We start from the raw sequence: 127398 nt of genomic DNA, 5'->3' as shown, positions 1-127398 counted from the left end.
TGTTCTCTCGTGTCTCTTGCACCATCTTACTGCCAATAGTTTGGCTACCCAGCACAGGGCAAGGCTTCCCCGCATGCCGGGTTCCTCCCAGCGATATGATTGCAAAATCTTGCAAGCGCAACTCTTTTATGCAAGCATTGCACTATATAGCAAAGTGCTTGCATGTTGAGTAGTCCCCTGGCTGCGCACCCAAGTTGCAAAACCACCCGCTTGCAACCCTTAGACTGCATCTGCATTTTTCTTAATGCACATATGCGCTACCAGGTGCGCTCTTACCCAGATTAACAAAAATTGTCTAATATCAATTTTTTTTAATCTACGCTTCATGCTGAATTAGGCCCATTGGGGTCAATTCAGCACGTTATGCAAGAGAAAGATGACTCTCTTTGTGGGGGCACTGCTTAGTTAAAAAAAAATATTTAATTTTTTATTTATATTTAGATTATTTGTATTATTGATAGACTATACTCCTATGCACTATGTACCATAGCACTCTCCAATTTGAATCTAGACCTCTTGACCTGTCGACACAAAGTCATGTTGACCGTTTCACCTGTACATTCTAAATGTCGGTATTTTGACCTTGTCTGGATTTTAAACGTTGGGATTTTGTCCTTGTCCGGATTTTAAATGTCGGAATTTTGTTCTTGTCGGGATTTTGTCCTTGTCGGTATTATGACCCATTCGGGATTTTGACCGTCGGGATTTCATACCGAATCCGTCACCAGTACGTAATATGCCATATAGTAGTGCTCGGATGGTATTTGGATCCTGGTTAGAAGACACACACTGCATCCTGTTGGTCAGGATCCCCACATATTTTAGGTACGTATGTTAACCCTACCCTAATAACCCTCCCTACGAGAACTGTCCCCCCCTGAAGCCTAGTCTTATTTCTCCCCCCCCCCCCCCCCCCCCCCCCCCAAGATTAACTCAATAGTCCTAGATGTTGGATTAGTGGAGAGAGATGAACTGTTGTGACCAAAGGTTTCCGAAGATACCCGGAATAAAGACTTCAAAATGTCCTTCATAACAGGCTACAGCGCACAATATAAAATCATTGAGCATTCTTTCAAAAAAAATTGGGACATTTTAAAACACGACCCCATCTTGGGCGATCATCTACCTCCCCGTCCAAATTTCATCTACAGAAGGGCACCTAGTATCAAAAATAAGGTGGTTAGTAGTTCTCTCCCTATGGTGAAACGCCCAGGTAGAATACTCACCAAGGGATTCCATAGGTGTGGAATGTGCAAAGCATGCAGAGAGGTTGGAAGTAATGGAACCAGTAAAATTTCTGATATAACCATTAATGGAGTCAAATGTACATTTAATGATTTTATTACCTGCAATACTAGGAACATAGTATATGGCATCGAATGTTCTTGTCACAAATTTTATATTGGGCGAACTTCACGCCCTTTTAACCCCTTCCCGACATTGCCTTTTATGGTAATTTTTTTTTTTTTTCCTCCTTGCGTTCAAATAAGCGTAACTTTTTTAATTTTCCAGCTATATAGACACATGAGGGCTTTTTTTTTGCGGGACAAGTTGTACTTTTTAATGGTACCATTTACTATACCGTATAATATTCTGGGGAATCAGGAAATAATTCAATGTGGGGTAAAAAGAAAAAAAAAACGCAATTCCACAATTTTGCGCTGGTTACGGTTTTTATGGAGTTCATAGTTAGTTTAAAATGATGGGTTATCTTTATTCTATGGGTCGTTACGATTCCGGTGATACCAAACTTATATAGTTTTCGTTACATTTTACCACTAAAAAAAAAATAGAAAATGTTACGGTTTTTCGAATTTGCGTCGCGTCGCCATGTTCTGCGGCTTATAACTTTTTTATTTTTCCACCTACGGACCTGGGTGAGGGCTCATTTTTTGCGGGCTGAAGTGTACTTTTTAATTAATACCATTATGGGATATGGGCGACTTTCTGATCTCTTTTAGCTATTTTTTTTTGGGTAGGCGATGCGACCAAAAAACGTAGTTTTGGCGTTGGGGATTATTTTCCGTTTACGCCTTTAACCGTGCGGGATAACTAATATTATATTTTAATAGATCGGACTTTTAGGAACGCGGCGATACCAAATATGTTTATTTTTTTTATTTTTTATTTATTTTTATTTGGGAAATGGGGAAAGGGGGGTGATTTGAACTTTTAATATTTTTTTATTTTTTTTTTATTTTTAAACTTTATTTTTTTTTTTTTTTTACTTTTACTACAAGGCCCCCTAGTGTACTTGACCACTAGGGGGCGCGATCGCCTGTACTAGGTTCAGCCATAGAGCTCTATGGCTGAACGTAGTGATTTTATGCACTTCCTATTACATCCTGCCTCAGGCAGGATATGATAGGTATGCAGACACGGCCAGCACAGGGGTCTACATTAGACCCCTGGCTACCATGGCAACCGATCGGCACCCTCCGATCTCGCTGCGGGGGGCCCCGATCGGCGCCGGAGGGGGGCGCCCCCCCTCCGATCAGCTATTTAAGCACTGCGGTCGCTTTGCCCGCGGTGCTTAAAGGGTTAAACGGCCACGATCGGCGAACTCGCCGCTCGTGGCCGTGAGAGCAGGGACCTGGCTGTAATATACAGCCATTACCTGCTCTCTTTCAAGCCAGCTCACTCCGTGAGCTGGCTTGATTCCCCCGCAACCGACATATGACGTAAATGTACGTCATATGTCGGGAAGGGGTTAAAGTCCGACTTGGTGAACATCTTAATAATATTAAGAAAGGGTTAGAATCCCATTCCCTTTCCCAACATTTTAAAATGGTGCATAAATCCTCCACATCTGGCATCTTGAGATTTTTTGGTATTAAAATTGCTCAGACTGGCCCTAGGAACAAAAATATAGGGACGTGTCTTGCCAGAGAGGAGATGAGACAAATATACAAATTTGATACCCTTAAACCGAAAGGTCTTAACGCTGACTTTGAAGTAAAATGGTTTTTATAAATGGTTATCCAGATGTTTTTACCTCCGTTTTTACATGTCTTATGCTCCCTCATATTTTTATATCTTTCTACATATTTTATGTACCTGTCTCTTATCAACATTTTTATCAATGTTTTTAGAGATTTTTATAGTGTATTTACCTTGCTCTAATATATGTCATTTTCACTATTATAGTGATATTTACAAGGATTAAACCACACTCCAAACAGAATCAAGTGGGGTAATTCACTCGACTTCCAGAAATAATAAAAGTATATACAAAACAAGAGCGCTTCGTCTGACCGGAAATAAAGGTCACCATGGAGATGAATACAAACTCCCTGTAGAAACAAGAATCAAGTCTCTACAGCAGGAAGTGTGGCATGATGCGGCCGATTCCGGAAGTGGGGCAGGTCCGCGTTACGCCGCAACCGGAAGTTGACATCCGATTCCGGAAGTGGGGCACATCCATATACTCACGAGACCGCGAACGGAAGTCGACGGCCGATACCGGAAGTCTATGCCGGGATTACGGGCAGCCTCCTGTGATTGGTCTGTCTTCAAGTAGTTTCCCCTATAAATAGGGTGGACCTGGATATGCAGCCATACTCCTTGAAAAAGGACACATTGGTGTCCGAAACGCGTTGGAGCGGCTGCACTTGTGGACTGGGAGATTTGGAGAAGGAGTTATCTCTTCTTGGACTGACGCAGTGATTACCCGGGTTTTGACATCTGTCACCGCATATGCCCATTAAAAGAATTTTTACCAGGTTCTCCATCATCTCTGGTAAACTTTACCCCTTCTCCTCTCGCCTGGATTTGTTTTTATCATTTGATCTGTATGATTTATGTACTTAAATAAATAAGTGGTATTGCGCAATATTCTTCTCCCTTTCTTCCTATGTGGGATATCCACCGTGGGATGGAATCGGTGAGGATCTGAAGTGTGATACATGGTCCCTGGGTACTTAACCTTTGAAAAATCCTAAATTTGGAGAAGAGGATCGCTACTATATCCTAAGGGAGGTGTGGTAGATACATCTGTGAGAGCGCTGGTAGTGAAGACCAATCCCCGTCTGTATCTGTATGATACTTACCTCCATTATTCTCCCCCCCCCCCCCCTCAAGTGCCCAATACCACCTTCTAGTGCCTTACCCAAACCCTCCCTTCTTAGTGTCTAACCCTCCCCCTTCCCCTGCTTACCCCTTTCTCTATGCTGCCTAACCCTTCGTATGGTGCTTTAACCTAACCTTTCCCCCTGCAGCTTCACCTTAACCTTCCCTGGTTAACTTACTTTCCTGAACATTAAGTGGTCAGGAAAAGGTTAAACAAATCATAATAATTAAATACACAAACATTATAGAACCAGTACTGCACTTTCTAAGCTCACAATCTCTCAATTCATGGTAAGGCTCCTGTCTCTTCCACCTGGCAGCTGCTCTCCATTGTGATGTTTGAGGGCTCAGATCCACACATACAGTAAATGTGGTAGAAGAAGCTGGTACACTACACATGTGCAGCAGCTCTGCCCTGTCCCTTAAACTGCATGATGTGGTGATAGCTCTATTGATCATATTATATACCAGTGCTATTGTTGTCATATGTTAAGGAACTTGCCAAGAGGAGGGGGGTTTCCAGGCAACCATAAATCCCCATGCGTTTGCTATATGAACAGTTGATTTGAATAATGGTGGTAAACTAGTTCCATTCACAATCTGCTATACACCTAAGTATACAGTACCCACTTAACAGTAATTGGAAATGTAGCATAAGCTTTATATACAGTCTACCAATAACTGTGTCTCATGCTCACAGACTTTCACACAGCCAAGTAGCTAAATAAAGAAGTTATTTGCATCGTAGACACAGTGAAACACCAGAGATGGTCAACACACAGGATCTTTGTGTGAGTCAGAGCTGCGGATGCACTTAAGGTCCATACACACTGGGCGATTATGCCCAACGTGTATGGACAGCGATGATCACTATCATTGCTGGTGGGAAAGCCACTCAGTGCATACACATACGCTACGTCATCAGCGGGGGAGGACGGCTTTGCATAGTGCAGCGCTATGCAAAGCTGTCCTCGAAGCCACTCATCTGCTGGTAATACCAGCAGATGAGCGGCTTTCCCGGCGATGATGCATGAGCGCGCAGCAGTGCTCACCGCTTATCACCGGGGCATACACACTGGGCAGCTTTGAGCTAAAAGCCACCCAAACCTGCTGTTTTGAGTGGCTCTCAGCTCAAAGTCACCCAGTGTGTATGGGCTTCCACACAGACTAAGATGTGCACAACTATACAAAATTGATCACTGCAGTCTAGTGAGTAGATTTGTTGTCACCATGTTTTTACATACCTCCCAACTGTCCCAGGTTTTTGGGACGGTCCCGCTCCTGCCCGCAGCTGGCAGTGTCCCACGGCGCGCGGGGGGGGGGGGGGCAGTTGGGTGTCCCTCTAGCCTGAAGGGAATATAAGCTGAAAACGGGGGCGCTGAGCGAGTGTCCCTCATGCGATTTATTGCATGTAAAAATGACACATCAAGTACCAGATCGCATGTGAGCCTCCCGAGGAGCTGCCGGGGGGCTCCTAAGGGCAAATTGGACCCTATCCTTAGGACAAATCAGACCAGTGCCTTTAGTTTGTGTCACATGAAATTTAACTACAGCTTCGCTCATCTCTACATTTTAGTTTATCTTCTAAATATTTTTGTTTAAAGTAGGGAGTGCCATCTAGTGGCTGTTACCATTACTAATATCACATAAAATCCAATAAATCCAGAAGGATCATTACAGAATTTTTTTGTGCTTTTATATCTTTTTTTGTTCTGAAGTTCCCAGGGAAATTATGATACACTGGGGGACCAAAACTCATATAGACATTACATTTTATATATACAGGTTGAGTCTCCCTTATCGGTGTATTCCAAAAACCGAAATTTTCCGAAAACTGTGGTTTCTCAGAATATTTTTTGGTCCCCCCGCCTCTTTTTTCATATTTACCTCCTCGTCCTCCAGTGTCCACGGTGGCCATCAGAATTCTCTTCAGCGGCATCCCCGTCCCAAGGATGCATTGAGCGGGCGCACCGATGACATCACCCACGCACTTGCGCATTGCACCCTTGGGACCAGAGATGCCGCTGAAGAGGATTCCAAATGCCGCCGTGGACGCCAGGGGACACTTTGGACATCAGGGGACCATTGGAGCACCACCAGGGGACCAGGTAAGTTTGACATTTACAAAAAAAAAACCCTTATCCAAAATGCTCGTGGTCCCGAGCATTTTGGATAAGTGATACTCACCCTGTGTATATAGACATATATAAAAGCCCAAAGGTAGTACTCGCAGTGGTGTAACTAAAGTTACGCAGACCCTGCGGTAGCTTGGAGGACCCAGCGCCGAGGGATCTGCGGGGAGCGATGAGAATAAAAAGCGGCACTGCTGCACAGACAGATGATGAGTCAGGCATGTGGAGAAAGCGCCCGCATCCCTCCTTGTGGCTGAAGAGGGAGGGAGTGGAGAACACAACATGAGAGCCAGGGGCAATTTGCCTTTAAAGTCACCTGGAAGTTTCCAGGGAGGCTGACAGAATGTGAGGCCAAAAGTTGTAAGGCCCGCCCACAGCTGTGCCGCGCGTCACTAACCAGATTTGAAATGACGGCAGCAATAAGCGGACCAGTGAAAGGGGCTCTAATCTGAGATGCTGTCTGGGTGCCCATGTCCCTGACTCCTGACTCTATGCTCCTTCAGACTCGACCAGTTGCACACCTCTCTGACCCTGACAACTGCCACACTGTGACCACACGAGGTATTTAACATACTCAGTGGCTAACCCATGTCCCTGCTCCACAGGCGGCCAGCCCATATCTCAGAAGGGATGGGGGAGGGGACCACAGCGGCATCAGGTCGCCAGATGAAGACAAGTCAAGATGATCAGCGTTAGCAATGTTTCCCGGACCCAGTGCCTCCCGTCAGCCCCGCTGACTGGTCCCGTACGGTTTTTCCAGGTCACTGATTTATTGATGGATATGTAATAAGGGAGATTTGGGTGTGCACTGATAGGGATGGGTGCAGTGATGAGGGGCTACAGTCCTGCAAAGGCATTGTTGAGAGGGGACATTGGCAGGCTATGGTTGGCTATATTGCACTGACACAGCAGTGGGGAGGGGGTGATTAAATAGTCGTCTGGCTGTTCCACAGAGGCATCCCTGTGACTGTGCAGGGGGGACATACAGTAGAAGGGAGGGTGCAGTCTAACTAACCCCCAATACCACAGTCAAACCATCACTTCCCCTGCCGCAGCCTAGCCGTCACCTCCCCTGCCGCAGCCTAGCCATCACCTCACCTGCCACAGCCTAGCCACCATCTTGCCTGGCCTCTAGTGAAAGAAGGACTTATCAATGTAGCTGCACTACAGACTGCCTGTGCGTTAACAGAGCATGTGCAGCACCAGCACTGCACACCCAGGGACTGCCTATATTATGCAGTGGCACACACTCAGCCAGTGTTTTAGGGTGGCATGAGGGTGACTGGTGAGGATGCGTGATGCTGCCCCTCCTCTCGTGCTGCACAGCTACTGGCTGCAGTTGCTGCTGGGACAGGTTTATTTACAGGCAGTGTGACATATAGTGTAAGGGGCATTACAATACGCAACGTATAGTGTAGGTGGCATTATGGTGTGTGGCGTAATGTGTGGAGCATTATGGGGATGGGCACCTGAAATTAATTTGGTTTGGGGAAGCAAAATTATGGTTACACCACTGAGTACTCGTACCACGTACTTCCTCTCTCATGGGCACAAAACCACATGGTGTGAATGTATAACTACCACTGGCAATACAGCAGCCCCTCCCCTCATCAGGTAACCAGGACCACACACTGCAGTGGGAATCCATGGACGCTGCAGCACGGCAGGACCTTTCCACACCGGTATTGGAGCCATGCTGGCCGCAAACTGAACTGACCGGCCAGCATGACTCCATACCGGTGGGAAAAGGTTCCAGCATGTCCTCCAGCTGTGGCTTTACACTGCTGGCTGTTGGAGCCTGGTGCTGGTTTCTTAAATATGAGGGCACCCTTGTAAGTTTTTTCCTCTATTACTAAAAAATCGCCAGTGATGTCTGGCTTGTTCTAAAAAATCTCACATATTATTTTCGGCTGAAAATCGCACATATGCCGTGTGATCTGGTGCAATTTTTTTATGTTACTAAAAAGATTGTGTAAAAGTGACCCTTGTAATAGAGCAATGTGATGTCGTACCTGGGTTCCTGGTACACATCACTAGCACAGACAGTGCACATCAAACATCAACTCCAATACGGATGGACACAGATTACATACACAAATGAGATACAGGCAATGCTTTTCAATTATTACTGTAAATCCTGGATAATAATGACATCCCACTTCAACAGACACAGAATAATGATTATATAGCAACAACAGACTGGCGTAATATATCAATTGTCCACAAGATGGTGTTTTACATCATGCAGGAAATAAAAGTCCTGTAGTCCCAAAATTCCTCCACCCCGTGATGTCAGTACCTCTCACAGGGCCTTATTTTGGTTCATTCTTTCTGACAAAATCCTTCTTAGATGGGCAAAACCATGTGCACTGCAGGTGGGGCAGATGTAACATGTGCAGAGAGAATTAGATTTGGGTGGGGTTTTACTTCAAAGTGAGATCTATATTGCAGTGTAAAAATAAAGCAGTCAGTATTTTTCCTGCACAGAAACAAAATTACTCACCCAAATCTAATTCTCTCTGCACATGTTACATCTGCCCCCCCCTGCAGTGCACATGGTTTTGTCCATCTAAGAAGGATTTTGTCAGAAAGAATGAACCAAAATAAGGCCCACAGTGTTTTTGCAGCAATCAGGGGGCTCCAATTAGGGGGTACGCACTCTGCACTAAGGGCAAGTCGTTCCATCCACTGGGGTCCCTCGTGATTGAGCAATGGCATGAACCAAGGTCAGTTATCTAGGCTCACTTTACCAGAGTGCTGGCAAATGCGAGAGTGCCTTGCTCCGTAATAGGGTTGTCCCTAATGCAAGGGGCAGGGTATTGCCGGAAAGAGTCACTGCTCACTCTGCGTAAGGAGGCCCTTGGCCCTTATAGTGTTCTCCGTTTACTTACCAGTGGGAATAATGGGGTTACCCTATGGGACCAGAGACCCCTCTGCTGTGTCTTTAGAATAAAGTTCCCTTCCTATGGAAACAATGGGAAGGTGATGTGTGGGGTGTCCCTGCTTGGAAATGTAAGGGTACAGGTGGCTGCTTTGGAGTCAACCTTTGTTGGGGCGGCAGGGATGTAGGCCAGCCAGAGGAAATATGAAGCATCCCTGTACCTGAGGGTGGGCTCCTGCCAGTCAGGGATCCAGTCACGCTGCTCTCCTATCCTTCTGTGGCACAACCGCTCACTCTGCCTCTCCAGAGGCTACCACACCTCCTTGCTCTTGTGTGACGACAGGTATGCAGATCTCCAGCCCCTCTGGCACACACCACTCTGTCCCTCCTCTGCAGCCTTGCTCCCAGCTGCTGCTTCTCTCCTGCCCCCAGCCACACGCTGCTCACTGGGCTAGTCCTCAACCACCTCTGTTTACCGCGCCTCTCACCTTCCCGTTTTGCGCCGTCCAATCCCTGTTAGGCTATGCTTCCCATGCTCCAAGGCGAGGTAAGGACACCAATTGGGTCCTAGCACCCCGCTGCTCTCATTAACCCTTGCAGCCGCAGGCAAGTGCAGGGTCTTTTTACTCAGCGTTGGCTGCAATTACAGGGTCAGGCCCAACACAAAGGGGTGCCACCAGAGTGGGGCACCACAAATCCCCCTGCTGCAATTATGCGTGTCCCAGCGCATACTAAAAGGACTCCAAGTCCTGAGCAAAAGTCTCTGGAATATCACATAAGTTTGACAGACTTCAAACACTTAACGGTAATAAAATGAAGCATGAACAAATATATGCATTTTTACATTTTACTGTTACCTAAGTAGCTAAAGTGTGCTCACTAGGGCATCCATCTCTCTGCCACAGGATTCCCATCCCTCTGCGGTACAGGTGCTTCAACGATGTACATGAATGGTACCCACTATCACGGATTGCAATTTGCACTACGCACGTGGTGCGCCTTTATTACGTCTGATTGTCAGGTCCCCCAGCCGCCGCCGGTTCTGCAGAGCATTGCGCCGCGTGCATTACTCACCTGCACGGGCGCTGTACTCCTGGCGGTGCTACACCCGTCACTCAGCGCTTCCCCGACTTGGTGTCACTGGCAGGGACGGGGGTATGTCCTCTGGGGGTCCGGCTGTTCCCGCGGTCAGCTCCTGGGACGGGCGCCGCCATCTTGCTTGTGGCATTAGGCAGAAGGGGGCAGGGTCTGATATAACCTCTGATTGGAGGTTGGGCCTGTGACATCACTGCCTTGAGAAATAAAAGGCTTGGCCGCCTATTCTCCAATGCTGCTGCTACTTCTGCTTTCTGCTCAGTGTCCTGCTGACAGCCAGTGAGAGTGTACACAGCTCCAGGTCTCTCTGAGTCCTGTTCGCAATCAGAAGCATCTCGTTATCCTTCAAGTGCCTCCTGAGTTCAGTTTACCTTCCAAGTGTCTCCTGAGTTCCGTTAACCCTTCAACTGCCTCCTGAGTTCTGTTTACCTTCCAAGTGTCTCCTGAGTTCCGTTAACCCTTCAAGTGCCTCCTGAGTTCTGTTAACCCTCCGAGTGCCTTCTGAGTTCAGTTCACGTTTCAAGTGTCTCCTAAGTTCTATTATTATTTCAAGCGTCTCCTGAGTACAGCTATATCCATCTGTTCCAGCAAGTGTCCCAAATCTCTTTGGAGGCTCCTGATTGGAGGGCCGCGACCTGCTGGGTAGACGCAGCTAAGTCCAAATCCCCTTGCGGGGGTCCCTGGTGAAAACCGCCACTCAGTTAGACTCCGCGCCTCTGATTAGGAGTATAGCCAAACTCCTTGGAGACTCCTATGAGACGCCAGTATATTCGACCAGCAGTTCTTTCTCCACCATTGGCATCCGTGTCAGAATCCACACCCCCAGTGGATCCACAACAATCCGTCGTGACACTGATGGATCTCTGTATAACCTGCTATAAAGGAAAATTCTTCTCCTGTTATGGTCGTGTACTCGCTGTACAGGCTTCACTTCAGTGGAAAGGGTCTCAGCATTCCTAGCTGCCTTTGTGCTTTCCCTAGTGGCCTTAGTTTCGGGTGATGTGGGCCACGACTTCAGGGCACATTTTCCAGTCGGTCGCATTGGCATCTGTTTGCCCGAGATTTTTTTTGCACAGTAATTCTCGTCCTGCATTCTGGCAATGCACTCCCGCTTTGGTTCAGGGGAAAGCTGAGGCCTAGTTACTTCTTGCAGGCTCTGGTGTACTGCCTCACTCTTCACAACTGTTTTCTCACTCTCTCCCAGCAGTTTGCGTTGCTTCTGGATGTCAGGTTCTGGTGGTCGGGGCATCTGGTCAGGTTGAGGAGGATCGGTGGTAGGCCTACCAATCTCCACGTTAATTTCTTTGGGCTCCTCTCTGCTTCTGCTATGCTGGTAATCTTGCTGGTTGTACGGTGGAGGCTCTCTATACCATAGTCAGTGCTCTGGGGCATGTCTGTTGCCTTGTTCCATTCGGACCAGTCACATTGACAACCTTGATGCCTTTCTTTCCGTTTGCAAGCTCAAACTCCACAACTTTTCAAACTCCGGAAACCGTTCTCAGGGTTGGTGTTCTGAATGGCGGTATAGTGTACATATACACTTCATCTGGTATCTGTGCTTTTGATTAAGCCATACCCACGTGGCACACTGAACCACACGACATGACCTAAGATCCTTCTTGGGCAGATTTGTGATTTATCCATGACATTTTGTACACCAGACACTCTCATTGTGCTCTGAAGTACTGCAGGTGGACCTGCATTTCTGGATCGTCCTTCCCAGGTTGGTTCTCATCTTACCGGCCTTCCTGCTTTGCACCATCCAATCCTTGTCAGGCTAGGCTTCCTGTGCTCCAAGGCAAGGTAAAGGCACCAACTGGGTCCTAGCAACCCACTGCTCTCATTAACCCCCGCAGTCCCGGGCAGGTGCAGGGTCTTTTAGACAACATTGGCTTCAATTACAGGGCCAGCCCCAACACAAAGGGGTGCCACCGGACTGGGGCACCACAATCGCACCCTATTACATTTCACCCATAGTCTTAGTAAGCCAGCGTTTTGTATGTCAAAATAAAAGGGACCTGAGTCTACTAAAGATGCATTGTCACTCTGGATTTGCCTCAAACTGCCTGGAATTCCCAGAAAGACAATATACGCCACACACACTAAATAATGTTACAAACGATATAGTTTAGTGGCAGTCATGCTGTTTTTGGTCAATATAAGGCATGTTTCAGACTTCATTGTTGGGATCGTCGGAGCCCAGCGATCATATAGCTGTTAGGAACAGAGAGATCTCGCCTACCCTAACTCCGTTGTCACCCCTTGGAGTTGGTGGATGCGTGCTAAGCTAACCTTCACCAATAATAGCCGCGTTCGTGGGAGCCCGTTAGTCAGGCTCCCACCCCGATGCCACCTGGTCTTACTAGTGACAACGCAGCCGCCAAGGCCAGAGGTAAACAAGGGGAAATCTACCTAACAAACAAGGAGGCGAGAACCACCCTGCCCCACGGAGGGGGGTGCCAGTGGATAGCAGTCTAAGCTGGAACCCGCTGTGCTAATGCTGTTGGCAACGGGTAAGACAATGTACCGTGGCCAAGCTGACCGGTATCACAATACACGAGGTGTACCCAAATGCTTAGCAGGTGTAACAATACACAGTATGCTGACACAATAAGAACTGCTGACGGGTGTAACAATACACAATATGCTGACACAATAAGAACTGCTGACGGGTGTAACAATACACAATATGCTGACACAATAAGAACTGCTGACGGGTGTAACAATACACAATATGCTGACACAATAAGAACTGCTGACGGGTGTAACAATACACAATATGCTGACAAAATAAGAACTGCTGACGGGTGTAACAATACACAATATGGTGATACAATAAATAAATGACAAGTAGGGAGACAAGGAGTGGGAATCTCCCAACTTATCTGAAAACCAAGAGATCAGCAGGCAGACACAGGCAAGGATCCTGGAGGCAGCCAGGAACAGGTACTGGAAACGGGAGCCAAGCGTAGAACAGGAGCCTGGAACCGGAAACACTCTGGACGCCAAATCAAGAGCTATAGCCGGCGTCTGAGTTCCCCGGCAATCCAGTTTAAATAGCGCGCCACGCACTACCCTGACGCTGCGTGCGGCGTCATGCACACCCCTTCCTCCCTGCGGCCGCCAGGCGTCCCCCGTCGTCTTGGCAACCGCTGCGGCAGGGGAGGAAGGGGTTGTACGCCGGCAGCCTGATGCCCGTCATCGTCCGCCGGAAGCTCCCGGCTGATGACGCGACGGCGTCGAGGTAACCCGGCAACCGCCGGGAGAACTTTAGAGGAGACTGCCGGGCGAGCGGAGGCGCTGCCCGTGCAGCTCCTAACAATAGCCGCCTCCCCGTCTGTGTGTAATCTGCAATCTGCCAGCTTCAAATGCAATCGCAGCCATGTGAAGAGGGAGAAATTAATTAGGAATCACTGACCATCAAATGAATTTCCCCCCACCCCCATGTGCAGCGTCATGTAAGCTAAGACTTACTCGGCACTGCGATGGCTGTGGGGAGATTGGGACCTCTGATGATGTCATCATCCCTCCCTCTGAACCGCCGGAAGCTGTATGACATGCGGCACTGACGATATCGTTAGCGATAGTGGCAGGAATGCAAAAATGAATTACACATGAGTAGACACTGAATGATATCGTTAATGATGTTGTTTAATGTCATCACCAGGACCTCTGTTGAACACAAGGTCAGATTGGACTGCATATTCTGATGATGATCGATGAAATAGACATTGGTGACATTACCCAAATATTGTTTCCCACCACCTGTGATATAGACCCTGCCTGGGGTATTGTATGGACATATTTGGCCCAGTATTTGCAAAAATACTGTAGTACAGATGGAGCGTCTCTCATTCTTGCCACCAGCGCGCCATCGCAGAGGTTTTGGCTCCCATCCACCAAGGGGCGTGGATGCTCACCATGCAATACAAGTCTCCACCTCTGGGTGGCTAATGCTCCACCAATCTAGCGGTGGATTGATATACTGTACCGATGGAATGGTATCAACATTTGCCGAGTGGAACGAGCTTCCACAGTATACTACAGTATGAGAAAAAACACAAGATTGGAGCAGCGCTATAACAAATTTACGAGTGCATGTATCAATTTAAAAGATATAACAATTTAATAACGATTAGACATACATATACAACACAATATCTAAAATCTAGAATAAGAATTGGACCTATTATGGGTGTGGGGGACCTGTGGAGTGTCAATAGTCACCAAATGGGGGATTGATATAACCTGCGTGGATCGAGATGGACGTCCGAGTGCACTGTGAGTCCGTTAGATGGTAGTCCTGAATGTCCTTGTGGTCTCCTGGTTCCAAACCCGTTGGCAAAAGATGTTATGTAGCCAGCCCGGGGGGACCTATAAACGGAAGTCCAATTGGTCAGGTTTATAAACGGTAGAAGTGCCTCTGGTGCTGGATTTGAAGGACACGATCCAATGTTGAGCAGGTGGTCAACCTCTTCTCCAAATGGTGGTGGGTGTTATAACTCCAAAACAGGTCTACACCAACGCGTTTCGCTGTGTTGACTCACAGCTTTATCAAGACACCTTGAAACGCCATGGGTAGGCTGAATGAGAGGCGCTACATCTGTAAGTCATTTTTAAAAATTCCTCTCAGATGTAGCAGTACACACACTTCTAGGTGCCACATTCACAATCTCTTTTCGCAATCTCTCCATATATGGTACTAGGCACGCACTTTGGGTGGAGCATTGACACGCCCCTTCAGTTGGGCACTTTGCAAAATTCTACTACCAACTATAATCTCCCTGGAACTAGTTTTCAAAAGTAGGCAAGTATGGTCCATGATTGTGTAGATGCTTAAACTAAGTATTATCCCAGTTAGGCTAAATATTGCATCTGTATATGGGTGTCATTTTTTTTGCATTAGCAAACTATTTTGCAGTCTTATTCAGAAGCCAAAATAGCTTAAATGTATTCCATTCATTGTATGTTCTGTTGCTGTGTAACACGGATGGTTAACAGACTTTTTGAAATCACTTTGCACCTGAAAACTCTGATCAGGCTATGCTTTTCATCAGAGCGTCCTTGAACTGCTCTTTCTCACCTTGTTACCTTTAGCTGACCAGGGCAGCATCCACAGCACATTCCTACCATAACCAGATTAGTAGACAGAGACAATGGGTGTTTTGTTCAGAAATAGGAAAACTACACTTAAGACACTTCTGACTGCATTTCTCATTGAACGAACTGTTGTACTGTATGTAAAAATAGTGCCTTGTTTAGTCATATTCATACTTTGCATACTTTGGAATGCTTCACTTTTGGCATTTTTTTTTTTAAATATATATTTTGTGTTGGGTGTTACAATAAGAATACCATATATTTTTATAGTTTCACTGCTAGATTTTTTTTAAGCGATACCTATGTTATTTTATTTTTAGGTCTACAGTCTTCCCATTTAGCTTTCTTTGATTGATTTAACAATACTTTTACCGCGCTACTTAGAATTTACTCTTCCTATTTCAAGCTATATGTTGTTTTAAGGGACATTATATACCATGCAAGAAATGTACACCAACCCAAACCAGGCTGCATACAGTATGTATATATAATATACAGGGGCATGCACAGTGAACAGTTGTTTAGGGCCCAGGGCCAGCTCTACCACTAGGCAGCTGCATAGGGTGCCGGGATCTGTGGGGGTGCCACCAATCTGCCTATCAAAAAATCAAGGATGTCTGTGATGATCCTTGTTGTACTTAATGCAGGTGGTTGCTGTGGAACTTCTCAGACCTCACCTCTATTCTTTCTCTTGAGGCATGCTTCCCTACTGTGCTGCCCTCTCTTCCTTATACTCTGTTGTGGGTTGCAAAGGGGAGGGTGCTGGGGGTCCTCCAGGGAAAGCAGGGGACTTGCCCACCTTCCTGGGAGCCTGGGAGGATCACTCAATTGTGAAGAGGCTCCCTGATATTCCAGAATGTTAGGCAAGTATGCATTAAGCGGTTGGAAAATGGTTATTGGTGGCAGTATGGGGGGGCGGGGGGGGGGGGCGCGGCAGTAGTTTAAGGTTTGGCTAGGGTGCTGAGAAGCCTTACACTGGCCCTGTTAGGGCCTAGGCACAAACAGCTGCCCACGGACACAATATTGCAGTCTGCGCCTCAAGAACTTGTGCATTGACCCCAGTGCATCGTTTTGCCAAGGGGCTACGAAGATGTTAAGACTGATAAAAATCCCAGTGTCTGCGCTTTTGTCTGTATAGAGTGCAATATGGCTGAGTCACCGTTCCACACAATTTTTAATAAATGATTATTTAATGATTTGTAAAAAAATCTAATTTATAAAACAGTACTCTTTGAAAAAGCTCAGATTGGAGCGAAACTAGTTAGAGGATCCTGGCACCCGTGGAGAGGAGTTAGTTTTTCCTGTGAAGTCCACCATTGTTGTCCCATACGCTTGTACTCACTGCCAATTCCGCCAGAGACATCAATTACACAGGCGGCCACTACACGGACACTGAGTTCCAGCTGAGTTCCAAAATTCTTCTGGTCACGACCATTTTGATTACGGACTACTCAACCTGTATTGTGCAGGTGAGAAAATCTTGCTGCTTCACAGCATTCGCATCTTATTGCATAAATCCTATAATCTTCTATATCTAAAAGCTTCATCTACAACACCTGAGAGCAGGGTTTCCTACCTGACCCTCTGCATGAGGGAGCATATGCTCTGTTCCTGGGCTTCCCTGGTAATGTGATTGCCATCACCTTTTAAAATGGCTTATATCCAAATGTAGATGAGCCACAAAGCAGTCAGTAAGAGATACTATACTTGGTAATGTGCTGGTAAATGGTGCAGATGATTCAATGTAAATGTACAGTATCTGTCTCTCATTCCTTTTTTCCCTAAAAATGTAACAGTGTAATGTGGGCTAGGTGAAATGAGGGAGACTGGTAGACTAATGAGGGAGAGAGGGAGATTGCTGCTATTTCAGGGAGTCTCCTGCAGAATGCAGGAGGGTAGGCAGCTATGATTTACATCAGTCTCTGCCCCAGTGGAGCTTACAATCTATATAACCTGGAATTTGAAGAAGAAGGAAATACTCTCTTTTTGTTGGGGCACTCTTGAAAATTAAAATGTTAGGTTAGTGATAGGAGTATTGTTGATGTGTACTGTAGGACTATACACAAATAAGGAATATGGAATATACTGTATCGATATTGAATAAGTACTGTCAGTGAATGAACGAATGAATGAATGGGAAAAAAAACCTGTAAAGTTGCTTTTATTTAAGACTTAGCTTTTAATACTTTATTTAAAAATATGCTTACTAACAGTCACACACATATGACACACAAAACATTTAATATATACAAATTAGAGATGAGCGGGTCCGGATCCCCGAGATCGGACAGATCCGAATATCCGGGATCCGGGCCAGATCCGAGCCGGCTCGGGAGTTCCCGCCTGAATTCCGGACCAATAACGAGGCCGAACGTCATCATCGCGCTGTCGGATTCTCGCGGGAGCGGGATCTTATAAAAGACGCACGCGCGCCCCGCCATCTTCACTCCAATCTTGGAGAGGGAAGAGGGTGGTTGAGAAGCTCCGTGTGCTCCGTGCTGTGCTCTGTGCCATGTGCTCCGTGGCCTGACCTGTGCCCTCACTTGCCCTGTGCTGTGCTCCGTGCCATGTGCTCCGTGCTGTGCTGTGCTCCGTGACCTGCCCTGTGCCCTCACTGCCCTGTGCTGTGCCTCGTGACCTGCCCTGTGCCCTCACTGCCCTGTGCTGTGCTCCGTGACCTGCCCTGTGCCCTCACTGCCCTGTGCTGTGCTCCGTGACCTGCCCTGTGCCCTCACTGCCCTGTGCTGTGCTCTGTGACTTGCCCTGTGCCCTCACTGCCCTGTGCTGTGCTCCGTGACCTGCCCTGTGCCCTCACTGCCCTGTGTTGTAGACTTGAGAGTCAGTGACTGTTTATAGGCCTGAGCCCTGTAGTGTGATTTAACTAACTAGGTGCTGCAGTGCTCACACGCAGCGGCTGCAGTGTCCACTGTCCAGGGGCTGTCCTGTGGCCCGTGCCCTGTTGTGATTTATTTAGCCCTAAGCCCTGTGTTGTGATTTATTTTATTTAGCCCTGAACCCTGTGTTTTTTTTGTGATTTAACTAACTAACTCAGTGCTGCAGTGCTCACACGCAGGGGCTGCAGTGCTGCTGAGTAGTACACTGTGTACAGGGGCAGCATTAATACAAGGGGCTGTGTCCAGTGTGACGGCCTATATCTTATCCATTGTCCAGTGTCACGAGTCACTCACAACATATATCCTGTGTCCTGTCCTGTGTGACGACTGACGACATATCCTGTGTCCAGTGTGACGGCATATATCCTGTGTCCAGTGTGACGACATATATCCTGTGTCCAGCGTGACATATATCCATTGTCCAGTGTGACGACATATATCCTGTGTCCACTGTGACGACATATATCCAGTGTCCAGTGTGACGACATATATCCTGTGTCCAGTGTGACGACATATATCCTGTGTCCAGTGTGACGACATATATCCTGTGTCCAGTGTGACGACATATATCCAGTGGCCAGTGTGACGACAATATATCCTGTGTCCAATGTCACAAGTCACAACATATATCCTGTGTCCAGTGTGACATGTAATGTGTGCCGGCATATATCCTGTGTCCAGCGTGACATATATCCATTGTCCAGTGTGACGACATATATCCTGTGTCCAGTGTGACGACATATATCCTGTGTCCAGTGTGACGACAATATATCCTGTGTCCAGTGTGACAAGTCACAACATATATCCTGTGTTCAGTGTGACAAGTAATGTGTGCCGGCATATATCCTGTGTCCAGCGTGACATATATCCATTGTCCAGTGTGACGACATATATCCAGTGTCCAGTGTGACGACATATATCCAGTGTCCAGTGTACAGGGGCGGTGTCCAGAGGCTGTGTCCAGTGTGACGGCTGTGTCCATTGTCCAGGGGCTGTGTCCAGTGTGACGGCTGTGTCCAGTGTACAGGAGCTGTGTCCAGAGGCTGTGTCCATTGTCCAGGGGCTGTGTCCAGGGTGACAGGCTGTGTCCAGTGTCCAGGGGCAGTGTCCAGGGGCTGTGTCCAGTGTCCAAGGGGCTGTGTCCAGTGTGACAGGCTGTGTCCAGTGTAAAGTAAGAAAAAGAAATAAAAGTAATAAATAAAATAAAAACACATTTTTGGAGGATGATGGAGGAGGAAATAGTGGGAGTGCTGAAGCTGCTACCACCAGTCATGACAAGGCCGATACCTCTTTGTATTTGCTGTTTGGAGCATTTCTCTTTTTTGCGGATAGTTTATTAAACTGCCACCCTGTCGACTGTGATGCCGACTGCTGTCGCTTAGCTTAGTCATCCAGCTACCTCGGTATACCCTTTTGGCCCAACTACAGTAAATGAAAACAATTTTGTAAGCTGTGAAGTGATCAAAATTGACTAGAAATGAGTGGAAACTAATGTTATTGAGGTCAATAATACTTTAGGGGCAAAAACAGGCCCAAATTCTGTTATTTTAGCCATTTTTAGCATTTTTTCATAAAACTAAAACCAAAACCCACAAGGGTGGTTTTGCCAAAACCAATCCATATCCAAAACACGAAGGGAGATCCAAAACCAAAACCCGAAAAAGTGGCCGCCGCACATCTCTAATACAAATATGTACACAATCTATATTCCCTACCACATATACACGCACACACAGACATTCTAATTTTGTTGGAAGCCAATTAACCTACCAGTATATTTTTGGATTGTGGGAGGAAACAGGAGTCCCTGGAGTAAACCCACACAAGTACGGGGAGAATATGCAAACTCGACACAGTTATGGCCATGGTGGGAATTGAACCCATGACCTCAGTGATATAAGCCAGTAATGCTAACCATTACTCTGTCCTTGGTGCCCCTACTTCTTGTAATCACCTTGTTCATGGCTTGCGGATAGAAAAGGTAGCAAAAAAAAAAAAATGTGAAAACTCTCCTAAAATCTCTCACTTTCTGATTCTCACACCCTATTACATTTGACCCCTGGTCTCTGTTGTATCTTTATTTGGGTAAAAAAAGGACCCTAGCATAAATTAGAGATGAGCGGGTCCGGATTCCCGAGATCCGACAGATCCGAATATCCGGGATCCGGGCCAGATCCGAGCCGGCTCGGGTGTTCCCGCCTGAATTCTGGACCAATAACGAGGCCGAACGTCATCATCGCGCTGTCGGATTCTCGCGGGAGCGGGATCTTATAAAAGACGCACGCGCGCCCCGCCATCTTCACTCCAATCTTGGAGAGGGAAGAGGGTGGTTGAGAAGCTCCGTGTGCTCCGTGCTGTGCTCTGTGCCATGTGCTCCGTGGCCTGACCTGTGCCCTCACTTGCCCTGTGCTGTGCTCCGTGCCATGTGCTCCGTGCTGTGCTGTGCTCCGTGACCTGCCCTGTGCCCTCACTGCCCTGTGCTGTGCCTCGTGACCTGCCCTGTGCCCTCACTGCCCTGTGCTGTGCTCCGTGACCTGCCCTGTGCCCTCACTGCCCTGTGCTGTGCTCCGTGACCTGCCCTGTGCCCTCACTGCCCTGTGCTGTGCTCTGTGACTTGCCCTGTGCCCTCACTGCCCTGTGCTGTGCTCCGTGACCTGCCCTGTGCCCTCACTGCCCTGTGTTGTAGACTTGAGAGTCAGTGACTGTTTATAGGCCTGAGCCCTGTAGTGTGATTTAACTAACTAGGTGCTGCAGTGCTCACACGCAGGGGCTGCAGTGTCCACTGTCCAGGGGCTGTCCTGTGGCCCGTGCCCTGTTGTGATTTATTTAGCCCTAAGCCCTGTGCTGTGATTTATTTTATTTAGCCCTGAACCCTGTGTTTTTTTTGTGATTTAACTAACTAACTCAGTGCTGCAGTGCTCACACGCAGGGGCTGCAGTGCTGCTGAGTAGTACACTGTGTACAGGGGCAGCATTAATACAAGGGGCTGTGTCCAGTGTGACGGCCTATATCTTATCCATTGTCCAGTGTCACGAGTCACTCACAACATATATCCTGTGTCCTGTCCTGTGTGACGACTGACGACATATCCTGTGTCCAGTGTGACGGCATATATCCTGTGTCCAGTGTGACGACATATATCCTGTGTCCAGCGTGACATATATCCATTGTCCAGTGTGACGACATATATCCTGTGTCCACTGTGACGACATATATCCAGTGTCCAGTGTGACGACATATATCCTGTGTCCAGTGTGACGACATATATCCTGTGTCCAGTGTGACGACATATATCCTGTGTCCAGTGTGACGACATATATCCAGTGGCCAGTGTGACGACAATATATCCTGTGTCCAGTGTCACAAGTCACAACATATATCCTGTGTCCAGTGTGACATGTAATGTGTGCCGGCATATATCCTGTGTCCAGCGTGACATATATCCATTGTCCAGTGTGACAACATATATCCTGTGTCCAGTGTGACGACATATATCCTGTGTCCAGTGTGACGACAATATATCCTGTGTCCAGTGTGACAAGTCACAACATATATCCTGTGTTCAGTGTGACAAGTAATGTGTGCCGGCATATATCCTGTGTCCAGCGTGACATATATCCATTGTCCAGTGTGATGACATATATCCAGTGTCCAATGTGACGACATATATCCAGTGTCCAGTGTACAGGGGCGGTGTCCAGAGGCTGTGTCCAGTGTGACGGCTGTGTCCATTGTCCAGGGGCTGTGTCCAGTGTGACGGCTGTGTCCAGTGTACAGGAGCTGTGTCCAGAGGCTGTGTCCATTGTCCAGGGGCTGTGTCCAGGGTGACAGGCTGTGTCCAGTGTCCAGGGGCAGTGTCCAGGGGCTGTGTCCAGGGGCAGTGTCCAGTGTCCAGGGGCAGTGTCCAGGGGCTGTGTCCAGGGGCAGTGTCCAGTGTCCAAGGGGCTGTGTCCAGTGTGACAGGCTGTGTCCAGTGTAAAGTAAGAAAAATAAATAAAAGTAATAAATAAAATAAAAACACATTTTTGGAGGATGATGGAGGAGGAAATAGTGGGAGTGCTGAAGCTGCTACCACCAGTCATGACAAGGCCGATACCTCTTTGTATTTGCTGTTTGGAGCATTTCTCTTTTTTGCGGATAGTTTATTAAACTGCCACCCTGTCGACTGTGATGCCGACTGCTGTCGCTTAGCTTAGTCATCCAGCTACCTCGGTATACCCTTTTGGCCCAACTACAGTAAATGAAAACAATTTTGTAAGCTGTGAAGTGATCAAAATTGACTAGAAATGAGTGGAAACTAATGTTATTGAGGTCAATAATACTTTAGGGGCAAAAACAGGCCCAAATTCTGTTATTTTAGCCATTTTTAGCATTTTTTCATAAAACTAAAACCAAAACCCACAAGGGTGGTTTTGCCAAAACCAATCCATATCCAAAACACGAAGGGAGATCCAGATCCAAAACCAAAACCCGAAAAAGTGGCCGCCGCACATCTCTAATACAAATATGTACACAATCTATATTCCCTACCACATATACACGCACACACAGACATTCTAATTTTGTTGGAAGCCAATTAACCTACCAGTATATTTTTGGATTGTGGGAGGAAACAGGAGTCCCTGGAGTAAACCCACACAAGTACGGGGAGAATATGCAAACTCGACACAGTTATGGCCATGGTGGGAATTGAACCCATGACCTCAGTGATATAAGCCAGTAATGCTAACCATTACTCTGTCCTTGGTGCCCCTACTTCTTGTAATCACCTTGTTCATGGCTTGCGGATAGAAAAGGTAGCAAAAAAAAAAAAAATTGTGAAAACTCTCCTAAAATCTCTCACTTTCTGATTCTCACACCCTATTACATTTGACCCCTGGTCTCTGTTGTATCTTTATTTGGGTAAAAAAAGGACCCTAGCATAAATTGTTGATTTTTATTAGTGTTTTTCTTAAACTGGGTCAATCTCACATTGTGCATTGTTACCTTTGTTTCCTCATTATAATGTTTTTGTATGTAATGTTTCTAATTTTGCTGTTTCATATTATTTGCCATACCATATGCTCTAAATCAGGGGTACTCAATCTATTTTGCGCTGCGACCCCATAGGCAATAAAAAATAATTACAGGACCCCAGCAAGTTCCTGCAGAAGGTCATCACATCACATGAGTGGTCAGCAGACAGCACATACATGGCAGCATTGTGGAGAAACAAAATGATGTGAGGAGTCTAACATAACAGACAATTCCACAGATCTTTCAGACTCCTTGAATCACTGACTGAGATTAGAAAAGTCATCAGCCTGATGGTAAGCATCATGGAGCGTGACCCCATGCTGAGAAGGTCGGGACCCACTTTGGGGTCAGGACCCACAGTTTGAGAACTGCTGCTCTAAATGTTTAAATGTAATTATTATGGAGTGCTTATAGCTCCTCTTCTTTTCCAGACTGCTGAAGGGTTCCTCCTTTTAGGTTTGATAGTTTGAGATTGTAGTTGATCTTTAAACTGGTTTCTATTGTAAGTCCTAGTTAATTGTTATCTGATGTTTTTTTTCTTCCTTTACTGTCTTCTTCTCCCTTAATATCCCCCTTCCCAGATATATAGACCTACTGTATATCTTGCTTTTATCTTTATATATGGGGCCTGAGTTATGACAGTGCTGAAAGTCCACTCATAGAAAGTTAAGAACCTTTATTCACCTGTACAGGTTGTGAATTTTAATATATATATGTAATGCCGATATATACCTTTTCAAAGAAACTCACCTAAATGATGAAAATGCTAAATTTGAACATGGTTTACCAAAAGGTGTTTGTAACACCTGAGGGTTGGGTCTGGCTGGAGTAGGTGAAAGTATGAAGAAAGCTGGGAGAATTGATCCAACATTTACTCATGAACAAAGGAGAGGTACTGGGCAGTACTTTAAAGAGTAATAATTATTACATCAGTGTTCTAGAAGAGGCTTGTCCGAAGGTCTGATGTGGTAGGTGTTAGTTGAAGTATTTCTTATACTGGAACTGCTTTGTAGAACAGGGGAACTAGGATCCAACTATAGACCACAGTGAAGTTGGTGACTGCTAGAGCTAGTACTGGCTGGGCATCCAGTATGGAATCAGAGACTCATGGAACTAGAACTGCCTTGGCAACCAGACTAGAGTCAGAGACTACTGGGACTTGCTTGGCAACTGAACTAGAGTGAGAGACTACTGGAACTGGAGCCAGTTTGGAAAATAGACTGGAGTTAGAGACTATTGGAACTGTAGCAGGCTTGGCAACCAGACTGGAGGCAGAGACTACTGGAACTGGAACTGGCTTGCCAACTGGACTAGAGTCAGAGACTACTGGACCTTGACAACTTTACTAGAACCGGATAGGTAACTGGACTGGAACTGGGTAGCTATATTAGAACAAACAACTAAACTTAGATACAAACAGACTGGAACTGATCCAGACTATCTTGGAGCTCGTGACTTAAAGAGAAGAACATTGTACTGGCAATTCGAGTGTCCAGAAAGTTCCCTTTAAAGGGAGTGCTGACTCCCCATTGGGTGCTGCATCATCTGGAAGCAGCACACTTTCAGGCAGAGAGTAGTTCAACATAGCTACATCCTTGTACTAAATCTGCAAAGAACTTGGATGGATCTGAAGTGTCAGCATGCTGTGGAGATACACAGAAGGAGACAGACTGGTGTAAAGAACAATGTGCAAAGTAATCAGCTTGTTGAATGCCCATAAACACCACAGCCGTATGAAACTCTGATTAAAACTCTGGAACATGGCAGTGTTAGCATTTGCCTTGTTTAGCACCTCACAAGGAGTGTCTATACTAGCACCTAAAACTGTCCAGGTGGATGTCAATTAGGGATTTTGTAAGATAACATTGAAGGCCAAAGATTTATTACTGGTAGCAAGGTGGCTTCCAATGTCTAGGACAGACAATTGTCCACATCATTCCTCCTCTTTAAACATTAGATAAGTATTTGAGATCAATTAGGTTTAACTGATGTATTCACCTGGCATTAGCTACTTTCTAGTTCATCATTTTTGTAAGTCATTTATGCTGTTATCAATTCCAATTTGGTCTTAGACCATGCTCCAATCTGGATGAAGTTCGAGAAGAGGCTCTCATAGACCAGTGGTTCTCAGGTTCTAGGTGAACCCTAAACAGTTCATGTTTTGTGGATCTTTAAAATGTTGGTCACACATCTATGCACCTGCTAGATGATCTGGAAAATGTGACCTGTTTGGAATCCTGAGACCATTTCAGAAACACTGTCAAAGACAAAATCTAACTCTCTCTGAACCTATTACATCTGCCCAACCTGCAGTGCACATGGTTTTGTCCATTAGAGATAGAATTTGCGAGTGGACCAGAATCAGGTCCCAGATGTGTTTAGCTAATAATCCCAGGAAATCATACATTTGAAGAATAAAATATGTTATTACCTGCTTGTTGATTCCAGTGTGTCTCTCCCTGCTTAATAAACAAAAAGGCAGTGTTTGGAGTCATGGGGTGTTTAGTCAAAAGTATAAAATGTGCTATCTTTGACAACCTATCAATAAAGACTAAAGGTGGTATTCAATCCGTAGCAAATTTTTTGGCATGCGATAAATCTGCAATTTTTCGCCTATTTTTGCCTTTGCTGATTAAAAAAAAAAAAATTAAATGGCAAAAACATATCCAAAAACAAGCGAAAACACTCTTGATTGAGTAGTGATCGCCTGGTGAAAAAAAATCGTCAACGATTGAATACCCATGCGGGAATGTAATAGGTAGTGATTTGCAGATTTTATTGTATTTCCTAGTAAGTTTTTCCTAAAACAATACATGATCATGGCAGAATTTTTTTTAAATACAGTATGATATCTTGAGGCCCTATTGAAACTCATTCCAAGCCTATATCAACCAGTCCACTTCCTTGTGTGTATCTGTATTCATGGAAGTTCTTGGGAAGGCTGTGGATCTTTTTCCCAGTATGCTCCTTATTCAAAGTGAGGAACAGTGCAGCAGACAAGTGGAACACCAACATTAGAACCAGGTCAACATACTGTAGGTTATGTCACAGATACCTATAGACCAAAAAATGTCCCTAGACCATGGGTAAACAACTTCAGTCCTCAAGAGCTACCAGTAGTACATGTTTTCCAGTTATCCTCACAGCATCACAGGTGAAGTCTTTAGCTCCACCTGTGCATCTTTTAAAATGTGTCCGTGAGTAATGACTACACATGTGCACCTGCTAGATGGGCTGGAAAACATGAACTGTTGGTATCTCTTGAGGACTGTATTTGGTTACCCTGCCCTCGATGCTTTACAGATCAGAAGGTGGTTTACTTGTTTAGGATGGCTCAAGCAAACCCAGTACATTTTTATTAGAAGATAAGGGATGATTTTGAACTTTTATCGGTCAGTAAATATATATAGTGCCTAAGTTGCATAAATTATATTAAGCCCTGCAATTTATGGCCACAGGCTCCACCCAGTTTGTGAGCTCTTGAATGTTTGCTAATACACAGTCAAATATTTCTAGGTACTTTAAGGAAAGCCAAGTGTTGGCAGATGGTGCCTTCAAAAAATCTGGGAGTCATTAATTGTATGGCACTGAGTGTATCACACTTCAGACCAGAAGTATATATCAATAAGCATCACTTCCACTCCCTCAATGTGAAGATGGTCTGTGTTGTTAACTTTAAAATGATGAGTGTGGTATTATGCTTAACTTAGTCTTCCATGCCTTATGCTTCCCAGTATTACCCTAGAATATGATAGGGCTGGCCTGGGCAATACAGCAATGAGTCGGGGGATCCTTCAACCATTTGAACATGTGCTGTATGAAGGGGGCAGAAGGAAACAAAGAGAGACTCATTAACCGCTACTTTGCATATACAGAATCTCAGATTGAAATCATAACACACTTTTTGGTAGTGCAAGTGTAATCATTATTTTATTTTGTTTTACAATTATACAAGTATTGCATATGAAATGAATCAGTATAGTCTCCTGGTGTATTCTACTCACATTGCATTGCAACACATTTTCAGTGCTAGCAGATTCTTCCATAACCCAATGTGCCTAGAGGGGATGTTTGGTGCAACTGCAGCAATGATGTATGAAGACACATCTATAGTTTCTTATGGTATGTGTTGTGTTTGGCCGAGGCTTAATTTATTTGGCTTCCTGTCCGTGCCTTGCTTCCCTGCTTGCAGCCGTGGCCGCTGGAAGGTGTGGAAGGTGGCTCCCTCCTACAATGGCTCCCTGTAGTCCGACTCTGGGGTATATTTTTTTCCTAGCAGCTAGGGTAGACAGTTACCGCACAGTGCCCACAGCTCCTGTGCTCTAACTCCTCCCTGCCGCCTCCGACTGCCGCTGTATGTTTACAGCTTACGGCCCAACTATCAGTGGCAGCAGAGTATACAACCAGGTGGCTACAGCTGAACTCTGGCTCCTTTTCCGGCTGCTCACTTAGCTGTCAGTCTAACCAGCACTGTTTACATGCCTGTATTAGAGACAAGTCCCACTTTTCTGAAGAAGCCACGCCCATTATACGAGTTCATGCCCACTTTTTCGGGAGCAGTAGGGGCAATCTCCAGGAATCAATGATGTGTGAGGTGGCAACCCTAGTTGCTGGATAGGTGAGCAGTAGTCAGCTGATCACTGGTGTCATGGCTGCTCTCATTTTCAGAACTGTTTGTAAACAATACCGAGTGACATGTAACCTTTGTGAGGAACAGACACAGGGATATAATGCCAACCACTTCAAGCGGTCACTCTGCGAGTGCATCAGTGAGCCGTTAAATGACAGTAAGTGACAGTGCGATTACCCTTATTATTACGATTCCTGACATGGCAACCAATCAGCTGCTCTGTATAATTTTATATTATGCAAATTATAGATGTTACTTCAGTGCTGATTGATTGCCATTGGCCACTTCTCCTCTGACTGACTTCTCCTCTTTTATCACTGCTTCATACATTTACCCCTCATACACTTAACTTGAGAGCACAATTTCATTCATGGCCTTAGCCACATGTAGACAGTAATGCAGTGGCAACTGCTACTATTAATTTATGCGAAGGCTGCAACAAATTATGCTTTCTTTCTGCCAGCTCCACCTCCCACATAGAAATTGGTATATTGACAGGGGGCCCAGCAGTGCACTGATCTTTCTGGCAGCTGCTCCCTTCACAGGCGAGATTATTGGAAGGCTGTGGGCTCCTCTAATATTATACTGGGTGTATGGCCTGGTGACGGCCCTGCAAACATTATTTAACTCCCCAACTCCATAAAATGCCAAACTCTATACTCATTTCGCTAATAACCACAATTAGTATTACCTTACCCAACCTATCAAAGGTTAATATGCACAAAACCAGTATTATATAAGGCTAATGAGGTCAAACTCACTCACCTTCTAACACCCACATTTTTAAATTGTATAAAGAATGTCTCACAATTAATCTCACAATTTGATTGGTCACAGTTTTTGAGTTTCCCCCTTGTGGCAAATATATGGAGTTAATCTTTGACTTAAATAGCTACCTTGTAAATCACTTCATATCAGTGGCGGATTAAGGCAGGGGTGATAGGGGCAGTCGCCCAGGGGCCCCCACACATCAGGGGGCCCCCACACTCACGGCGCCGCTGCCAAATGATGTTGGGCAGCATCTGAGCGAGTGCTCAACGCTGCCCAGGAGTTCCCGATCCCCGGCCTGCAGTCTGAAGTGGGTATAGGCAGTCTGATCTGCGCAACGTGACCTCTGACTGTCACGCTGCGCAGGCCGCACCGCCCATATCCGCTCCAGAGTGATCCCGCCTCAGCCCTCCCTAGTCCTGACTCTTGTTCTACAGGGACTGCAGTATACCCGGAAGCTGCTCTGCAGCCTTTCCCTCTGTGCTGCGCATGCCAGCTAGGGTGCAATTTGTCGGTATGACTACATACACTGCGCTGCGCACACGGTAGCCCCGGGGGGCCTGGAGATTGCCCCCTGAGATCGCGCACACAGTGACAGGTGCATCACAGAACCAGCTGAGGACAGAATGAGATGCTGCCCTCATCCGGCCATGATGATTATACATCATACGAGAGAGCAAAAAAAAAAAGCCCCTTACAGACATTTGTAACGTGTCTGCCCTATGGCAGCCATGCTGGAGGTGCCCGCTCAGTGCTGTTCTATATGCCCTGGGCTTCTACATAATGGCATCCGACGCATGAATAAGAGCTGTGTTAGGTACATTAGGGTTTCCCCTGTAGAAAGTCCAGCTGCGGCAGCCTGCCCTCCGGACGGCTCTGCTGCTGATGTTGCCGCCACCACCCATCCACTCCTGTCTGCCCTGCTCCGCGCTGATGTCTGCCCGGGGGTTTATCGTCGGCGTGATCTGTGAGGGCCCCCCACAAATTTGTTGTCCAGGGCCCCCACAGACCTTGATCCGGCCCTGCTTCATATTACATTCAAAGTTACTGTAAACTTTCCAATATTTGCCGCAAGTTAGAAACTACTAGAGATGCACTCTCTTACATTTCCCCCAACAAAATGCTGTTATTGCCTCAGATGTGGTATATATTGCCAGGTGTCCATTTACTAGCTTCAGCCCACCATGTAAGTTCTTCTCCAGCATTCTTCTCTGAGTCCAACCTCCATTCACTGTCCTCCATCTTGGGTACTGGTTTAAGCCGAAAGTTAAAGACTCAGTCAGCCTTTAATATCATGGGGACTCAAAGTGTGAATGGGAGCTGCCTATTTCAGCCACACTCAGGCTGCAAGATGCTGCCAGAGTATCAGGTCATTTTGCCTTGTTCAGTATCCCTGTTCTATGTGTGAAATTTTCATGCACCTTATCATACTTATTCCTGACTTTTGCCTGTTGTCTGTCACGTTACGCTAGTGACCTTAACCCACAGCTGCATAAAATGATATGAAGAATAGGGGATAAAAGTATCATGTAAGTGCCTCTACATACTTTCCCCCAACACATATTTACATATAGTTGATGTGTCACTGTTATATCTTTTGTGAATAGTCATTACAGTCATCAAAAAACAACAGGAACATTTTTTGCTAACAAAACCTTTGTGAATTTACAACAGCTTATGGGGGTTATTCAAGTTTGTTCGGTCCTGCGTGCATTGTTGCGCGTCTGCGCATGCGCAGGTGGGTTTCTGCTCATGTGCAGACGTATGGTGCGTGCATCCATGGTGAACTTTCGGTTCATCGGGTGTACGCACCCATGACGGCGTGTGGGGGGCGGAGAAGGGCATGGGGCGCCGGGCTGCCTCATTATTGTATGAGAACGCCCACCGTTGCATGGGCGTTCCCATGAGAATGCTGGGCGTTCTCATGGTAATGAGGCCGTGACGCAGGAGCGGGTGGCGGGCAGATGACATCATCGGATGTTAACTGCCCGGCCGTATCCGTGCCAGCGTGCACGCATATGTAAGTAACTTAAAAGTCACTTATATATATGCGTATACCTTCCACGTCTGTCGATGGTCACCGACCATAGAAAGATGTGGGAGGTTACCCGCAGGCATACGAATGGATGTTTATGCTAAACATTCATTCGCAACCTGTGCGGGTTAAACTGCGCTGCGAGGGGGGGGCGTTCATTCGCAGGGCGGGGTTTGGTGGATTTGCAAGGCTGCAAATTCGCAGCCTTGCGAATCAACCAGAATAACCCCCTATGTGTTTTGCCAAACATTGATTCTACGCTACTGTTCTTCGATTCATTAATAAAATGCTAGACGCAGAAGCCATGGCTGTTGAATACCAAAAGATAAATCACATTACAGCATAGTTTCAGAAACAACTCCAAACACATTTTATTAGACCTATAAACGTTTTCCCTTATAGTTTTTTTAGAAAGATGTTTTGGTATGATGATATTTGGAACTCTGTATTTCTGAGACTCCTCCTGAAAGCCCCTATCAGTCTCCACTTTCTATCATCAACCAGAGTTCCTCAATTTTAGCCACTATCTGCTCCTGCCTTCCTGAAACCTGAGCCACACTTTCCCTCAGCCCACCTCAAAGTCTCTTTCCAAGGTTCATTCTCTGGTGTTTTTCTCTTTATTTATCCACACCAGTAAAGCTTAGGTACAGAAGTCTCAATTCTTTATTGGAAGCAGCAGATCAAAGACATAAACTCATGAATCATTAGAATGACAGTTCTATTATCCACATGACGAATGATCATTATTTTGCCTTTTTTGCAACTTTCCTGGTATTACCAAAAGCAGCAAAGCGGGTTTTGAAAATTGATACAGTACTTCCTTTTCTCTTGGGACAAAAATTGCGGAAAATGAGGTATGTATGTCTCTCTGTACAGGCACAATACTGCTTCATGTAATTCTGTACAGCAATTAATCAATGTGCAATATTGTAAAAAGAAAGTACTGCAATGAAATTCCTTTTCGGACGTATATGAAGCTGAGCAATGCTGACTTTATTTATAATAATTTCAGTCTTTAACACATGAATGTGCTTGTAGCTAGCTCTTAAGAAGTGTAACGTTTAAACAAATCAGAAATGTTATCAATTATGTGCTTTTTTGTTGATCTCAATTTGCATGTGTGAATATTCTAAACCAAATTAAATAATTCAATATTAGCAAGATACATTTATATCTTTGTCCTTATGCAACTCCTACATACTAGTACATAAAATTGTTCAAACACTTTTTTTGCAAGATAGTGGTAAGAGCAAGAGGCCCTGTAACAGTAATTACCCATCTTGTTTACGCATTCAACGCCTTTGGGCGAGCTCTGACGGTGAGCAGTGCCGATAGCTCGCCGCCATAGCTTGTGTGTCAATATTCAACTGACCCCCCTTCACTTACCGTTTCCACCTCGCTGGTTCTTTTCAGCAAGGTGAATACGGCGAAGGTGTCCATCAAAACGGCGAAGCTCATTGCTCATTTGCTGCAAACCTCGCCATTGCGGGGAATCCTCAGCGTCCTCTGATGGCGAGGAACCGGGCGAGCGGCCAGCGAGGTGGTAAGAAGGCGAGATCGGCTTGCTTTTGGCGATCCTCGACGATAACAAGCCATCCTCTCCATAAAAACCGCCATTGAATACCGCCCATAGTGGGAAGGAAGGAAGTTATCGAACATCTATGAAAGGTCAGCTATGGGATTTTTATACATGCAAATGTATTCTATTAATAAACATAGATACACAAAATAATTATTTAAATAATCTTTAAATACAGCATGGGCATGTCTGCAAAACAGGTGAATAACCCAAAATAATGCAAATCATGGTAACACATTATTTGTACTTAATAAATGAATGTGTGTATTTGGAATATAGCGATAGTTTCATTTTATATCAGAAATAAAATGAGATAACTGCAAAATGTAAATGAAAGACACAATTAATTAAAAGCACATTTTTCATTTGATGATGTATGTGAGTTTCGGTAAGGGGAAATTATTCTAAAGGGGATATTCAATGTTTGATTCCGACTGTCAGAATGTTCATGGCAGTCGGAATGATGGCTAATCTGAAGTGAATTCGACCAACGGTATTCAATACATGTGAATTGTCTAAATTCACATGTATTTGGTTAAAAATAGCCACGGATTTCACAATCCAGCAGAGTTTTTGACCATGCAGGAGTCGAATCTGACAGGCTTGAATAAAGCTGGAAATGGTCGCATTGAATAGATGTGTGCTGATATTTATGATTGTCGGAAATACTGGCACACATTAAATACCCCCTAAGGCTTTCCCATGTACTTGAGGATATTTCAAATGATGGGCAGGATCTAGTGGCTGTTGCTACACAAAGCATATAGAGGTGTGGAGCAGTGCTAGCCTTTTATTATATAGAGGTATTATTTCCTGTACATGAATTTCAAATGATAATGGTCATGTATTAAATTCACATAATTGTTTCTAGAATAATAAAAGGAAGGTTTCAAAAGGTGTTACGATGTTTCAAAAATGTCAGTGCAATTATTCACCATTATGACTGAAAGTACATAACGTAGAATACAGAGTTGTTCTGGGGGCACACCAAGATGTCCAACGTTTTGACTGTCTTTTAATTAATGTAGGGGATTTTGAAGAACTTTTGAACAGTTCATGCTTTCAGGATTTATGTCTGTGGAAGCAAGTAAGATAATTACTGAACCTGTAAAATAGATAAAATTACCTGTGCATGATTACAATATCTGTAACACATGACTTGGAGCAGATCGAGCGACTATCGAATGACTGCGAATACGTACTGATCATAGCAAGCACAAAATATGCATATGAATCTTAAACACAATTCGGATGGATGTTGACTGACAGGAAGCCGGGGTTAGGGGGTGGACATCTGCCATTTTGATGGAGTGTCTGAAAAAAACAAAGGCGTGCCCAAGCGTTTTAAGTCAGGGTGTGTGATGGCAGCACCACCCTCAATCAGCCTGTCTCCGCCTCAGATGCCTGTTAGGGTCAGACTTACTCACATTTGCACAGATTGAAAAAATCATTTGATGATCTGTGAGTTACAGATGGATTTGCAAGAGGATAGAGATCTATGACCATTTTGGAGTTAATTTGCAGATTTACACAGGTCGGGTTTACTTTCTGTCTGGGTGTTGGCTGTGTACGCGCAGTCATCTGCGATTGGTTTTTGGCATCATCACTGTGCATTCACGCTGGGCAAAAATGGCCAGCAGGTATGGACCTTATTGAAGCACCCATTTTGAATTCACCACTGACTGGTATATCTCGTCCGAAGCAGTGGAGGCATGCTGCACACATCAGTCTTAGGACAGTTCATAATGCTTTTTGGGCCTAATTCAGAACTGGATACAAACCTGATTTGTACCCAATGGAGTATTTATTGGCTAACTGCATTGAGCATGTCCAGTGATGGTCTTGCGATGATAGCCGCAGAAAGTGATTGACAGTCAGGGACCATTTGGAGGTGGTTACGTGAAATGGCAGCAAAAATACAGGTATTTTGGGTTTTTCTCTGTCTGTGACTGCAAACCCATGCTTCCTGCAGCCATAGTGCTACCCCGAAGTTAGATAATAAACTGAGCTGCAGATGATGCTTACTCTTTGCACACAGTCTCTGGGTGTCTACAAGTCCAGATGTCATTTTCATTTGCATATTTACATGGTGGCTGCATACACATTCATAGCTATGGCGGTATTAGCGTACAACACTGAATCAGACCCTTTATATAGATTAGTGAGTCTAGAAAGGGTGTTCCAAGAGTTAAAATAATAAACATAAAAAAAATAAAAAAGCTTCTGACACAAATGAGTTCAGTGTAATATGGAAAAAAAGCAAAATGTACCTATTCTTTACATTGGACTTTCTCACAGTCTAAACCTAAAGTGGCTGAGGCTTTAGAGGCATATGATTTAAAACATAGTCAAGGAGGTTGGGGATAGTGGTCTATGCACAGGGTAATAAGGGCCCTCTGGGTGGACTCACTACAGGACAGATGTACCAGACTTCAAAAACTGATAAAATGGAGAGTGATAAATAACCAGCCAATCAGCTCCTATGTGTAATTTTTCAAACCCAGCCTGTAACATGGCAGTTAGGTGCTGAATAACTGGTTGTTTATCACTGTCCATTTTATCACTTTTTGAAGCGTAATACATCTGGCCCTACATCTTCTCATCATAGAATGTTGTGCTGCTGGCTTACTGGCCTCCTCCTATCCCTCAATCAGTCTGGATAAAAAGGGGTTGGGCCTTGTGGATTTGGATGCTCTGTTTCTACTCAGCTGCCAGACACTGAAGGCTTCCACTTCTTATGGTCTTTCTGCTCTCTCACACACAAGGTTCTGCCTATTGCAGGCTCTAATTAAAACGTCCTGCTGGAGGCCACATGATGACTTAGTGGTACAGGACTGGTGCAACCTCCAACAGTGTGGCTGCTCAGCCCCAGGTGCATGAGCCCAGCTTTTAAAAAAATTGCTTAACACTCCAACTCTCCAACTGATTACAGACACTGGCCACATGCTGAGCAATCAGTGTAAAGGCCCCCATACACTATGCGATATGGGAACGATTTCACCCGATTCGGATGAATCGGGCAGTGAAATCGGCCCAAATCGCACTTGTAGACATCCCCTCCGATCCGATGCGCGGTCCCGTGCGCATCGGATCGGGGACGGGAGGTCGGACGGGCTGCACATAAGATTTACCAAATCTTATGTGCAGCCAAGCCCCGGAGCCGTGCGGGGGACAGCAGCGGGCGGGGGATGCCGGCTATAGAGAGCCAAGCAGGGGGAGGCTGCATATGACGCCGGGCTGGAGGATGCTGTGTTGCGGTGGGGTGACAGCGGGAGGCTAGCAGGGAGAACTTGATGACATGATGCTGGCTGCAGGGCAGCACCGCAGCGGCGGGAGCCGGGAGAAACAGATAACTTAAAAAAAAAAAAAACGCCCATAGAGATGACTAGCAAGCCATTGATTGGCTGAGACCTCTCTCAGCCAATCGCTGATTAGCTGAGAGAGGTCTCAGCCAATCAATGGCTTGCTAGTCATCTCTATGGGCATTTTTTTTCTTCAAGTTATCTGTTCCTCCCGGCTCCCGCCGCTGCGGCGCTGCCCTGCAGCCAGCGTCATGTCATCAAGTTCTCCCTGCTCGCCTCCCGCTGTCACCCCACCGCAACAGCTTCCTCCTGCCCGGGTCCCTATGTAGCCTCTCCCTGCTCGGCTCTCAATTAGCCGGCATCCCGCTGCCATCCCCCGCACGGCTCCCTCCTCCTGCAGCTCCCCGGGGACTGCATATGATAAATCCATGCGATTTATCATATGCAAACCTTGGCACATCAAGTGCCTAATCGTGCTTCCCCCTCCCGGGGAGCTGCAGGGTGAAATCAGGTCCGACTTGTCCCTAGGACAAGTCGGACTAATGTATGGGGCCTTAAGGTTTCTGTACACCATGGAGCACAGTAATGTTCCCACCGCAGTTACTGTGTCCTTAAGCTTCTGTATATTCCTGTGAAATTGGTGCAGCAATCCTGCACTTTTTGGGCCGGATGTAATGCGATGCTAGCATGGCAGATGAGCAGGAGTTTTTCTTAAAGGGGCAGTCATTTGCAGGGCAAAACCATGCGGCCACAGGACTTGTACTGCATTACATCTGCCCTATCAGTTAAGGAGTTAATTAATACAAGCTTTGGAAGTAATTCTACCTGCATCTTGGAATAATCCTATATGGCCCAGGTTCTTTTCTAGGTTAGTAGAAACTGGGAGGGAGGGTGTGTGTGTGTGTGTGTGTGTGTGTGTGAGTAGAGATTTGTGCTCAAAGGGTTTGCGGGATAGGGGTATCTGGTGAATGTGGATATAAAGTATAAACTATACTTCCCTCTTATGGGTATCTTCACCCTTGACAGGTCACCAGAATGTTAAAACATGAAAAAGATATGAAAAGTAGGATAGTGTAATACGTTCTCAACACAAATTTATTATAAAAACACACTTTTATGAGAATAATTATCCATAGGCAATGGGAAAATAGCATCAATAAAAATGTAAGCTTGCAGCAGGACCCTCTAACCTCCAAGTCTGTCTGTTGTTACCCAGTTTGTTTTATCGCTGTCTACTATTGTAAAGCGTAACGGAATCTGCTGCGCTACAGTATATAAGAAACTGTAAATAAATAAATGAGGTAATTCCAAATAAAACAAGTAAGATGGGGACTTTTACCAGAATGGAGGTTAGTCTGCTGGCTTCTGGATGGAAGCTGTTCAGGTTATAATTTTTCCTGTAGCTGCTTGCAGCTCAGGGCAGGTACACATCAGGTCAGTTAATTTGTAGTTTCCAGCCAAATCGGAATGACATATCGGTAGGATCGTACAGTGTGTGACCAGTTTCATGCTCCCATGAAGCATACAAAATATGTTCTGGGGGTACTTATATGTCAGTTGTGCGCCCACTAAGCTATTTGCTTAAGGTTTCCATGTCCGCTCGCCACGCTTCGGGCTCGGTGGCTCTCTGCGCTCCCTACACTATATGAAATCAACTCCGTGCCGACATGGATAGTGGGGGTATGAGCATACTAACTATAATGGGTGCCCAACTAACATATAAGTACCGTTCTGGGTGGCCGTGCTGTGTTGCTAACCAGAAGATATATTGTGTACGATACCGTGCTGCCGAATACATCATGGTATTGTGCATCATGTCGTCATTGTACCACTGCATCGTGCCATGTGTATAGCGCAATATTTTGACCAATCGGTCTGAGGACATTGTCCTGATGTGTATCTTGCCTTAGGTATTTTCTTTGTAAACTCTGGGAAGTTAATTGGCCCAGCCAATGACATCATTTAAGTCAAGCAGAAGCTGACAGTCAGAAATGGTTCTTTGTTCATCTTCTTTGACTGTATGAGATACTTAACATTCCTGTGTGTCATGCTCCTGTGTTCTAAACATCACTGTGTGCTGTAGAGGTCATTTCAGCCTTTTATTGGTGCCTCAAAGTGCCTCTTGTGTTTTTCCTAAAATTACATCTGGGGGCAGCATCCAGTGTAAGTACAAACCTACTTTTAGGGGCCCTGGCAAAGTTCAGGGCTTTTTTAAGCTCTGCACTTCCAGAAAAGCAGTGTCAGAAACCAGAAATGACAGAATATATCACTTTCAGTGCCAATCTTAAAATTAGGTTATACAGTTCCCCATATGGAGAAAGCCAAACTAAAGAAGAGTCTTCTTAAACCTCTCTGGTTAACTGAACACCCAAGAATTCGGCCAAGAATTTGAATCGGCATCATTACTGTAACCTCACCCTCGACTTCTTCATGGTTAAATGAGCAATCTATTAACATTTCCAGGCAATCCCATTCATATTAAGGGGGGTATTCAATCACACCAGTGACAGTCCGAATTGTCGAGCATTTGTTTTTCTCGTTTTGCTCGACATGAATATTTAGCTCGACAAGTCGAGTTCTCGCCTATTCAAACTGTAATTTCAATCCCACCAGTAACAGTCCGAATTGTCGAGCATTTGCATTTGTTTTTCTCATTTTGCTAACTGAAAATTTAGCTCGACAAGTCGAGTTCTCATCTGCTCGACAAGTCGAGTTCTTCCCTGCTCGACAAGTCGAGTTCTCCCCTAGAGAGGAAAGTGGCAATTGTCAGAGATAGGCTTCATTTTTATAGTCAATTATATAAAAGTAGATATCTTGTTAAAAATGAAAATTCTACTATAAAAACCATTTCCAAATCAGCAGACTGCACAATGCTGGTATCTCCCTGAAGTCTCAGTACAGGAATGAGAGCTCTGAGGTAAATTGCAATGCATTGCATTGTAGAAGTAAACAAAAGAATGGCAACAAACAAACATTGTATGCTGAGTAATTCTGCCCCAGCATGGATACAAGGGACCTAAACATAGGTGTTTGATCAAACCAGAAGTAGACATAAATAGACATGTATACAGAAGACTTTCAATGGGCAAAATGCAGCACAGTGAACATGAAAGGTGAGCAGAAAAAAAGATAATACTTCTTATTTGCCAAATGGAATAATTTAAACAAATGCGTAATAATACAAGCTGAAAACTGATGCTGACAATGGAATAATGGGTTAAAGCATACCATATAAACATGCAGCAAATGTAAAGTTAATCAAAAGAGGAATATTTAGCAAAATATCACAAAGACAGAAGTCAAGATAAGCACTACAAACATTAGTACAATCCTGCATATACATTTAACACAATTTATGAACATGCAACAAGAGAAACTCCCTTGTCACGACAGAAATAATTGTCGAGTTAAATTTGAGGGAAGAATGATTTCAAACAGTCAAGGTCAGGTGAATTCTTTGACATTGAATAGGCTGCAGGAATTATCTCGACAGATTTTACCCAAAATAACTCGACAAGTCGAGTTATGTTAAACTCGACAGTCGAGCAAACCGAAAACCAAATCAGGTGAGCTCTGCTCGACAAGTCGAGAAAACTAGACAATGAATAGGCGACCTCATAAATAACCAACCTCTCATCGAGAAAACAACAAAGCTCGACAAAAATAAGGAGCTCGACAGACATTGAATACCCCCCTAAGGGTGAGAAATGCACTGTCAATTTTTAACAGAACCCCAACAATCTTAGTTTAACCATTTAAGTGCCAACATCTCTGTGAGAGATGTGCAAAATATTGTGCAAAAAATTATTATTTTTCCTATATAAGGTAAACATTATAGGTTATTATGATGATTAAAAAAATTTGCTTCGCAATTTTCACAACTTATTTTGACAAATTCACTTGGCACTCAAAGTGGGCAATTTACTAAGTAAAATACGGTTGGATTTGGCATATTCATATGCAGTCATATTTTTTATTCATAGGGCCTTGCATTCGTATTTTTTAAATTTAGAAATTGATAAGTACGTTAGTATTTTGAATTTTAACGACCAATAATATTAGTATATATGGTATATAAATATATACGTCATCAAAAGAATACAACTTGTATTTCCCATTTACTCCTTTTGAAATGTACTAATAATTCGTATATGAAAATACATGCGTATATATGAGGCGGAAACCAGTACAATTCGTTAAAAAAATACAACTTTAAAATACACCTTGACTGAGGCATTTTTCATATGGTTGCAGATTTACACATGTAAAAGTATTGAATCAGCACAGCTACTCCCCTGCACAAACATGTGCCTTATTAAAGCCCATTAACCACACACTACACACACACTTCTCTGCTTCTTATAAACATGGGTAATTATGTGTCTACTGATGTGTTTTCACTGGGCTTTGGGATATGTGATGTACTGTCAGATGTGTGGCAGTCCACCACTGGTGTACTCTTGTGCCCCCAAAGAGATTTTAATTGTCAAAGCTGTACGAACAGGATTGCTCAAGACCCCTGTGAACGGCAAGATGTGGCGATCGCAGTACATAGAACCGCTGGAGATGCGAAGAACTGCCACTCCACCAGCCCAAGCCAATCAGAACTCGATTGGGGCCATCATCGAAGCGATGACCGAAATGACCAGGATGATCCGTGAGATGCGTCAGGAATGGGCGGAGGATGAAAAGGAAAGACAGCAACGTGAAGGTGGCAGAAGGCATAGATGGCAACAGAATCGCCAATGGAGGTCGGAACGACTACACAGTGACCGAGCCGATGTATGCCCACAGACTGTGAGATGGCACGGGAGAAGAGGTCCACCGGCAGTGTTCCAGAACACGTCAAGAGCATCCGGTGTAACGCAGATGACTGATAGGCCGCGAACCGGCCCAAGAAGGATCACAGGTCGTGTCCTGTGGTTTGATGTACCACGAGGGTATGGCTTCATTAAACGCGCAGATACCGGCCGTAGCGTGTATGTGCACTATACCGCCATCCAGCATGCCGATCCCCAAAATAGCTTCCGGAGCCTGAGCAACGGTGAGGCTGTAGAATTCGAATTGACAAGTGGGAAGAAAGGCACCAAGGCCGCCAACGTGACCGGACCGAATGGAACACTGGTTCTACGTAACAGACGTACCCCAGCGCACTATCCAAGTCAAGTCAATTTACTAAGAATACGACCCCCTCCACAGCCATAACCAACCACAGGCTCAAAGAGCCGGTCCTGGTTTTAAAAAAATAGGGCACAAATCAAATAGGGGTTCCCTGTATTTTTAAAACCAGCACCAGGCTCAAGGGCCAGTCCTGGTTCCCAAACTATGGGGGACAAAATGAGTAGGGAACCCCATATTTTGTGAACCAGCACCAGGCCTAACCAGCCAGCAGGGTAATGCCAAAGCCAGGGGGAGGTTTTTTATACAAGTCAGGGGCAAACGCAGGATTTTCAGAAGGGGGTTTCCAGAGCAAAGCACGGAGATGGACACTTAGGTAATCCAACCGCTCAGCTCAGACATGTCCTCAGCGCTGGAGGCCGGCGGCCATTTTCCTGTAGCCGCGGCCGTGTTCTGGAAGCCGCGGCCAGCGCAGGAGGGCTGCCTGGAGGAGGTGGATGGTGATCCAGTGCGGCCCACAGCCAGTGACTGGCTAAGCGGCCCGGGGGAGCAGGAGGGATGTCGCCCCCCCCCCCCAGCAGCAGATGGAGAGACAGCAACAATGGTGAGTTGCTGGTGGGAAATTCTGACACTGTGGGGCATATGTGTTTTTGGCACTGTGGGGGCATTTCTGGCACTGTGGGGGCATATGTGTATTTGGCACTGTGGGGGAATATCTGGCACTGTGGGGGCATATCTGGCACTGTGGGGGCATATGTGTATCTATCACTGTGGGGGCATATCTGGCACTGTGGGGGCATATGTGTCTCTGGCACTGTGGGGTCATATCTAGCACTTTGGGGGCATATGTGTATTTGGCACTGTGGGGGCATATGTGTCTCTGGCACTGTGGGGGCATATGTGTCTCTACACTGTGGGAGCATATCTGGCACTGTGGGGGCATATGTGTCTCTGGCACTGTGGGGGCATATCTGGCACTGTGGGGGCATATGTGTCTCTGGCACTGTGGGGGCATATCTGGCACTGTGGGGGCATATGTGTCTCTGGCACTGTGGGGGCATATCTGGCACTGTGGGGGCATATTTGTATTTGGCACGGTGGCGGAATATCTGGCACTGTGGGGGCAAATCTGGCACTGTGGACATCACATTGTGCGGTGTAATGGGCATCATGGTATGGGGCGTAATGGGCATTACGGTGTGGGGAGCATTGGGTAATTACCATCACAGTATGAGGTGCAATGGGCATCAAGGTGTGCGGCATAATGTGTAATTAGCATCACAATGTGCAATCTGCAGGTACACAATACAATCAAGGTACAGGCCACGTCCCCTTATGATAGGGGACGGCGCGCACAATCATTCAGTCTTCCAGTGAGATGGGGGGTATGGGCCAGTGCTCTGGACTTGCCCCCTAGGCTAAAAGTTGCCAGCCAGCCCCTGTGTATATATATATATATATATATATATATATATATATATATATATAAAACAAAGATATTGCGAGCGGCACTCAGAGACTGGATACACGAAGTAACACTGCAAATACGTGTTTAATGCAAACTTCAACGTTTCGGGGCGCTGGTCCCCTTCGTCCTGACGAAGGGGACCAGCGCCCCGAAACGTTGAAGTTTGCATTAAACACGTATTTGCAGTGTTACTTCGTGTATCCAGTCTCTGAGTGCCGCTCGCAATATCTTTGTTGTATGCTAGTGGATCCAAGCGGCCACACCTGAAGGCACCAGTGCAAGTGAGTCCAGGGGGACAGCAGAGTGACGGAGCCAGCACAGAATATATATATATATATATATATATATATATATATATAGACATACATAACAGCAGTGTAGACCCCTGGGCATAGCAATGTATTGGGGCCCCTACCGATCCTCCAGCGGTAGGGGTGGGGGAAGCTTTGATGTGCCACGGGTGGTAGGGGGTATTATATCAACCGCTCAGCATGTAGGGCCTTGATCAGTAATTTCCACTAATTACCCCTTTACTGCACAGATGGTGGAATATAAGGTGGGAGAAGGGGGCATTAGGCTGAATGAAGGGGCCCTGATACATAACTTTACAGGGTGGTAGAGGATGTTTAATATACAGAGGAGGGGTGTATAGTGGAGTGAGCTCATTCATAATTTTCTGGTGGGAGGACAGCTTGCTTGACTGCATATATATCCAGTTCCTGGAAGTAGATTTCTTAGCTTTTAATGGAATTAAAAACTAAAGAATCCCACCTACCAAATGGTATTGAGGACTAGGGGATCAGATTTCAGGAGGCAGAGCAATCTGCCAACGAGTATATAAAACTACATACCAGGTGTGTGGAGCTGGAGCAGTAACCAGCTGCTGGAAGGCTGATATCTCTGGTTCTCGGAAAAGTAGAGACAAGCTACTAGTGTCCATCAGAGAGGGAGAGCCCCAGCTTTTGGAATATACCCTCAGAAAAACTCCAAGTCAGACAGAAACTGAAATATCTGACTGGGGAGAGCAATTAACAGGCTTAGATGGGGACCACTGTTTTGAAGTCAGATATCTCCGGTTCCCCAGGGCCGATTTTTAAAATTCTTGTACCCATGGAAAGAGGGGACCCTCAGCTTTCAGACTTGGGCACTTAGATTCCTGGGGGGTTTCTGGGTACTCAGAAACCCCCCTGCGTGCGCTACTGCAAGTCCCCCCAGCCAAAGCATTTACCCCCTGTCCGGTCAGCCTGGGCAGGGATCCTGGGGAGTGGGGACCCCCCAATGAAGGCGTCCCCCTTCCAGAATTGACCTGCCCAGGCTGGAGGCTGGGGCTTTCCACAGTGCCCCAGGTGGTGGGCACCAGGCCAATTTTGTTGTAAAAAATATATAAAACTAACTGTGGAACTATGAGTCCCAGCAAGCCTGCACTGCATGCAGGGACTTGGAGAACTATAAGTCCCATCATGTGAGGCATTAAAGTGCCCGCTGACCAGTACAAATAGTGAAATAAACAGACACACCAGTGAAGTAAAACTTTATTACATTCTGAGCCCATACATACAAATACCTACTTTGACATGTAGGTAGGTATCTGTCCATCCACTGGTCCTGTAGTAATCTGTGGAAGGAAATCATACTCACCAGGGTCCTCCGGCGTAGATCACATCCTCTTTGTTCCATGAAGACATCCCAGGGACTTGGCAAAATAAAAAATCGAGTACCCAATGCCCGGTCCTGTTCAGCACATCCTGCCTCCTGAGTCTGGTCCTGTCACGCAAAACCTGCCTCCTGAGTCTGGTCCCAACTGGCACCTTCTGCCTCCTGAGTCCAGTTCCATCTGGCATCTCCTGCCTCCTGAGTCCAGTCCCGTCCGGCACCTCCTGAGTTCGGTTCCATCCGGCACCTCTTGCCTCCCAGTGCCTCACTACTGTCAGTCCAGCCCAGGCCCCCTCTCTCGTCTCCTCTCCAGGTCCACATTATCCAGCCGGTAAGTCTAGTGAGCCTGCCATCAGCACCTGCCCAGGACTACTGCCATAGAGGAGAGGGTCAGTGTCCTCCAGCCGGTGTTACTACTTCGTGTCCAGAGTTATTGTACCCAGTGCATCTCCAGTGATACGAGAATATTCTTTGCTTCCAGTAATATCCAATGGCAGTTCTCACTGCTACCACAACCTTCATGTGAAATAGTTTACATACAATCACCCCGCTTGATTCTAGAACCTGCCAACAAGGTCCTGCCTTCAAAGGCTGAGTCAGGGCTTCCCAACACACCAGCTGTGACAATTGTGCTGTGTCCTTTCTGGTATTACCGCACCCACACAGTGGCTAGTTATGCCACTTCAACAGGACCCTGCCTTTGTATTCCCCTGGTGAGCCCTCCATGTCCTAGTCTGACACTGGATCCAACAGTGCACAATAGGACTAGAACTATTGTGGGACTAGGACTAGAAACACTAGAATATTATTTTGTAGCTTGTTCCTATCTTGTGAATGTTTATAACCTTTTTTTTAAAAGCTTTTTATTAAGAATTTTCAAAAGTAACAAATATGTCCGTCCAGACAAAGTAACTTAGACCACAAATATTCAAAGGAAAAGAGCTAGGTCATGACATACTGTATAAGACATTTGTAAGCATGACACATTTCAACATAAATTAGCATGGATAATATGATGATATTGACCATGACCAAAAACCATTCGGTTTAGATAAACAGTATTAACCATTAGTGCACACCATGTTTCACCGAACTTTCATGGAATAATAGCAGATCTAAAACTATACAAAGAAAGAATACTTATATCCAGTGCTATTTTTGGTACTTATGTAGTAACTGGGCGCCCGATTTAGAAATCGGGTCGGATCGGGCACATCGCATCGCATGCGACCATCGGATGCGATGCGATGCGATGACCCGATTTTTCCATAGGAATCAATGTTAAAATGGACTGAGTCCATTTTAACATGGAATTCAATGGGAAAAAGGGGTCCTTTTCACACCCCTACTATCCAAGTGGGCATGGAGTTGGATATAAACCTGTGGCGAGCGCAGCGAGCCACCGAGCCCGAAGCGTGGCGAGCGTAGCGAGCCCCGCGAGGGGACACGGAATACCGTCCGCTCGCCACGCTTCGGGCTCAGTGGCGCGCTACGCTCGCCACAGGTTTATATCCAACTCCATGCCCACTTGGATAGTAGGGGTATGAAAAGGACCCATTTTTCCCATTGAATTCCATGTTAAAATGGACTCAGTCCATTTTAACATTGATTCCTATGGAAAAATCGGGTCATCGCATCGCATCCGATGGTCGCATGCGATGCGATGCAATATCACATCGCATCTGATTGTATGCCTTAACTTAAGGCATACAATCAAAAAATCGGGCGCCCAGATACTACATAAGTACCCTATTTTTCAGCAGGAACCAGCAGGAACTCAGTTCCTGAACCTCTAATTAAATATGACATCATCAGGAACTAAAAATTTACTTTTTATAAGATAAGTTTTATTTTAAAGTCACCTGTGAGTGCCTTTGTTTCTAAATACAATATATACATCTAGCTCTCCCTCCCTCTCTCTATTATATATGTTTTTTTTTTTATTTAATTGATCCACCCCCAGACCTGGAGTTCCTGAACCTATTTTTCCAGAAAAATAGTACTGCTTATATCTATACATAAACACAGAGACAGATAGGGTAGGGAAAGTGGGTATAGGTAGGGGAAGGGGGAGGGGGTTGCTAAAGTGGAAATGGTGTCACTAATAGCACCATTATGATAAAATTGGGATTATTAAAGTCATCATATAAACAATACAGGTTTTTAATTTCTATAATAAGGTATAATATACTGTATACTGTTATTCTAATGTTCTAGGGGTTATTTATACCAGAAGTTATATGTGCTTTTGTGTTATCATCCAATGTGCTTATGAAAGGTGCCCATTTCAGGTAAAATTTACGCAACCCATTTTGTTCAAGTCGAGCATATTTTCCTTCAAAGTAAAGGAATTGTAGAAGTTTTTGGATAACATTTGAAAGATTTGGAGCAGCTTTTTTCGTCCAGTAAATCAAAATGCATTTTTGTGCTGCAGTGATTGTCATTATCATTATGGGAATGTCACTCTTGTCGATAGAGTTTGCAGGCCAGTAAATAAAAGATAGTCCCATACAGGCTAAAGGGTCCACCTTCCATTTTGCCGAGAACATTTTATTAATAAAACCAATAATTTTGCTCCAAAACCTTTTCATGAGCGGATCAAGAAGTGTTGAGCTTGGTTATATATAAACATATGTGACAAGGGTAAGTCATATATCTGTGCTAATTCTGGAAAGGATAATAGACGGCCTCCTGGATCAAACATTTTGCTAGACAAATCCAGGCCTTTGTCTCTCCAAATGATGAAACGTGAGTCTAACAGAGAAGGGGGGAAGGCAGGATTGCCCCATAATGGAACATACCAGCTAATTTTGGGATCTCTGTGGAGTGTATAATTGGCCCGGATCTAGGCATAGTAAGTATCCTTAAACAAAATGTGTTCTCTGATCATTGGTGGAATCTCTCCGGCTTTCAGTTGCAACAATGCCCCTGGTGAGTAGGGAGAAAAAACATCTCTCTCCAAGACCTGATCCGTATAGGTAGAGGTACAGTATTTAACAACCAATCTCCTATGTATCTGAAATGGATGGCTGATACATAACTCTGCAAGTCTGGATAACCTAGGCCACCCCTGTCTGATGGGGTTTTAAGCTTGGGTCTTGCTATTCTGGGGCGCTTGCCCTTCCATATAAATTTGAAGTCTAGCTTCATTATATCTGATTTTGTCAAGGACATAGGTAACATTTGCATGCAATATAAAACTTTAGGAAGGATGACTGATCTGATTACTGCTAACCTACCTAGCAGTGATATAGGGAGGTCTTTCCATGCCTCTAGTTTTGTGGCTATTTTAGGAGAAATTCAGGGTGTACAGCCGGGAGAGAACATTACTGATTTGAACGCCCAGGTATTTAAAGTGCGATTGGCATATAGGGATTGGGGAAATCAATGAGTGAAGGGATTGGGGATCTACTTTTCCTAATGGGAGAAGCTCAGATTTTGTAATATTGACCTTGTATCTGGAAACCATACCAAAAGATTCAATAAGGCGTAACACTGCTGGTAAACTATGATTAGTTTTTGATAAAAAGATTAAAGTGTCGTCCGCAAATAGAGCTATTTTTAATTCTTCACGGTGAATTTTGATTCCGTGAATTAAAGGAGAAGTCCTTACTGCAATCGCAAGGGGCTCAATAGCAACTGCAAATAGGAGCGGGGATAGGGGGCATCCCTGACGTGTGCCTCTTTTAAGATGAAAAGGGGTTGAAAGAAGACCATTACATGCTATCATTGATTGTGAGGAGGTATACAATGTCCTTATTAAATCTATAAACCCTTGGGGAAATCCAAAAATTTTTAATGATCGAAACAGGTGGGGCCAGAGAACCATGTCGAATGCTTTCTCGGCATCCAGAGCAAGAACCAAATTATCTACTCTTCTGTTCGCCGAGAAAGCATGTATTGCACTCTGTATTGCCATCAACAACCGTCTCACATTGGTTACAGAATGGCGACCCATGATAAACCCAGTCTGATCCCTGTGAATAATAACAGGAAGAGTTTCCTTAAATCTTTTGGCTATAATTTTTGTAAATAATTTATATTCAGTATTTAAAAGCGAGATCGGCCTGTAAGACCCTGGCATATTTAAATTTCAATCTTTTTTAGGGAGGACTTTAACAATAGCATCAGAAAAATATGCTGGAAGTTTACCTTTTTCAAGTATAAAGTTGAATCCCGCAGTTAAAGGTTTTACAATGTGTGGTTCCATTAGTTTAAAAAATTCATTGCATTAGCCATCTGGGCCTGGGGCCTTTACGAGCTTCAGTTTTCCAATGGCCCAACGTACTTCGTCTTCGACTATGGGGGCAATTAGTTTATTCTTTAAATTTTCTGGGACTTGTGGAAATGGTAAAGAATTCCAGTAATCCCTTACCGAGTTGTTAGGATGAGTTATCTGAGCTGTCATAGTCGATGGGGTGCCTATTGGATCTTCAGAAATGGGGCTAGGAACTGAGTATAAAACTTCATATTATTGTTTTAAAATCTCTGCAGTTTGTGAGTCCGACTTAGTCAGAGTTCCATCATCCAATGGCAGAGGTTGGACAGAGGTTCGTTGCCTAGAGCCCTGCAATAAATTTGTGAGCATTTTCCCTATCTTATTGCCAAATTTATAGAATTTTGAACTAACATTGAAAATTTTTTTATCCCCGACATTTTTCAAATATTCATTACTATTCAATTGGGCTGTTTGGTATGCAGCTTTATTTTGTATAGTGGGGTGTTTTGAATGTTTATACCCTTATTTGTAATCTTCGTACAATTTTATATTGTCTTTAATTTCACAGTTTTTTTCAAATTACATTGAATTGGCTGTGGATAATTAGATATAAAGGGGGAAATTAAATAGGATGAGAGATTCAGAAAGTGAGAGATTTGGTAAGAAATCTACAGTTTTTAAAGCGGCAATCATTTACATTGCAAAATCAGTTTGATTTTGAAGTGTAAATGATTGCCAATTTAAAAAAAATGGAGATTTCTTACCAAATCTCTCACTTTCTGAATCTGTCATCCTATTAAATTTCACCCACAGTGTCTAGTTTGACAGTCAATAGGTCTAACCCAAAGGTTCGACATGCAATAGGTAATTGACGTGAAAAAGACACATTAAAGATCTACATGAGTTTTTCAATATTTTTGGGTGCCAATGTCGACATGGACCCCGAATTAGTCTAACATGTACCCTTGCATGGCTCGCTTTGTTCTCCATGCTTCAGACTCCGTGCCTTGCTATGCTGAGCACACTATTATGTTCTCCTTCCATGCTTACATGGATCGTAAAGTGAGAACAAGTTGGTTTAAATGTATGAAAAATGCATGTCGACCTTGTCATGTCTACCTTTTTCATGTCAACCTTTTGACCCTGTCGACCTATTGCATGTCGAATTAGCGTGTGTTCTACCTGGCTCAACTCTTTATTCTTTTCCTATCCTCTGGGATCTTCCCCTCCTCCTTCAAACACACTCTTGTCTCCCCAATTCTCAAAAAAACAAATCTGGACCCCAACTCTCCATCCAACTACAGGCCCATCTCCCTTCAAGCACCTAGAACGTCTGGCCTATAATCGTCTCCTAAACCACCTTACCGCTAACTCCATTCTAGACCCCCTCCAATCTGAGTTACGCCCTTTACATTTCACTGGAACTGCCCTGACCAAGGTCACTAACAATCTACTATCGGCTAAATCCAAAGGCCTCTTCTCTATCCTCCTCCAGCTTGAACTGTTGGCTGCCTTTGACACTGTTGACCACCCTCTCCTGCTCAACACCCTCCGCTCCTTTGGCATCACTGGCACGGTCTTCTCCTGGTTCACCTCATACCTCTCTGATCGCTCCTTCTCTGTCTCCACGCCAAGCTCCTCCTCTCCTACTACCCTTCAGCCAGTCAGTGTTCCCCAAGGGTCAGTCCTTGGCCCTCTCCTCTTCTCCCTCTACACCACCTCTCTGGGCACCCTCATGAGCTCCTACATCTTCCATTACCACATTTATGCTGTTGATACCCTAATCTATCTCTCCTCCCCCGACCTATCCCCATCACTCCTGTACAAGCTCTCCGAATGCCTCATGGCCATCTCAGCCTGGATGACCCAACGCTTCCTGAAACTAAACATGGCTAAAACTGAACTTCTAATTTTCCATCCCCTGAACATACCCTCTTCTCCCACTATCTCCATCAGCATTGGTGAAACCGAGATCACCTCCACTGACCAAACACGCTGCCTCGTGTCATCATTGACTCCTCCCTCTCTTTCACCCCCCAAATTCGTGCACTCTCACAGTCTTGCCGCTTTCACCTCCGCAACATCTCGTGCATCAGACCATTCCTCTCCACTGACGCGACCAAAATTCTCATTCACTCTCTTGTCATCTCCCGCCTTGACTACTGCAACATCCTTCTCTCTGGGCTACCTCTAGCCCGCCTTGCCACTCTCCAATCCATTCTTAATGCCGCTGCTTGGCTCATCTTCCTCTCCCGCCGCTCTACCTCCGCCTCACCCCTCTGTCTATCTCTTCACTGCTCCACATTCCTTTCCGAGTTCTCTTTAAACTCCTCACCCCCCACCTACAAGGCTCTCTCCTCCTCCACCGCTCCTTACCTCTCTTCACTGATCTCTATCCACACTCCCTCCCATCCTCTTCGCTCCGCTGCCACCTGACCTCTCACCTAATCACCTCCTCCCACTCCCATGTCCAAGACTTCTCTCGCGCTTCCCCCTGCACTGGAACAACCTCCCGCCACCCATCAGGCTTTCTGATTCCGTTACCTCCTTCAAGTGCTCCCTCAAAACCCACTTCTTCTGACTAGCCTATCCCTCCTCCTCCTAACCTCTTTCGCTCCTCCTATCCTGCCTACCCTACCCCTCCATCCATTCCTACTTATCCTATTGTTTTTCGTTCGTCCACCCACCTCCTTTTAGTCTGTTATCTCTTATGAGTAGGGCCCTCCTTCCTCACGTACTCACCCTACCTCTTTACCTCACCAGTGCTCCTGCCCTGTTCTTCCCTTCCTCTACTTCATCTTCAGTCTCCTCAACAATTTAGACACCTACTTCATAATTGATGCTGATTTTAGTTCTACCAGCTATACTCCTATTTATGCTGTAATTTATCAACACACCCTGTACGTTACCTTGTCATTTGTTTTTTTGTTTGCTATGTACAGCGCTGCGGACACTTTGTGGCGCCTTATAAATAAACAAACTACTACTACTAAAAATCTAGATTCTAAATGAAAATCCATTTGTTAGGGCAACATCTTTTATCGGCAGTATATAAACATGCATTTTCCATAGCACACGGGGTGAAATCCTTATACAATCTGGATTTGTGTTCCTATTTTAAATCTGCATACAAATAATGATTTATGAGTTTCAAAATGTACTTTAGGAGTCTACTAGTTCAGCGTAAAAAAGACAAATTTGTTGACTTTTAGAGGGTTGAATAATTCTGTAAGATTCCAAGTTTCCTTTAATGACTGTGGTTTTGCTCAAAATCGATATCTATGAATTGTATAGGTTTTTCAAGTATGGCAGGTATTCAATGCTTTCTATGGGGAGCTGCAGCGAATCCTGTGTAGGATTCGCTGCACTTTCTCCCCAATTCTCCTTGTAGGGAGATTCGCCGGGCAGCCGCCCGTTCTCCCTATTCAACGCCTCAGAGGCTCTCTGCCCCTGGCGGCGAATTTTAACCCCCCCGGCGAATGCCGCCGGGGAGCTGGAGGACGGCTGCAGGCAGCGAGATGGAAGCCTCCCTGCCTGCGCTGGACACTGCGGGGGTGAAGGAGGGCTGTGGGGGACACAGGGAGAGCCCCCAGAGCTACAAGGGGGCTGTGTTAGGGAGCCGCTACACACTGGTCCCGATCGTGCATGTGTAATGATCGGGATGAGTGTGCAGTGAATATATGAATATTAATGAGCGGCTCCCGGCTCGGCCCCTGCTGGTGAATGTGTAAAAAAAATATATATATATATTGTTTAAAAAAAAAAAATGAAAATATATTGATGTGCTGCAAGCAGATGAATAAAAATAGCATGCCCCATCACAGAAAAAAAATCAGATTTTTTGACACCAAAATAAAAATAAAAAACGCTTTATTTTCAAAGATCACATTCCAGTTCTCCAGAAAAAGATGACGAATGTAAAATGGAGAATCCAGGGAAAATCACTGGAGAAAGCAGTTCTCCACTTCAGCATTGAATACACTCTCGGCGAATTCCACTAAAAACCCCATTGAAAACCACTGTCGAATCGCGGAGAATCACAAACAGAGAATCGCCAGACATTCTCTCTTCATTTGCAGAGAATTGTGTCCATTGAATAGGGCGAATTGTTTTTCCAGTGAGAAAATTCCCTGTAAACCCGGGGAATTGACTGATTCCCCAGAAAATATGGAGAATCAGAGGCATTGAATACTGGCCTATGTGTTATATTTCCCATAGACCAAGATATGTCTCTGTCAAGTTTCACTAATTTAAATAAATTACTTTTGAAGTTATAAGAAAATCTTTGGGGCCAATAGTGAAGTTTCCTGTACATTGTTGATTTTGCACAATATTTTCCCACCTATAGGGCATTTTTAATTAGGCGTAGACTTACCGCTTAAGGCTGCATGTGCCCTGTGCAGTAAACCATAGGGTACAGTAATACATAATTAACAGTGGCAGCACTAGAGATGGAGCTGAAGCACAGTCCAAAATACTGATAGAAAAGCCACACCAACTGCATCACAAACATCGCTGGTCGAGACTCACTGGAAGCACAACGGGTGCGGTACAGGGGTCCGACAGTCAGGATCCAGACAGTCATTAGCCTGACGTCAGGATCCCGACTGGCCGGACCCAGACAGCATGGCGAGCACAACAAAGCCACTTGCGGGTTCGCTGCGCTCGCCACACTGCGGGCACGGTTTTAGGCTTTACCTCGCAGCTCCTAAGGCTGTAAGGATAACGGAACCCTCTGGGCCTTAACATACTGCATATCGGCAGCTGATGGAATCGGTCAGTGATAAAAATTAGCCATACTGTATTACTTGGAGATGCCCCATTTTTATATGATTTTTGATTCATTACTTTAGGATCCTGTCTGAATAAACCCAAATTTCTCCACACCATTATAGATGTGCCTGCTGTGGACGAAACACAGAACAAATGCCTTAGGAAGAGCCGAAGACATTTTGAAGTAAGTTTACTTTGAAAACGAACAAATAAATTGAATAAAAAATTTGTACCAGCTCAAAATAAAATAACTGCCCTGATATTTTCTGGATATTAAAAGATTATTAAACTAGGTTTTTACAAGGGCATGCCTTACCACAGTATATACGGTAAGGTCATACAGTACTTTATTCAGAGTCAGGACCTGATGCTTAGATAGGAGAAAAGCAAATATGAGCAAGTCACTTGGGCAAACTCATATTATACTGCAGGTATTCCAGATTTAAAATGGCAGAGACTTCAGAAGTGTATCCAACCTCTCTTTTTGCTATACCCCAACCTCAGAACTAGACCCTTAATATTAATTGTAAGCTGAGACTTTTTTCAGTCTCAACTTTTTTTGCAATCCACATCTTTCTCTGTCACATACTGTATCTAACTTGAGACATTCTGTGACTAGGGTGAGACCGAGGCCGGAATAAGTGTAGGATCTTGTAAAGTTGACATGAATGCAACTGTAGTGGGGTCTGGTATATTTTATGTCAATTTATTATGTTGACCAGTCATGTCCATCCTCCAAATCACTAATTCCATCAGTTTATCAGACTTTTGCACAATTCTAAAAGCAAAGATTGGCACTGCTCCATAACAGACATGTTGTACTGTATGTACTGTAATTGAAATAAGATTTTTTTTTTATTAATAAAATGTTCCACAATTCTCTTTGGTTTCACAGTTGGATGTATGTAGATTAAATAATAATAATAATATTTTATTTTTTCAGGTGTGGGGACTTCTCCCAGAATTTGGGAGATTAATGATAACTGGTGTTATAATATGACAGCAGAGATGAAAGGAAGTCCCTACTCCTTGTTTGAGCATCGAATATTGAAACTAGTTCTTTGGGTGCTGACTGCTTACCTTGTCCCAACTACTATTATTCTTCTTGTACTTTGCCCATCAGGTGAGTATTTTAAGTTCTTATGCACTGTTCTGTGAAATATGGTGTTTAATACACATTCTGGACTGGAAATGCTGAAAGACAAAAAATAAGTGATTGGACCTGTACTGTACATGCACAATTACTGACAAACAATTATCATTCTATCATCATCATCATCGTTATTTAGTGCCACAAGTTCTGCAATGCAGGAAACAGCTAAAATATATAAAATACAATAAAACAAATAAAAATTAGACAAATAAATGGGATAAAGCATGTTAGTGCGTAAACAATATACAGTATGTATATATATATATACTGTTGCATCATATGCAGTATTTTAACATTTATTCAAAAAAGTGATGTATATTAGCATAAGTATAGTTGATAGAGTTATCAGATAAGCTCCTTATGTTAGTTAATTAGAATATTATTGACTTCTGAAAGACAGGATTTGAGGTGGCAAGAAGACATGCAATATAAATTGTCAGATAGACATTCAGTAATACAGGTCAACATAGATAAGATATCCAGAGAGAATATATAGGTTTGGGTATCTGTGTGCACAGAGATAAATCTGTAATTCAAATAAACATATTCATTTTCCAATGGTGGTATAGATAAAGAATAGCAGTAGACCTAGTACAGAGTCTAGAAATTAGAGCGGAGGTGGATCAGACAACTGAACACTAAAGTAGTGGTTTAATAAGTAGTATGTGATTGTGAACTAATTTAGGACCGTGTTTGGGAAGACTTAGGCAATGTAGAGTGTTTGTGACAAGACAGGAGTCAACATTGTCAGATGTAGCAGAGAGGACCTGGTGTCTTAGTAGTGGCCTTTAAATGTAACAGTTTGAGAGATATCAGTAATAAACTGTTGAAGAGCTTGGGTCAGAATTCGATTTTTACCGCAGAGTTTAAGTATTGATTGCTCTTATAGCAAGCATGAATAGAGATGGAGAGATGCATCTGGGCAGGAAGTGTGACGAGAAGAGGTGAGTACAATTGTGGGTTTGAATGAAGAAAAGATGCCCAATGGTGCAGAAAGAATGAAGCTAGTTCATGGTTAAAGAATACGTAACTATTGTGTGCTAAATGTTGTCAATCTTGACCTTGTAGTAGAAAACTCAGATGTAGGGAAGTGAGCAACTCTGGGGCTTTGGTCCTGGAAGAGAGATTTTAAATCCATTAAAGAGGTGTTGGAGTTGGAGGTATGAGTAGACAGGATATATTGTACTTATGGGCCTGATTCAGAAGTGGGCGCTAATGCATTCATAGCTGTGATTTCTTATGGATTCGCAGCTGCATTAATGTAAATTCTAGTTTCTACCTTCACCTTGTTCACAGATATGTCTATAATATGCCCACTGCCATACAGTATCTATTGAGAGCAGCTGTATTTGCAACAGCAGTCCCGGTGTACACTCAGTGGTACACATACACCGTAGGGGTTTCTCTTTTTGCACATGCACAATAACAATTTGACAACTGTTCAGACATCAACACGGCACCCACCCGAATAAGGCCCTATGTATATTTGCTTAGCAGTGTCTGGAGATTTAGCATAGAAGCTTGGTGGAGTACAGAGCAGTTAAGGTGGTGGAAAATAACTTGCATAAGATCTACCAAAGAGGAAAATGAGTGTTCTAAAAATCAGACAAAAGACTGGAGATAACAAAATCAAGGCAGTTGCCATCACATTGAGGGCCTGATTCAGGTTGGCTTGCTAGGCGGTGTATATTCGCTGCCTAGCGAGCACTTTAACACTACGCTGCCAATTAGCAGCACCCCCGGGCACCCAAATTCCTTTGCTAGCATGCTAGGGGATGTGTTCACTGACACATGCCCTCACATGTGGCCACTAGCAGGAGAAATTATTTGATGGTCGCTCAAAATTGAATGATTTCTCCTGCCTTCAGTAGGGGCCCGCCTGCGTTCACAGGGGAACGCCCAGCATTTTCATGGGGACGCACATAAAACATTGGGCGTTCCCCTGCTCCGGGCCAATGGGGTAGATCACCGGCCAATCAGCTCCTATTTAAACCCAGCCTGTAACTTAACAGTCAGAAGCTGATTGGCCAGTGATAAAGTACCAGACACTTTATCACTTCTCCTCCCTTATCACTGCTTCATAAATCTACCCCAATGTCTGCAACCGCCCGTCCCTTCTGGAGCGGACGGCTCAGCGAGTGTGAAACTCACCAAAGCTGATCACCCACGGGGTCTTCACATGCACAAATACGCACATGCGCAGACCCCCCCCACCATCAGAACGGGTCCGCATTTGGCCCCGTCTGATCAAAGTTGAATCAACTCCTGAATAAAGAATAAGTTCCTTGAGAGAGTTCAAGAGAGAGAAGTTTCGAAGCACAAAAAAATGTGGTTAATCAATATGGATGTTGAAATCACACATGATGCTGGTGGGGATGTCAGAGTATGATAATTGCGAGAATTGGGCAGAACAAAAAATGTTAAACCCTTGTTGTTATAATCCAGGCGAATAATAGATCTCAACAACTTCTAGATAGCATTCAAAAGATGGGAAGATACAGTAAGGTTTACTGTATATTCAATTACAGTTGAAACTGCCATCTTGTCGGAAAGACCGCAGTTTTCGACTGATTTAGGTCGGAGGGGGTTCCGACCTATTCAATCCTGGCTGCTTTTTTCCACACTGGTCAGAATGCTCCGACCTGTAGGAAACAAGGTGACTTGGCAGAATATCCGCAGATCCACCTCCGCACCCAAATCTGACAGGTTTTGGCCTTGTTTCCAGCAAATTCAATCCGACATGAAAAGATGTTGGATTGAGGCAGGGGGGATGATGCCAGGTGAGCAGAAGCAGCTCACCCGGTGCTGTCCCTCCGCCCACAGTCAACTGCCCACCTCCAGTACCCTCCCGCCACCTCCTGTCGCCGGACGAGAGCAGGTCTACCGGCGCTGTCCCAGCTCCCACTCTTCCCGGTAACTTACTGCCACCTCCTGCATGCATACCACTGCCTCCCACCGATGCGCGCACCCGGTCATAGTGTTGACCGGGTGAGCATCAATCAGCAACCAAATCCGGCATTCGGATTTTGCCACTGCATTGAATAGGTAATGTCGGATCCATTCTGTCAGAATGGATCCGACACTATTTGAATATACCCAAGTAAGTGAGTGAGGAGAAAGGTGCTGTTCAATTCCATCTCTTTGTATGCTTCCAAGGCTGGAGTGTGGAGGTCACTATGTAAATTTATACTGTACTGTGTACTGTAATTTTGTTTGAGAGGAAGAGATCATGGATAGATGTTAATTTGTTACAACCTGAGCATTTATTCAATAGGAGACAGTTGATGTGTTTTGGCTTTTCTGGAGTTCTCTAGTGTCCCGAATCAGAATAATGTGCATTGGAGATTTAAGAACTTGGTAACAGTTTGAAGATATTGCAGTTTACGGAACTTAACATTGGAAAATAGTTTAAGTGTTTATTAGTGGAGATTATAGTGGGAGAAGACAATATGGATAAAGGGGTGTGAAGCAGAGGTTTAAATTACAGTATATAGCCATTTGAACAATTATTCCATGGAATTATAACATGAAAAATAGATTTGTATGCATTGTGAATGATTTTCATTGAGGTTAGAACTGTGTTTCCCAAATCCAATCCTCGTGCATCCCCAACAGGATTTCTTTATGTACATGTGATGTACTGAGTCAGTAATTATCCTGTTTCCACAGATAGAAATCCTGAAAACATGAACTGTTGAGGGTGCGTGAGGACTGGATTTGGGAAACTCTGGGTTAGAGAATATGTTGCAAGGGAATAAGGCAAACAAGAAAAGTAAGTAACTAACAAGTAGAGAGATCATTCCTTTATAGGGCGGTGCATTGCCCAGCTAGAGGAATTATGCAGAATATGGATATAACAGCCAAAGATTCCTGTTTGTAATGCTCACTGCTCATAATTCTACCCGCATTGCAAGCATGGATCTAAGGGAGTGCACAATGGAGTGAGGCTTTGCCACTGCACATGCAATAGATTCACACTGGCCATTTACAGCAATGGCCTTGCTAAAACGGTCACAGTGACGATTGATTTGTAAATTGCTTCACAGTCAGGGACCCGCCGAAGACCCGGGGTTTTGAGGCGGTGTAAAAGGGTTATAAATTACCCTTACACTCAATCGGGTAGTCCCCTGTAGCGTTTTTTAAAAAGGAATCCTCAATCCATAGAAATGACAAATATAACAAACAACATATAAAAATAACTGCACTGAGGACAGCCTTACTATAACATGGATTTATTATCCATATATAAAACACTGGCCAGTGAACATTTAAAAATATCACATAGACATACATAAATTAACTAATTAACATAGAAAAGGGATAGTTAATTGGTTAGCAACTTAGATGTTGTTAAAGTGCCTTGTGATAGTTACGATCAGTGGTGACTCCTACCTTTTTGGGGGAGGAGGGCTGCCTCTGGCCGCAGGCACCCCCCTCCCCCTGTCACCGCAGCCACCGCTGCCGCTCTCCTCCTGTCCCCGTCGCCTGTCCTATGATGTACTGCACATGCAGCCAGCTTCTATGGGCTGCTTCGGCAACAGCCCATAGGAGGTATCTTGGTCCCGGCACCTGTACAATATAAATGACAGGCACTGGGACCAGCGCATGTGCAGTACCGATATAGCTGAATTTGCACGGCAGCCCACAGAAAGGCGTCCCGGAGAGAGGGAACACCTCCCAATGGGACTGCCTTGGTGACTGGCAGGTCTGACGTCCAATAGGAAGTCACTGCCAGTCACAGTGAAGCCAGTGCAGTCTCTCAGACTGCATCTGGCTTCACTACAGTGGTGGATTTTACCTGGGGGGCTGCATCCCTGCAGCCCATAGGTAAAAACCGTCACTGGTTACGATCTGAGGAAGCGACTGATACCGGAGAGGAGGCGGGGAAACGCATCAACGTTTAATATTGTTTAATACCAATACTTATCGGTTTATTTCCAATATCTATCTGGAATACAAGGAGGCTCTCACTGGTACCTGGACACACATCAAGAAAGATATTTAAAGCCTGCTCCCCCAGCCTGCGAAGCAGCGCCGTGCTGTTTGCACTAAATCACACTACCCAGGAGATGCCACTAAACAGGACCTAGAGAGGTATCTTATTTGTCTTTTCCAGACAAGTCAAGACTGGTAACGTTATAATAATTTTTATTCTATATTTTTTTTTTTTATTAAATTTTTTCCCCTTAAAAGTATTTTTTTGTTTACTAATATACCAATTGCAACTAGGGGCGGACTAGATGGGCCAAATGGTTCTTATCTGCCCTCAAATTCTATGTTTCTATGGAGGTTATTCTGATCGGAGCGACCAAACGTGCGTACGTTCGCCATTAACGTACGCTAGCCGTACGCGGCCGTTAGGGTTAGGTCCACCCACAAATCAGCCGCTTACGTACGGGCAGAAATAACGCAGAAGGGGAGTGGCGTACAAACGAGCGTACGGCAACGTACGCGGACGGCTCAGCCTTGCACTCCGACAACAGGCGTACAACTGAGCGTACGGCGCCGTTTACGGACGTCTTTCGTCCGTCTTCCCACCGACTTCTTGCGTAGATCTGAGCGTACGCCAGCTTGCACGGACGGGTCCCTATTGTTTTCAATGGAAAACACAGCTTGTCACCGCTCGTGAGAGTGAGCGTACGTCCGTGTACGCTGCCATACCCTTCACATATATGGACCTGCAAATCTTGCCTTTCAACTACAATTCTGACAATTGATTAATTAATCTATTTGTTAATCTATTATTGTTTTCTATTAACTCAATTGTCTACCTTAATAAAGACCTAATAAACCAACATTTGAACCCTCATTACATGTATATTTGTTATGTTTTAATGTGGCATTTTAATCACTATCTATGTGTCCCCATATTGCTGTTACTTTTAAATCAAGTTATGTTGGTGTTTCAGTATATGTACTAAATTATGTCCATAATTACTTTGTCCACAATGTGTAACATGTATACCTACCCTGATGTTATGTGTGATGTTTTAATCTAACAACATTAAACATTCATGCATTTTCACTATGTGTTATTTTACTCAAAAACACATACATTCACACATCAATCATTACCCCTCACCTCAAATTACAAGTATAACTTACAGTACACATCTGTATGTACCTACCCTTACAAGCCCTCTAACATATTTCTGATTAAAAACACAGGAAATTTCGAACTGTACATAAACTTTTATTTATAACACAAATAATAAGGGGGGGGGGGTTAAAAAAAATTAAATGCGGGCCTCCAGAAGGCCAAACAGGATCTGGAGGTACAGGAGGGTGAGAATGATCTCCCGCATTAGGGCTGCCACCTCCTCCTGCTGCTGTTCAGTGTCTGTAGTGAAGGGATAAAAAAAAAAAATTAATATATAACATACACAAATGTTTGTTGTATTTGTACATAATAAAAAGTTCAGAGTTATGTGTGAAGGCCACATACATTTTGAAACTACATTGAAGATGGGTCTGCTGTAAACACAGTACTAAAAAATAATATGTTAACACACACATACTGTACATAGTAAATAACATTAATTCAATTACTCCTTCTTGAATGTATGTATGCTGAGACCCAATTGGTAGTTTGGTTTTGGGGGACTGTCCTCTAACCTCACAATTAGGCTGTGCTATTTAAGGGTTATGACATTGTTGTGGCTTAAGCCAGGGGTTCCCAATCTTTTTTGATTCACGGCACCCTAGAAAATCAGACTTTTTTTCACGGCACCCCTAGGTCAATTTTTTTTATTTTGATTGGGTTTATATGCGATTCTTAGTGGCAGTTATGTGGTAAAGGGCAGGATTTGCTTCTGTTGGTACACATTCTATGATTGCCAACTACCAGCACTGGTTTTGCTCATAAATAATTAACCACTAATAATTTGAGTTGGTCCTAGACCACCAAGCCGTGGCACCCCTACATGTGTCCTGAGGCACCCCAGGGAGCCACGGCACACAGTTTGGGAACCACTGGCTTAAGCACTCCTTACTATTTAAAATTTAGGACATTGCTGTACAAATTATAGGCCTACAGCTATGTTTGTAAAGCATGCATCCGCATGGCCTCACACACTATTAACAAAACAATCTCTACATTTATGTTGCACATCATGCTGGGAACTGGAGTTACCCAACACCTGGAGCCACATTACTACCACACCACTAATGTCGGATATCTCATTGGATGTACTGTTATGTCAATTATTCAAGGGGTGAGGCATGGCCACACTCAAAAAAACCACCAAGGGGACCCTTGTTCCTGGAGAAGGACAGGACACACCTCATGGTCGCCCTGCAGTGATATGTTGCAACTAATGTTGATGTTGGATACACATATGTGGTTGTTGTGATTGTTTATGTGTAGAAATGTGTAGGTAAACATTAGACACATTATTTACTTACGGCTACTTGAGCCATCCTGGTCGCCGCTGGTTGGGTGTGCGGTGGTTGGGGGGGTCAGGAGCAAGGGGGATGGGATTGGAATTTGGATGCTGGTAGTGGGTGTGAGTGGGGATTGGAGAGGTTTGGGGGTGGGTGGTGGAGAGGTGTAGGGGGGTTGGAAATGGGGTGGGGAGGGGGTGGGGGTAGGGGTGTGGGTGGGGGTAGGGGAGGGGGTGGGGGTTGGGGTGGGAGTTGGGGAGGGGGTGGGGGAAGGGGATGGGGAAATTGTGTGGGACCAAGCTTGAGCCATTGTCTCGGCCTCCTCTTCCTCCTCCTCCTCTTCCTCCTCTTCCTCCTTCTCCTTTTCCTCCTCCTCTTCTTCCTCCTCTTCCTCCTCCTCCTCTTCCTCCTTCTCCTCTTCCTCCTCCTCTTCTTCCTCCTCCTCCTCTTCCTCCTTCTCCTCTTCCTCCTCCTCTTCTTCCTCCTCCTCTTCTTCCTCCTCCTCCTCTTCCTCCTCCAGGGCTGCCTGGTCCCGGGCTGCCTGGTCCCGGGCTGCCTGCTCCCGGGCTTCCATGCGTGCCCTTGCCCGTGCTGAAATGTTCATGTTGATGGCATAGAAATCGAAGATTGGGTTTCATAAAAAAGGGGGAAAGAAAAATTCACATTAGTCATGCTCATAACCTTCAAAATTATCATTGCTGTGATATTTCAGACATTTATCATGCAAACTAATTGATATCCTACACCCAAAAACTGAGCAACTACTTAAACCCCCCCCTATACACCCCCTATACACCCATATACACCCCATATACCCCCCATATACCCCCATATACCCCCATATACACCCCATATACCCCCCATATACCCCCATATACCCCCATATACACCCCATATACCTCCCATATACCCCCATATACCCCCCATATACACCCATATACCCCCCATATACACCCCATATACCCCCCATATACACCCCATATACCCCCCATATACCCCCATATACACCCCATATACCCCCATATACACCCATATACACCCCCATACTCAGGAACATATTTATAAAAAGTACACAAAACATTGCTAAAAAACGCTGACATACTAGTAATCAAAACTTACATCGGGCAATATGGCGGCGAAGGCTGCTGAGAAACACTGGCTGGCGCCGGCGCAGGTCTGACCAGCGCCGCTCAACCTGCCCCAGGCTTCTGCGGACGCCGGTCGTCGAGAAGATCAGGCGGCGGGCAGCAGTATACGCCCGCCGCTTGTCCGCATTGCTAATATATGGGCCCCTGGGCCCCAGGTGACGGTCCATAACGTCGACCAGGGCCAACAGCTCAGGGGTGGAAAAGGGCCTAGCTCGATTACAAGTCATATTGGCAATGGCGCAGTTATTAATTGCAGGTACATATATCACTTTTGGTGCTTGCTGATTGGTCGAAAAAATTGTTTGTTTGGTATTAACTTTATTAATCCCTCTTACATTAACAAACTGGATGCGAATAGAAACTTACGCGGACCGTTCCGATATACACACACCACAACCAACAGCATGCATTCAATGTAGAGATGAACTGTATTTACAGTGTGCGGAAAATAATACACGCAACCCTCTACTTATAACTACGCTGCTTAAAGGGGGCACGATACACCGATTTCCATGGAGAGGAGTACTGTATTTACAGTGTGCGGAAAATAATACCCGCAACCCTCTACTTATAACTACGCTGCTTAAAGGGCCACAATGCGACATGTTGCTGTATGACAATTTCATACACATTACATATGTAAGGAAAGCATTGTAACGTGATGTTTTGAAATGTGACTCACAAAGCATACACGAACTCCAACAGATACCAGCTGACAACACTCATCATTGGAATGACAGGTGCACACATTTCACGATGTAGCCCACAATGCTCCCCAACCTGTGTATGTGCATATACAGGTGATTGATCAGGTGCGTTGAGACCTGCGTAATGTAAGCGGGAATTATCGGCGGGAAATATTGGCGTAAATTTGCATCTACATTGCGTGGAAAAATATACGCCCCCTTGTTCATGGCGGGAGATTAACATATAAATATTCAGTCAGATGCAGCCCACAATTGCTGCAAACATGTCTGACTCAGACGATTCCGCAGCTGAGGACGCTCTGCAGAGAGCTACAGCACAATCCCTGCTTGATGCACTGAACAAGAGGGAACAGGAGCGGAGAAGGAGGGCCCAAGAGAGGAGTAGCCTGCAAGATCAAGCGGGCCCCTCAGTAACAGGCCCTGTTGAACCTCCACCAGCTCCACAAGGGCCAAGCAACCAGCCAGAACAAGAGGTTGCATCTCTCCAAACAGGTGTGACCCAGCAGGTGCATGGTGAGAGAACTGGGGCCACCAGAAAACGTGCTGCAACATCTAGGGTGATGACTGAGCAGGATACCACCACCAGAAAGAGAAACCCTGCATTTGTAGAGGCCGAAATGCGAATTCTAGTGCCCAGGGCACGCGAATGGATTGAATTGGCAACCAGGAAGCCTAGTGCCAGTGCAAGGAGAAACCTTTGGGAGAAGATCACAGAGGAAGTGAACCAGGTGGCACCAGTGGTCAGAAATTGGGACGCGGTGAAGAAAAGGTTAGTGTGTTTGTCAGGGCAATTTTGCAGCAGTCTCCAGCAGGAACTGAGGCCCTTATTCTAGTTCACTCTTTCTGCCCAAATATTTCTTAGATGGACAAAACCATGTGCACTGCAGGTGAGGCAGGTGTTACTTGTGCAGAGATAATCAGATTTGGGTGGGGTTTTACACCTGCCTCACCTGCAGTGCACATGGTTTTGTCCATCAAAGAAATATTTGGGCAGAAAGAGTGAACTAGAATAAGGGCCTCAGTTCCTGCTGGAGACTGCTGAAAAATTGCCCTGGTCTTTGTCCCCCTGATGTCATATGTGTGTACATATGTTACATGTATGTTTTGAGACTAATAGAAAGGTGTGTTTGTAGATAGTGCTACACTTCAATGTCACATGTGAACACAACCATGTCTAATAACCCACATTGATATATGAAACATGCACCATTGGTGTGATGTGAGGTTATGGGCACAGTTCTGCTCATGTGAAGTATGTGATGGGACAAGAGAAAGTGTGTTTTTGAAAGAGTTGTTGTAACATGTTCCATATGATGCTACTGAAACAAGAATGACCAAACTGTGCACATGTAGCTGGTGAGAAACTACACATCCCAGTATGCCATTCCATAGTTAAATTACTCCATAATAACCACATTGTCAAGCTATGGTGGAATGTGTAGTTTCACACCAGGTGGAGGTGCCTAATTTGGCCATGGATGATGTCATTTCTGAATAGTGATGTATGTATGTGCATTTAGTGGCCTAATGAATGAGATGAGACACTGAAATGCCTCCTAATTTAGACATGAATGTGTGTGTGGGACACATATGGCAAAAAAACATAAGAGCACCCACACTAGGAAATGTCACGTAGCTAGGGGTACCACATAGTCCCTTTAATTCCGGACACATATTAATTACACAGGTTCTGTGGCTGGCTGACTTCAAGACTCCACTTCACCTAATTTTAAACTGCCACAGAACCTGTGTAATTAACATGTGTCCGGAATTTAAGGGACTAGGTGGTAACCCTACACGTAGCACAGTGGTGCACATATCTCATGGTGATATTTGTATTTTTAAACTTGTAGGTGGACTGACTTCAAAAGTACACTGAAGAGGAAGATGACTGACCGGTACAACCACAGCATGTCCACCGGGAGAGGTCCTATGCCTGACCATTTGGAGTATACCCCCCTGGAGCTGGACTCCATGGACGTGATTGATGTGGGGGAGATCAGGGGGATCTCCAATATGGACAGTGAGCTCCCGGCGGAGGTCTTTGCTGCTGCTTTTGATGGTAAGTCACAGTAATGCATTGTATTTAGAAAGATATTTTTTATTGCGTATGTGATGGTGACATTGTTTTCAATTCTTATCCTAGCAGAAGCAGAAACCCCGGATGTACCGGCAGCATCTTCCTCTGCAGAGCCACAGGTGGAGCAAGTGGTCCAGCCTCCACCAAGACGTCGCCCCCAGCCCCAGCCACAGGAGACATGGGATGAGAGCCTGTTGGTGACGCTGGAGAGGATCGAGCAGCAAGGGGTGGATGCTGCGATCCGTCAGCAGCAGGTGGCGGATTTTCTGGCGGAGTGGAAGGCCACAAACAAGCTGCAGGTTGAGGCCTTGAACCGCATTAATGAAACTCTGGCGGCTGGCATAGTAAGCATTGGCCAACACCTCAGCCGCCAGAATGAACTTCTTGCGGAGCAGCTGTCCACCGCCAGGTCCCTAAGGGACAATCCCCCATCTGCTGCCCCACCCCAAGCTGCTCCCCAACCTTCCACCTCTGCTGACCCTCCTGTGTCGACTAGGGGAAGACGCCGAAAGCCAGCTGAGCCAAAGGCCCCTGTCCCCAAGGCCCCATCTAAAAGGGGCAAAAAAGGGCCCAAATGAGACCTGGTTCACTTCCTCTGTGGTTGGAGGCCAAAGGTTTAAATTGCACTGGACATCCGCTTCCTGAGTTGGCCATCGATCCATTTGCGTGCCATGGGCATGAAAGTTCGTATTTTGACCTCTACAAATGCAGGATATTTTTTTTTGGTGGTGTGTATCTTGCTTAGTATTCACCCTGGTTGTTGCAGTACGTATTCTGGTGTCCCCATTTCTTTCACCATTGCATTTGCAGGGTAACACATGTTTGGAGATATGCAACCTCTTGTTCTGGCAGTTTTTTTATTTTTGTGTCTATTTTATTTGTTTATTTGATTTCTTACATTAAAGTGTGAAATAAGCTGTGATGCTGAACAGCAAATAAATTTCTTTTCCAAATTAAATCAAAATTGTGGTCTGTGTAATTTCTTGTGGGAAACAAATACTAGATTTACGTGTACTTACTGACCAGGGTATTTTTGAACATTTGATGAAGTGTGGTAGAAGTTTCCCATGTGTAACCCTCTCCATGGCCATTACCATGTTCCTATCCAACTTTTCCCAGCTAATTAGTTTGTGTCAGCACATGTGCAGAGCAACTTCATAGGTGAGAAAGCAGTTTGTGTGCAGGTGAGGTAGCTCCTACAGTAGTAGGTAAAAGCAGGTCCAGAACAATGCTTTCCTCATGGAGTGGGTGAGGCAGAGAAACAAGGGTGAAAAGGTACATTTGTGTAGGAATGCATATGTGTCCTCCCTAAAAAAAGATGTGTGAATGGGCCAAACATGATAAAATAGCTTGTGAACAAACATGCATAACTTTTTAAATATATATGATTTGACAGTGTCATAAGCAGATGTAGGAATCCTTTGTTAGAGAGATGTGAGTGCAATAATGTGATTGGTGGCATCTTACATCCAGAGTGTAGTCAAATCCAATTCATAGCAGATAAGATAGTGGTACAGTTCAGTATTTTGGGTACTATACAAAGATTGTGTGCAAAATAGTGGTCATGGCCTTCAAACATTGCTGAAACATCCTTTGTAGGTGTTAGATGTGGTTTATGTTATTGTATCCTAAATAGAAAACCTATGTTTGTATTAGAGTGAACACGTTGACACATGTCGACTTGTGTAGATTGAGTGTGCTACTGTGTAAAGTCTATGAAAGCACGTAGTGAATGTGTCTAACTGTTTAGCAAATCCCTACCTTAGCGTATATAAGCAGGTCTTAAAAAGATTCTTACCTTAAATTAAACAAACGTTTAAATGTGGAGAAGTATAGAAAGAGAAGCTTCCAATGTGTTTGCGTGCTGTATGTGTGGCTTGCAGGTAGTGAAATCATGCTTTGGACTTAATAGACTGCAGCATTGCTTATTACATTCAGGTGTATGTGTTTGAGTAGTAATTAGCGTTAATTAGCAATCCCAGGCGCACGCTGGCATGCGGTATCTGTAGGGGTGGTCTGAGCTGGCGGTTGCCGGGCGCCTGTCTGGTGTCCGAAATGAACGGTGCTTTTTTGGTGCACACCCCCGTGTACGCCCATATTTACGCCCATTTTCCCTCATTATTTCGGCCGCTCCCATCAACACGCCCCTATGCCGCCCCATTACCCGTACACTCGCGTACAGGTTTTTTCGCACGTTGAGACCCCGGCCGTAAGCGTTGTGGAGTGTTCGCGCCGGCGCATTAGCGTATCTGCACATGCGCAGATCATGAAAAACACCGGGACGTACGCGTACGGCCCGGCCGCTCCAACCAGAATAAGGCCCTATGCAACTAATATCATACCTTTTACTAAAAAAACAAAGCAAAGGAATGGGACTATTAACTCCTATCACAAGGCACTTTAACAACATTTAAGTTGCTAACCAATTAACTATGACTTTTTTATGTAAGTTTATTTATGTACCGTATGTTTATGTAATATTTTTTAAAATATTTACTGGCCAGTGATTTATATATGGATAATAAATTCAGGTTATACTAAGGCTGTCCCCAGCGCAGATTTTATATGTTGTTGTTTGTTAAATCTGCGTATGAACCTGAATTTGACCCAATATCTTTCAAAAATAAAGTATATTTTAGAAATGCACAGTAGACATTTTATAAATAAGTGAATCTGGCCGGTTCCCCAGAACTGCAGCATTAGTATTGAGGGCACTGGATTCTCCTGTTTTTCCAAAGTGCAGAAGCAGTCGGCTAACACCATGCTGAGCCTCTCAATCCAAGAGGATGTGTGGAGCAATGAACCTCCACTCCCCACACATAAATTGATAAATGCTGAGTGGCAGACTTCTTGTTAGTGCTACCAATCAATACTGTTAGTGCTACCAATCAATACAGTGCAGGATGATATTTCCGACAGGCAGATATATCGTCGACTTCCACCAAGATTAGGTCAAATTGACATTCCACATATTCAATGTTGAGGACATTTTTCCGACTGTCTGAATAAATTCCAACAGTCAGAGAGTCCTTGGATTGGCAAAAATAGCTCAACAATCCAGCAGCTGTTTCAATGCAGATTCAACTGTAAAATTGTTGAATCTACACATTTAATTCTTGGAATTTATGACCTTTTAAATTTTCTCCTTTTGCTTGCAACAATAAATGTATTTAGTTATCTTGTCTTGCAGTAGGAAATAAATGTATGTGGATTTAGATAATAGCACTTGATCAACACACCTTACATCAGAAGATGCATAATGTTGCTTCCCTCGCAATTGCCACTTCCTTGATGCAGTCTAATGATCCATGTTATTTCGGTAATACTTTACTAATTTGCACAACAATAGGTGCAACCCATACAGATTAGCTTTGTGCCTTTCTATCCCTTCTCCTATTAACACATGGGTACTTGTGTAATATCCGATTTTTTTATCGGGTCGGAAAAATCGGGTCGATCGCATTGCATAAAACCAATTCGCATGCGATGCGATCGACCCGATTTTTAACATTGGATCCAATGTTAAATGGTCCCTGAGACCCGATTTTACATTGGGTCCTATGTTAAATGCCCCCCAGACCCCATTTTGTTATTGTATACCCACCCTGTTCATACCCCCACTATCCAAGTGGGCATGGAGTTGATTTTATATAGTGTGGCGAGCGCAGCGAGCCCCGCGAGGGGACGCGGAATACATGTTAAGTAGTCCGCGGCCCCATGCGGGGCTCGCTGCGCTCGCCACGCTTCGAGCTCGGTGGCTCGCTGCACTCGCCACACTATATAAAGTCAACTCCATGCCCACTTGGATAGTGGGGGTATGAACAGGGTGGGTATACAATAGAAAATGGGGTCTGGGGGGCGTTTAACATTGGACCCAATGTAAAATTGGGTCTCAGGGACCATTTAACATTGGATCCAATGTAAAAATCGGGTCAATCACATCGCATGCAATTTGGTTGCATGCGATGCGATCGACCCGATTTTTCTGAAAAAATCGGGTCCATCGCATCTGGTTGTATGCCTTAAGTTAAGGCATACAATCAAAAAATCGGGCGTCCAAATTATACACAAGTACCAACACATGCAGCTTATGGGGCATAAATTTAAGGAATGGGATCATTGGGTCGACCTTGATAACGAATCGATATGATTGATAACGATTAGATATGATTGATAACCCAAACTTGTATATATTTACTTTATTATCTTTAAATATAACGGCAACGCTGAAATGATTGCACACTAACACAACCTTGTTATAAAATGTATGACAATGCTTTACTTGAAAAATAGCTTCATTACAGGTATTTGCAAATGCAGACTAACACAAGAAACATAAAATTGATTAGCTAATCCTTAAACAGTAATTCTAAATCAAATCAAAATGGACACCTTTCAGTGATCAGCCATTAAACCTCCTTCATAGTTACCTCCAGCCCCCCGTGCTTGCTTGTCCTTCCTCAACTGCCTTCCTCTTCCTTCTCTAACTCTGATATTTAAACCTTAATCACATTAATAAATGAATTACTCATAAGCATTGAGTCTTATTGGCAAACTCTGCTTTCAATCATGATGTCATAAATAACCCAACACCCAACTTCCTTGTTACTAGGCAAAGATTCAGTGGCCTTGGGGTCTACGCATGTGTGGCCCTGTTCCCATATTATTGATATGTTTGTGGAGTCTATCTGTCTGTCCTTGCTCCATTATACTGTCAACATCACATTCTTAAACTTCTAAAACCAAAAACAATTCTCTATAAGAAATAACCTTTACAGCACTATATTGAATGATCAGCCATTTTATAATGTTATTATGCAAGTCATGATTGCCAAAATGGTTGCTGCTTCTAACAAATACCTGCTGCGTAGCACAAAGGGTAGGCCTCATATGCCGTGGCTAGTACTTTGTGTAACAAGCTAACGCTACCTGCAGCAATAAATAACAATATTTGAGAAAACAGAGTATAACAAAAGCATAGAGTTATTGATGCGTTATTTATGTTTTAACAACCTAAAGATGGTCGACAGTCATTAGGTCGACACCACTAGGTCAACATATTGCATATTGTCATGGGTCTAGGTCGACATGGAACAAGTTCGACAGGTCATTAGGTCGACACAAGCATTAGGTTGACAGTCAAAAGGTCGACATGGGGTTTTTCACTGTTTTTTTACCCGAAAGTCGACACAGTCGACATGGACACAGGTTTAAGTGCACCGCGTCCCCTCACATGGCTTGTTGCGCTCGCCATGATTGGGACACTATTTTAGGTACTCTTTACCTAGAACGGCGCCCGCGATTGGCATCGCGGGTAAAAAATGATGCCCGCGATTTTCCCATAGGGATCAATGTTAAAAGTCAGATTGGACGCGATTTTAGTGTTAAATGCCTCAATGCCCGCGATTTGTACATAGGAAACAATGTTAAATGGGCCACAGAGCCCTAATAGTCCCCCTGAAGTCTTAAATGGCCCCACAATTTTTAACGCCACCCCACGATCAACGTGAACCCGAAGCGTGGCGAGCGCAGCGAGCCCGCGAGGGGCGGCGGTACGCGTCCTCCGACCTTTTCATACCCCCACTATCCACGTCGGCGTGGAGTTGAGAATAGAATAGTGTGGCGAGCGCAGCGAGCCACCGAGCCCGAAGCGTGCCGAGCGCAGCGGATACCTGTGAAGCCTGCGAAGGGACGCGTTTACCTGTGAAGGTATCCGCGTCCCCTCGCGGGGCTCGCTGCGCTCACCACGCTTCGGGCTCGGTGGCTCGATGCGCTCGCCACACTATTCTATTCTCAACTCCACGCCGACGTGGATAGTGGGGGTATGAAAAGGTCGGAGGACGCGTACCGCTGCCGCTCGCCACGCTTCGGGTTCACGTTGATCGTGGGGTGGCATTAAAAATTGTGGGGGCCATTTAAGACTTCAGGGGGACTATTAGGGCTCTGTGGCCCATTTAACATTGTTTCCTATGTATAAATCGCGGGCATTGAGGCATTTAACACTAAAATCGCGTCCAATCTGACTTTTAACATTGATCCCTATGGGAAATCGCGGCCATCGCGGGCATCGCATCGTACCCGTTTTTTAGTGCATACAATGGTCGCGATGGTCGCGATGGGCGCCGTTCTAGGTAAAGAGTACCCTATTTTATTCTCCCACCATGCCCTACTGAATGAAAACCCCATGTCAACCTTTTGACTGTTGACCTAGACCATGTCGACCTAATGCTTGTGTTGACCTAATGACCTGTCGACCTAGACCCACGTCGACTTTGCAGTAAGTTGACCTAGTGACTGTCGACCATCGGTACTTGTGAGTTATCTGGACGCCCGATTTTTTGATTGTATGCCTTAAGTTAAGGCATACAATCAGATGCGATGCGATGCGATATCGCATCGCATCGCATCGCATCGCATGCGACCATCGGATGCGATGACCCGATTTTTCCATAGGAATCAATGTTAAAATGATTCCTATGGAAAAAGGGGTCCTTTTCATACCCCTACTATCCAAGTGGGCATGGAGTTGGATATAAACCTGTGGCGAGCGTAGCGAGCCACCGAGCCCGAAGCGTGGCGAGCGAAGCGAGCCCCGCGAGGGGACGGTATTACGTGTCCCCTCGCGGGGCTCGCTACGCTCGCCACGCTTCGGGCTCGGTGGCTCGCTACGCTCGCCACAGGTTTATATCCAACTCCATGCCCACTTGGATAGTAGGGGTATGAAAAGGACCCCTTTTTCCCATTGAATTCCATGTTAAAATGGACTCAGTCCATTTTAACATTGATTCCTATGGAAAAATCGGGTCATCGCATCGCATCGCATCGCATCCGATGGTCGCATGCGATGCGATGCGATGTGCCCGATCCGACCCGATTTTGAAATCGGGCGTCCGGATAACTCACAAGTACCCGACCATCTTAGGTTGACCAACCTACCGTATCCCAAATTTAAGAAAAACATGAGTACAAAGCCTGGATTTGATTAATTCCATTGCTACTAGCAAAATTATCAGCACAATGCTTTCCTGTCAGTGAGTCACACTTGTCAGAGCTCCTCAGGAGAAATCTGAGATCAGCCTGAATTCTCAATGGTTCCCTTTCGACAAACATTGTAGATTCAGTTGTATAATGGTTCTGAATTGCATAGTCTTATAGGATTTTGAAGCTGGCAGAATCTTTGCTCATTTTTATTAACTGGCTATATAACTGATATCATTCATAGCCTGAAACATTAATATTTTATATATCCAAGAACAATTTTTTTTATTTATCCTATAGTTGTGATGGGCTTTTCAAAAAATAATATTTTAAAGTTGTTAGTAGCAGAGTAAAGAGAAACCTTATTTCAGTAGAGATTCTGAACATGCTGCCAGGACCGGAAACCAGAGACAGCAGATGAGAAGATACAGAAACAAATCATACAATAACAGCTTCAGGAAACACACAGGAACACAGGTTGCACAATAGTGTACAGCTAAAAGAAACTGGCAAGGAATTGAGGCTAGACTAGTTTTTGGAATGCCTGCACCTGGCTGAATTTCAAAGATATAGTATCTAGCACCATACATTCACAGTGCAAGACTAGAAGTAGTCATCTAGGGTCTGTGAGGGATACGTCTCCGCAAAATTTATATATATATATATATATATATATATATATATATATATATATATATATATCCATTTGGATCAATATATACATTCCATTCGATTGAATATAATTTCTAATAATTTAAAAAGTTTGCCTGAATTGTATTTGTATGAACTGAAATCATTTAAATACTTTATTTATTTTTGTTTGTAGAAATTGTATCTGTCATGAGAAGAGAGGAGGCAGGTAAGATTATTAAGTTTGTTGTATATATATGTCCACTTTAGGAATAAGTAAACATTGCATAATTATAGATTTTATTGTTTAATGGCCACTCAATAGGGATCATCATGAGGTAAAATCATAGTGACATTTTATGAATTGAATTTCCCAATCATACCACACTGAAAAATAGTACCCTTTTCTGGAAGTTCCCAAATGCTTCCTTTATATCATCTACATTTTCTTACTTTTAGTTATCCTTTTTGTGGTCAATCTATGTGTCCTGTGAATACAGTACAGTATATGATCTTTGATACTCTAGTTATACTACTGGGTGCTGCACAGAATAATATTCTGCTACTGTTACTATAAAGGTGCATACACACTGAGGGCCAGATGCACTAAGCTTCAAAATTGATAAAATGGAGAGTGATAAACAACCAGCCAATCAGCTCCTGTCTGACATTTTTCAAACACAGTTTGTAATATGGCAGGTAGGAGCTGATTGGTTGGCTGTTTACCACTCTCCGTTTTATCACTTTTGGAGCTTAGAGCATCTGGCCCTGATACCGGTATTTGGAACACGGCTTGGATCCGGGATTTGCCCCATTTACACTGCGTTTTGAACTCCCAGCGTTTCCTAGGATTGGCCACCATAGAATACCTTAAAAAAACCACAACTATACTGTATGTTTTATAAATTTAATACAAATAAGCAATAACAATAAACAGTAGACAGTGATATCACAGTACATAGATAGAGCAGGGAACCTGATGTCAGCTGCTGCTGCAAGATTTTCCTGGTCGTGCAGCCATCACATTGAGTGGCACTCGTAGTGTCTGTCCCCTGAAGTCTCTTCTGGCAGGGAAAACATGGAGGTGGAGCTTGGGGCACTGCAGAATAAAACATGGTCACTCTTTGTAGAGAAGTTGTCAGCCCTGCAGGTGATAGACTGGAGCGTGGTGCCAGAGCCGCTAAAAGATATGCCAGGCACCGGTAAAATTTTGGGGTGTGGCCTAATCAGGAGAGGTGTGGCCACCGCCTCGATTAGGCCATTCCCACAAATTTTAACAGGAAAAGAGTGAAAAAAAAACCATTAGCAGCAACAGCACACACCTACGCTGAGCCTCACGCTGAGCTTGCTGTCAGCACAGTACATGCTTTAGGTGTGTGCTGCTGCTGCCTGGGAGGGGGGATCAAACCAGGGCCACCGCCGGGCCCCTCCAGCAAGCCCACTCGCTTACCCCTCTCGGTGGCCCTACATGGTGCAGGCAAGTGCCTGGGCTTCCGGTACTTTCTTATTGCGAGCAGCCCCCTCAGCCAGGCTTCTGTCGCTGTGCATTTCAAAGCACAGAGAGCTCTGCCAAGCAGTGCTCTTTGTGCTGGCAGCCCCAATTGTCACTGAGGCTGTCATAGTAGAGATGAAGACTAAGGGCCTTATTTTGGTTCATTCTTTCTGACAAAATCCTTCTTAGATGGGCAAAACCATGTGCACTGCAGGTGGGGCAGATGTAACATGTGCAGAGAGAATTAGATTTGGGTGGGGTTTTACTTCAAAGTGAGATCTATATTGCAGTGTAAAAATAAAGCAGTCAGTATTTTCCCTGCACAGAAACAAAATTACTCACCCAAATCTAATTCTGTGTGTTCTATGTTACATCTGCCCCCCCTGCAGTGCACATGGTTTTGTCCATCTAAGAAGGATTTTGTCAGAAAGAATGAACCAAAATAAGGCCCTAAGTTGTCTCCGTGTCATAAACTCCACTGCTCCATCGGGGGGATGGGGGGTTGTTCTAGGTACTCGGACCCCCCCTCCTGCGTGCGCTACTGAGGTTTTGCAACACTGTTTACTTGGCATGGTGTGTTTTTTTGCATGGCATTTCTAGCTTTATGGTGCACTTATGTAGAGAAGTTGTTATACTGACCAAAACCATAGTACACACTGCAAATTTAAAGTTGATACAATGTATGTTCCATACAGTATTTCCCATATTTCTCCTTTTCCCCCACTTTCAAGCTTTGCTAGTTGCAATACATCTGTTTTGTTTATAAATTGTAAAATAACAAATGTAAAATGGTTTTGTTACAATTTGAAATAGAAATGAGTTACCAATTCTCAGTGGGATAAATTTACTTACTTTCAAAATCCATTTCACTCATATAGATTTTCATTTCTATCTACTTTACTTTGTCAGTGACAGGCTGAGGGTGTGGCATAGTGGTTTGATGTCACAGTACAGCGCCTCACATCCAATCTGTCACTGACATCTAGAAGCGTCAGTCTTCAGTACAACAGTTGGGCTGGTTATTTTCATTTGACTAGATGGGTCAATACTGACACTACCAATTACATGGGGCTGGTGGGGGAATCTGCTTATAATTGACTGAACAAAATGGAAAAGATAATAAAAGCTTAAGTACTTTATAACATAGGGCTGGCTATGTCTGGGGGCAGTCACTTAGCCTATAGCAAGCAGCCTTTCCCATAGAGCTAATCAGGAGAAAACAACAAACTTGGAGCTTCACTGGCATAGAATAATAATAAAAAGTGTAATCACCAGGCAAGCGGTTGGTCAGGGCTAGTAGCAAACAAGGAATGTCCAGGCACAATGCTTAAAAAATGTATATAATTGAACAATAATCACGTTCTGTAAACAGCAGGCTTAACTGAGGTAAGAAAATAGCATTTATTGACCATGTCCGCTTCTTCTCTGTGGAAGAGTATTCATGAAGAAGAATGATACTAATAGTTAATCATTTTTTATATAGCGTAGTAAATACTGTTACAGCTTCAACAATAGGAAATAGTGATAAAACAAACTGGGTAATTCTAGACAGACAAAATGGTCGGAAAGGCCTGCTCACAAGCTTGCAATGTATAGAATATCTGACCCATTGTCTTGTTCATTTATAGCATTAGATTTTTCTTGCATGTACAGACTTTTATTTATGATTACTATAACTAAGAAATGTTATGGAACATTGGTGCTGTAGTTGTCTGTTTTTAAAGTCATTATATATACAGTATCTGTGCATACAATGCTTATTTCTCATTATATAAAGAGTACAGATATATTTTTTCCCTTTCTTTTCTGGAGCCCGAGTGGTGCTCCAACACCCAGTGCAGTGGACCCTCTCCCGAAGGGGAAAAAGAGGGGAAAATAGGGATCGGTGGGACCTCCTCGCCAAAGCTTAGAGATACCCTCTTCCCTCAACCCCCAGAAGGGTTAGGGCAGGTGGGTTCTCCACACCGAAGTTTGGAGAGACCCTCAGTAGGCTTCCCTCTGCCTTGTGGCTAAGGGTAGCAGCTCTCCCCAAAATGAGAGAGCTTTGGTACATGGTAGTGGGTAGCCCATAAGGGTCGTACACACTGCCTAGGGTGAGGATGTGCAGCGCTAACCTAAAGGGAGAGTGCGCAGTGCAGGTGCCATACTAGTGCATGGTGCCCCAAGGTCCAACAGTGCAGGGTTCAGGCACGCCAGAGTTTCCCCAGGGGCACAGTGCAAGCTCGGGCTCCAGGCAGCCAGCCAATCAGCATCTGACCAAGTGTTTCTCTGCTCCATCTAGGGTGTTTTCCAACCCCTGGCATGGGAATGGATACTCCACTGGACTCACCTGAGGGTTGAGGCCCCTTCGGGAGAGCAATCTACTCAGTCCCAGTGTTTTCTTGCATCCCAAGGTTAGGGTACTAAGCTGGGCTTTTTGATTACTCCCAATCAGAGGCTATGAACCTCTGGAATGGGAGCAATCTGCTCAGTCCCAGCATTTCCCCGCTCCTTGGAAATGGATACTAGAATGCGCCTTTCGCTGTCTCATCCTTCAGGGGCTACAAACCCCATCAAGAGAGCCACCTACTTGGCCCAGTGTCTCTCATCTCTCTTACCAGTGAAATTACGGAAACAACACCTCCACCATCTGGCAAGGGTGAAGGTACTCAGCCAGACTTTTCCCTGCCCCGAGCATGAGGGGTCGTCCTATACCATCCACCCATTAGAGCAGTTACTCAGTCCAGCCTTTCTCTATTCCTCTGCCAGGGGCCAGTCCGCCCCCACTGATAAGAACAGATACTACACTTGATCTTAGCCAAAAGGCCATACAGATAATTACCAACTCTGAGACAGCACATGTTTCCTCCATTTACAGATCTATGGGCCTGATTCAGACAAGACCTGCTCGCTAAGCAGAGTTCTTACTAGTGAGATAAACAAATTGACATAAAGGAATAATTCCCTATCAAGCTATATATCCTATCTAACATAGGGCCTGATTGTTTAAAGTTTTAAGTACTGATATTTTAAGCACTGTGCATGATTCTGAGAGTGTGGATTTTACTTGGTGGTCCTGGGAGATAACCGTCAGGGCTGTATTTGTCACGCAGGGTCGACACCTATTACGGGCGACATGATCCTCCCTCCTCCTCCCCCCTCCGCCATCCTCCCTCATACTACAGTATATAGCACCAGAGTGAGTAACATCACATAATGACCCGCCTTCTCATTAACCTATTGACTACCGGGCTCGCGGCCGTAGGATTTGTTCTACAAGCGGTTAATGAATGGGGCAGGGTCTGTGACCACGGGCTCAGCGGCTAATTGGTCAGAGGCCAAGTCCCCTCCCATTATTTGAGCGCTGCTCCACAGCCATGCACACACTTACCTCATGTAAACTGTTAGGAGCCATTTATTATGGCTCATTTCTGTCTTGTCAGTTCTGTTGTTTTTGCCTGGTATTTGACTCTCTGGTGGCCTCCGGGGTAGTCTGTGCCATTGCAGCTCAATGTTATGTGAGCTGATTTATGCACAAGCCTGGAAGTTAATGATCTTGTTATCCCAGCATGGGAGCTGGGTTGGATCTTTCACAGGTGTTTTGATCACCTGAGCCCTTCTTCAGGCATTCTCCCCAGCACTGCCCGGCTGGTGATAGTTTCCTGTTCCTGTTGCAGGTAGCTGCAGTCCTTTGCTTCCTGCTGGTCATCTGACAGTTCATTGCTTCATTGCAGTGTGTCCTGGTCTTGTCCTGGTCTTGCCCTGGTCCTGTCCTGGTCAGTGTTCCTGTCTTGTCCAGTCCTGCCAAGCGTTCCCAGCCTGCACTCTTCCATCTGGTGCAGCTGGGTGTCGTGGTCCTGTCGCTGTGTGTCCAGTTCAGGTCATATAAGTGCTCCAGTGGAGCCTGGTTCTGTTCTAGTTCTGGCAAGCTGCCATATTCCATTTGTTATTCACTTGTGGGCAAGCGGCCCTGTTTCCTTTGTTACTTTATATTTCCCTTGGTCCGGTTCTTCCAGGTGTGGAGAGGCCCACGGTAGTGGGCATATGCTTGTTTTGTGGTACCGTGTGTTTGTGTACTCATTATTTACTTTGGCATGTTTTAAGTTGGAGGCTCTGTTGCTTCCGGTGTCTGCGACTGGGTCGCACTCCCCGCCCTTGGCCTGGTGCCGCTAGACAGGGTGCTACTCTTAGATAGCGCCAGTTAGCTAGACCTCCTCTTGTTTCTACCTCTGATTGTCGCCATAGGCTTGTCACCGCGTAGATCTGGTTGGAGAGGGCCTAACTCGCTCCTTCGAATGCGGCAACTACAGGAGAAGCCTAGTTACCACCTGACTACGGTCATCTGTCTGAGGAGGTCAACAGAGTTAATGTACAGTAGGTGTCGCCGTGGCCATTCTAAACAGCGGTCCCGGCTGTGGGTTCACACCCAAAACCTCCTCCCGGCAGGGAGCAGACATTGTTTATGTTAGGGTTTTCACACCCAAAACCCTAACATAAACAATGTCTGCTCCCTGCCGGGCTCCCTAGCGCCTTCCCCTCCTGTCGCCGGGTCCCAGTGATTGCCCCCCATCTTGTGTACCTGCTCTCCGGCACCACCAATGTGGACTACCGCGTCTCGCCTCTGTAATCCATAGCTGAAGTCATGGCAAGCCGCTGGGGCAGCTCCACCGGAGAAGGGTGGTGGTGGCAAAAGGGAGCAGCAGCCAGCCATCAGCCCGGGCACTGAGGTAAGCTCTTTATGCATGGGGCAGCTGATGTTCCCATAGTGCTGCAGTCTGGTACTGTATACTGGGCATTGCAGCAGCTGGTCAGCCAGAGACCCCTCTCCTAGTACCTGCATGGCTAATATCAAGAACTAGGGTAAGTGCATTAGCCGGTGGGGGGAGAGGGAGTTTTTTACTTAGACCATACTCAGAGGGAGAAACTGTATCTGCTATAGGGCTGGTGCAAGTTTTGATGGCATGTCCTAGGGTAGGACATTCTACCATGAGTATTATACCAAAGCAGTAAAAACATAAAAAGAATATAATCGGGCGCGATCTTTTTTAATAAATCCACTACTCAGTGTATATATATGTACATATACATGCACACATATATACACAAATACATACACACAAAAAAAGGGGGGGAACAAATCTGGTAAGTTTAGATAATGGCCGCTCCCAGAGACAATTCTGGAAATTGTCAATAAAAATAGTAGAATAAATGATCTAAATCAGTAAATATAACAATGATTTAAATTAATAGAAGATGTTTAGAGAGCGCCACACAATTTTTGAAAAATTGATTACAGTTTATTATAAAAAATACATATAAAAATAAATATAAAAATACACAATTAGAAATAACTCATACTGTATAAAAAAGTCACAATAAATGACCAAGATATAATTAATAGTATCCGGCTCCAAATCACTCAATTTAGGAATATATAATGAGATTTCAAATTTTCTTAGACACACAACCCTGTGCGCACCAGGGTGTGTGTATTAATTGAAAAAAATAGTCCTCCAAATTTCTTTTTAGAAGATACGTGTATGGCAATTTTTGTCAGTGCCAAAAGAACTTTAAAACTTTGATTGGTGAAAATAACAGGACACCCTGAGAGTTGGATAGGTGTCTAATCACCATGAGGTACAGACTGTACAATATATTGGCTGCAATGTTCCTCTGTATGTGAATGTGAAATATACTTTTTTGCCGCAGAAGAAAGGTTTTCAAATAGGTGAGCTCGCTACGACCCGCTTAGGCTCTAGCTGTATGTGGCGAGCCTCTGTTGTGGGTAGAGCGGGGAGCAAGCCTCACTGACCTGTTGATGTTTGTGACAGGACCTTCTTCTCCAGTGTTAAACGGCTTGCAGACACTTTGAGTAGGTGGCAGCTGTGCGTTATAGAGGATGCAGTCGTTCTCAGGGAAATCAAGATGTGATGAGTGAGGGCTCTGGATAGGTATGGGTCACAAAGTGACAGTCCTTGACGCGTTTCTCCGCAGACGATAATGGCGGTTTCTTCAGAAGGATTGTGGTATACTCCTGGAGTGAAAACCCCGGTTTTTAAATGCATAGTAGCCAATGGGATAGCTTAATTGCTCAAATTGATTGAATAATTGCAGGTGTGCATTCAACTCTATTTAGAGTTAACAAAAAGTAGCAGCGGTAGTGGAGCTCGGTATAGATTCATAATAATACAATACTTAAATCAAAAATGAATATATAAAGAAAAGAAATACATTACAAATCATTAAAAATATTCAAAGAGATATATAAACACATAACAGCGTTTATTAGAGGAATGGCATCATTGATAGCAGTAATAGAAACTACTCTGACAGAGGAATGAGTATGTCTAATTTACCACCCATTGGTTGTATAGGGAGCTATGGCTCAGTAAGTAGGGAAACGGCCTTAGGACTAAACGGGTACCAGGGCAACACTGGTTCGAGTCTGGCCAGAGACAGAACCCCAACAATTGTTATTATATTTATATTCAGATGATTTTAAATTTTTTCTTTTTTATATATAATACAGTGTCCCATTATAAATTTGAAGATTATACTGACTCATTCCTCCTTAGAGTACAAAGCATGTTATCACACACTGATATTTATATGAGAAAATTAGCCAGAGATGGGCCAATAATATAGGAAATAATAATAATATAATATATATTCTACTGGAATAGGACATAATAATATTCGATTAAGAAAAATTTCTTTTTATTTATTTAATAAATTTGATAATACTAAAGATAAATATAAAAAATTAATTAAAAATTATATGTACTTGAAAATAAATGAAAATAATATTATAGAAAAATAAATATAATGCATGACAATTAAAAATAACAATAACAATGAAAATAAAATTTTAATAATAATAAACAGTAGTAGTTAACAAAAAAAGGGGGGGGGGAGGGGGAAGGGGGAAGGTGAGGAGGAGACCTCGTTCTACTTTGTATCCGATATATTTTATAATAATAATAAAGAAAATAAAAAAGAAATGATAAAGAAATATAACCAATGGCCCCATAATGTAAACGTATGTGAGTCTTTGTTTATGTATACATAAAGGACCCCCACATTGGGTACCTCTCACTTCTTTACCTCCCACTCTATTTTATCCTAATGGGTCAGATCACTCAAACTTCTTATTTATCTCTATCATGTCAGAAGAATCCCATTTAAAATACATTGTTCAGTTCAATATTTTCGTTTAGGCCAACAGGGTGCAAGGTGTTTAGAGCAAAGATCCAATATGCTTCCTTTTTGCAAAGGAGGTTGAATCTGTCTCCACCTCTGGGTGTAATATTAATTCTTTCTATACCTTGTATTTTTAGACAATTCTCATTCCCTTGATGTTTATTTTTAATGTGTCGGGATAAGCTATGGGTTGTAACTCCTTTTATCACGTTTCTCCTATGTTCTAGGAATCTAGTGTTTAAGGAGCGAGTTGTTCGGCCAACGTATTGTGCTCCGCAATCACATGTGATTAAATATATGACAAATGTTGATGAGCAATCTATGTGATTATCAATCACATAGGATGTTTTGGTTGATGTAGATATGAAGTGAGTGCTGGGTTTCAAAAATTTACAAGTGATACATTTAGATCTTGGGCATTGGAAACAACCTTTCTTTATTGTACCAAGGGTTTTTTTGATTGTATTGGGGAAGTGACTCGGGGCAAGGGCATTTTTTAAAGTCAGATTTTTTCTGAAGACTATTTTTGGATAGTTTTCTAATGTTTCTTGTAAAAATCTGTCGTTCTTAAGAATTTCATGATTTTTGGTAATGATATTTTTAAGTTGTCTAGAGTGGGTGTTGTATTTAGAAACAAAAATGGGTGTAGAATTTTCCGCAAAGACCAAATTCTTAGATGTCTTTCTGTCTCTAGTTTTATTGAGGATGGAAACCTGTGTTTGGGTCATTGCTTCTTTTTGGGCCTCTTCAAGTAACTGTTTTGGGTAACCTGACTCAAGGAAGGCTATGGTTAGATCATCAGCCTGTTTAATAAAATCGCTTTCTTCTGAGCAGTTACGCCTAATTCTTAAATACTGGCTTTTAGGAATATTATTGATCCAGGGGCGGTGATGACTGCTGGTGAAGTTTAAGAAATTCTGACAATCTACATCTTTTTTATATGATATTGTACGGATGTTGTTATCTTCAGCCGAGAGTGCGATGTCCAAGAAGGTAATTTCTTTGGGGTGTATAGTGCTCTTGAAGGTTAAACCATATTGATTGGTGTTAAGAAATGAAACAAATTTTTGTGCTGAAAGTGTATCCCCTTTCCAAACAAAAAATAAATCATCAATGTACCGCCCATAGTACACCAAATTCGCCCCATATGGGCCGTCCCAGATCAACTCCTCCTCTAGGCGGCCCATATACAGATTGGCGAAACTTGGGGCGAATTTGGTGCCCATGGCGGTACCGAGAGTCTGTAAATAATAAACACCATTAAACGTGAAGTAATTGTGTGAAAGAATGAAGTGTATGGAATTAATAAGAAAATCACATGTGGTGTCACTGAGGGCATCATCAGATGATAAATAGTGTCTTGCAGATTCAATCCCACCACTGTGGGGGATGTTGCTGTAAAGTGATTCAACGTCACAGGTCAAAAATAAATAATCGTGACTCCACATTACATCTCCAATCCTACTTAGAAATTGGGTGGTGTCCTTGATGTATGACCTCAGTGACACCACATATTTTTGTAAGTGTGTGTCAACATAAGCTGATAAATTAGATGTGAGGGACCCAACACCAGAAATAATGGGACGACCAGGTGGTGATGTGATGGATTTGTGAATTTTTGGTAAATGATAATAAGTGGGAGTGACCGGGAAAGGGTTGTGTAAAAAAAGAAACTCCTTCTTGTTGATCGCACCCCCGGCTAATGCATTATCCAACATATGTTTAAGTTTTTTGGAATAATAGGGGGTGGGGTCTTGTTTGAGAATTTGATAAAAAAAATTATTATCAAGTTGTCTTAAAGCCTCAATTAGGTAATTTTTCAAAAATTGTGTGGCGCTCTCTAAACATCTTCTATTAATTTAAATCATTGTTATATTTACTGATTTAGATCATTTATTCTACTATTTTTATTGACAATTTCCAGAATTGTCTCTGGGAGCGGCCATTATCTAAACTTACCAGATTTGTTCCCCCCCTTTTTTTGTGTGTATGTATTTGTGTATATATGTGTGCATGTATATGTACATATATATACACTGAGTAGTGGATTTATTAAAAAAGATCGCGCCCGATTATATTCTTTTTATGTTTTTACTGCTTTCTTCTGGTATTTATTTGGGCAGCGATTAATCAGTTTATTTAATTGATTGTTTGATTTAATACATTGTTCAAAGCATTGTCTATAGGCGCTATATACTTTACGGTTTACTGTAAATTCTTTTTAAGGAATGGCATCCCTTGATAGCAACTCTAGGAATCTTAGACGTAACCAATTATTGGGTAATGTTAATATTGGAGAGAACACCCAAAGTAACACCACCTCATCAGAAATGATTCATTTGTTTAATAAACTGGAAACAGTTTTAAAAAATGAAACCAGACATTGGCTGGATAAAATGTTGCTCACGAAATACATAGAAAATAAAATGATCCCAAGAGGATTACGATTTTTCAAAACCTGCTCTTTTCAAGAAATTTCCGAACTAACTTCCAAATGGAATGATACATTGGATGAATGTTCTTTTAATTTAATTAAATTACTGATCACTTACAGAGACACTAAAGTCACTGAAGCAGCAACAGAGATCAGTTTGATACAAACCCAACTGAAAGCATTCAAATCCTGTTCAGATTTTTCTGATCTAGACACAAGATTGAATCAAAAAATTGATGAATATGAGTAGTTTTTGATTAATTCAAAAAATGGAAAATTGTCTAGAGATTTGGTAGATTATCAAAGCAATCAAGTTAGGACGTATAATAGGAAATTTAAGAACCCTAATTCCACACAAAATAGATCAAATATCTACCACCCCTCTCCTAACAGAGATAGATTCCCAAACAGGTCAGATTCATACCAACCATCCCCCAATAGAGGCAGGTTTCAGAACAGGAATAGGAGTAATTCCAGATATCAAAATGGCGAAAATAGGAGCCCTAGGGTTAATAACTATGAAAATAACCACAATGGGTACACAAGAGGTAGGAAAAACTCCTACAATAGATCTAATAACCACATTTTAAATAGATCAGATAATTCGAGAACAGCAATTAATCCCCCTAACCGAGTGTCAGACTATGGTGCAGAAGGTGCTATACCTAAACACCATTCCAATATGAACAGAAACCCCAATGCACCTTCCCAGGTCAGTTTTTTAGGGAAAGATCTTTTCCCACTGTGGAGAACTCAGAATCGGTACGAACCACTAAACGTGGAGTCACCAAAACGAAAAAGTTTAGAACAAGAGGAACCAGAGGAGGGATTAAGAAATCAATCCAAAATCACAAGAAAAGAATGAGAAATAAGGGCCTCTTCAATCTTTCCTCCAAAACTTTAACAGAGAGTGAAAAGGCTATTATATCCAAGGGGCTTAAGTTCGCACCAGCAAAACCACCACAACTTTTTGATTTATATGTCGAACTAAATCGCTACACCCGCGATCTATGTCGACAGAGACATTTTACTTTAAATAGATCGAGAGAGTTGAATGTTGAGACCATTCCCATCACTCTTGATGGAGATGATAGGAGAATGATCTCCATATTAGAAGACCTCAGAGAAGAGAGCAGTGAGGACTCATCCACAATACCTTTTTTTGACATAAATACAACAAATATCAATAAACTAAAGAAAAAATCTGAATTTTATCCTATCCAACAGAAAGATGGCTGCATTGAAGCATTTTATTCCACAACCCTTAGAGATTTCAGTATAATATGTGAAAAAGCCAATGACAAAAAAACGAAATCTAAATATGACAATCTACATCCGAACGAGAGAGCAGCTCTAAAGAGCTTAATGGAAGATGATTCCATTATTATCAAAACAGCTGATAAAGGGGGGGGGACCGTAATTCAAGATAAAAAGGACTACCTAATTGAGGCTTTAAGACAACTTGATAATAAATTTTTTTATCAAATTCTCAAACAAGACCCCACCCCCTATTATTCCAAAAAACTTAAACATATGTTGGATAATGCATTAGCCGGGGGTGCGATCAACAAGAAGGAGTTTCTTTTTTTACACAACCCTTTCCCGGTCACTCCCACTTATTATCATTTACCAAAAATTCACAAATCCATCACATCACCACCTGGTCGTCCCATTATTTCTGGTGTTGGGTCCCTCACATCTAATTTATCAGCTTATGTTGACACACACTTACAAAAATATGTGGTGTCACTGAGGTCATACATCAAGGACACCACCCAATTTCTAAGTAGGATTGGAGATGTAATGTGGAGTCACGATTATTTATTTTTGACCTGTGACGTTGAATCACTTTACAGCAACATCCCCCACAGTGGTGGGATTGAATCTGCAAGACACTATTTATCATCTGATGATGCCCTCAGTGACACCACATGTGATTTTCTTATTAATTCCATACACTTCATTCTTTCACACAATTACTTCACGTTTAATGGTGTTTATTATTTACAGACTCTCGGTACCGCCATGGGCACCAAATTCGCCCCAAGTTTCGCCAATCTGTATATGGGCCGCCTAGAGGAGGAGTTGATCTGGGACGGCCCATATGGGGCGAATTTGGTGTACTATGGGCGGTACATTGATGATTTATTTTTTGTTTGGAAAGGGGATACACTTTCAGCACAAAAATTTGTTTCATTTCTTAACACCAATCAATATGGTTTAACCTTCACGAGCACTATACACCCCAAAGAAATTACCTTCTTGGACATCGCACTCTCGGCTGAAGATAACAACATCCGTACAATATCATATAAAAAAGATGTAGATTGTCAGAATTTCTTAAACTTCACCAGCAGTCATCACCGCCCCTGGATCAATAATATTCCTAAAAGCCAGTATTTAAGAATTAGGCGTAACTGCTCAGAAGAAAGCGATTTTATTAAACAGGCTGATGATCTAACCATAGCCTTCCTTGAGTCAGGTTACCCAAAACAGTTACTTGAAGAGGCCCAAAAAGAAGCAATGACCCAAACACAGGTTTCCATCCTCAATAAAACTAGAGACAGAAAGACATCTAAGAATTTGGTCTTTGCGGAAAATTCTACACCCATTTTTGTTTCTAAATACAACACCCACTCTAGACAACTTAAAAATATCATTACCAAAAATCATGAAATTCTTAAGAACGACAGATTTTTACAAGAAACATTAGAAAACTATCCAAAAATAGTCTTCAGAAAAAATCTGACTTTAAAAAATGCCCTTGCCCCGAGTCACTTCCCCAATACAATCAAAAAAACCCTTGGTACAATAAAGAAAGGTTGTTTCCAATGCCCAAGATCTAAATGTATCACTTGTAAATTTTTGAAACCCAGCACTCACTTCATATCTACATCAACCAAAACATCCTATGTGATTGATAATCACATAGATTGCTCATCAACATTTGTCATATATTTAATCACATGTGATTGCGGAGCACAATACGTTGGCCGAACAACTCGCTCCTTAAACACTAGATTCCTAGAACATAGGAGAAACGTGATAAAAGGAGTTACAACCCATAGCTTATCCCGACACATTAAAAATAAACATCAAGGGAATGAGAATTGTCTAAAAATACAAGGTATAGAAAGAATTAATATTACACCCAGAGGTGGAGACAGATTCAACCTCCTTTGCAAAAAGGAAGCATATTGGATCTTTGCTCTAAACACCTTGCACCCTGTTGGCCTAAACGAAAATATTGAACTGAACAATGTATTTTAAATGGGATTCTTCTGACATGATAGAGATAAATAAGAAGTTTGAGTGATCTGACCCATTAGGATAAAATAGAGTGGGAGGTAAAGAAGTGAGAGGTACCCAATGTGGGGGTCCTTTATGTATACATAAACAAAGACTCACATACGTTTACATTATGGGGCCATTGGTTATATTTCTTTATCATTTCTTTTTTATTTTCTTTATTATTATTATAAAATATATCGGATACAAAGTAGAACGAGGTCTCCTCCTCACCTTCCCCCTTCCCCCTCCCCCCCCCTTTTTTTGTTAACTACTACTGTTTATTATTATTAAAATTTTATTTTCATTGTTATTGTTATTTTTAATTGTCATGCATTATATTTATTTTTCTATAATATTATTTTCATTTATTTTCAAGTACATATAATTTTTAATTAATTTTTTATATTTATCTTTAGTATTATCAAATTTATTAAATAAATAAAAAGAAATTTTTCTTAATCGAATATTATTATGTCCTATTCCAGTAGAATATATATTATATTATTATTATTTCCTATATTATTGGCCCATCTCTGGCTAATTTTCTCATATAAATATCAGTGTGTGATAACATGCTTTGTACTCTAAGGAGGAATGAGTCAGTATAATCTTCAAATTTATAATGGGACACTGTATTATATATAAAAAAGAAAAAATTTAAAATCATCTGAATATAAATATAATAACAATTGTTGGGGTTCTGTCTCTGGCCAGACTCGAACCAGTGTTGCCCTGGTACCCGTTTAGTCCTAAGGCCGTTTCCCTACTTACTGAGCCATAGCTCCCTATACAACCAATGGGTGGTAAATTAGACATACTCATTCCTCTGTCAGAGTAGTTTCTATTACTGCTATCAATGATGCCATTCCTCTAATAAACGCTGTTATGTGTTTATATATCTCTTTGAATATTTTTAATGATTTGTAATGTATTTCTTTTCTTTATATATTCATTTTTGATTTAAGTATTGTATTATTATGAATCTATACCGAGCTCCACTACCGCTGCTACTTTTTGTTAACTCTAAATAGAGTTGAATGCACACCTGCAATTATTCAATCAATTTGAGCAATTAAGCTATCCCATTGGCTACTATGCATTTAAAAACCGGGGTTTTCACTCCAGGAGTATACCACAATCCTTCTGAAGAAACCGCCATTATCGTCTGCGGAGAAACGCGTCAAGGACTGTCACTTTGTGACCCATACCTATCCAGAGCCCTCACTCATCACATCTTGATTTCCCTGAGAACGACTGCATCCTCTATAACGCACAGCTGCCACCTACTCAAAGTGTCTGCAAGCCGTTTAACACTGGAGAAGAAGGTCCTGTCACAAACATCAACAGGTCAGTGAGGCTTGCTCCCCGCTCTACCCACAACAGAGGCTCGCCACATACAGCTAGAGCCTAAGCGGGTCGTAGCGAGCTCACCTATTTGAAAACCTTTCTTCTGCGGCAAAAAAGTATATTTCACATTCACATACAGAGGAACATTGCAGCCAATATATTGTACAGTCTGTACCTCATGGTGATTAGACACCTATCCAACTCTCAGGGTGTCCTGTTATTTTCACCAATCAAAGTTTTAAAGTTCTTTTGGCACTGACAAAAATTGCCATACACGTATCTTCTAAAAAGAAATTTGGAGGACTATTTTTTTCAATTAATACACACACCCTGGTGCGCACAGGGTTGTGTGTCTAAGAAAATTTGAAATCTCATTATATATTCCTAAATTGAGTGATTTGGAGCCGGATACTATTAATTATATCTTGGTCATTTATTGTGACTTTTTTATACAGTATGAGTTATTTCTAATTGTGTATTTTTATATTTATTTTTATATGTATTTTTTATAATAAACTGTAATCAATTTTTCAAAAATTGTGTGGCGCTCTCTAAACATCTTCTATTAATTTAAATCATTGTTATATTTACTGATTTAGATCATTTATTCTACCAAAGCACCAGCTCAGAGTTGGTAGATATCTGTGCTCTTTAAGTAATTTGAAGCAAGCTATGAAGACAAACAAATATATACAGGCATACCAATGACTTTAAAAACAGAAAATTATATATATGCAGAACCAATGCTCCCAAACAAATGATGCATGTGGTGTCTTACTATTCACAAAATCATCCTCAGCATTCTCATAAAACTGCAGACAGGATGCATACATATGGGGCAGGCCTCTTCCTTGCTGGCGAATCGCCAGAACGTCAGCGCTGGCGATCCGCCAGCAGCCTGCCTCACCATCTGACTGAGACGCGCGTGCGTCTCACGCGCACGCGCGTCTCAATCTCCGTCGGCTGGGCGACGGCAACCCTGTCCGTCTCAGGAAGATGGACAGGGTTAGGGGGGTTGCGGGCTGGCGGCGGGGACCCCGGGTTACCGCAGACAAGCCGGCTGTGACCCAAGGGAGCGGCTGGAAGCGCCGTCCCCTTATCGTTATGCAGATGGCGCTGGCGGGGGATGGCGGCTGGCGTCGTCATCGCCATCCCCTGCCAAGATAGGACCTGCCCCATCTGTATGTGTGTGACTCTGAATGAGGCTCATAAAGGTTTAATGTAGGAAGGCAGGTAAGAATTTTCGGTACTTGTGTATTATCACGGCACCCGTTTTTACTACGTACGCAAATGTAGTAAAATCGCATCGCATGCCGTTATGTTACATGTATTACGCATCCCCTCGTGGGGTTCGCTGCGCTCGCCACGCTTCGGGCTCGCCACACTATATAGAATCAACTCCACCCCGACGTGGATAGTTGGGATACGAAAAGGTCGGTCGGACGTGAAGCCACTCTTCAGGATGACGTGGATAGTGGGGGGGGGGGGGGGGAGGGGAGCCAAAATAAATGACATGATATGTAATTTAATGGTATATGACATTAAATGGCATTATTCTAGGTTCAATCAGAACCGATATCTCATCGCATGCCATACAATAATGGCATGCATTGCAATTTTTTTATCGCACCCCATCGCATCGCATGCCATACAATAATGGCATGCGATGCGATGCGATTTTTTATCGCACCCTATCTTTTTATGGATTCACTGACACAGAGCAGTGAACACATTATATAGGAAAATCGCATCGTATCGCATGCCATACAATATGGCATGCGATGCGATTTCACTACCGTGAATAGCCCACTACGCAAATGCCGTAGTGGACGCCGTGATAATACACAAGTACCGCATTTTCTATGGACAGCATCAAACTCAGAGGTAGTTGTTCTGTATGTAGCAATAAAAAGACTGGAGAAGTGAGCCAGTGGAAAAGTTGCCCATGACAACCTGTGTGACATTAAGATAACATTTATTAAGTGCATTTTATAAAAAATTTTTAGGTAGCAGTAGATTGATTGTCATGGGAAACCTCAATTGCCCACTTCACACTTTTCATTAATTCATACAGTATATCTCCCTCTCAGTACATTCAGGTACATGGCTACAAAATGTGATGAAGACATTAACATTTACTAAATCTCTGTTATTAGTGAAATATAATTGGGTGTCAATAAATTTGCTTTAACAATGCTATGTTCTTCCATACAGATATTCGCTTAGTCAATGGGGAGAGCCGTTGCCAAGGCCGAGTTGAAGTTCTGTACAATGGGACCTGGGGGACAGTATGCGATGATGATTGGGACATTGTAGATGCCAATGTGGTTTGTCGACAGCTGGGTTGTGGCAACGCTGTTACTGTACCTCACCGTCTCTCATTTGGCCAAGGAACTGGACCAATTCTATTAGATAATGTGGACTGCAAAGGGAGAGAAACAGCACTGAGTCAGTGCAGGAGCCTTGGATGGGGAATTCATAACTGCTACCACTATGAGGATGTTGCTGTCACCTGTAATGGTAAAAAGGTTTGGTTCCGGTCTGTCATGGAAAAGAAATAAAAGGTTATGTTGTACGTCTTTTACTAAAAGCTCAAATGCATCCACAACAGAAATGTGCATCAGTTAATTCATTTTACCTAATATGTGGTGCATGAGTAATATAATGTATAAAAACACACACACGCGCATATATATATACAGTATATCTACGTCCAGACACGGTGGCACTCCCCAATAATACACGATACACTCAGGTAAGTGGATAACGTTTCGAGGCACTTTATTTCCTCGTCATCATATCTGATCTGATCTGATGACGAGGCAATAAAGTGCCTCGAAACGTTATCCACTTACCTGAGTGTATCGTGTATTATTGGGGAGTGCCACCGTGTCTGGACGTATGTATTGGAGACCGTGGTCTTCTGGCTGAGCACCCTTTAAAGTTTTGCTTTTCGGCGGATGTGCTGCTTCCTTTGGGACATTATACAGTATATCTATATATATATATAGAGAGAGAGAGGGTGATGGTGCGGCACTCACAGCTCTTGCAAAGATTCTTGATCGATATTGGTGTTTCCAAGAATCTTTGCAAGATCTGTGAGTGCCACACCATCACCCTCTGTACCTGCTTACCGCTGTGCAGGCACCAGCCTATACCTTTACCTCGTTGGGAGTGCCGGACCCCTGCTGTCTATATATATATATATATATATATATATATATATATATATATATATATATATATATATATATATATATATATATATATGAATGTTTGTATCTTGCTCTATTGCTCTATGTCTATAAATAATTATACCAATGCAAGGCTTTTCTGGTTCTAGTACTAAATGAGCAATACTCATAATGTTTAATGACTAATATATTATGTTACTGCATGTTATTTATTTATTCAGAAATGCTGCCTACACCAAGTAACAAGGGTATGTCCACAAAAACATCCTCAACATCCCTACAAAATGGCCTACGTAAGTTAAACCACCAGACCGATTGCAGAGTGCAGTTGTATTGTTTGTGCATTTTGTTTTCCAAAATAAATTATATCCTATTTAACAAAATGACTGGACCTTGGGCAAAGATCATCTGAGTGGTCTTTGCCTTAATCATATAATTTCCCCCTATATCTCCAACCACATTTTCATTGACACTGCTTTCAGACCTCTTTTCCTCTGCTGGTCAATTTCTCACTGGAACTCTGGTCAGCTCCAATTACCACATCCAGGATTTCTCCATTGTTGCCCCAATGCTCTAAAACAGTGGTAGCCAACCCTAGCCCTTAAGAGCTACCAACAGTTCACATTTTCCAGACAACCTAGCTGCTGCACAGCTGCACTCATTAATCACTAACACATTTTAAAAGATATACAGATGGAGCTAATTAGCTCACTTGTGATTTTGTGAGGAGACCTGCAAAACATGCACTGTTGGTAGCTCTCGAGGACTAGGGTTGGCTACCCCAGCTCTAAAATGTTTACTCTCCTTTATCAGAGTCTGTTACAGTATCCACACTTTGTAGCCACATCTATTTGCCAACGTGCATGATGGTATAAAAATAGTCCACACCGGGTGCCACCAGTATTAGTGACACTCCTGTGTAGGGGATGCAGTTTAAATCCCGGCGGTCGGGATCCCGGCGTTCAGAATCCCGACGCCGGAATCCCAACCGCCGAAATCCAGACAGTTTCTCCCTCCGTGGGTGTCCACGACACCCCTGGAGGGAGAATAAATTAGTGTGCCGAGCGTAGCGAGGCACCAGGCCCGCTGCGTGGCGAGCGCAACGAGCCCGCAAGGGGGGGCGATCCACGTCCCCCCCTTGTCGGGATTTCGGCGGTCGGGATTCCGGCGTCGGGATTTTGAACGCCGGGATCCCGACCGCCGGGATTTCATACTGAATCTCTGTGTAGCTATCCTGTGTATTGATGTTCAGTTGTATTGTTAACCCCTGTGCAGAGATGTGGATAACTTGTGGCACCATATAAATAATAATAATAATAATAATAATAATAATAATAAAAAGGGGCAGATTTATTAAGCTTGGAGAAGAGATAAACTGGAGATAAAGTGGAGAAAAGGTAAAAGGAGATAAAGCACAGCCAATCAGCTCCCAACTGTCTTTTTCAAACACAGCTGATTGGCTGGTGCTTTATCTCCTTTTACCTTTTCTCCGCTTTATCTCCAGTTTATCTCTTCTCCAAGCTTAATAAATCTGCCCCTAAATCCCCTCACCACCTCCCACACACACATCAACACTTCCATATTTCATTTACATTTTCCAATGTATTATTTTTATCAACATATTTAATTCAATTATCACCCCCAATTATTAGTACATAATTGAATAGCTACCATATCATTCAGAAACCTTCTATCATATCAGTGTTGTAATGATATGACAGAGATCCAGATGCATTCATCATATTGACAAGCAGTCTGTATGTTGTCAGGGGTGTATGATCCCATATGTGCAGGGGTTAAAGTGGGCCGGAACGGGGCGGAACTGAGTTCCGGCAGTTGTAATTGAAGCCGGAACTCAGTTCCGCCTCCTTCCGCCCACTGTGCACGGCCACAGTTACTAGAGATTTCCTCCAGCAGGCTGGCTCAGGCTGCATTCATTAAGCCATTTAGAGCTCAAACTCCGGAGCCCGCCCAGTGTCCCCCCTGCCTCTAAAACCCGCCCAGCGACTTACTGCCTCCAGAAACCGGCCAGCGTCCCCCTGCCTCTGCAGCACGCCCATGCCCAGGCAACGATATGACCATGCTGCTGATGAGAGGAAGGAGGATGCTGAGAGGCAGACAGTGTGACACACTGTCTGCCTCTCACCATGCGTCCTCTCATCAGCGGCATTGTCAAATTAGCCAACACTGCAGCAACCCAGGGCGGTATTGCAAGGCAACAAGTTACTGACGCTTCTCCTGCCCCTATTGCTTGGCCACTGCGCAAGTACTTATCTGAGCAGACACCTGGCCCCTTCTCCCAGGTCAGATAGCAGCCCGCAGTACAGCACACACAACTGAGCCTGCAGCATGTGGGTGTGCAGTGCAGGCTGGCTAACTTACATTACAAAACTTGACTCCCAGCTGCGCTCACAAAACTGAGCTGACAGCAGGGGAGAGCGCACGAGTGGGCGGAGTCAAGGCTGATACATGATTGGAGTGGGGAAGTGAAAGGCGACCTGGGCAAACTGCCACTAACAAATATGGCCGCTGGTCTAGGAGGAGGGTTCTGCACATGCCTAGAAGCAACAGATCCTCCTCCCATGGGCCTTTGGGGATCCTGACTCAATGCAGTAGGACAGCCTGCCACCATCATCACATCTATGCAGTCAGACAGCCACCACCACCACCACCACAAACAAGTAAGTGCAAGAGCAGCCTTGGGTAAGATGTAAGTTTTACTAAAATAAGGCAAGCTTTTCCAATGTTTTTAAACAAGAGTATATATATATATATATATATATATATATTGCACACACTTATGCTGTAATGTATAATATAGTGCTTGAAGTGGTGTTCCATACCATTCAGCTGTCCAGGATGTAGACAGCAGCACACTCTGGAGCCCTGCAGTGTTGGCCACCCTTCTGCTCAACACTGTGTCCCACTTCACCTGCAGCTTCCTGCCAGTGCCTCCTATACAAATACCCCAGTCTATGTTCCCATGTCCCAGTCCCTTCCTGCATGCCCTAATCTGTATTCCTATGTCCCTCCCTGCGTGCCCCAGTCTGCGTTCCTATGTCCTACCCCTGCGTGCCCCAGTCTGCGTTCCTATGTCCTACCCCTGCGTGCCCCAGTCTGCTTTCCTATGTCCCTCCCCTGCGTGCCCCAGTCTGCGTTTCTATGTCCTACCCCTGCGTGCCCCAGTCTGCTTTCCTATGTCCCTCCCCTGCGTGCCCCAGTCTGCGTTCCTATGCCCTTACCTGCTTGCCCCAGTCTGTGCTTCTATGCTCTTACCTGCGTGCCCCACTCTATAATCCTATGTCCTTCCCTGCATGCCCCAGTCTGTGCTTCTATGCTCTTACCTGCGTGCCCCACTCTATAATCCTATGTCCTTCCCTGCATGCCCCAGTCTGCCTTGATATGTCCTTACCTGCATGCCCCACTCTATATTCCCATGTCCATTACTACCCTGCTGTGATACCTGTGCTCCTATACCTGTGCTTCCCATATACAGCCCTCTGTGCCCTCCCATTATTGCCCTGCTGGGAGATAAGCTCCTATACTTGTGTTGCCCCCTATATCCCCCTGTACTTTTCCATTACTGACCTTCTGTGAATGCCACTCCCATAGCCAGCACTACCATTAGTCAGCCGCATAAAGGCACCTGCTCCTGAGGGGCCCCACTGGGTTCTTTTAACACAGAAATGACGGGATGGCCTTCATCTACATCTGCAGCTTACCGAGCGCTTTAGACGCCGCCCTGCCGAATACCTTCCCCCCGCCACTGAATACCCTTGGTACCATGTAAGGGTTGAGTTATGGGGCGTGGCTTCTGCCAGGTGGGAGGTGCTAGGGGTGTGGCCCGCAAGGGTGGGTGTAGAGGGGTGAGTTCCATCACCTCCCTTGGACCACTTTAAGCACTGCATATGTGATGTTATATGGTTGACATACTGTACCATGGGCTGTGTCCACAGCCATTCAGTCTCTTTGACTACAGACTCTGTAGCATGATATTTAGGGTGACCAACCGTCCCGGTTTGCCCGGGACAGTCCTGAGTTTAACCTCATAAATCCCGCGTCCCGGGCAAACCCATCTCGGGACGCGGAAAGTCCTGTTTTAAGCCCCGTATTATCAAAATAAAATAGTTGGTGTTACTTGTGACGTGACGCCCGGGGGCCGGGCAGCTCACTGCTCAGCCTCTATCCGGCCGCCGCACAGCATTAGACTTGGAGTGTGGGAGGGGATTGGAAGCTGTTACGCCGGCGCCGCCTCCCCATTATTGGTTAGTTCGGCCACCACGTGACCGCGTCCCCTCCCACTCTCCCAGTAATGCTGTGCAGCCAGCCAGTGCCAACCAGGGCGGGTGCGGCCGTTACTGACCTGCTGCTGCGTGACTGAAGGCACCGGGCGGTGACCCGGCGACGGCTGCTGGAGCGAGGCTGGAACCTGCGAGGCTCTGCTGAGCCTGAGACTGTCTGTCAGTCAGTCTGCTCTGCCGCGGGACGCGGGTCTGTCTGCTCTGCTGAGTGTGCCCGTGCCTCCCTACCCCTGCCTGTGTGCGGCCGGGTGAGTCACTCTGACTGTGAGAGTCAGTCGAGAATGATGAATCATTAAAAGTCCTGTAACTGTTCTATATTCTTTCTCATCCCTCCCATTTCCGGCCAGGCCTACCCCCTATTATACTGACTAAGGGTTAATACGCTATGCTGAATGTTTTTGCACTGGTCTGGAGGCTGACCCTTAGTATAGGGCAAGGCCTGGGATTGGGAATGGAAATCCCATTATATACTATATAATGCTGCCCCCTAACCCCTGACTTTCCTGGGGGTGGGGGGGGGGGTTGTCGAGCCCGCGACCCCCTGTCCCGGGTTGGCCCTTTGGAAAGTTGGTCACCCTAATGATATTTGGTAAGGCCAATAATCAGACTTGCAATAATGGAGTTTGTGAAGCTTTTCACTTTGCTGTTCATTAATAATTACAATAATAATAATGCTGCTGCTACTACTACTAATACTACAATAATGTGGTATGCAATTAATGCAAAATGATAACATCACTGGCTACCTTGCACAGTGCCATATTCTGGGGAGGGGGGTGGGGCTGTGAGTGCTATTGCAAGACCTGTGCTGCACATGTTCAGAACGAGTCTTGTGTCTGAGCAGACACATAAACATTGGATTTGTTTGTAAACCATTGGATTTGCATACAAATTCAAATCAGTCTCATAGAGAAAAACAATGCAGTAAATTTTATGACCAGTAGGAGGCAGATGCACTCCACAAACCTTGAACAATCACTTTGCATTGTAATTCGTAAACTATAATTTTGTAGACTTGTAATATGTTTTTGATGTTTCATTCTTTGTTGCGGTGTAATTGTATTTGCATGCTGTAGATGTCTTTGCTAAGAATAGATCAGGTGCGTTAAGGTCCATACACTCTGACACTAGCAGGACGCTATGTAAAACTGTCCACTTTGCTGCTCATCTACTGGTAATACCAGCTGAAAGCAGCTCAGACAAGTAAACTCAAAACTCAAAGTCGCCCAGTGTGTATGGGCCTTTAGTGTTATATTTGGCAAAAATGGATGTAAATGTGCCTATTTTCAATGTACATACTCCACAAATATGTTGTTATACATGCGCAATTCTTTTCTTAGCAATCCTTTGTTCCGTAACGTAAGTTTTTATAAGAGCTTGATAATGGTTGCTTTTTATTCATTGGAATAAATTGCCTGCGCTGTAGAAGTCCTGTAAACACTGAGTAAGTTGGGCAATAAATGTTAATTATATCATCTCAGGTGATGGCAGCATCAGGTTGGTCAATGGAGCGGACTCCTGCCAAGGAAGAGTTGAAATCTACTACAAGGGAAACTGGGGTACAGTGTGTGACGATGACTGGGGAATAAAGGATGCAAGTGTTGTATGCAGACAAGTTAGCTGTGGTCAAGCCTTGGACTACAAAAGCAATGCTTATTTTGGTTTTGGAACTGGCCTAATATTACTGGATAATGTGAACTGTGATGGGTCAGAACCTTACCTGTCGTCTTGCTACAGCCTTGGTTGGGGAATTCATAACTGTGGCCACCATGAAGATGCTGGAATCATTTGCGCTGGTAAATAGCAACACTGATTGCTGTCCAATGATCATGTTATTGTGTGATTAATGAAAATGACAATAATCTACTTTTGTGGACATGTCATCCTCCACTGATTTGCATATAAATTGCTATAAGATTCGGTCGTGTATATCCTTGTAATACATCAAATAGTTACCTTAAACTAACCTCCCATATGTGAGTTCAGGATCAGGTAAGAAAATACAACCAATTGAAGAAATGAAAAGCACTGCGCTAGTTAATAAGTCCAATGGACCATTTTCACATTCACATAACAATAGACATATTTATAAATATACAATTTTATTGGAAATATTAATTGCTTAGGAGGCCACCTTATTGGTATAAAACAATCACATTTAATATAACATAAACAATAAAACTAGATAAAAACTTTTTGGTAATAAAAGTGATGATATTTCTATGCTTTGTATCGAAGTATATGTGTTATCCAGCTTATACAAATTAACACGTTCCAATTATTTAGATTGATCTCAAGGAGCAAATCAAATACATGTGATTTGTCGGATGTGGATGTGGAGGGATATCGCGTCTCTCCCCTACGTCACTGTTCTCCCCTGTCTCATGCAAAGCAGCAGTACTTGGGCGGTTGTTGAGCTTGGACTTGCCGTCCAATGGAAAACAATGTGGTGCTCTAATGGTGTTAATATGGAATAGTGAAAGTCTTTCAGATGGTATCGGGTCACAATTTTGGATGTAGGAATCTGGGTAGTGTGATCTCTAACCGGTTTTGCTCATCTCTCCATCTGCATCTGTCAGCCCCCAGGTCACCCAGCAGGTGACTGCTCCTTGAATACAGAACTCCCCACTGTGAGTACTGTGCCCGGATACTCCAGCGCCACCCGGAGCTGGAGCCATCAGTGTTGCGGGTGAGAAACGCGACAGCCGCGTACATCCACTCTCTCTATGACTCCAGGCAGACGAGCACAGTCCCTTTTCACCCACGGTGGGTGCCGCAAACAAAAGATTAAATAGAAGCCTTATTACCAAATTTTTTTATCTACTTTTATTGTTTATTTTATGTTTCTGTTATATTAAATGTGATTGTTTTATACAAATATGGTGGCCTCCTAAACAATCAATATTTTCCAATAAAATTGTATATTTATAAATATAATTTGTCTACTGTTATGTGCATGTGGAAATGGTCCATGGTGCTCATTAAGCTAATTAGCAGTTTTTCATTTTTTCCAGTTGGTTGTAATCCTCCTCTTGTTACCCTACGTTATTAACAATTCAGCAGATGGTGCACTAAATTAGAGAGCAGGGAAGTTATTAAGGGCAAGACTTTTTACATCTTGGAGATAAAGGACCTTATTTGGGTTTTTCTTCAAAGTGAGATCTATATTGCAGTGTAGAAATAAAGCAGCCAGTATTTTCCCTACACAGAAACAAAATAACTCACCCAAATCTATTTCTGTATGCACGTTACATCGGCCCCACCTGCAGTGCACATGGTTTTGTCCGTTTGAGAAGGAATTTGTCTCTAAGAGTGAACCAGAATAAGGCCCAAAGTACCAACCAATCAGCTTCTAAAATATTTTTTCTAGCATAGTCTGTAAAATTACACATACTGGTTGGTTGCTACTTCAAGATTTTATATATTTTCCCTCTAAAATAAAAACACGGTATTTGATGGCAAATAAGAAACACTTGACCCATCTGGTCTGCCCTTAACACACATACATACTTACACACTAGGGTTATTTTTTTAAGCAGCCAATAGCAGTATATTTTTGTATTGTGGGAGGAAACCAGAGTACCCTAAATAAATCCATGCATGTACAGGTAGAATATAAATGCAGTACTCCCCACAGTATACAGTAGCTCAACAGTTTATAGGTCAACACCACAAAGTCGACATGAACAAGGTTGACAATGACAAAATGTCAACAATTAAAAGGTCGAGAATAATAAAAAATCAATAATAATAACAGTAACCCGTTGACAAACGACCACAAATCGAAAAGATCAACACACACTAGTGCGACACACACACACAGCTCTGATAGCAGAAAGAATTTGGGTACTTGTGTACTAGTACGGCGCCCACGATAATTAGTCACCCGATTTTTGATCGCATCGCATGCCATACACCCAATGGCATGCAATGCGATTTTGCCCCATATACGATGTTAAATTGTATAAGCACCCTAATGTGCTTACGATGTTAAATGCACCCCCACGCCACCCCCTAAGTATAAACGTGAACCCGAAGCGTCGGCGTGGAGTTGATTTTATAAAGTGTGGCAAGGGCAGCGAGCCACCGAGCCCCGAAGCGTGTCGAGCGCACCGAGCCCCGCGAGGGGACGCGTATACCTGTGAAGTCCTGCGCGTCCCCTCGCCACACTGAGCTCGTCACACTTTATAAAATCAACTCCACGCCAACGTGGATAGTGGGGGTATGAAAAGGTCCTAGGACGCGTACCGCCGCCCCTCGCGGGCTTGCTGCGCTCGCCACACTTCGGGTTCACGTTTATACTTGGGGGGTGGCGTGGGGGTGCATTTAACATTGTAAGCACCCATTAGGGTGCTTATACAAGTTATAATCGCATCCGATCGCATTGTATGGCATTGTATGCCATATACAATGCCATACAATTTTAAAATTGAATGACATTGTGGAACATCGCGCAATATCGCATCGCATGCGATATGGTCTGCAATGCGATGGGCGCCGTGATAGTACACAAGTACCAGAATTTGTTCTCAATATGGGCAAAACCATGTGCAGGTGAAGTAGATGTAACATGTATAGAGAGAGCTAGAGGTGTATGTTATTTTGTTTCTGTGCAGGTTAAATACTGGCTGCATTATTTTTATGCTGAGATTTTGATTTCAGTTTCACCACACCCCACCCAAATTTAACTCTCTCTCTGCACATGTTACATCTGCCCCACCTGCAGTGAACATGGTTATGCCCATTTTAAAAACAAATTTGTACTGCAATCATATATGAGGGCCATACTGTACACATTCAACAGATATATACTACACAGTTCAACAGTATGATAAACACATAATAGGCACATAAATTGTTGACAAACATTAGGATCGACAATGTAAATTTCTAAAGGCGCCCATACATGGTACAATATTCCCTGTGCGTTTTGAACTAGATCGCATTGCATGCGATTTGAGTGTGATGCGATCGGGACCTAGTTCAAAAAGTACAGGCTGAACAGACTTTATGTGCTGTGCGATGGGATGCCCACAGGAGTGCGCATCGCATCGCACAGCACCATTGTACCGTGTATGGGCACCTTAAAAGGAGCATGACAGTTAATAGATCGACAAGTAAATGAATAGACTACAAAGTGGTCAAGAGTAAACAGATTGACACAATCATTATTGACAGAGAAAGGTCTGAAACAAATAATGTTGACCTTTAGTTGTGTCTACCTTATATGTTCTATTATTTTATTAGTGATCCAATGACTACTACATTTTATCGATTATACTGTATAATTACTGATGACTTACATTTTGTAGATCTAAACAGTAATGTTGTTGGTATACTGATTGTCTACATCAGTGGTAGCCAACCCTAGCCCTCGAGAGCTACCAACAGTTCACATTTCCAGACAACCTAGCTGCTGCACAGCTGCACTCATTAATCACTGACACATTTTAAAAGATATACAGATGTAGCTAATTAGCACACTTGTGATTCTGTGAGGAGACCTGCAAAACATACACTGTTGGTAGCTCTCGAGGACTAGGGTTGGCTACCCCAGGTCTACATAGACATTCTTCATATGTCAATACACACCCAGAAAACAAACCTATGACCTCAGGTCTGTGAGGCAGTAACCATTACATTATGCCAGCCACCAAAATGGTTTTACTTTCAAAAGTTAAATGGGTACTTATGTATTATCTGGGCTCCCATGTTAAATGCACCCCATTTTTTCATACCCCTACTATCCAACTATGCATGGAGTTGATTTTATATAGTGTGGCGAGCGCAGCGAGCCACTGTGCCCGAAGCGTGGTGAGCGCAGCGAGCCCCGCGAGGGGACGCGGTCTCATAAGAAAAACGGGAGCCCAGATATTACATAAGTACCGTTAAATGTTTTATAATCCCTCTATTATTGCTTTGTGACTGTAAATAACAAACAGTGATAATGGCTCATAAATGTGTTCAAAGGAAATTCGATCTTCATGAACACACTTTTCTTTCCTCCTCAGCTCTATTCAAATAAGTGCTTTGTTATTATGCATCATTAATGAATTATCAGAGGATTATTATGTGTTGCTGTAATAATGTATTATTTCTCAGGGCTTGGTATTCCAACCACGACCCCAAACACCACTCCAGTACCTCATAACACTGCAGAGTCCCTCACTGACACAGCAACAGGTATGAAATAAAGTATTTTTTCCTCCATGCTAATAGGATAGTGTACAGAATGTAACTTGTTATTTCCCCCATTTATAGTTACATGGGGTGGAGGCCTCCATTCTCCTGAAACAGATTTGCTCACCACTACGTTTCTTCAGCAAGGAAGAAAAAGTAAGATTTTGACAGTTCATCTGTTACAGTGTATAATAACAAGTATTTTCACTATAGGGGTTATCCAATTAGCAGCAAAAAATCTTCAGGAGTGGAAAACTAAAATTTTTCGCAATTTTTTACATGTTTGTTTAGGCAGTAGGACACAAAAACACGGTACTTGTTTCCTAGCACGGCCACAAATCTTGGCCATCGGAGGTAATTTTAGTGGCCTGCGACGCGACCGACGCGATGCCCCCGATTTTTCCATTGAAATGCATTGAAAACAGTGAAAAATCGGGTTGGTCGCGTCGTGTGCGCCTAAAAATGCTTAAATGGTCCACCCGCGATGGCCGCGATTTCCCCATAGGGAACAATGTTAAATGCCTCAATTTACCCGCGATGACCCCGATTTCCCATAGGAAACAATGTTAAATGGGTTAATTTACCCAAATCATCATAGGGAAGAATGGTAAATGGGCCAGAAAGCCCAAAAAACCCCCCTGACCAGTGAAATGTCCCCCCAAAAGTAGTTCACGCCACCCCGCGATGAACGTGAACCCGAAGCGTGGCGAGCGCAGCGAGTCCGCGAGGGGCGGCGGTACGCGTCCTCCGACCTTTTCATACCCCCACTATCCACTAGGGCGTGGAGTGAGAATGGAATAGTGTGGCGAGCGCAGCGAGCCACCGAGCCCGAAGCGTGGCGAGCGGACGAGGATACCTTCACAGGTAAACGCGTCCCTTCGCAGGCTTCACAGGTATCCGCGTCCCCTCGCGGGGCTCGCTGCGCTCGCCACGCTTCGGGCTCGCCACACTATTCTATTCTCACTCCACGCCCTAGTGGATAGTAGGGGTATGAAAAGGTCGGAGGACGCGTACCGCCGCCCCTCGCGGGCTCGCTGCGCTCGCCACCCTTCGGGTTCACGTTGATCACGTGGTGGCGTTAACTACTTTTGGGGGGGGACATTTCAATGTTCAGGGGTGTTTTTGGCCCATTTACCATTGTTCCTATGATAATTTGGGTAAATTGAGCCATTTTACATTGTTTCCTATGGGAAATCGTGGTCATCGCGGGTAAATTGAGGCATTTAACATTGTTCTCTATGGGGAAATCGCGGGCATCGCGTCTGGCCCATCGCACCCGATTTTTTGGCGCATGCGATGCCCGCGATGGCCCCGATTTTACCCCTGATGACCGCGATTATGATCGTTGTGGCCGTGCTAGGAAACAAGTACCAAAACACAGTTTCAGATGTAACATGTACAGAGAGTTAGATTTGGGTATTATTTTGTATCTGTGCAGGCTAAATACTGGCAGCTTTATTTTTACACTGCGATATAGATATCAGTTTGTACAAACCTTACCCAAATATAACTTGCTCTTCACGTGTTACATCTGCCCCCCTTGCAGTGCATACGGTTTTGTCCATTACAGAAAGAATTTGCTTTTTCCAGAAGTGAACCAGAATTAAGTCCATGGTGCAATGGTCGGTTGCGTTTTGTACTTTTTAGTTCAAAACACATCCCATGCAGTTAACATTGCACCTTGTTTCTTTTGGCTTGCGATGCAATGTGTACTTCTGCACATTACATATCGCAGGTCAAAAAAGTATGTGCATGTATTACTTTTTGTACTAGATAACATCGCATCTAGTTCAAATTGCACGCTGTTTTAGCGCATTGCATGCAATTTGAACTAGATACGATGCAATCTAGTGCAAAATGCATCGAGCACAAATCTCACCATGTGTAGGCACCTATAGGAATGAAGGCAGCACATTTGAAAATGTGACAGTTGGCAATGACTGCACCTGTGCACCAGCTAGGTGGTCTGTAAAATGAGAACTGCTTGTAGATCTCGAGGACCGGTTTGGCCAGCCCTTCTTTAAACTGTAAGGCTTGGGACATACATAGAGGGTCCTTTTAAGCTGGACCCACTTCGCCACAAATAGAAAGGGGGGTCGCACCGAGGTATGGCCGGGTTCCTACAGAATATGATACAGACTCTGCCGACTAGATTTCAGGGAAAGCACAGTGCTGCACAGCTGTACTGTGTGAACTGAAATAGGAGCTTGTGTGTGGGCTTGTTATGTGTGGCCCAAGCCTAAGCTTTGTAACATCTAGTAGTGCCAGTTATGATTATTTCACAAATGTATTCTAAAATGCGTTGCACATGAAAAACCTGTTTCTTATTAAGCTATTTAATCAAATACTGTAAACACACTACACTACTGTATATGAGAAATGCAAAGCTAGATTTATTCTACTGTGCCACTTATATTATATTCTCTGTTCACCAGGTGGCAGCATTAGATTGGTAAATGGAAACAGCAGCTGCCATGGCAGAGTGGAAGTCCTGTACCAAAACACTTGGGGAACTGTTTGTGATGATGACTGGGATTACAACAATGCGCAGGTGGTTTGCAAGCAGATGGGCTGTGGTCCTGCTATTGTAGCTACAACACTTAGTTATTTTGGCTACGGCAGTGGCCCTATCCTCCTTGACAATGTAGATTGTGTTGGTACAGAAAAAGACCTAATCGACTGCTTCAACCTAGGCTGGGGTCAGCACAATTGTGGACATCATGAAGACGCTGGTGTTATCTGTCAAGGTGTGTTTGTAACAAGTACTTGTAACACCTGTACCATGTGTTGCACAAACTAGCGCCCTCTGAGTATGCTCACGCAATTCTCGTTCTGCCCAGCAGTCCTTTAGCCTTCTGCAGCCAAAGACTTTGCTTATAGCAGCCACCTTTCCAGGGCAGTTTAGGTCCGCCCCGTACTCAGATGCCCCCAGGGCTTCTGACAGACAAAGTGGATGTTGTAGACTGGGCAGAAAAAATTGTACACAGTGAGTTGTTCTCAGAGCCCTAAGGTACGGGAATGCAACCATGCACAGGATGTTATACGCAATGATACCACAGAATGTATTTTGGGAATAAATGCAACAATGCATAGGATATTATAAGCACTAATATCACAGAATGTTATTTTGGAATAGTAAGCCAATCAGAGCTGCCGGTACGTGAGCTCTGATTGGCTCAAAAGCCGGTGCAGCATTTTAATTGGCCGCCGGAGTCCTGGGTTGAATAAGCCTGCACTCCAGGACCTGCTTTGTTCAGCGGATTGAGCGAAGCTCAGTGGAGGCAGTCGGGGTGGTTGCGGTGGGAGAATTGAGCTGCCCGGGCCCTTCCAGAGGCCGGGACCCTGGACAGCTGTACCCACAGCACCCCCCCATTGGCAGCCCTGGCAATAAGCATAAGTTTGACCAGCCTGAATGGAATATTCACACCAAGATCCGGACAAAGGCAGAATGAGTCAAATTAGGAACAACGGCAAGGTCTCCGATACACTGACATTCCACAGCTGACATGTTAAGATCAAAGCAGAAACTATCACCAGCAGTTTGGGGAGTGCCCAGCCTGAGACTAAAAAAGTGCTGCATGTACTGCTGTCTCTCTGGCCAGCAGGGAATGCCGCCTGCTCCTGGTGTCCCCGTTGCCAGGAACCGGCAGCCTCCAGCACCCGGCATCAGCCTGTTGCTAGGCACCGGGCAGGGACCAGGAGACCGTGCGCCTGGCATCTTCCTGTAGCTAGGCGCCGGGCGGGGAGCAGGAGGCATTATGCCCAGCGTCCGTCTGTTGCTAGGCGCCGGGCAGGGGCAAGGAAGAGCTACGCCCGGTATCCGCCTGTTGCTAGGCACTGGTCAGGGAGAAGGAGGCGCGATGTCCCGGCTCCCAGGTAACGGCCGGGACGCGTGCCTGACAGTACTATATACTATATGCAGCTGTTTCTTGTATGTGGCATTGAAATCCTTATTTATTCATGTTACATATATTTTTGCACAACTAAAGAAAACAATTAATCTCCCTCTACTTAATAACATAGCTTATATGCAGAGCTGAATTATTGGTGACGCAACTGACGACATTATCCCTGCAGCCACCATAAAGTAATTCATCTCCTCTAGCTAGGGTAGGAGTGGGTCGGAATTCAGCCAATTATTTCAGACACAGTAAATGCCGCGTGTTATACCCATATCTCCCTTGCTTTCAGTTATTATAACAGTAGAGGTAGTGCCCCTTCACAGTAAGAACCAGTGGCGATTTTTACCTACCCCCCAGGTAATGTCTGTCACTGTGATCAGTGTTCGTGAAGCCAGATGTTAGTGAAGCTGTGATATGGACTAATGATGTCTACTTGCAGTTTAAAATACAAAACTGAGCTGCTTTCAACTCAAAGTTGCAACATACGTGTGTACGGGCCTTTAATTATGACTTTTTCTATAACCATTATATCTTATACTGAAATATTGCTTTACTGAATTCATTAATTCATCTTTAATACTTTGTAAACGTATTGCATTTATTGCGGTTAGGTGTGAGAGACGCCGAATTGTTTTCCAAAGAAAGCAGCTTTGAAGTGACAACTGAATCTGCAACACCTCCCAAAGATGGTTTGTATTACTCATATCTTGTATTTGTTATGGGATCTGTTCCCCAGCTACAGCTTGCAAAGCATACACTACCGTTCAAAAGTTTGGGGGGTACTTATGTAATATCTGGGCTCCCATTTTTCTTATGAGACCGCGTCCCCTCGCGGGGTTCGCTGCGCTCACCACGCTTCGGGCACGGTGGCTCGCTGCGCTCGCCACACTATATAAAATCAACTCCATGCGTAGTTGGATAGTAGAGGTATGAAAAAATACAGTGCATTTAACATGGGAGCCCAGATAATACATAAGTACCGTTTGGGGTCATCCAGATCATTTTGTGTTTTTGAATAATTTAAGGTTATCTTCAATGAAAAAAACTGTGCTTTTCTTTAAAAAATAAAATAAGAACATCTCTAAGTGACCCCCAAACTGTTGAACGGTAATGTACTTGCCTACTCTCCCAATATGTCTAGGAAATCCACAAATTCCTATTACCTGTGGATGCCTCAAGGCTACCTACGGGCCTAGACAAGATATTTGCTCTATAGTATAGTATAGTATTTTGCTCCATAGTGTAATCAGTATTAACCAACAGGGGTTTGTGAAAAATCGCTTGTGCCAAACAAATTTATTAAGCTTTTGTGAGGAAGTCAGCAACAACCTAGAAAATGTAAATGCTGTAGACATGGTCTTCCTGGATTTTGCTAAGGCTTTTGACACCATGCCACATAAAAGGTTGATAAATAAAATGGAGGATTTGAGATTAGGGGTAAAGATTTGTAGATGGCAAGGAAACTGATTGTGGAATAGAGAACAGAGAGTGGTTGTAAACGGTGCAGTATCAAGTATGCTACTAGTTCTTAGTAGAGTGCCACAGGAGCCGGTCCTAGGGCCCCTTTTATTGAACATATTTATTAACAATATTGGGTTGGGTATACTCAGAAAAGTATACTCTGCTTATGACACAAAACTGAGTAAAGTGATTAGAACAATCAATCATGTCTTCACGCATCAGAGCGATCTTAATAAACTAGAAGAGTGGGCAAAAAATTGGAAAATGAGGTTCAATTTGGATAAATGCAAGGTTATGTATCTTGGGACACATAACCAGTGTTCTAGTTATTACCTTAGCAGAATTGCTTTGGGTATTTCAGAACTTGAAGAGGATCTAGGAGTCCAAATTGATAATAAACTGGGGTGTAGTGCTCAGCGTCGTAACAACAAATAAGGCCAACAGGATACTAGCCTGTATAAGAAAGAGTATGGAGACTAGGGACTCAAATGTAATGATGCCACTCTGCAAAGCATTGGTTAGACCACATCTGGAATACGGAGTACAATTCTGGGCCCCACACTAGTCCAAAGAAGAGCAACACAGCTAATAAAGGGGTTGGATAATTTAAACTATGAAGACAGATTGATCAATCTGGGATTATTTACACTTAAGAGACGTTTAAGGGGAGACATGCTAAGCTTCGCTTTGAGGAAAGACTCTAGGAAAGACTCTAGGACACATGGGCATGAGTTTGGGTTAGAGGAGAGAAGATTTTTTACGTTCAGGGCAGTCAAATTTCGGAACTCTCTTCCTGGAGAGGTGGCGTCAGCAGACAAAATAAATGTTTTTATTTGGCATAAACTACTATGTATCTAAGGCCCTTATTTTGATTCACTCAAAAAGGCAAATTCCTTCTCAAATGGACAAAACCATGTGCACTGCAGGTGGGGCAGATGTAACTTGTGCAGAGTGAAGTAAAACCTCACCCAAATCTAATTCTAAGTGAAATCTATATTGCAGTATAAAAATAAAGCAGTCAGTATTTTCCCTGCACAGAAACAACATAACTCACCTAAATCTAAATCACTCTGCACATGTTACATCTGACCCCCCCCCCCCTCCTGTAGTGCACATGGCTTTGCCCATTTGAGAAGGAATTTGCCTTTGCGAGTGAACCAGAATAAGAGCTTATATGTAACTATGGAATACGTACAATGTAGTTGCTTGAACTACAGTGCCATATGGAAGGGTGCTATGAAGCCTAATGCCCACACATGAATACAAGAAGGGTGGGTTATTTCATGATGTTGGTCCAGCCTAAGTGCCATGAAGGTGTTGTAGGCCTAATGCATCCTACGTAGAATATAATAGAAGTTATGGATTAGCATCCACCTCTGGGTAGGCCTGATGCACATACAAACACATTTATTTTTTGCATAATTCCAACCTGATTGTGCCGAGCTCTAAAATAACTTGGTCCTAGTGCCCACCATCATTAGAAATCAGTGGGGCTACAAGTAAGAGAGTTGCTCCTTTAGGGCTCAGCTGTTGTTACAAACCTTGGCAGGTGGAGCACAGGTGAACCTGGAGCACTGTTTTTTTTCCAAATGGTGACAACTGTGCAAGCCCATACCAACATGGGTCCACATCTTTGCTATGTTTGTTGAACTGTTCTGCTCCTGCTCTCACTCACCCTGTTTTAACTCGGAGTGCACAATGTGGTCCTTGGAGGGTGGTCTATCACCCTCCATCCTCCGGTTCCCCACCCTATTGCAGTGGGGAACCGTGTGCGATGATGCATGGGCAGCAGACATACACTCAGTAGGTTGCCTGTGGCCCTTCTATAAACATTGTGAGGAAGGAGCATGGACAGTGTTCTACCTTATTAGGGCACTACAATATCTAATTATTAAACAATGTGGCTTGTAGACTATTCTAGGGCAGGATTAGTTCTTATATGTCTATGAAACATTATTTGACATACAGTACAAGAATAAGAAATGCATTATCTTTATCTACTATAGTGTATAATAATCAATTGATTTTCAACCTGATTTCTTACTTTGAGCTTTAGCATTTATTTTCTTTTTGTATATTACTGCATTGGGCAGTATTCAATGAGGCTGATTCGCCGCTTTTAAGTAATTCGCCCTATTCACACTCAAAATTCACAGACAGCGAACAGTGAATGACAGCCAATTCACCGTCTGTTAGTCACCACAATTCGCTGCTGTTTTCCAATGGGTTTTTCACTGTGATTCGCCGTGATTCGTTGTGAGTATATTCAATGTTAGGATGGCGAATTGCTTTCGGCGTGATTTTTGCTGTGCTTCACCGTGTAGCAAACGCCATCTTTTTACGGTCAATTGGAATGTTATCTTTTAAAATATAGTTGTTGGTCCTGACGAAGCTCCCCAGCGAAGCGTGCGCTGACCAAACACTCCGTGTGACCCCCTGTTCCCTTCCCCAATTTGAATGCATTTTGATCTGTTTAGATAGGGCATAGTATCTAAGTGGTGCATCGCACTCTGTAGTAGCTGAACCAGAGGCGCGGCACTTGACGTCCGTGACCGTGACCTCTGTGCCCAGCTAACTTAGGCGCACACCCGGTGGTATCCGTTCCCCGGCGTTTGCAGCCTTCGTGATAGTCTCTGGCGGCTATTAGAAACTGCGTCGGAGACGAGATACAGAAGACAGACCACGGTCTGCTTCGGGTCTCGTTCCTCAGCAGCAGCATTACGGGGGACGTATATATGTCAAAACCCCGAACACATTATTAAAATCACGGCCAGTGACTGTAAAAATTCTCTATCACCTCGATATATCACAGAGGAATAAAAATAATCAGATTTACTGACTTACTGACACAGTGAGTGTCAACTGAATAAACTGTGATACCCACTACAGAGAAACATATTTGCGAACCACCAATGCCCATGTGTAAAAAACAGACAACAGTATAAAACCAAGCATTTATTCTGAAAAATTGTCATATTAAAATTATAAATATTATTTGGAAGGTACAGGCAACAGTGGGGTCTCACGTTGCAGGGATAGCTTTATCCCGTTTTAAATACATGTTTGTGTATGTATGTGTCAATTTGTGTTTTTATTTCGCTCCTTTTTAGAAAATAATAAATTAAAAGCTATATTTTATGTAATCCTTCTTCTCTGGTGCGCCACATAGAGACATTCCTTTCTCTGTCCATCGTTTTTCTAGTTGTTTTTTTAATTTGGTGTAAAAAAAATCAGTAATATTTTACGCTGGAGGGGCATGCTATTTTTATTCATGTGCATTATTTACACATAACAGCCAGCAGGGGGCCAAGAGCCGAACATTATATAGTCATATATTAACTGCTTCTGCTCATTACATATGCACAAGCGGGAGCAGTGCAGCGGCTCCCACCCACATCCCCTGCCAGCTCTCCCTCCCACACATTCCGGTGCACGCAGGGGACTTCCATCTCCTTGCCAGTTGCCGTCCCCCGGGCTTCCTGCGGCATTCGCCGCAGGGATTAAAATTTGCAGTCAGGGGCAGTGAGCCCCTGCGGCGTTGAATAGGGTGATGGGATTGCTGGCAGCGAATGCGCCAGCCCTCAGGAACGCGGCGAATGTGCTGCGAATCCTAAACAGGATTCGCTGCACATGCCGAAAATCTTCATTGAATACTGCCCAGTGAATTCATGACTTGCCCATCAGTATATTGCCAAAGTAAACACACTGTACACTTTGAAATTTGTTAATACATTGATTAGGAGTGTTATTCTAGGATAATATCATTTTTGAAAAGCAAGCAGGGATGAGTGGCTATTGGTAAGCCTGGGGTAGCTATTAGGCAGTGTTACAAAAAGGCATAAAGCTATTCTAATAAAGAGAATTGTGTGTACATAAATAGATATTTAAAACAAACAAAATCTAAAATATATGTAAGACAGATGACTTTGTATTGCATAATTACATACTAGCTTTTCTGCTAAAACCAAAGAAAATCAGAAATCTGCAACTTCAGTTTTCTTTTTCCAGGGTCAATCCGCTTAGTTAATGGAAGTCATCGATGTGAAGGCCGCCTGGAAATCTATCTCCTATTGCAGTGGGGAACCGTGTGCGATGATGCATGGGATATGAAGGCTGCAAAAGTGGTGTGTCGCTCCTTAGGCTGTGGGGCAGCTATAAGTGCCTGGGGAGAAGCATGGTATGGGCAGGGAACTGGCATTATCTTCATTGATAATGTTAAATGTCAAGGCAATGAGAGCACCCTGTTGCAATGCTCCTATATCCGCTGGAATGTGCACAATTGTGATCACTCTGAGGATGCTGGGGTGAAATGTGGACTCTTGTGAGCAACACGCTATTAGAGATAACCTGAACATATGTAAATGTATACATTATGTACATAATTCTGTATCTTCTTTGGACTGTAATTTTGCACTTTATTTACCCATTTAAAACCGAGAATAGTTATACATATACGTTGTTAAATGGATAAAAGTTTAATATGATTAAAAATTGTTTTATCCTTGCATTTAAAAAATAGGTATCTACAGCATGCAAAACTATAATCTGACCTGTAAAGACAAACTCGTCTATACTGTAAATGAGATTTGCCTATTCCCAGTTTTCAAAGCAATGGACCCAGAATGAAATATCATTACTTTATAGATTTCTCCATGCCCAATTTCTGTGAAAGTGTACAGTGTCGTACATTAGGATCGCCATATGGGTATTGTAGAGTGTAAACTTATATACTTAAAACTTTAAAATGTTTCCATAGTCAGTAATAGCAACACAACAGCCAAAGGCCAAAGTGATGGGAAACTACATAAATGTAACAAAACAATGGTTCTGTTTCTTTTAAACACAGCATTTCCTCTTTGGGATCATACAGTATTTACTCTGTTATATCTTATGTCTCCAGTCCTCCCTCTGCAGGACAAGTTGTATTATGTTGGTAAGACTACAACAAGATGAGGACACATAAAGCTTGAAGTAATAATAGTGTTAAGTTCTGTCAGTTATCTAAATAATAATAGTGTCAAGTTTTTTTATGATCGGTGTAAATAAAAATAATCATACATTTCTTAAAATGTGGTCTTCCTAAGTATTTGTGCTGTGTGTACTATGATATGAATCATATTACATGAGATTTTACTGCAAACAGTTTTAACACTTATGCAAATAGTATGGTATATACCGGCATATCTTTAATGGGTGCAGTGCACTCATGGTCCAGAGAGGTCCACACCACACACCCTGCACCCATTTTTACAATACTTAGAACATTGGAGTTCCTTGGCAGCAGCACTGCAGAACCACCAGGAGTGGCGTAACTATAAATTTTGTTCCCCCGTGCCAAAAAAGTTTTTGGCCCCCCTCCTACCCCAATGGCATATATCACCCTAGGCAAAATGTCCGCTTACTGCCCCCTGCAGGAATGAAGGAGCTGGTTAAGCTGTAACACAAGATTTAGGGACAAAATGGGCACAGGACTGGGGTGTGAGGGGAATAAGGAACACAGGACCTAGAGACATTAGGGGGAAGGGGCTGACACAGAACTGGGGGACATGAGGGGTGGGAGAGGGGGGAACCGGCACATGGGGGCATTAGGGGGAGGAGAGGAAGGACACAGGACATGTGGACATAAGGGAGGAGGGACACAGCACTTGGGGACATGGGGGGGCAGGTCCCCTGGAAACATGAGGGACACAGCAACAGGAAAGTGAGTAGGGGTGCAGGACCTGTGGAAATAAAGGAGGCAGGAGGGGGGACACAGTACCCGGGGACATGAGGGTTGGGAGAGGAGGGACACGGGAATGGGGCTATGAGGGGGGGGGGTTATGTTCCCAATACAGCTTATCTTCCCTCATGTGCTCCCCCCCCCTCCCCCGATCTGTTAAGCTAGGAGGCATAGTGCACAGCAGGGGCATACCTGCTAAGCATAGCACTTTGGCAGCACTTCGGCAGCGGGGTAAGGACTTTCCAGCCCACTTTAGTCCATGTGCTGCTGCATATCACTGCACAGAGCAGAGGATGTGAGGTATATAGCCTGAAACACATTGCTCCTCTCCAGCAGCGCCTTTCACATAGAGTGTGTGTGGTGGCGTGGAACGAGCTGCCTCTCCCATGTCCCTGTCAGGAGCACCTGCTAGACTCATCCTGCTGCCACTGTTAGATTCCTGCTCTGCCTCCTCAGGTCATGGGCTCCAGCTGTCCCCGCCGCACGGTCACTCAAATCATAGGCGCTGTGTATAGCCCTATTCAGAGGAAGCGCTAGCCGACGGGCTGATTCCAGTTCCAAGAGTACTAGAATAGTACTAGTATTACTAGGATTGATTGATCGATTAATTTATGAATTTAATGTAATAAAAGAGAATATAGAAAACCCATCGAAAAAATGGTTATGGTTACACAGCTCAAATCTATACCATGAAAAAGGAGGGGGGGGGGGGGGCTGCTTTGCTCAGTTGTGGTAGGAATAGACTAGAAATACTTAATGAGTCGCTGGAGGATCGGAGACCTGACACAGGAGTGGCAGTCACATGACTGTTGATATCCAGAAGACACCGCTGCAGCCCCCAGGAGAAGTTAGTCTTTGTTGGAGCATCAAAGATTGATCTTTGATCTTCGACTTAACATCTCTGGGCATAATTACAGTAATTATTGTTTTGTTGCTGCCAGGCACTAGCTGCTCAGGGTGCCATTTAAGAATGAGTGTCAAAACCCTTTAGCAGTTATTAAAATGCTTACGACATAAATTCAGAATTTAGCAAACTCAATTTTGATGTACTGCAATCTACTGCATAGATGATGTAAGCCTTCCAAGTAAAATCACTATGAACTATGCACTATGTAGCCCATTGTCAGCAGAATTAGGCTACTGTCAACACAGGAGGGGACACCGCAAAGAAGGAAGGTAGCGCTGGTGTATGTTTTTTTTAAATACCGGCAGCATATGTTATGAGCCACCTCAGACGGATCTGTGTAAATGCAGCCTGTCTCTTGTATGTATTCTGTATGCAGTTTTACCTGAGAAATTAGCACTCTGCCGTGTGTCAGGCTGCTCACCTGCAGTGACTTTCCTCATTTAGGGGGCTTGTCTATTCTAGATGTTCTGATTGGATATTTCTCCCTATATTACCCAGCGTGCCCTAAGCTCTGCTGTTGGCAGCAAGTGAACCTACATCTAGCTTTCAAAGCTTTTGTTTCCAGCAGGCTTACACTGCCATCTGTTGGCAGCAAATAAAACTACATCTAGCTTTCGAAGCATTTGCTTTGAGTGGGCTAACTATTAAAGAATATTTATCATTCAACAATGAAACAGCTCTTTTACATCATCTCTTCTGCTTTTTAAGGACTATTCGACATTCATGCTATCAAGGTTGCAGTGAAATATGAAGATTTGCTGCAGGACCTAAAAGAAAAATTGTGCGCACAAATAAAGAATAATACACAAAATCCACTATCCACATAAATTACTTATTATCACGTGTTGCACCTCCCACTATATTAGTTTGTAACTATTAATCAAGAAGGTATATATTCAATTAGAGAGTGATTCTAGTGTAATAAGACACAATTACCGTATTTCAAAACATTTCATAATAATTACGGCAGGTTCTGATAATAAGTGCAGTCCTGACTGAATGGGTGAAATATATATATTTTTTTAATTTCTAGTTTCCACAGGCGCTATACTCTACCTCCACATTATAGCCCAAACATATGCAGAGAACCATAGCAGATTCTATAGCTGGTAAAAGCTTAATCCTTTTTAGTGATTGAATAGTCTCTCCGTATATAAAGGTAAAATACTGTAAGTGCTTTTACCTGGAGCTTATTTGTGCCACCAGAGTGGTAATGCCACAAGCTTTACATTGTGTCCGGATGGTTAATTGCAGAGCAGCTTGTCCGGGTGCTGGTGGATGCCAGGTTTCAGATGGTACACTGCCGGCTGGAGAGGGTGGTAGCTCCAGGTGCTGCCTTAATCGGGGATGTAGTGGAGGGAGGGCACCTGGACAGAAAGTAGATGTGTATCTGGCTTGTGGTGAGCCATTTGCTGTGGGAAAATGCCACGTAATTTTCCTTTTGGTTCCTCATTGCCAGTGTTCCCCTTTGAACTGACTAATGCTGCTTTCCCACTGCAGACCAGTTTAAAGTACTGGTAATCTTAAATTATATTTAAAACGGTATTAGCATTCCCACTGCAGCAGATTACCGTTTTAAATACCATTTAAGTACCATTCCCATTGCAGTGAACCGTGTAAAATGTAGAGTGCCTAACCCCCCCCCAGTGTAAAGAGTGCCTAATCCCCCCCCCAAGTGTAAAGAGTGCCAAACCCCCCCCCCCCGTACCTGCCCTGTGCCCCCATCTCCCCTCCCCTTGTACTTACCTGCACGGGGATGCAGGGCAGTGGGGAGGCAGCGGGAGTCCATGCAGGGTCCATGCGGGGTACAGGCAGTCCCAGTGCCTGATGAGAACTAGTAGTTCTCACTTTGCGCATATGTAATGAGTGCACGTGCATAATAATGAGCCGCTCATTACATATGCGCATATGTAATGAGTGGCTCATTATTATGCACGTGCACTCATTACACATGCACAAAGTGAGAACTACTAGTTCTCATCAGGCACTGGGACTGCCTGGAGGCTAAATAACGTTTAAGAGGCATTCCCACTGCCTCTTAAACGTTATTTTAACGTGTAGGACTCTGCTTTAAAAACGGGTTGAAATACCATTTAACTTTAAACGGTATTTCAACTCTGGCACTTTCCCACTGCAGCCTTAAAACGGTAAATTGCGCTGAAAATCGGCAATTTACCGTTTTTTAGCTGCAGTGGGAAAGGGGCATAATCTTGCACTTGCTTTGTCTACCTCAATTTCAAACTGGCTCAATTTACAACCACCATTTTGGAAAAAACTGTTTAGTAATAAAGCCTAAAGGTGCCCATACACTAGTAAGATTTATCTTCAGATCTGACTGGTTGGAACAAAAACATTTTTAAGGATGAGTGACAGTTTGTCAGTTTTCCAGCATTTCCAATCAAATGGTCAACTGTCATTTGCTCTCATCCATAGCCATGTTCTTGTTCCAACCAGCCAGATCTGAAGATAAATCTGCATGTGTATGGCCACCTTAATCTTTAGCTAAATTATTCATATGAGTTTATACATTGGAAAAACATGTACAGTATGATATATATTTTTAGACCCTGATACATTTTCTCTAACATAATTCATTACAACTGACAGGAAGAAAATGTAATTTGACAAACAAAAAACTGTTTAATTTGTAAGTAAATTTTGTGGAAGAAAAAATACCACTTTGCCATGTGCTTCTCTCCATCACAGCCAGATGGGAATGACAGGTGCTTCCTGTATTTATGGTTGCATGACAACAAAAGTGTACAGTTGCCTAGATACAACTTACCACACTTGCTCATCTTACCCCACTCTCTACTACTAGTTGGTGCCACTAGACTTGCACTTGTGGTGGCACAAGAGTGGCCCCTTAGGAGAATGAATATAGAAATGTGCACACTTTGTATAATAAATATAGATATGTTGTCCCTTAATATTATAAACTAGTAGCCAGCCTGTCAACATGATGGAGCTGCTGGAGCCCTGTCATGCTGAGGTGTGTGTGCGCGTGCACCCAAATGGAGCTCCAGCGAGCACCAACTAGTGACCGCCAGTGCACCATAGAGGTGAGGAGCAGCATTAGGCTTTTATTATATAGGATATACTTTTGTGCTCTTCAGTTAAGTACATATATTATTCTGCCCTTAGTGGATTCAATCTTATTTGATTTCCAGTAATTGTGCACAATTAATTTTTTATTCTTCCAAAGTAGTCGACATATGTAATTGTTACACACATTAATACATTTTCACTGTCATTTTAAGTTAAACAAATACTTTTCAGTAGCAGGTCACTGTAAGAGGGCCGAACTATCCAAGATTCCACAATGGTAAGTCAATTTTAAAAAGGCGACTTTACTGCAGATGACACCAGGAGAGTCTCTTCCCTGCTAGAGGCCCACTCTGTACATCAGAGGCCTTTATTGCTTCTCCCTCTCGAAACAGAGAAGCTTTTTACATGATTCATTGACTATACATGACTGAGGTCCTTGCTAGATTTGGGTTTTCTGGCCAGCTGTTACAGAATATCCTTCGCCTGTATTCACGTCCTACGGAACAAGTTTTTAGTAACGGTTGTTTATCTGGATTCAGTATTGAATCCCGGCGGTCGGGATCCCGGCGTTCAGAATCCCGACGCCGGAATCTCGACAGCCGAAATGCCGACAAGGGGGGGACGGGCCCGGTGCCTCGCTACGCTCGGCACACTAATTTATTCTCCCTCCAGGGGTGTCGTGGACACCCACGGAGGGAGAAAGTGTCGGCATTTCGGCGTCGGGATTCTGAACGCCGGGATGGTAACTGCATCCCGTTTATCTGACCCTTTCCCTTTCAGTAATAGTACCAAGGTTGCCCATTATCACCATTCATTTTTGCATTTGCGATATAGAGCCATTAGCAGGAAAAATCAGGTTGTCCACTTCTTTATAAATTAAGTGTATTTTATTGATTTTCATAAAACTTGAAAAGTAAACAATAAGAAAAAAAATTACACGGGGCCTTATTCGAGTTCACTCTTTCAGACAAAATCCTTCTTAGATGGACAAAACCATGTGCACTGCAGGGGGGAAGATGTAACTTGTGCAGATCTAATTAGATTTGGGTGGGGTTTTACTTCAAAGTGAGATCTATATTGCAGTGTTAAAATAAAGCAACCAGTATTTACCCTGCAAAGAATCACCAAAAAAATCACCAAATCTATTTCTATCTGCACATGTTACATCTGCCCCCCTGCAGTGCACATGGTTTTGTCCATCTAAGAAGGATTTTGTCAGAAAGAGTGAACTCGAATAAGGCCCTGTGACAGTGTCAATTTCTATGCTTTTCTCAAACAAGATCTGTAACGTAATAAAACAATGCCAGACGGGCATATAGCACAGGTCCTCCACTTCATTAGAAGGAATGCAGATAGGTACTTTGCAACAAAAGATTTGTGTATTTGCAGATTTCTTTCTTTTACGTGTATCAAATCCTGAATCCTCTCTTGCAGCAACACATACTATTCTCCAAGATTATGCTAATATATCATATTATAAATTGAACACATCCAAAATGGAAGCACTTGGCCTGGGTATGAACAATTCTCTCCTTAACTCCTTACAATCCCAATATGACTATTCATGGCAAACTTCTTCCCTTCAGTATCTAGGGATTAAAATCCCTTAAAATTTCCACAATGCAATAACATGTAATTGTCTCCCAGTTTACTGCTCTTACCAGACAAAGGACAATCTATGCTGTTTCTTGGATAGGACGCCTCTCCTCTATTAAATTGATGCTCCTCCCTAAAATTCTTTATCTGTTTAGGGCCATTCTTTGGGCCTTATTCTGATCGGTGCGTACTTTCCCGACATACAAACCTTGCGTGTACGGTGGACACGTACAGATTCTGCACGGCCTTACCGCGTAAGCACGGTCTTACCGTGTCAGAACGTACGGGAAGCTGGCCATACGCACTGATGCGGAGTATTTACGCACAAATCAACACTATTCTCATAAGACCCAAATCTGTGCCACTACCCGCTTATGCAATTAGCCAACCTCATTCAAAAGGGATTGTTTTTAATGGTCATCTATTATTTCTCTAATTGATCATTAAACACTTTACTACCACTTTACATTAACCCTTTCATCATGCTAAGTGCACAACGTTTTTGCTTGCCCCTTTACGCCCATGTGTTATCTATGAATATGTATATACCTTTTGCACCGTACATAACTAAACACCATTATTTAAAGATATATATTTATAGTTATATTTATACTGTAAAATAAAATAATAACACACATACCACTTCGAACTGTCAACACAAAAATGTATTACAAATGTACAAAATATTTATTTACAATAAAAAATTAAACCAACAGGTCACAGACAGCCTCCACCTCTGCGGCCATCACAAGAAGGTGCTGCCGCAGCCTGAGTAGGGCCCCTCTTAGGCTGTCGCCTTGCCTCTGTGGATCTGTGGGCATGTTAAAGGGGGAACAACATTAATTATGCTATTCAGGTTGACCTTGTACAGTCAATCTTAAGTACCTACAGCATGAGAAATCATACATAAAAACAATTACATAGCCAATACTGTTTGTAATGCTAAAAATAAAAATGGGCCCACACACACACACACACACACACACACTGGCTTACACTAATGAATATGTGACTGAAAAATCTCCTGCCTTAACACTCACCAATCTACTAGAAAGCTACATCCAATACAACATGCCACATTTTGCCATACATATATACCTGCATGTCACTGCTTAATAGCTAAACTGCATGATAGATAGAAACATGGATGGATGGATGGATGGATGGATACATGGATGGATGGATACCACATTTAAAGGCTAGCCTAGTCCCTCTACCCCTTACTTCCGGATTCATAGTCACATTGCCAGATAGGTGAAACTGCTGCACTAAGCCGCTTCCTTACACCAAACAAATAGAAAGGCCCTCCATAAACAAAAACGCATCACCTACCTGAGGCTCTAGATTCCCCGTTTGCAGCTTGGGCCTATAACCCCTAAGTGTGTCTGTTGTAACCCACTTTAGTTTATTTATTAATAATCAAGTAAAACACACTAGATTCACCAGTGGTACCTAACAAATAGTACTACCACCAATTATTAATGATGCCTTATGTTTACCTACCAATTCCTTCTTCCTCCACCACCTCGCATGCCTCCTCCTCTTCCACAACCTCCTCGGCCACCTCCTCGTGGGCCATATACTCAGTGGCCACCTCCTCCTCTGCCACTTCTGTGGCCTCCTCCTCTGCCACTTCTGTGGCCTCCTCCTCTGCCACTTCTGTGGCCTCCTCCTCGGCCACTTCTGTGGCCTCCTCCTCGGCCACTTCTTCAGGGGAGCCTCCTCCTCCTGGCCCTCTTCATGGGCCCGTCTTGCACGGTCACGTGCTGTAAGGGAAATCAAAATGCAGAGTGTTAAATAAGTCACATGAATTGTTCATTCATCCTGCATCCCAAAAAATGACATATTACACCCACATTACAGCATGTCAAACATGAAGTACCACACAAATAGTGTATGCCATGTTTAACTCATGATCAACCAGGTTACCTTATTGGCAAAGAAAAGGTCATGGAAGCATTAATGTACAATTGGCCATTTAATGTGTAAACACTTACATCGTGCAATGCTGGCCCTTATTTGCTGGAGCTTTTCTGGCTCCCTGCGCCTTAGATCCGACCATCGCCGCTCCAGCTGTTCGATGGTCCTGCGCACCTGTGTGCGCGCGAATATGCGCCTGCGGGCAGCGGCATACGCCTGGCGCTTCTGGCGGTTTGTAATGAAGGGCCCCGCACGCCCCAGCCTGGTCTCCATAAAGGAGACCAGTGCCCTCAGCTCCGCGGGAGAGAAGGGTGCTGCTCTCCCATAGGCCGCCATCTTAGCAATGGCACAATTCAAGCAATCATGTCCTGTAATTGGTTGATCAGAGTGATATTTGGTATTAACTTTATTGTTCATTTTGTCAGTAACAGCGTGTATGCGCCAGGACAGAGGGCTAACCCATTGCATCGCAAACCCACACTTGCTATACCTGTGCATAGTTTAGCAGACCATGCCATTACTTACTATCTCCTAAACAGACAGTGTACAATAAGATGGTAACCCATTATATATAATCTATTACATTAACCAAACATGGGTATAAGCAACAGGTGAAATAGTCTGCATCACTAGCCACTTACACCTAACTCCACAAGGTACTAAACTGCTATTTTATAGTGAAAGCTATGCAGCTGAAACATAGCAAATAGTGCCAGACCTTTTCCCAAAATTAGCCCATGCTGCCATGTGTACACTTACCTTCTATTGGGCCATACTAGAGAGGTGGAATGAAAAGTAGCTAGCATCAAGGCTGAATTTGGAGAGCTTTCACATGTGATTTGGATGCTAGCACTGATTACTTGTGCATAAGTGGTGGAGTGGATTTACATATGGAATGGGTATTGTCATTTGTATTACATACCAAACAAGTGCTCAGTACAGATGTACATTCACATATACATTTCATGTCTGACCTCAGTTTTAATGGGTCATTGGTGTACAAATCTGCATTTACCTACTAAATCACACTTACTAAGTTTCCCAGGTTTTTTTCAAAAAAATTTCCGCAGCTAGGGGCGTGGCCTATGCGCCGCACGGTTGACGCTGCCGTACGGAACGCGGCCGTACGGAACGCAGGGTGTCGCTGATGTACGCCAATTACAGAAATAGTATATAAAAGTGTGTTTGACAAATGCAATGTTGTTGCACACATGTCTGCATCTCTATCTGAGGAAGAGCAGGAGTGGCAGGACCTATTTGCACGCATGGACTCCAGCACCACCTATGTGCCCATCAACCCAGACCAGCCATTGGGGGAAGAGCAGCCAGATGGGCCATCGACATCAGGCCAATCGGCAGCTGGCCCATCTTCAGCCTCAGCAGAATCATTGGGAACACAGCAGGTGGCTTCCCAACAGAGTAGCCTGGCCAGCACTTCAAGTACAGCGACAGGTGGCCGTGGCCGTGGCAGTGGCGGTGCCAGTGGTCGTGGCCGAAATAGGGCAACAGAGGAACCAACCACCAGAAACATGGCATTCGAAGCGCAGGAGCTTGCCATCCTGGTGCCCCGGGCACGGGATTGGATCGAGTGTCCACAGGACCGGTTGACACACACAAGGAGATGAAAGATCTGGGAGGACATAACGGCGGAGATTAATGCGGTGGCTCCACAAGTTCGTGAGACGGAGCACGTTAAGAAGAGGCAAGTTCATGTGTGTTACATTTGAGCAGTACAAGACCAGTAATGTTTACATTAGATATTAGATGGAGTTGGTCAATGGGCGGTCACGTTGCTTGGAGGCACAGACATGTTTGCCATGTCATTTAATTGATAGTTATTGTAGGGTGAGTGTGAGTGTATCTTCTAAGGGTTGGTTTTCAAATTTAAGATATTCAAAGTTTGGTGTCATGAGGCACATGTTGTATTATGTTGCAGATTGCAATGGGTGCTACAGCAAACATGAGGAGTGACATGTATTAATATGTAAACTTTGATTGCAGGTGGCACGACTTCATAAGAACCTCAAGAAGAAATTGACCCAGCGGTGGGAACACAGCCACACCTCTGGGGCTGGCCCCATGCCTGGAAAGCTGAAGCTCACCCCCCTGGAAGAGATGGCCGAGTGCTGCATTGCAGTCGAGGAGGTCCGGGGGGTGAGCACCATGGACAGCGAGTCCCCAGCGGAAGTCATGGCTTCTTTGCTTGAAGGTAATTATTTGCCATGCCATAAGTAGCTGGTTCTAATTTTGCATGGAATGTGTTGTAATTGTAATGTTCTCTTTCACCAGCATCCCCACCGCTTGGTCAAGAATCTCTTGAGGAGGTTGAGGAGTCTGTGCCACCTGGCCCCAGTACCAGGCCCGTGCAGCAGCAGCAGCCAATGTCCGCGGCTGAATTGGCCACATGGGGGCATGTGCTTGGCAATATTCAGCAGCAGGGAGAGTCGGCATCAGAGCGGGTGCGTAGGACCGAGGAGGTGTTGCAGGGTTTGATCAGCAGCCAGCAGGCTATCGCTGGGAGCCTGCAGGCTATTGCTGAGGCCCAGCAGGCCATGGCTGGCACCCAGCAGTCAATTGCTGCTAGCCTGCAGGTGCTGTCTGATCAAGCCCTGCGGCAAAATGACCTCCTCCTCCACCATAATGAGCTTATGGTGGAGCTATTTGCCAGCAATAGGGTCCTAATGTCATCCGTTTCTGGTGCATTCCCACCATCAGCACTCCCTGCTGCCAGAGGGGGAAGACGATCCACCCCCTCCCCAGCATGTGCTCCACCTGGGTCACCATCTGACCGTGGCCGTGGCCGTGGCAGAAGAGCTGCTGCACGTGGCAAAGAGCCTGCCAGGGGCAAACGTGCCCGCAAATGAACTTGTGTCCGCATTAATCTCCACCGTTATGTCTTCCCAAATCTTTCATTGAGCTGTGTGTGTCAGCTTCCTGTGTCCAATTCCGTGCCGAGGGTACCCACATTTGCCCTTGCTTCGAATGTCATGTTTGGTTCCCCTGTTGCCCTGTTTCGGATAGCATTACTGTGTGCTGTACTTGAAGTGTTGGTGCTATACTTTTGTTGTGAAGCCACCTGATGTGTTCCTAATGATTCTGCTGTGGCTATGTATGTGTAGAATACATGGATTTTTTATCTATTATTTAATTGTCTTCCTGCTATGCTACCTTTCATTTTGTTAAAATTTCTAAATTATGTTATAAGTTCCTTGAATAAATGTTTTTTGGTTTCCCCCAAATGTGTGGTTTAATTGATACATGTAGAAGTAACATGTGTAGTAGTATTATTAATATGACGTGGTGTTCCTTATTTGCAGTGTAAAAGTGTGTGAAAAGTACAGCATATGTGTGTGTTTAGTAATGTTCCATTTAAGCTGCAATGTTTCCAATTGAAGCATTGACAAGCGTGTAATTAACAAGTAATGAGTAAAGTAGGTGATTGTATTGTGTTCACCTGACATTGGTTGTAGTGATTAGGCGTTCCGTTTGCCTAGCGCATGACCGAGTGGTGTCCGCAAAGCAATACTTGCTTATGGACACCGCATATTTCTAGCCTTTTTGTTCGCGTGCATTCGGTGTGCTGTCCGAATGCACGCCCACCAAAATAAGTGCACTCCCCGTGTCCGCCCATGTTTCCGCCCAGTTTAGCCCACTTTGAAAGTACGCCCCTGTGTCATTCCGAATGACGCCCATAATACGCCCATATTTCCCGAGTGATTGCGGTGCACATTTCTGTACGGTATTAGTGAGTACAAGTACGAAGACCATGCGTGGCACATGCGCATAGCGTTCCCCACGCATGCGCAGACGGCTAAAAAACGCCATCCGAAAGCTTCCTGGGGCCCCACCACACGCACACCTGTTGTTACGCCACTGCTTCCAAGGTGGATACACGTACAAAAATTTACACTGTAATGTCTATTACACGTCACACAGGAATCAGTACATCTGTCAGAATAGACTTAGGTCTACAGTCATTAGGTCGACCCCGGAAGATCGACTGGCCCCAAGGTCGACAGGGTTAAAGGTCGACATGGGTCAAGGTCGACATGACTTAAGGTCGACATGGGCCAAGGTCAACATGGGTTTAGGTCGACAGTCATTAGGTCGACATGAGGTTTTCACTTTTTTTAGCCGAATGTCGACACAGTCGACATGGACACAGTTGGAGTTGCACCGCAGCCCCTCACATCGCTCGCTTCGCTCGCAATGCTTCGGGCACGGTGCCTCGCTACACTCGGCACACTATTTTATTCTCCCACCACGGCCTAGTGGATGGTAGGGCATGAAATACCGCCTGTCGGCACATGTCGGCTCCCAAAAAAGTGAAAAACTCATGTCGACCTAATCCCACGTCGACCTTGGCCCATGTCGTCCTTAAGTCATGTCGACCTTGACCCATGTCGACCTTTAACCCTGTGGACCTTGGGGCCAGTCGACCTTCCGGGGTCGACCTAATGACTGTCGACCTAAGTCTGATCTGACAGATGACCGCTTACCGTCACACACCCATTACATATTATACCACATGCCATAATGCTCATTACACGTTAAGTCACACACCGTAATGCTCATTGCATAGTAGGGGGTTAACATGCTTGTTGCAATTAGAGATGTGCACCGGCCACTTTTCGGGTTTTGGGTTTTGGGTTCTGATTACCTTGAGGTTTTGGGTTCTAATGGGTTTTGGCAAAACACCTGGATTTTTTGGGTTTTGGGTTCTGATTTTTTGTTAAAAAAGCATAAAAACTGCTAAAATCGCAGAATTTGGGTGAGTTTTTTTGCTCCTACGCTATATTAACCTCAATGACATTAATTTCCACTCATTTCCAGTCTATTTTGAACACCTCACAATATTGTTTTTAGGGCAAAAGGTTGCACCGAGGTAGCTGGATAACTATGATAAGCCACACAAGTGTGCGGCACAAACACTAGACTGATATGGCACACTTAGCATACCCTCTAGGCTGATACTGCACACCTAAAATTACCCCTGGACTGATATGGCACAGGTAGCATCACCCCTGGACTGATACGGCACATTTAGCATCACCCCTGGACTGATATGGCACACTTAGCATCCCCCCTAGTCTGATACGGCACACCTAGCATCACCCCTGGACTGATATGGCACACTTAGCATCACCCCTGGACTGATACGGCACACTTAGCATCACCCCTGGACTAATACAGCACACTTGGCAGCACCCCATGAATTATACGGCAGACTTGGCTCACCCCAGGAATTATTTGGCAGTCTTGACTCACCCCTGGACTGATATGGCACACTTAGCATCACCCCTGGACTGATACGGCACACTTAGCATCACCCCTGGACTAATACAGCACACTTGGCAGCACCCCATGAATTATACGGCAGACTTGGCTCACCCCAGGAATTATTTGGCAGACTTGGCTCACCCCTGGACTGACATGGCACACTTAGCATCACCCCTGGACTAATACAGCACACTTGGCAGCACCCCATGAATTATACGGCAGACTTGGCTCACCCCAGGAATTATTTGGCAGACTTGGCTCACCCCTGGACTGATATGGCACACTTAGCATCACCCCTGGACTGATACGGCACACTTAGCATCACCCCTGGACTAATACAGCACACTTGGCAGCACCCCATGAATTATACGGCAGCTTTGGCTTACCCCAGGAATTATACGGCACAGATGGTGGCACCCCTGACCTGATACAGCACACATGGAATTATACGGCACAGATGGCGGCACCCCTGGACTGTTACGGCACACATGGCGGCAGGCATGGAATTATACGGCAGACAAATTCCTGCAGTAAAAATAAAAATTTGTATTCTTTTAATTATAAAAAAGAGCAGCACACCTTACTTAGCAACACCCCATGAATTATACAGCACTCTTGGCTCACCCCTGGACTACAGCGCATTTAACAGCCCTTGCAGTAAAAAAAAAAAAAAACACCTTAATTTTATTTTCATTAAAAAAAAGGGCAGCTCCCCTGGTCTGATATGGGACACATGGGGCACCCCTGGAATTATACGGCACACATGCGGGCACCCCAGGACTGATACAGGACACATGGGGGCCCCCATGGAATTATATGGCACACATGCGGGCACCCCTGGACTGATACAGCACACATGTGTGCACACCTGGACAAATACAGCACACATGTGGGCAGGGCCGGTGCAAGGCACCGGAGCGCCCCAGGCGAGTCGGGGTGGGGGCGCCCCGGTGCCGGGCGGGGGGGGGGGGGGGGGGGGGGGGGGTCTTGGTTGGTACCTGCGTAAAAAAAACTTCTGTCCCCGGCGTCCCTGCTGAGTGCTGGTGTAGGGGTGTCCGTGCCGCCGGGGGAGCCTGCGGCGCTGTTATCGTGTATACGCTTGTCGCGCCCGGCGGGGTCCCTACAGTGCATAGAAAATCCCTGCTGAGTGCTGGTGTAGGGGTGTCCGTGCCGCCGGGGGAGCCTGCGGCGCTGTTATCGTGTATACGCTTGTCGCGCCCGGCGGGGTCCCTACAGTGCATAGAAAATAACTAGCGCTATGCGCGCGGCGTTATTTTCTATGCTCTGTAGGGACCCCGCCGGGCGCGACAAGCGTATACACGATAACAGCGCCGCAG

General features: G+C 44.1%; 1 protein-coding gene and 1 pseudogene across 2 annotated transcripts; one reads left to right on the top strand and one right to left on the bottom strand.

Moving 5' to 3' along the window:
- Positions 1–6635: 6635 nt before the first annotated feature.
- SSC4D (scavenger receptor cysteine rich family member with 4 domains) lies at positions 6636–112624 on the top strand. 2 transcript variants are annotated; one of them, XM_083171161.1, is made up of 12 exons: positions 6636–6761; positions 52854–52915; positions 53675–53854; positions 73007–73039; positions 90768–91073; positions 91969–92040; positions 97530–97844; positions 102151–102231; positions 102310–102384; positions 104664–104975; positions 106742–106819; positions 111600–112624. In XM_083171161.1, exons 3-12 carry the CDS (start codon positions 53728–53730, stop codon positions 111914–111916), a joined length of 1716 nt encoding a protein of 571 aa, XP_083027287.1. In that variant the 5' UTR covers positions 6636–6761; positions 52854–52915; positions 53675–53727; the 3' UTR covers positions 111917–112624. The 2 variants fall into 2 exon arrangements, with proteins under 2 accessions (XP_083027287.1, XP_083027288.1); XM_083171162.1 differs by lacking the exons at positions 6636–6761; positions 52854–52915 and adding an exon at positions 57554–57656 and having other exon boundaries at positions 53716–53854.
- On the bottom strand, positions 76980–77123 carry LOC146060914 (U2 spliceosomal RNA; annotated as a pseudogene).
- Positions 112625–127398: the final 14774 nt, after the last annotated feature.

The sequence above is a fragment of the Crinia signifera genome, chromosome 2 (assembly GCF_055691185.1).
Source record: "Crinia signifera chromosome 2, ASM5569118v1, whole genome shotgun sequence".
Classification (NCBI taxonomy): Eukaryota; Metazoa; Chordata; class Amphibia; order Anura; family Myobatrachidae; genus Crinia; species Crinia signifera.
This window is presented reverse-complemented; position numbering and strand designations above follow the sequence as displayed.

What these genes read in the sequence shown, in the direction of transcription:
- SSC4D (XM_083171161.1), top strand. Translation starts at nt 53,728, where the DNA reads ATGACAGCAGAGATGAAAGGAAGTCCCTACTCCTTGTTTGAGCATCGA. An exon ending in ATCCCTACAAAATGGCCTAC is followed by an intron (nt 92,041 to 97,529) that starts GTAAGTTAAACC and finishes ATATCATCTCAG; the next exon opens with GTGATGGCAGCATCAGGTTG. An exon ending in TGCAACACCTCCCAAAGATG is followed by an intron (nt 106,820 to 111,599) that starts GTTTGTATTACT and finishes TTCTTTTTCCAG; the next exon opens with GGTCAATCCGCTTAGTTAAT.